This window comes from Scyliorhinus torazame, chromosome 1, assembly GCF_047496885.1.
Source record: "Scyliorhinus torazame isolate Kashiwa2021f chromosome 1, sScyTor2.1, whole genome shotgun sequence".
Classification (NCBI taxonomy): domain Eukaryota; kingdom Metazoa; phylum Chordata; class Chondrichthyes; order Carcharhiniformes; family Scyliorhinidae; genus Scyliorhinus; species Scyliorhinus torazame.
The window spans coordinates 104,882,729-105,025,941 of NC_092707.1; the positions used below are offsets into that span (position 1 = coordinate 104,882,729).

General features: G+C 50.7%; 1 protein-coding gene across 4 annotated transcripts; it reads left to right on the plus strand.

Annotated features, from left to right (window-relative positions):
• The first annotated feature begins 27,170 nt into the window (after nucleotides 1-27,170).
• On the plus strand, nucleotides 27,171-117,166 carry LOC140410756 (serine/threonine-protein phosphatase 4 catalytic subunit). Of its 4 annotated transcripts, XM_072499315.1 has the most exons (10): nucleotides 27,198-27,241; nucleotides 40,910-40,952; nucleotides 42,187-42,335; nucleotides 77,647-77,698; nucleotides 90,692-90,742; nucleotides 91,080-91,181; nucleotides 98,885-99,058; nucleotides 100,113-100,239; nucleotides 108,099-108,288; nucleotides 113,022-117,166. In XM_072499315.1, the coding sequence occupies exons 2-10, from the start codon at nucleotides 40,935-40,937 to the stop codon at nucleotides 113,149-113,151; spliced, it is 993 nt and encodes a 330-aa protein (XP_072355416.1). In that variant the 5' UTR covers nucleotides 27,198-27,241; nucleotides 40,910-40,934; the 3' UTR covers nucleotides 113,152-117,166. The 4 variants fall into 4 exon arrangements, with proteins under 4 accessions (XP_072355427.1, XP_072355416.1, XP_072355446.1 ...); XM_072499326.1 differs by lacking the exon at nucleotides 40,910-40,952 and having other exon boundaries at nucleotides 27,171-27,241; XM_072499345.1 differs by lacking the exons at nucleotides 27,198-27,241; nucleotides 40,910-40,952; nucleotides 42,187-42,335 and adding an exon at nucleotides 69,474-69,542.
• Nucleotides 117,167-143,213: the final 26,047 nt, after the last annotated feature.

Consider the following 143,213-nt stretch of genomic DNA (forward strand, 5'->3'; position numbering starts at 1 on the left):
TCACCCTTGTCTTGTGATATTATGTACGTGTCATCCATCGTCGTGGAGCTGCATACAGATACAGCCACGCCTGGTAACATGGTATCAGTATCAACTGTTGTTGTGGAGCTGCATACCGATACAGCCAGTGGCTCATCTTCATCTTGTACTATTATACACGTGTCATCTGTCATCATGGAACTGCAGACCGATTCCGACATCTACTGCTCTAACTCATCTCTCTGTGAAGTGGCCTCGAGTTTTGGGGATTCCACGACCGGAACCATTTCATGGGCCTGCGATGATTCCCCGGATGCCTCTGGAGCCAGTTTCTCCAGAATGGATACTATATCTTCCATTACTGATTTGTTCATGGCTGAGTTGTTTTCCTCCCAGGTGTCTGCTGCTGCACTCTCACTTTTCATCTCTGCGTGCACCATCTCAGGGCTTTCGCATTTCTCGGTATCTGGTGCAGGCTGGGTGTCTCTTGTGATCACCTCGTCATTCCCACCAAACCACCGACGTAGCGCTGCACAGGATCCCTCACTGTGAGTTTGCCATCTTTCCAGTGAAACAACCTTACCAGCGTTTCATAGCCGTCGTCCTCCTCCTCCTCTGAACCTTTACTTTCTTCGCCGTATTCATGGTCTTCGTAAATATCATCATGGTAATCATCATCGGAGTCAGTATCATCTGCAAAGACTTCTGTAAAATACGACATTGCACACACAATTATGTGTTCGCGCAGGAGGCGACCGACTTCAAAATCAGCTGTGAGTCTTGCTGCACAACTTTTATTTAACATTCCATGCTGTGGAGCTTCAGGAGTACTGAAGAAATTAAAGAATGAGTTATTTGGTGCAGCTTTCGTAACTGTTTTGCGAGTGCTCCGACCGTTATGCTTGGGCTTTGTTTTAATGGTGTTCAATATGACATTTTTTCCTTTCTTCCAGTCGATCTGGCACCCTGTGCATCCTGTGATTTCTAGTTCATCACAGAATGAGAATGTACGCTCATCAGACCGCCTTTCCTGCTGGTATGCTTTCGTAATTACTTCATTTGGTTCAAACTTAAACTCCAGAGTCAAGCTCATTGGTTGTTCAAGCTCTGAACATTTAATGTTCACATATTGTAGATGCTTTAATAGGGGCTCATCATGCTCCTGTATCATGCCACTTAGCAAATTCACATTCTTGAAGACCGTTAACCTGAAGTCTGGAATTCCCTTTGGCTCTCCCAGCGCCTCATTGGATTTGTTGTCTTTTTCCTGGACTTTCGCTTGCTTCTCATCGAATAACTGCCCAGCATATCCCGTTGAGAGTCTCAGTAAACATTTGGCCACTCGCTGTCTGGATCATACAGCCGCTCATGACTATGCAGAAGGACTTCTTCACTTTTTCTGGTCGGACTGCTCTGGTCCTTCGCTTAAATGAGATCAATGAAGAACTGTTCTTCTGGGGGCATCTCATCAACTGCGTTAACTGCTCTGATTTGGTCCACTGTAGGACGTGAAAAACATTGTTTCGCAAAGTGATTGGTACAGCCAAACTTGGAACATACTTTTCCATATGCTGGACATTGCCGTGGACCATGTCAATTGCCACATTTCTGGCATAAAATGGCGGCGGCGGTCAGCTGCTTAAAATGGCCGCCCGCACTGAGACCTCATTTTTTATGAAACTACATCACAGTGCTGATCGTGCTAGTGTCTTCCTCCATATTGGCGCCAAAATGTTTCAAACTGAGTGTGCTCATCTGTTGTGCAGCCAATTCACTCGCATGGCAAATCTTAATCGCATTATCCAATTTCAGGTCTTCTTTCCGTAACAAAGTCTCACGGAGCATATCATTTGATATGTCAAATGCTATTTGGTTGTGGTTCCTCAATGATTTAAGAGTGCTGAAATTGCAGGACCAGGCTTTCAGCCTCAAGTCGGAGACAAAACCGTCGAAAGATTGGCCTGGTTTCTGGGTACGGGTACAAAAAATGTATCTTTCAAATGTTTCTTTTTTCTCGGAGAATAATGATTATCGAAGTACTTTATTACCTCATTGTATCTCTTGCTTTCCTCTTCGCTATCAAAAGCAAACGTATTGATGATTTTGATTGCTTGTGGACCTGCCACCGTGAGCAGCAACGCAATGTGCCTCTCGTCAGGTTGTGCCTGCAGGCCAAGGGCTGAAACATAGAGCTTAAGCTGCTGTTTGAAAATGCGCCAGTTTTCGTCTACGTTACCTGAGACTTGAAGCTGATGGGGTGCCTTTAAACCTTCCATCCCGAACTTCACCGTTGTTTGTTGCGTTGAGTCACCAAAGGCTATAGTTCACCAGGTCGGGGGAAGCATTTTCTCTGTTTTATTTTTGTCCTTCAGCCAGTTTTGCCTCGTCTTTTCTGCTGATACCTTTAAATGTTCAACACTCCTGGTACCATGATGCATTCTGTGATCTTGTCGTTGCAATGGTGCACACAGAACAGCTGGTGTCTTAACTAGAATGATGATTTATTGATTAACACGTGGAAAGATAACAAACAGATAACTATACAGGTTAGGTCACTACTTAAGTTTCGTGACGGTACGGTAGCATTGTGGATAGCACAATTGCTTCACAGCGCCAGGGTCCCAGGTTTGATTCCGGCTTGGGTCTCTGTCTGTGCGGAGTCTGCACATCCTCCCCGTGTGTGCGTGGGTTTCCTCCGGGTGCTCTGGTTTCCTCCCACAGTCCAAAGGTGTGCAGGTTAGGTGGATTGGCCATGGTAAATTGCCCTTAGTGCCCAAAATTGCCCTTAGTGTTGGGTGGGGTTTACTGGGTTATCGGGATAGGGTGGAGGTGTTGACCTTGGGTAGGGCGCTCTTTCCAAGAGCCGGTGCAGACTCAATGGGTCGAATGGCCTCCTTCTGCACTGTAAATTCTATCTATCTAACTCTCCTGGAATTACCCAATGGGCGACTGTTCTGGTGTACGCCTTACTACCAACTGGCGAGTGTCCCATATCATGTGACCTATGTCTGATGCCGCCAGCTGGTTGGACATCACATTGCCAACTATATGCAATACTATTCACAGGCATATCACCACACCCCTTAGTGTCCAAAAGGTTACTGGGTTACTGGGTTAGGGGGGGGGGTGTCATGGGAGTGGTCCTTCACGAAAGGTTTTTGCCTTATCACGTAGCTTCACTGCTGTAATTTTGCGGGTGGAGCTGAGCTGTGGCTGTAAGGTTTGTTTTAGTTTCACTTTCAGTTTTACTGCTGTGGACTACAGACAGAGGAAAGAAGTATTGGCCTGTCTCTCTCTATTTTCATTTTATATATCTGTTCCAGTAAAAATCACCATGGTGGTGGCTTTGGATATATAATTGCTTTCCAGAAGGAGTTGAATCTGCTGGTTAAAAATTGGATCAGAATTTCAGTAACAAGACCAGTCTTATTCAAGTGAGAATGCAGAGTGCTGGACCACGCCCTTAAAAAGTTTTTTTTTGGTTCATGGGATTTTATTTTTGAATTGGAACAGTTAAGGGGGAATTTATTAAGTGTTATACACAGGTTACTGTAGCTATGTTTGTCTTTATGTTTGTCATTGATAAAAATTCTTGCTGTGCGTTTATAGAAATGTTAACTAAATTCTTAGATTAAAGCTTGTTTTGATTAAAGTGTCTGGGAAGACTGATGAATCACACCTGAAGGGAAGGCTCTTGTGCTCATCCCAGCCAAATTCAACATAAAGGTGGACTTCATAATATACTTTGGAGTTCCTAAGCTCTGGCCCATAACAGGTGGAAGCGTGGGCTTAAGTAGGGTGCTCTTTCCAAGGGCCGGTGCAAACTCAATGGACCGAATGGCCTTCTTCTGCACTGTAACTTCGATGATTCTATGATTCTACCATGCGATGTATAGAATAGTTATTGTAAATAAGCTAAGTTTCTTTGAACTACTTGGTGTGGACTCCTTCTTGGCCTTATAAAACTGGCGACGAGTGTCAAACTGGATAGCTTTCAACATTGCTACACCATCAGATAAGCTACCTCCTGGTCCCTGTTGGATAAAGATTGGAATTTTCACTTCATTATGCCTCTGTTTGGACAGATAGATGTCTTTGACGCCAGCTTGGAAGACTGAAATCAGTATGTGGAGTGAATGCGCTATTTTTTCAGGGGAAACAATATCACGGAGAATGATCTTGCTGACTGCCTGTGGTACATATACATTTGGAGTGATACAAAGTCTTACCTACCCAGTGGCGCCCATACGCAAACCTTCAACCAATTAGTAATCTTAGTGAGGCAGCACTTTAATCCAACTCCGTTATCGTACGTTATTGTACAGCGATATCATTTTAATACTGCGGAGAAGATCCCGGGTGAGTCCATCACCGGGTATTTGCCACGATTACGGAAGATTGCCGAGTTCTGCGAATATGGCACTGCCCTGTAAGAAATGCTGCGTGACTGTTTAGTTTGCGGCATTAACAATGCAGCCACCAGAAGAAACTATTGGACCAAACCTTCCCTGAATCTGCAGCAGGACATACAAATTTCACTGACCCGAGAAAGCGCAGAGTGAAGGCTGCAGGAAATACAGGGCAAGGAAGTAAATGCCTTGGGGCATGCCCTCTCCCGGCACTCGACATCACCCGGCCCGCTACCCCACCTTGGACCGAGCGCCGGTTATGTGGGGACTGTAAGCTGAGAGTGAATACGGTTTCAAGGTTGGATCATTACACCATGCCCTGCATTGAAGAGCTTTAAGCGAATGTGGTGGGTGGACACTCGTCCACTAAATTCAATATGAGCCACGTGTATTTACAGCTCGAGTTGGACGTGGCCTCCCGGAAATATGCTATAATCGATACACACAGAGGACTTTACGAAGACACCCAGCTTCCTTTCAGGGTGTCCTTTAGCTGTGCTATATTTCAACGAGTAATGGAGAACATCCTGAGAGGCTTTCCGTGCGTGACGGTCTTCTTAGATGATGTGCTAGTCACGGGAGCGACCGAACAAGAGCATCTGGAGAACCTCGAGGCAGTGTTAAACCATTTCTCTGAGTCTGGCGTCAATTAGGGTGGGCGAAATGTGTCTTCAATGCTAGGGCGGTGGTCTACCTCGGTTACTGGATGGACCCCGAAGGCTTACACCCTGTCACAGCAAAGGTGCGCGTCATTTAGCAGGCTCCCACCCTATCGGAAGCCACAGAGCTTTGTTCATTTTAAAAACATTTTGTTCTCAATTGGGGGCAATTTAGCGAGGCCAATCCACCCACCCTACACCATTCCCCGCAGACATCGGAGGATTCTTTGGACTTTGGGGGGCTGGGAGGGATATAATAACCCACAAGAAGCTTATGGTGTGGGAACAATTAACTTCCCCGTGAACCTTACAGAATACGAGCTCCTCCGTTAAGGGGGTGAGAGGACCTCTAAACAATGTATCGTTGTCGGGTATTTAAAGCCGGCCAGTTATGCACCAGCAAGGCAGACACAGTTGGGATCTACCGTGGGATGTATGTCATAGTTATTGTAAATCAACCAAGTTTCTTTAAACCACATGGTGTGGACTCCTTTGTGGCCTTATAAAAGTGTTCAAAAAGGGAGGGAGAGAAAAAAACAGGTAACTAAAGGTTAGTTAGCTTAACATCTGTCCTTGGGAAAATGTTAGATGTAATAGCAGAACATTTAGAAATGCATAATGTAATCAAGCAGAGTCATCATGGCTTCATGAAGGGGAAATCATGCCTGACAAATTTATTAGAATTCTTTGAGATGGTAACGAGCAGGACAGATTCAGGGGAACCAGTAGATGCAGTATACTTGGGGGATTTCCAAAAAAGGTTTAATAAGGTACTGCACAAAAAGGTGTTGGCGGTAGTATACTCGCATGGGTAGAGGATTGGCTAACTAATAGAAGACAGAGGGTGGGATTTACCACCTGTTCACGCCGGCGGAAAATTCCGGTCCCATGACGGCGCACGGGTTTCCCGGTGACGAGGGGGTGCTTTCACCGGGAAATCCCATTGACAATGGCAGGGTCGATAGATCCGACAGGCGGGCCGCTTCCACTGCCAAAAAACAGGTGTTAAATCCCACCCAGAGAGTTGGGATAAGAGGGGTATTTTCAGGATGGCAACCCCTAACTAGTGGAGTGCCACAGGGAGCAGTGCTGGTGCCACAATTGTTTACAATATATATTAATGACTTGGGTGAGGGAAGAAATTATTTGCAGATGACACAAAAATAGGTGGGAAGACAAGTGGTGAGGATGACACAAAGGCTGGAATTTTCCAGCTGTCCCCGCCGGCGAAATCTTCGGGTCCCGCCAATGGCAAACTCCCGCCGTGAGATTCACGGTGGCGGGGAGGTGCAACAACAAGAAACCTCATTGACAACAGAGGAACTAGAAGATCCCGCCAATGGTGCGCTGCCTCCATCACCGCGAAGCACGCCATAAGGCATATGGTCCCGCCCAAAGAATCTACAGAGGGATATCAACAGGTTAAGTGAATGGGCAAAATCTTGGCAGATGGAATATAATGGAGGACAATGTGAAGTTATGCATTTGGGAGGAAGGATAAAGGAGCTGAATATTATTTGAATGGAGAAAGACGGCAGAAGACTGCAGCACAGAGAGATTTTGAGGTCCTCAGGCATGAATCACAAAAAGTAAGCATGCATGTTCAGCAGGTAATCGGGACGGCAAAAAGAATGTGGCTTTTATTTAAAAGAGAATTGAGTATAAAAATAGAGAAGTCTTGCTAAAACTATGTAAGGCAATAGTTGGACCACACCTGGAATACTGTGAATAGTTTATGTCCCCTTCTCTCAGGAAAGATATACTAGCATTGGAGGCTGTCCAGAGAAGGTTCACTGATCCCGGGTAAGGAGGTGAGGTTGAGTAAGTTGGGCCTGTATTCAATGGAGTTTAGAAGAATGAGAGGCAACCTTATTGAGACATTAGTGGGTTTGACAGTGTAGATGCTGAGAGGTTGTTTCCTCTTGTAGGAGTGTTTTGGACCAGAAGGCAAAATTTCAGAGTAAGGGGTCACCCATTTGAGAAAGAGATGCGGAGGAATATCTTCTCTCAGAGGGCAGTAAATCTGTTGAATTCTTTACTGCAGAGAGCTGTAGAAGTTGGGGCGTTAAGTATGTTCAAGGCTGAGATAGACAGAGTTTTAATCAGTAAAGGAATCAAGGGTTATGGGATAAGGCGCGAAATGGAGTTGTGGAATATCGTATCAGATCAGTCATGATCTCAATGAAAGGCAGAGAAACTTGATGGGCTGAATGGCCTACTTCTGCTCCTACATCTTAAGGTCTTATGGTCATATGCATGTGTGTGAGTGTGTGTTGGGTTAAGTAGTAGTCTTGTGGAAGATACTGGATCACATCCATGTACAAGGAGATTCTAGAGTGGAAGAATTGATCACTGAATTATTTTTAATCTGAAATAAATTGCTAGCAAAAAAGACTTGCATTTATAGGACCTCAAGACATCCCAAAGCATTTCACAGCCAATGAATAATTTTTGAAATGTGGTTGGCCGGTTTATCTCACTTGGCTGGATGGCTGGTTCTTGATGCAGGTCAAAACCAGCAGGGCAGGTTCAATTCCCGTACCAGCCGAGGTTATTCATGAAAGACCCGCCTTCTCAACCTTGCCCCTTGCCTGAGGTGTGGTGATCCTCAGGTTAAACCACCACTAGTCAGCTCTTCCCCCTCAAAGGGGAAAGCAGCCTGTGGTCATCTGGGACTATGGTGACTTTACCTTACCTGCAGGGAAATTCAGCATCCAAATTGTGCACAGTAGGATCCCATACCAGCAATGAGGAAAATCTATTTTAAACCCCCCCCACCCCCCCCGCTCTACATTGAACAGCATCATGGGATCTTCTACATTTACCTGAGAGAGCAGTTGGTTTAACATTTCATCCAAAAAATGGCACCAAATGTGTGTGCAGCACTTCTTCAGCACTGCATTGGAGACTGTTGTTTATGGATATGACTTGAGGAGTCACTGTGCCCTTCCCTGAAAATCCAATCACTCCTCCTCAATCCAGAGAGCCCTCCACTTCCAAGCCGTCTCCAGTTCACTGATAAACTCAACATCTGACCTGTACCCTTTCTTGTCAGTTTCAACTGCTGCTCCAAACTCAGTGCTGCTGTTTGTTTCTGGAAGTTTTATCTCCGGGATGTTAGTTTTGGTCAGGATTGAAGAAAATGTGAAAGGTAGGAGCTGCTGCTAGGACACATTGCAGAAAGACATCACTGAAAGGTATGTGTCCTTCAGCAAAGTACAACACTTAGTGTGTCCCACATTCATAATCTACCACGTTTTAAAATCAGGGCATTAAAATGGTTCCATTTCCATTGCACAACCAGCTCCTACTCAACAGGTATCTGTGGCGCTGTTTGCTTCATTTGGCATTCCTTTCCTGATAACACCGGACAGAGCCAGGAGATAGCTGTGCAGCCCAGTGGGGGCAGGAGCAGTCTCTTTAAAACATGGCCAGTCTTTTAACTCCACACAGTTCCGGTAGTAATAGCCCCTTTAACTGTTCTGTGAGGTAGCAGTCCCTTAAAAACGTGGCTGGTTCTGCAGGGAGTGGTCCCTTTAACTGCACTTTGACCTGGACAGTGCTGTCCCTAAACTGCAGTCTGGTTCAGACAATGTGGCCCCTTTAACTCCGAGTTGATCCAGAGGGAGCAATTCCTTTAACTATAGGTTTGCCTGGGAGGGAATGGTTACTTTATCGCCACACTAGTGGGGAGAGTGCAGCCTCTTTAATTACAGGCTGATTTAGGAGAGGGCGGTTTCTTTAGCTTCAGGCTGGTCCAAAACCCCTTTAACTCTAGTACAACAGTGAGTTCATTGTAACAGTAGTTCTGAAGATCTTGGGCGGGATTCTCCGACCCCCCGCCGGGTCAGGGAATCACTGGGGGGCAGCGTGAATCCCGCCCCCGCCGGCCACCGAATTCTCTGGCACCGAAAATTCGGCGGGAATCACGCCGCGCCGGTCGGCGGGCCCCCCCCCAGCGATTCTCTGGCCCGCGAGGGGCCGAAGTCCCGCTGCTGTCATGCCAGTCCCGCCGGCGTGAATCAAACCACCTACCTTCCCGGCGGGACTACGCAGCGCGGGCGGGCTCCGGGGTCCTGGGGGGGGGGGGGGGCGCGGGGCGATCTGGCCCCGGGGGGTGCCCCCACGGTGGCCTGGCCCGCGATCGGGGCCCACCGTCCGCGGGTAGGCCTGTGTCATGGGGGCACTCTTTTCCCACCGCCTCGGCCACAGCCTCCACGATGGCTGACGCGTAAGGGACACTCCCCCTGCGCATGCACGGGGATGACGTCAGCAGCCGCTGACGCTCCCGCGCAGGCGCGGACTTCCGCCGCCCGGCGAAGTCATTTCGGCCCCGACTGCCGTGGCGCCAAAGGCCTTTCCCGCCGGTCGGCGGCGCGCCAACCACTCCGGCGCGGGCCTAGCCCCTCAAGGTGAGGTCTTGGTCCCTAAAGTTGCGGAGAAATCCACACCTCTGGGCCGGCCCGACGCCGGAGTTGTTCCTGCCACTCCATCCCGTCGTGACCCCCTGCCCCACCGGGTAGGGGAGAATCCCGGCCCTTATTGTAGAATCAGAAACTGCTGGATATACTCAGCAGGTCTGGCAGCAGCTGTGGATAGAGAAACGTTTCGACTCTGTCTGTCATTTCCAGAGTTAAAGAGAGGGAGAAATGTGAGATTATATACTGTATGAGGGAGTGGAGCAGCTGGAGCAGAGTAGAAGGTCACAGGAATTGATTATAAAGGAAGGGAGGTTATACTTCTGTTATACAGGGCATTGGTGAGACCACATCTGGAGTATTATGTACAGTATTGGCCTTCTTATTTAAGGAAAGATGTAAGTGTATTGGAAGCAGTTCAGGGAAGGCTTACCAGACTAATACCAGGAATGGGTGGATTGTCTTATGAGGACAGGTTGGAGAGGTTAGGTTTGTATTCACTCTGGTTTTGAACAGTAAGAGGCAACTTGATTGAAATCTTTAAGAACCTGAGGGGTAGTGACAGTGTAGTGATCTCTGTCTGTGTTAATACATGTTTAGTTAATGTGAAGTAAGTACAGACAAATGATTACTAGATGGCAACACTAACAGGACCTATAAAAAGGAGTTTCCTGCTCTTTCTTAGTGTGTGTGAGTTAGTGTGGGTAGAAAGCAGCTAGAGTGAAGACGTGATCAGATCAGAGTGCAGTGTATTATAATTATAATTGTCATTTTAATATAAACTTACTAACTTCTTTTATTAGTTTACTATAGAAGTGCAAGAACTCACTAGTTTATTATATATTACTCAATAAACATTTTGTCATCATCTGGAAGACTTCGACTATTTCTCATCAGAATTCAAGACACCTCGGCAAGCCAAAAGAGTAATATTTATATTACAATTTAGTAATATAACAACAGGAGCTTGCAGGCTCGAGCACCGAGCAGGGTCGCTCTGTCAGGCCCGACGAATTCAAACCGCAGTGTTGCCTTGATCGCCCTGTTGGATACCCCTAGTTGACAGGAGCCACTGGCAGCTATGGCATTGTAGTCAAGGAGCTGGCAGGCCGGTGGAAGAATGCTTTGTCTGGCGCGGATGGTGTCGAGGTCGGATTTTGAGATGAGGTTCGCTGATGCGCCGGTGTCCAGTTCAAATCGGATGCGGGCCTTGTTAACTGTGAGGACAGCACACCACTCGTCGGGATCCACACTGAGGATCGAGAGGCGTTTCGCCGTTGTAGTGGAAGGCAGCGCATGTGTGGTCATGATGCCCATCCGGTATGTGGACTTGAGGCACTCAGCATCAGGGTCTGTTGGGCTGTTGGGATCGGAATCTGGCATGCCTTGTTGTATTGAGCGGACACTTCTGCGCCGCAGCTGGGATCGCTGGCTGCTGAGCGGTGGAGCAGATTTGCAAAGGGCTGCATAGTGGCCAAGCTTGCCACACTGTAGACACCGGCGTCCTTTTGCCGGACATTGCCGTTTTAAATGGGCGGAACCACAATTCGGACACGTCATGACGCCGACGTCAGCGCGTTCCGTGCGCCATCGCGCATGCGCAGTGCAGTTGGTCGACGTACGCACCTGCGCAGTCGGGTTGTCGGGCTCATCGTCCACTCGGTCATGGCTTGCATGCGCAGGGACCCGGGAAAAGCGCGCAAAACGGCCACTCTCCTCGATGCTCAGGCCCTGCATTTGTGCAATGGCCTGCACCCGTTCCGCCGTGTGGGAGGCCAGCTTTGCAGTTTCTGCCGCCCTGATGTGGGAGTAACGATTCTCAGCATGCTCATGGACAACGCACGTCTCGATAGCGACAGAGAGGGTCAACTGTTTGACTTTCAGGAGCTGCTGCCGAAGGGAGTCGAAGTGGACCCTGAAAACGATCTGGTCCCGGATCATGGAATCAGCCGTCGAGTCATAGTTACATGACTGCGCTAGGATGCGGAGATGGGTCACGAAGGACTGAAAAGGTTCATCCTTACCCTGAAGCCTCTGCTGGAAAATGTACCGTTCAAAGCTCTCATTCACCTCAATGTCGCAGTGGCTGTCAAACTTCAGCAGGACTGTTTTGAATTTTGTTTTGTCTTCGCCGTCAGCGAACGTAAGGGAGTTGTAGATGTGGATGGAGTGGTCCCCCGCGGTGGAGAGAAATATCGCGATCTTCCTGGCATCCGATGCTGCTTCGAGGTCGGAGGCCTCGATGTACCAGAGGAACTTTTGCTTGAAGATTTTCCAATTGGCGCCGAGGTTGCCGGAGCTGCGGAGGAGGCTGGATGTTTTCCATTTCACCGGATGGCTGCTTGCTGGTCAATGCTGATTCACTCGAGGTAGGTCCGTCAAGATCAGTATCACTCTGGTACCATGACGGGTTGGGCAGGTAGGTTTGATGTGGACTGCACTCGATGCAGGGAAGCTAGAAACAGACGTCTAACACTGGAGAAGACCCAACACTGTTTTATTCAATGATAGAACTGATATACATATTCAGCTGTGGGTCGACACTATACTGAACTGACTGGAGACCTTGTACTAGCCTGACCAGACTTACTAGCTACCGCTTGGTGTTTGCACTTGCTAGCTCGTGGACTCTGACTGTCTCAGTGGCTGGGTCCCGAGAGAGCGGGAAACCTAGTGCCCTCTGGCTTTATAGTGGTGGTGTCCTATCTGGTGATTGGCTGCACTGTGTTGTGTGCTCACTGGTCATTCTGTGTGTCAATCACTGCCTGTCTGCATCTCATCATATACATGAGTGGAAATTATGACATCTCCCCCCATTTTTTTTAATGTAAATAAATACTAAGGTGTGCGTGCGTATATATATATATATGCCTGACTATATACAAAATATGTCTAAATGAACGTATATATATAGGAAGGTGTCGATAGTGCAGATACATGGCAAACGAAACAATATTTACAGAGGTTAAATCGATGAAGTCACAAAATGTACAAAAGTTCGGTCTACAGATTCAGTCTTTGTGGTGGGCGACGAATTCTTGTCTATCGCCGCAAAGGCGGGTCAGGAGCCACCTGCACGTGGATAGGCAGGATCGCTGATGTCGTGTTGGGTGTTCCGCTATACAAACGAACCAATACGGTTGTAGATGGTACAACTCTGTTTTATTACTCTTGATAACAACATCTGTTAACTCATGGCTGTGGTTTGTACTTTACCCGTTAACCTGTGGACCCAGCCCTAACACTATCTTAGAGGGGCACTCAGCACATGGTGTATGTCTGAGTGGCACGCTGTGAGCTCTGTGCTCTGAGCTATCTCTTCTGGAATGAGCGGGAACTGTGGTGTTCCCTGTTTTATAGTGCGTGTGCTCTCACTGGTGATTGGCTGTGATGTTGCGTGTGTGTTGATTGGTCCGTTGATCTGTCCATCAGTGTGTGTGTGTGATTGCACTATGATATGTTTATATGAATATCATGACATCCCCCTTTTTACAAGAATATGTGCCTATATGGTAATAAATATTGGTGTGTACTGAGTGCAGCTGAATATGTGTGTGCAATATCTACAACATGTACATGAAGCTAAACTATATACATAGGAAGGTGTCAGGTGCAACAGAGCAACGAGGTTGTACCACAAACAAAACAAGTGTAATCATCAAACATCAAAATCGAACTCCTGTAACGACAAAAAGAGAAACATATTAACATAATTGCATAACAATTCAGTGAGTCCAATGTGCAAACAGGCTCATAAGTCCAGCCTAGTGGGTGGGCGACGAATTCGGGTTGACCGTTAGGGTGGCACACCATTCATCACCCGGATTAACGCTGTGCACTGGCATTGGCTGGTGGGTCCTACTTGGGGACATCCGATTTCTGTCAATTACCGCAACGCGGAAGGCTTCCCGGTCGTCGGTATCACTGGTCTGTACGTCGTTAGGGTATGACTCGGTGTATGGAGGCTGAAAGGTAGGGCAGTTGAGGACTGTGTCGGCAATGTCCTGGCTGATGCCCGGCCAATAGACCGCCTCCCGAGCTCTGCGTCGGCATTTCTCGACCTCAAGGTGACCCTCATGGAGTTGACCCAGCACCATAGCCCGTATGCTCTGAGGAATTACGATCCTGTCGAGTTTCAGAAGGATTCCCTCCACCACCGTCAGGTCGTCTTTTACGTTATAGAACTGGGGACACTGTTCCTTCTGCCAGCCATTGGTTAGGTGCTGCACCACGCGCTGCAGCAGAGGATTCTTGGCCGTCTCCTCACGAATTTGGACCACCCGTTCGTCAGAGGCCGGAAGGTTGGTGGCACACAACTGCACTTGCGCTTCTATGTGGCAGATAAAGTCACTTTGTTCACACGGTGTGGTAATGGACCTGGATAGGGCATCTGCAACGATCAGCTCTTTGCCTGGCGTGTAGACAAGTTCGAAGTTGTAGCGGCGTAGCTTAAGAAGAATTCGCTGTAACCGAGGTGTCATGTCATTTAAATCCTTCGGGATTATATGGACTAGAGGCCTGTGATCCGTTTCTACCGTGAATTTTGGCAGACCGTAAATGTAGTCGTGAATCTTGACTATCCCTGTCAGGAGGCCCAGACGCTCCTTCTCAATCTGAGCGTACTGTTGCTCAGTGGGCGTCATGGCCCTGGAGGCATACGCAACTGGAGCCCAGGACGAGGAGTCATCTCGCTGAAGGAGCACCGCCCCAATGCCGTCCTGGCTTGCATCAGTTGCATCAGTTGATATTTTGGTTTCCTTGGTTGGGTCGAAGAACGCTAGAACCGGGGCTGTGGTGAGCTTTGCTTTCAGCTCACGCCATTCCTCTTCATGCGTGGGCAGCCACTGGAATTCCGTCGACTTCTTGACGAGATGGCGGAGGGCCGTGGTGTGAGATGCCATATTGGGAATGAATTTCCTGAGGAAGTTGACCATCCCGAGGAAGCGGAGGACCGCCTTTTTGTCCTCCGGGGTCTTCATGGCGTTGGTCGCCGAGACCTTGTCGGCATCTGGCCGCACCCACTGCTGCGAGATGTGGTCACCCAGGAACTTAATGATTGACCAAATGAGCACTTGGCCCCGTTGAGCTGGAGACCATATTCATGAATTCTCTGGAATACCTTCTTGAGGCGAGTGCTGTGTTCCTGGGGCGTTGTGGATCAGATAATTACGTCGTCAACGTATACTTGCACCCCCTCGATGCCCTCCATCATCTGCTCCATGATGCGGGGAAATACCTCGGAGGCAGATATGATCCCAAAAGGCATCCGGTTGTAGCAGTAGCGACCGAACGGGGTGTTGAACGTGCACAGCTTGCGACTGGATGCGTCCAGCTGTATTTGCCAAAAACCCTTGGAGGCGTCCAGCTTAGTAAAGAATTTGGCATGAGCCATCTCACTGGTCAACTCTTCACGCTTCAGGATTGGGTAATGCTCCCGCATGATGTTGCGGTTTAGATCCTTCGGGTCAATGCAAATGCGAAGCTCCCCTGATGGCTTCATTACGCAGACCATGGAGCTGACTCAGTCTGTTGGCTCTGTGACCTTCAATTTGATGCCCTGGCCTTGGAGGTCCTGTAATTGCTTCTTCAGACGATCCTTGAGGGGTACCGGCACCCGGCGTGGTGCATGAATTACAGGGGTGGCGTTCGGCTTGAGCAGGATTTTATATCGGTATGGGAGCGTGCCCATTCCATCGAATACACTGTGGTACTGCGTGATAATGTCATCTACGACGGCTTGCAAGTTTCCATCAGGCGAGGCCGTCGCCGGTGATGATGACATGGTGTGGACTCGCTGAACCAGGTTCTGGAGCTTGCAGGCTCGACCACCTAGCAGGGACGCTCTGTCAGGCCCGACGATTTCAAACCGCAATATTGCCTTGATCGCCCTGTTGGATACCCCTAGTTGACAGGAGCCACTGGCAGCTATGGCATTGCCATTGTAGTCAAGTAGCTGGCAGGCCGGTGGAAGAATGCTTGGTCTGGCGCGGATGGTGTCGAAGGCGGATTTTGAGATGAGGTTCGCTGATGCGCCAGTGTCCAGTTTAATTTGGATGCGAGCCTTGTTAACTGTGAGGACAGCACACCACTCATTGTCGGGATCCACTCTGAGGATCGAGAGGCGTTTCGTCGTTGTGGTGGAAGGCAGCGCATGTGTAGTTATGATGCCCGCCCGGTATGGGGACTTGAGGCACTCAGCATCAGGGTCTGTTGGGCTGTCGGGATCGGAATCTGGCATGCCTTGTTGTATTGAGTGCACACTTCTGCGCCGCAGCTGGGATCGCTGGCTGCTGAGCAGTGGAGCAGATTTGCAAAGGGCTGCGTCGTGGCCAAGCTTGCCACACTGTAGACACCGGCGTCCTTTTGCAGGACATTGCCGCTTTAAATGGGCGGGGCCACAATTCGGACACGTCATGACTCCGACGTCAGCGCGTTCCGTGCGCCATCGCGCATGTGCAGTGCGGTCGGTCGACGTACGCACCTGCGCAGTCGGGTTGTCGGGCTCGTCGTCCACTCGGTCGTGGCGCACATGCGCAGGGACCCGGGAAAAGCGCGTGAAAGGGCCACTCTCCTCGATACTCAGGCCCTGCATTTGTGCAATGGCCTGCACCCGTTCCGCCTCGTGGGAGGCCAGCTTTGCAGTTTGTGCCGCCCTGATGTGGGAGTGACGATTCTTAGCATGCTCATGGACAACGCACGTCCCGATAGCGACAGAGAGGGTCAACTGTTTGACTTTCAGGAGCTGCTGCCGAAGAGAGTCGGAGTTGACCCCGAAAACGATCTGATCCCGGATCATGGAAGCAGCCGTCGAGTCATAGTTACATGGCTGCGCTAGGATGCGGAGATGGGTCACGAAGGACTGAAAAGGTTCATCCTTACCCTGAAGCCTCTGCTGGAAAATGTACCGTTCAAAGCTCTCAATCACCTCAATGTCGCAGTGGCTGTCAAACCTCAGCAGGACTGTTTTGAATTTTGTTTTGTCAGAGCCGTCAGCGAACGTAAGGGAGTTGTAGATGTGGATGGCGTGGTCCCCCACGGTGGAGAGAAATAGCGCGATCTTCCTGGCATCCAATGCTGCTTCGAGGTCGGAGGCCTCGATGTACAAGAGGAACTTTTGCTTGAAGATTTTCCAATTGGCGCCGAGATTGCCGGAGATCCGGAGGAGGCTGGATGTTTTCCATTTCACCGGCTGGCTGGATGTTTTCCATTTCACCGGGCAGCACGGTAGCATTGTGGCTAGCATAATTGCTTCACAGCTCCAGGGTCCCAGGTTCGATTCCAGCTTGGGTCACTGTCTGTGAGGAGTCTGCACATCCTCCCCGTGTGTGCGTGGGTTTCCTCCGGGTGCTCCGGTTTCCTCCCACAGTCCAAAGATGTGCAGGTTAGGTGGATTGGCCGTGCTGAATTGCCCTTAGTGTCTAAAATTGCCCTTGGTGTTGGGTGGGGTTACTGGGTTGTGGGGATAGGGTGGAGGTGTTAACCTTGGGTAGGGTGCTCTTTCCAAGAGCCGGTGCAGACTTAATGGGCCGAATGGCCTCCTTCTGCACTGTAAATTCTATCGGTGGCTGCTTGCTGGTCAATGCTGATTCACTCGATGTAGGTCCGTCAAGATCAGTATCACTCCGGTACCATGATGTGTTAGGCAGGTAGGTTCGATGTGGACTGCACTCGATGCAGGGAAGCTAGAAACAGACGTCTAACACCGGAGAAGATCCAACGCTGTTTTATTCAACGATAGAACTGATATACATATTCAGCTGTGGGTCGACACTATACTGAACTGACTGGAGACCTTTTAGTAGCCTGACCAGACTTACTCGCTACCGCATGGTGTTTGCACTGGCTAGCTCGTGGACTCGGATTGTCTCAGTGGCTGGGTCCCGAGAGAGCGGGAAACCGAGTGCCCTCTGGCTTTATAGTGGTAGTGTCCTGTCTGGTGATTGGCTGCACTGTGTTGTGTGCTTACTGGTCATCCTGTGTGTCAATCACTGCCTGTCTGCATCTCATTATATATATGAGTGGATATTATGACAGGTTCAGCCATACATCTTTGTTTTTTTTTCTTCTCACTCACTCCTTGGTTTGGTCGGGAAAAGTTGTATCTTTCAACCCTTCACATTTGCACAGCAACCATCCTCTGCTACCATTTGTTATACGTTTAGCTGCTGTTGTACAAAGAGTCAAAGGTTCTGCTCCTTTTCCACAAACACCTTTAATTTACTTCAACAGACTGCACAAATCTCTAACATCACATCACCTGAAAAAAAGGCCACCTGAAGCCCCTTTACATGTCAGTGTCAATTATTGGATACTTAACATAAATGAGACAACTAATTGGAATGTCTCTTAACCCATTACTTAACACCTTTAAGTCCAGGGTGGTCCAGGGGGAGCTGTCCCTTTAAGTCCAAGCAAGTTTGGGAGTGAGCGATCTCTTTAACTCCAGTCTGGTCTGGGATGGAGCCGTCCCTTCAATTCCAGGGGGGAGGCGGGGGTGCAGTCCCTTTAATTTCAGACTGGTCTCGGGGGGGGGGGGGGAGTTGTGCCTTTAACAGTGTGCTGTTTCCTGGGGGTGAGGAGTGGTCCATAAGACCATAAGACATAGGAGCAGAATTAGGCCACTCGGCCCATCGAGTCTGCTCCGCCATTCAATCACGGCTGATATTTTTCTCATCCCCATTCTCCTGCCTTCTCCCCATAACCCTTGATCCCCTTATTAATCAAGAACCTACCTATCGCTGTCTGAAAGACACTCAGTGATTTTGCCTCCACAGCCTTCTGCGGCAAAGAGTTCCACAGATTCACTACCTTCTAGCTGAAGAAATTCCTCCCCATCTCTGTTTTAAAGAATCATCCCTTTAGTCTGAGATAGTGTCCTCTGGTTCTAGTTTTCCCACAAGTGGAAACATCCTCTCCATGTCCACTCTATCCAGGCCTCGCAGTATCCTGTAAGTTTCTTTTTTTTAAATTTAGAGTACCCAATTATTCATTTTTCCATTTAAGGGGCAATTTAGCATGGACAATCCATCTAACTTGCACATCTTGGGTTGTGGGGGTGAAACCAATGCAGACATGGGGAGAATGTGCAAACTCCACACGGACAGTGACCCAGGGCCAGGATTCGAACCCGTGTCCTCAGCGGCATAGGCAGGAGTGCTAACCACTGTGCCATGTGCCGCCCTGTCCTGTAAGTTTCAATAAGATCCCCCCTCATCCTTCTAAACTCCAATGAGTACAGGCCCAGAGTCCTCAACAGTTCCTCATACAACAAGCTCTTCATTCCAGGGATCATTCTTGTGAACCTCCTCTGGACTGTTTCCAAAGCCAGCACATCCTTCCTTAGATACGGGGCCCGAAACTGCTCACAATACTCCAAATGGGGTCTGACCAGAGCCTTATATAGCCTCAGAAATACATCCCTAGTATTCTAGCCCTCTCAACACGAATGTTAATATTGCATTTGCCTTCCTAACTGCCGACTGAACCTGCACGTTAACCTTAAGAGAATCGTGAACAAGGACTCCCAAGTCCCTTTGTGCTTCTGATTTCATTTGCATTTCACCATTTAGAAAGTAATCTATGCCTCCATTCCTCCTTCCAAAGTGCATAACCTTACACTTTTCCACATTGTATTCCATCTGCCACTTCTTTGCCCTCTCCTAGCCTGTCCAAGACCTTCTGCAGCCCCCTTGCTTCCTCAATACTACCTGTCCCTCTACAGATCTTTGTATCATCTGCAAACTTAGCAACAGTGCCTTCAGATCCTTCTTCCAGATCATTAATGCATATTGTGAAAAGTTGTGGTCCCAGCACAGACCCCTGAGGCACACCACTAGTCACCGGCTGCCATCCTGAAAAAGACCCCTTTATCCCCACGCTCTGCCTTTTTCCAGTCAGCCAATCCTCTATCCATGCCAGGATCTTACCCTTAACACCATGGGCAGCAGTCAGCTCTGTAGCTCAATGATTAGAGCACTGGTCTTGTGAATAGGCGGTCGCGGGTTCAATTCTCGCTGGAGCCTAGGTTTAAATTTGGGGCAGCACGGTGGAGCAGTGGTTAGCATTGCTGCCTCACGGTGCCGAGGTCCCAGGTTCGATCCTGGCTCTGGGTCACTGTCCGTGTGGAGTTTGCACATTCTCCCCGTGTTTGCGTGGGTTTTGCCCTCACAACCCAAAGATGTGCAGGGTAGGTGGATTGGCCATGTTAAATTGCCCTTTAATTGGAAAAATGAATTGGGTACACTAAATTTATAAACAAACAAAAAAGAAAAACACCATGGGCTCTTAACTTATTTCACATTCTCCTATAATTTTGCGTCTTCTGCCTCCCTCCCTTCTTAAACACCGGTGTGTTACATTAGCCATTTTCCAGTTTTCTGGGACCCTTCCTGCCTCCAGTGATTCCTGAAAGATCACCACCAATGCCTCCACAATCTCCTCAGCTATCTCTTTTACAACCCTGGGGTGTAGTCCATCCGGTCCAGATGTCTTATCCACCTTCAGACCTTTCAGTTTCCCCCGAACCTTCTCCTTAGTGATGGCCACTGCACTCACCTCTGTCCTCTGATTCTCCTGGAGCTCTGGCATCCCACTGGTGTCTTCCACCGTGAAGACTGATGCAAAGTAACTATTCAGTTCCTCTGCCCTTTCCTTGTTTCCTATTATTACTTCTCCAGCCTCATTTTCCAATGGTCCAGTGTCTATTTTTGCCTCTCTCTTGCCTTTTATATATTGAAAAAAACTCTTCCTATCTTTTTTATACTACTAGCTAGCTTGCACTCATATTTCATCTTCTCTCCCCTTATTGCTTTTTTAGTTGTCCTCTGCTCGCTTTTAAAGGCTTCCCAATCCTCTGGCTTCCCACTAATTCTCACCACTTTGTATGCATTTTCTTTTGCTTTTATGCTGTCCTTGACTTCCCTCGTCAGCCATGAATGCCTTGTCCTCCCCTTAGCATGTTTCCTCCTTCTTGGGATAAATTTCTGTTGTGCCTCCCAAATAACTTTCCAAAACTCCTGCCATTGCTGTTCCACTGTCTTCCCTGCTAGACTCCTTTTCTAATCAACTCTGGCCAGCTCCTCCCTCATGTCATTGTAGTTACCCTTATTTAATGGTAATACCGTTACATCTGATTCCAGCTTCTCCCTCTCAAACTGCAGGGTAAATTCTGTCATATTGTGGTCTGTGCTCCCTAAGGGTTCCTTCACCTTAAGTTCCCTAATCAAGTCTGCCTCATTACACATCACCAAATCCAGGATTGCCTGTTCCCTAGTAGGCTCTGTCGCAAGCTGCTCCCAAAAGACATCTCTTAGACATTCCACAAATTCCTTTTCTTGGGATCCACTCCCAACCTGATTTTTCCAGTCCACCTGCATATTGAAGTCCACCATGATTATTGTGATATTGCCTTTTTTACACGCCTTTTCTATCTCTTGATTTATTTTCTGCCCCACATCCTGACTACTGCTAGGGGGCCTGTACATACCTCCCATCAGGGTCTTTTTACCTTTGTGTTTCCTCAACTCTACCCACTCTACTCTATGCCTTCTGATCCTATATCACTCCTTGCTATCGATTTAACTTCATTTCTTACTAACAATGCAACCCCGCCCCCTTTGTCTACCTGCTGGTTCTTTCGATAGGACATATATCCTTGGATATTTAGGTCCCAACCCTGATCCCCTTGCAGTCACGTCTCTGTGATGCCCACAACATCATATTGGCCAATTTCAATGTGCGCAACAAGCTCATTTACCTTGTTCCGTATACTGTGCGCATTTAGGTACAACACCCTCAGTCCTACAATGACCACCTCCCTTTTCACACTTGTCACCTTTTTGGCTCTGCCTGAGGGTGGTGTTGTTCTCTTATTTTTGTTCTCTATTTCCCCTTCGGTTATTACACCTTCTAACTAATGCTCTGGTTCCCATCCCCCTGCCATACTAGTTTAAATCCTCCCGAGTGACTCTTGCAAACCTCCCAACCAGGATATTGGTGCCCCTCTAATTTAGATGCAACCCGTCCATTTTGTACAGGTCCCACCTGCCCTGGAAGAGATCCCAATGGTCCAGAAATCTGAAAACCTCCCTCCTACACCACCAGTTTAGCCACGTATTTAGCTGCACTATCCTCCTATTTCTAGCCTCACTGGCACGTGGCAGAGGGAGTAATCCTGAGATTACAACCCTTGAGGTCCTGCTTTTTATCTTACTGCCTGTGGTGGTATGTATTGGGGGTAATACGGTACACCATGAATGCCGAGGAGCTATTGGAGGACAGATGCTGGGTCCCGATTGGATCTGCCGCCTACTGGGCTCCACCCAGACAGGCGGGGTATAAGAACCCGGTTTACTCCCCGCAGCTGCATTCTGTGACTGAGCTGCTGGGGAACAAGTCTGAACAAGTCTGCTCAATAAAGCCTCGATTGAAGTTCTTTATGTCTCGCCTCGTGTGTGATCGATGGTGCTACAATTTATTGAGCAGACTTAAAAAGGAATATGGAGCTCCGGATCGCCCCGGAGTGCCTGCAAATCGGCCCCCAAGCAGCTAACGCAACATCGGCGTTTAAGCACTGGCTGGCGTGCTTTGAGGGATACCTCCGAACGGCCCCCGGCAGACCAACAGAAGACCAGAAGATGCAGGTCCTGCATTCCAGGGTGAGTCCCGAAATCTACTCACTCATCGAGGACGCGGAAGAATTCCCAGCGGCGATCAACTTGCTGAAGGAGGTCTACATTAGGCCCGTCAACCAGGTCTACGCACGCTACCAGCTCGCGACGAGACGACAAATCCCCGGGGAATCGCTAGACGAATTCTTCAACGCTCTAACGATCCTGGGAAGAAACTGCAACTGCCCAGCGGTTACGGCGAACGAACATACGGACCTCCTGATCAGAGACGCTTACGTAGCAGGTTTGGCATCGTCGCAAGTTCGCCAGAGACTTTTAGAGAAAGACTCTCTCGGACTCACAGAGGTACGGGCCCTTGCAGCCTCCCTCAACGTGGCCTCCCAAAACGCCCGCGCCTATGCCCCCGACCGCGCTGCAGCCCCTTGGGCTCCGTGGACCCACGCCGTGACTGACCCCCCGACACCCCCCACCCCTCCTCAAGCGTGCGCAGCCAGAATCCCAGACCACCCGGGGGGGCCCTGCTATTTTTGTGGGCACTCGGACACGGTAAGACGATGTTCCCTTGTAATTCGGCCAAGCCCCACCAGCGCTGCCCGGCCCACTCGGCCACCTGCAAAAGCTGCGGTAAAAAGGGGCACTACGCAGTGGTGTGCCAGTCCCGTGGGGTCGCCGCTATCTCCGGGGAAGAAACGGGACCACGGACTCAAACCCCCCAGCGACCCATGGGCGGCCAATGGGCGGCGCCATTTTGGGCCCCGGACACCACGAGGGGGGGGACGGGCGGCGCCATCTTACTACCCACGGGCCGCGTGCGATCCATGGGAGCGGCCATTTTGTCCACCCCCGGCCGCGTGCGACCCATGGGAGCGGCCATTTTGTCCACCCCCGACCGCGTGCGATCCATGGACGCCGCCATCTTGGCTGACAGGCAAGGACCCCAGCGTGGACGGCGCCACACTGCCTGAAGACAACGATCTGACGCACCAACCATGTTTGGCATCGGTGACCCTCGACCAGACGCGGCCCCGGACGCTCCAGACGACAACGACAAAGGTGCTGGTGAACAGGCACGAGATGCTGTGTTTGATCGACTCGGGGAGCACGGAGAGTTTTATTCACCCGGACACGGTAAGACGATGTTCCCTTGTAATTCGGCCAAGCACCCAAAAATTCTTCCTGGCGGCGGGGTCCCACTCCGTTGCAATCAAAGGGTTCTGCATCACAAACCTAACGGTGCAGGGGAGAGAGTTCAAAAATTACCGGCTGTATGTCCTTCCCCACCTCTGCGCTCCCACCCTCCTGGGGTTGGACTTCCAATGCAACCTCCAGAGCTTAACATTCAAATTTGGCGGCCCTATACCCCCACTGACTATCTGCGGCCTCGCGACCCTCAAGGTCGAACCGCCCTCCTTGTTTGCAAACCTCACCCCGGATTGCAAACCCGTCGCCACTAGGAGCAGACGGTACAGCGCCCAGGACTGGACGTTTATCAGGTCCGAAGTCCAGCGGCTGCTGAAGGAAGGCATAATCCAGGCCAGCAATAGTCCCTGGAGAGCCCAGGTGGTAGTAGTGAAGACATGGGAGAAGCAAAGGATGGTCGTAGACTACAGTCAGACCATCAACAGGTACACGCAGCTAGATGCGTACCCTCTTCCCCGCATATCCGACATGGTCAATCGGATTGCACAGTACAAGGTCTTCTCCACCGTGGACCTTAAGTCCGCCTACCACCAGCTCCCCATTCGCCCCGGTGACCGCAAGTACACTGCCTTCGAAGCAGACGGGCGGCTATACCACTTCTTAAGGGTTCCATTCGGCGTCACGAACGGAGTCTCGGTCTTCCAACGGGAGATGGACCGAATGGTTGACCAGCACAGTTTACGGGCCACGTTCCCGTACCTCGACAACGCCACCGTCTGCGGCCACGACCAGCAGGACCACGACGCCAACCTCCGCAAATTCCTCCAGACCGCCAATGCCCTCAACCTCACCTACAATGAGGAAAAATGCGTGTTTAGCACCGACCGTCTAGCCATCCTTGGCTACGTAGTGCGTAATGGAGTGATAAGCCCCGACCCCGAACGCATGCGCCCCCTCATGGAGTTGTCTCTCCCCCACTGTGCCAAAGCCCTGAAACGCTGCCTGGGCTTCTTTTCTTATTACGCCCAGTGGGTTCCTCAATACGCAGACGAGGCCCGCCCACTAATCCAGTCCACTACTTTTCCCCTGTCGACAGAGGCCCGCCAGGCCTTCAGCCGCATCAAAGCGGATATCGCAAAGGCCACGATGCGCGCCATCGACGAGTCCCTCCCCTTCCAAGTCGAGAGCGACGTGTCCGACGTAGCTCTGGCGGCCACGCTCAACCAAGCGGGCAGACCCGTGGCTTTTTTTCTCCCGGACACTCCACGCTTCAGAAATCCGCCACTCCTCAGTAGAAAAGGAGGCCCAAGCCATAGTGAAAGCTGTGCGACATTGGAGGCATTACCTTGCCGGTAGGAGATTCACTCTCCTCACTGACCAACGGTCGGTAGCCTTCATGTTCGATAATGCACAGCGGGGCAAGATAAAAAACGACAAGATCCTGCAGTGGAGGATCGAACTCTCCACCTACAATTATGAGATCTTGTATCGTCCCGGAAAGCTGAACGAGCCGTCCGATGCCCTATCACGCGGCACTTGTGCCAACGCACAAGTGGACAGTCTCCAAGCCCTCCACGAGGACCTCTGCCACCCGGGGGTCACTCGTTTCTGCCACTTCATAAAGGCCCGCAACCTCCCGTACTCCGTCGAGGAGGTCAGGACAGTCACCAGGAACAGCCAAATCTGCGCAGAATGCAAACCGCATTTCTTCAGGCCAGATAGAGCGCACCTGATAAAGGCTTCCCGTCCCTTTGAACGCCTCAGTTTGGACTTCAAAGGCCCCCTCCCCTCCACCGATCGCAACACGTACTTTCTTAACGTCGTTGACGAATACTCCCATTTCCCCTTCGCCATCCCCTGCCCCGACATGACCGCGGCCACGGTCATTAAAGCCCTATGCACCATCTTTACCCTGTTCGGTTTCCCCGCCTACATCCATAGCGATAGGGGGTCCTCCTTTATGAGTGACGAGCTGCGTCAATTCCTGCTTAGTAAGGGCATAGCCTCGAGCAGGACGACCAGCTACAACCCGCGGGGGAACGGGCAGGTAGAGAGGGAAAATGGAACAGTCTGGAAGACCGTCCTACTGGCCCTACGGTCTAGGAGTCTCCCAACTTCCCGCTGGCAAGAAGTACTCCCGGATGCCCTTCATTCTATCCGGTCCCTGCTGTGTACCACCACTAACCAAACGCCTCACGAGCGCCTCCTTGTCTTCCCCAGGAAGTCCGCTTCTGGAACGTCACTTCCGACCTGGTTGGCAGCCCCGGGACCCATTCTGCTCCGGAAACATGTGCGGGCGCACAAATCAGACCCATTGGTGGAGAAGGTACGTGGCGTACCCAGACGGCCGACAGGACACGGTCTCTCTGCGGGACCTGGCGCCCGCCGGAGCTCCCCACAACCCCCCAACACCAATCACCTCCCCCTCACTCCCGCCGGTGCACCCCACAGCCACCCCCTTCCCGGGGGGATCGGTTCTCCTCCCAGGCCCGTCCAGGAGTAAGGAAACAGAAGGGGACAGCGCGATGCTCCCAGAGTCGACCGGACCCGAGCCAGCACCACCACCACCACCCGGGCTGAGACGATCAGAAAGGGCGACCAGAGCACCATCTCGACTCATCGAATCGACTTACGATGTATATAATTCAGTGGCCCAGTAAAGCGGCATTGTTGTAAATAGTTAACGCTGCTAATTGGGTAAAATGTGAATAATTCAGTGGCCCAGTAAAAGCGGCATGGTTGTATATAGTTCAATGGTTAAGGCACCGACCCTGTAAACCCCTACCACCATAACACCCACCACCCCGCCGGGTTCTTTTTTAACAAGGGGAGAATGTGGTGGTATGTATTAGGGGTAATACGGTACACCATGAATGCCGAGGAGCTATTGGAGGACAGATGCTGGGTCCCGATTGGATCTGCTGCCTACTGGGCTCCACCCAGGTAGGCGGGGTATAAGAACCCGGTTTACTCCCCGCAGCTGCATTCTGTGACTGAGCTGCTGGGGAACAAGTCTGAACAAGTCTGCTCAATAAAGCCTCGATTGAAGTTCTCTCCGTCTCGCCTCGTGTGTGATCGATGGTGCTACACTGCCTAACTCCCTGAACTCCTTCTGCAGGACCTCATCACTTTTCCTGCCTATGTCGTTAGTACCTATGTATACTACGACCTATGGCTGTTCACCCACCCCCATCAGGATGTCCTGTGTTCGTTCAGAGATATCCTTAACCCTGGCAGCAGGGAGGCAACACACCATCCTGGAGTCCCTTTCACGTCCACAGAAGTACCTATCTGTGCCCCTTACTATCGAATCCCCGATAACTATCGCTCTCCTGCACTTTGCCCTCCCCTGCTGAGCAACAGAGTCAGTTGTGGTGCCACTGTTTTGGCTATCGTTGTTTTCCCCTGATAGGCTATCCACCCCAACACTATCCAAAACGGTATACCTGTTCGAGAAGGGGACAGCCACAGGGGATTCCTGCACTGACTCCTGCCCTTTCTAGCGGTCACCCATCTGTCTGCCTGCACCTTGGGTGTGACCATGTCTCTATAACTCCTATCTATGATGCTTTCCGCCACCTGCATGCTCCTAAGTGCATCCAACTGCTGCTCCAATCGAACCATGCGGTCTGTGTGGTCCCTTTAACACCATGTTGTTCCCTGGGGCGGGTGGGTGGGTGCAGTCCCTTTAACACCATGCTGCTCCGGGGGGAGCGCTCCTTTTAACTCTATGCTGTTCTGGGGGATGGTGAGCGATCCCTTTAACACTATGTTGTTCCGGGGGGGGGGGGGGTTGTGGCGGTGAGTGGTCCCTTTAACGCCCTGCTGTTCGGGGGAGGCGGGGGGACCCTTTAACAGTCTGTCTCTGTTGATTTCCGGTTCCATGGTAACACTGGACTACAACTCCCGGCATCCTCTCGTCCACCGCGCATGCGCTGCTCTCTTTTCTTTTAGGCCGCGGCGGTGCTGCCGGTTCCGAATTCGGCTGGAGCTGTGGCCGGGATCAGGTAACCAGCTTCCCCCCCTTGGACCCTCTTACTCGCGGTGCCTGCGGTCAGTGACGGAGTGTCTGCCTCCCGGGACCCCGGCCCTCCTGGGGTCTGGCACCGCAGCTCGGCTCCAACACCCGGGGGATGATGGGGGGGTGGGAGCTGCTGAACAGCCAGGGGTTTGATAGATAAAATCCCCGGGGAAACCTCGGGTGCTGTAGGCGGGGGGGAGGGAGAGAGAGGGGGTGTTGGGGAAGGTGCTGATGCCAGGGGCAAGTGCCTGGAATTCTGAGAGGATGTGGGTGAGGGTCAGTGACCCGGGGGTGGGTGGCTCGGTGGGGGTGAGTGGGTTATCTGTGCGGGTGAGAGTGAGGGGGGTGAGTGGGGGGGGCGGTGGCTCGGGAGGCGGGGGGGGGCGGTGGGAGGTTGATGGGGGTGAGGGAGGTGCTCAGTGGGAGAGGGGGGTTGATGGTGTGGTGGGGTTAAGGGTGGATCGGTGGTGCGGTGGGGGTGAGGACCGGTGGCGGGGTGGGGGTGGGGGTGAGGACCGGTGGCAGGGTGGGGGTGCGGGGGGACCGGTGACGGGGTAGGGGTGAGGGGGGGGGGGACCGGTGGGGGTGAGGGGGGACCGGTGGCGGGGTAGGGGTGAGGGGGGGGGGGACCGGTGGCACGGTGGGGGTGAGGGGGGGGGGGGACCGGTGGCACGGTGGGGGTGAGGGGGGGACCGGTGGCGTGGTGGGGGTGCGGGGGGACCGGTGACGGGGTAGGGGTGAGGACCGGTGGGGGTGAGGGGGGACCGGTGGCGGGGTAGGGGTAGGGGGGGGGGGGACCGGTGGCGTGGTGGGGTTAAGCGTCGATCGGTGGTGCGGTGGGGGTGAGGGGTCTGGTGACGCGGTGAGGGGGGATCGGTGGGGTTAAGGGTGGACTGGTGGCGCGGTGGGGGTGAGGGGGGACCGGTGGGGGTGAGGGGGGACCAGTGGCGTGGTGGTGGTAAGGGGGGGACCGGTGGGGGTGAGGGGGGACCGGTGGCGTGGTGGTGGTAAGGGGGGGACCGGTGGCATGGTGGGGGTGAGGGGGGACCGGTTGCGTGGTGGTGGTAAGGGGGGACCGGTGGCGCGGTGGTGGTGAAGGGGGACTGGTGGCGCGGTGGGGGTGAGGGGGGGACCGGTGGTGTGGTGGGGGTGAGGGGGGACCGGTGGTGTGGTGGTGGTAAGGGAGGACTGGTGGCGTGGTGGTGGTGAAGGGGGACTGGTGGCACGGTGGGGGTGAGGGGGGTGAGGGGGAACCGGTGGCGTGGTGGGGGTGAGGGGGGATCGTTGGTGTGTTGGTGAAAAGGCTAGTAGGCTGGGACAAGTTGGATGGTGAGGAATAGGTCAGTTCGGGGAGGTGTGGGAGATTGTTGAGGGTCAATATCTAATGGTGAAGTGAGTGCTGGGGATCGATAGCTGTTGGAGGGATGTGTGGGGAGTAAAATTTCAATGACAGTTGTTAATTTCTGAGGGATACGTGTCTCACACAACAGTCCAGTAAGTTAGTTGGCTCTCTGCTTTAAGGGCCTTTTTGAGACATTAAAAACCACCCTGGTATCCAAGATGTCATGAGTGTTTCTCGCCTGTTCATCTCTGAATTTGGATGGCTGACCATCTCTCACTGATTTGAAATGTGTATTTCCCTCCAGCAGTTAGTTAAATATTCAAGGAGTATCTTCTTCTGTTATTTAAAAAAATAAATTTATTGTACCCAATTATTTTTTCCCCCCCCCAATTATGGGACAATTTAGCATGGCCAATCCACCAAACCTGCACATCTTTTGGTTGTGGGGGAGAAACCCACGCAGACATGGGGAGAATGTGCAAACGCCACACGGACAGTGACCCAGGGCCGGGATCGAACCCGGGTCCTCAGTGCTGCAGTCCCAGTGCTAACCACTGAGCCACATGCCGCCCCTTCTTCCTCCGTTATTAATTGATAATCCTCTTGGGCTGCAGTGGTTCAAGAAGATGGTTCAATTTTGGCCTTGGGTGACTCTTTGTGTAAAGTTCACAAGTTCTCCCCGTGTCTGCGTGGGTTTCCTCCGGGTGCTCCGGTTTCCTCCCGGTGCTCCGGTTTCCTCCCACAGTCCTAAAATGTGCGGATTAGATGGGGTTACGGGGATAGGATGGGAGAGTGGGTCTAGGTAAGATGCTCTTTTGGAGGGTTGGTGCAGAGTCGATGGGCAGAATGACCTCCTTCTGCACTGTAGGGATTGTATGGATCTGCTTGAATGTCCCTTGTGTGATGTGCTGTCAAATTGTATTGCTGCTCCTGTGAAGTGCTTTGGGGTGTTAAATTATATTAAAGCCTCTGTCAATACAAGTTGTTGTAAAACTGATTGTCTAACAAATGTTGGGATGTTAAATTATATTAAAGGCTCTGTCAGTACAAGTTGTTGTAAAACTGATAGGCTGATTGTTTCAATGTTTGTCAGACAATGTAAAGTCCTGAGTCTAGCTCTGGATTGGTAGTCCAAAAATATGCAGATTAGGTGGCGTTGTGAGGATAGGGTGGGGGCGTGGGCCTGGGCAGGATGCTCTTTTCAGAGTGTTGGTGCAGACTTGATGGGCCAAGTGGCCTCCTTCTGCACTGTAGGGATTCTATGGTTTTATGGATCTTTCAATTTGTCCGTGGCTATTTTGGTACTGTAATGGAGTGCATCTGTTCAGTTCCTTCCTGTATGCCATACTTTACATTGAAATCTCCATTAAAGATCTGTGTGCTTCCCTCATGTATTTTAGCAAGCTCATGTGGTAGGACTGTGGCTGTTATTTGGGATTTGTCAGCCACTTTCACCAGTAAACATTAAACTTCTGAGTTGGAGTCACAGACCCAGCTGCGGCAGAGATTAACCGGGATAGGGGGAAAACAGTTTTTAGATGAGGAAAGGGTTTGGGTGTGGTTGTTGGATCTCTGTGGCATTAACTCAACAAGAAGCAGCGACTAGCTGGGATCGCTGAGTGGATGTTGTGCCTGGGCTGATTAGAGATTGGAGCACAGCGGTATAGAGGGGGAAGGAGAGCACTTCTCCAGTACACTGAATTTGGGGACAAAGATGATTACACTTAAGGAAGTGTGTTCTGGTCAATTTTTGGCATTGAATTGGAGGCCGCAGCCATATTGCTGTTTTTAACTGCACAAAGTGGGAAACTGATATAACTGTGAGATTCAGCAGGAGTGAAATCCTGAGTGACTCGAGCTGTCAAACTGGCTGATTCCTGCCTCCCAACTCGGGTGTGAGGGTGATTTGGCTGCGACATCTGTCACCCCATTGATCGCTAGGGTTGATTCGGCTGATCTGGCTGGCTAGGCAGGTGTCCTCCTTCCTTTACAGCTCCATGTGCGTCCTTCTTAAAGCTCAACGCTCAGTCACAGAGGATGACACCCTAGAAGAGGACCGCTCTGACGGTCTAGGGTATATGATGTAGCTGCACTCTCCTGCGAGGCTAAACCTCCAAGACCATTTGTAGGATGGCATCGGGAAGTCAAGCTCCAAGACTTCAGAAGATGTCTTGGAGGCTGTGTGCACCGTGTTGCACTGTGGTGTTCCCACTTCCAGAGAAAAGCCCTGCACAACAAGTCAGGAATGTACCCTGCAGCCCATAACGCGTTGAACAAAGTTCTCCCATGTTTCAACATTTGCACAAAGATTAATGTTGTTAATTGCTTATGATGTGGAGATGCTAGCGTTGGACTGGAGTGAGCACAGTAAGAAGTCTTACAACACCAGGTTGAGGTCCAACAGGTTTGTTTCAAACACTAGCTTTCGGAGCACTGCTCCTTCCTCAGGTGAAAATGAATTGGGTGCTCTCACCCGAGGAAGGAGCAGTGCTCCGAAAGCTAGTGTTTGAAACAAACCTGTTAGATTTTAACCCGTTAATTGTATAAACTAAGTTAAGTACACATGGGTAGGGCAGCATGGTGGAGAAGTGGTTAGCACTGCTGCTTCACGGCGCTGAGGTCCCAGGGTCACTGTCCGTGTGGAGGCTGTGGCGTCTCACTGTGTTTGCATGGGTTTCGCCCCCGCAACTTAAAGTTGTGCAGGGTTGGCGGATTGACCATGTTAAATTGTCCCTTAATTGGAAAATACAAATTGGGTACTCTAAATTCAAAAAAGTATACATGATTAGAGGGCAATGATTGGATGATTACATGGGCTAGGGCAGTTAATCCATTATATATTAATTAATTTTTTTATATACTCAAGACCATAAAGTGACATTTGTGGTTCAGTGGGAGCAACCCTGCCTTTGGGTTAGAAGCTCTGGGTTTCATAGATTCCCTACAGTGGAGGAGGAGGCTATTTGTCCAACCGAGTCTGCACCAACCCTCTGAAGAGCGTCCTACCCAGGCCCACCCCTCACCGTATCCCCATAACCCACCTAACCGTTTGGACACTAAGGGACAATTTAGAACGGCCAGTCCACCTAGCCTGCACATCTTTGGACTGTAGAAGGAAACCGGAGCATCCGTAGGAAACCCACGTAGACAAGGGGAGAAAGTGCAAATTCTCGACAGTCAGTAACCTAAGGCTGGAATTGAACCCAGGTCCCTGGCTTTGTGAGGCAGCAGTGCTACCCACTGTACCACCGTGTTCACTTTGGCGCTATTTGGCCAAGGAAGCTGTGTTCATAATGTGGCCAAACGGGTTGAGTATCAACTTGTCAATCCTTCGAATATGCTTCAACAAGGGGGGCCTTGTGGTGCAGCTCGTAGGGTCCCTTCTTCTGAACCAGAGGTTCAGAGTTCCAATCCCACTCCAGGATGGGTGTGGAAGATGCGTTTGTAACATGACCTACAGGTTGAGTATCAACTTGTAAATCTTTCAAACATGCATTAATGGAAGGTGGTAAGAGCAGGAGAGACTCCTGTTCAGCCATGTGACAGCAAGAAAATTGGAGCCACAGTTCCAGGCTGCATTATACATGTAAAAAGGGTATGTTGTCATACAAGCTGACTCCTTGGGAGAAGGGGATGATTGGCGTAGTTGACTGGATGGCCGGCGTATAGCACAATTGGAGACAGCAGCATGGGTGTGATCGTGACTCTGCTGGGATGGTTTCAGAACCTGCCTCCTTGCCCTGTCCGTGGTGGGAGCCTTGGTAATGTGAGTTTGATCTGTCCTTGGGCAGCGAATGCGAGATGCTGACACAAGTGCAAACAGTAGCTTGTCGGTAAAGGGAAGAAACCAAGTCATCAATAATAAAATGCAGCTGATCTGTAAATCAACCTGTAAATCCTTCCTATATGCCTATGGCAGGCAGTAAGACCGGGTCAGTCATGGTTGACATTTAAAAAAATTATTTTGGGATGTAGCTAGGCCAACATTTATTGCACATCCATAATTACCCTTGAAGGTGGTGGTGAGTTGCCTTCTTGATCCACTGCATTCCATGTATTGTAGATACACTCTCAGTGTCGTTAGGGAGGATGTTCCAATATTTTGACCCAGCGATAGTGAAGGAATGGTGATATATTTCCAAGTCAAGATGGTGAATGACCTGGCGGGGAACTTCCAGGTAGTGGTGTTACCATGGGTGGGATTCTCCATCCGTGTCCGCCCAAGGTCAATGGACTTCTCCATTGTCCGCGACTCGCCCGTGGCGGGCGGGGACGGAAGAATCCAGCCCCATATATCTGCTGCCCTTGTCCTTCTAGATTATGGTGGTTGTGGGTTTGAAAGATAATGTCTAAGGAACCTTGGTAACTTCCTGCAGTGCATCTTGTAGATGGCACATCTGGCTGCTACTGTGTGCCAGTGGTGGAGATGGTGAATGCTTGTGGTGGGGTGTGAATCAAACGGGTTGCTTTGTCCTAGATGGTGTCCACCTTCTTGAATATTAGAGCTACATTTCCTACTTCACAGTCTGAGTATATGGAGTTGACCATTTAGGGCAGAGATGAGAAATGTCTTCACCTAGGAATGGTTGGCCTGTGGAATTTGTTACCACAGGAAGTAGTTGTATGTTTTCAAGAAGCAATTAGATATAGCACTTAGGGTGAAGGGGATCAAAGGAAAGTGGGTTCAGGATACTGAGTTGGATGATCAGCCATGATCGCAACGAATGGTGGAGCAGGCTGCTAAAGTTCAAATGGCCTCTTTTTGCTCCTATTTTCTATGTTTCACCAACTGGCTGTGAGGGGTTTAACAAATGCAACATCAACAATGATTTGATATTGTCACATGTATTAGTATACAGTGAAAAGTATTGTTTCTTGCATGCTGTACAAACAATGCATACCGTACATAGGGAAGGAAGGAGAGACTGCAGAATATAATGTTACAGTTATAGCAAGGTGTAGAGAAAAGATCAACTTAATACGAGGTAGGTCTATTCAAAAGTCTGATGGCAGTAGGGAAGAAGCTGTTCTTGAGTTGGTTGGTATGTGACCTCAAACTTTGGTATCTTTTTCCTGACGGAAGAAGGTGGCAGAGAGTATGTCCGGGGTGCGTGGGGTTCTTAATTATACTGGCTGCCTTTCTGAGGCAGCGGGAATTGTAAACTGAGTCAATAGATGGCTGGTTTGCGTGATGGATTGGGCTACATTCACGACCTTTTCCTGCGGTCTTAGGCAGAGCAGGATCCATACCAAGCTGTGATACAACCAGAAAGAATGCTTTTTTTTTTAGTTGTGACAGGCTGAGAAGAGAGAGAGAGAGAGATTGATTCTTGCCAATTGGCATCACTCAAAATCAGATGTCGCCACACAGCAAACTGGCTTCTAATTGAAAATGAAATGAAAATCGCTTATTGTCACAAGTAGGCTTCAAATGAAGTTACTGTGAAAAGCCCCTAGTCGCCACATTCCAGCGCCTGTTCGGGGAGGCTGGTACGGGAATTTGGCCCAAACATCTTGGGGCAGAGCGAGAAGTGGTGGGATGGGGGAAGCAGAGAGCAGGCCCCAACAAAATGGCCACCAACTTGATGATTCGCTAATTGGAGTGTTGTTGATCCTGTCCAAATTGACAGCATATGGGTCAGAACGGGGGGGGGGGGGTTAGTGAATTCTACAATTGTGACACCCTCCGACATTAGAACTGGTGGGAATGGTCCCTGACAACAGCCGACGCAACGTCACAATAGTCAGGTGGAAAGGGTCCCAAAAGTATGACAATGGAATGCCGTTGGAGTTGAAGGGAAAGTGGTCTGGGAATTTATGGGAGATGTCAGACTTGTCAATGCATTAATTGGAGTGTCATGGTCCCTGTATTTCTCAATGGCTGTGATGTTAACAGGAGGTGTGGGGGGGCGAAAAGAGGAATGGCCTGGGAACGTCAAAATGGCCGACAGACTAACAAAGCCCAACTCGGGATGCCATGTTGCACCTCGTGGGGAAAAAAAGGCGCACCGATGACCTCCGCACGAGTCAACACCATACAGTGGCCGGGCTACATTGTAAACTCTCTCTCAATCCTCCTGCTCCTTTTATTTTCCTCAGTTTGGTTTCTTACTGTTATTTCCTCCCTCGCCCTGTCCCCAATCTAACTCCGTTTTCCCCCCCCCCCACCCCACCCTCTCAACACGTGGCGACCTCAGGAGATCTCGGCGACCCCCACCAATCCTATCCATCCATCCCTCAAATTCGGAAGCTCTCCTCCTTCCCATCGATGTGTCTCAGGCGCAGGTAGATATCAGCCCCGATGCCCTGGAGCAATTGGACCACCAGAGAGCCGCCCAGGTACTCGAAGTAAGCACGTGAGGTGGACAGTCCGAATCCAAACCCATGCATAGGGTTGGACTGCCCACTGTTGACCATGTCCACCATGTTCCCCAGGATGGTGTTGTTCGGCAGTTCCTGAGTGCTGCTCTCTACCGTGGTGAAGTGGTAATCCATGACTTTATCCAAGTATTTGTGTGGGATTCCTCCTCCCCAGTCGGAAATCCGGATGATGAAGTCAACGTCATTATTGGCAATTGTCACCACGATGTCTGGCACGTTGTATGGTGTGACCAGGTGACTCTCCATTGTGGCCCTCATTGCGTTCGAAAGAATGCTTTCTATGGTTCATCTGTAGAAGGTGGTGAGATTCGTAGGTGACATGCCAAATTTCCTTAAGTCTTCTGAGAAAGTAGAGTCGTTGGTGGGCTTTCTTTTTAAAAAATATATATTTTATTAAAGATTTTTGATCAAAAAGAATTTTCCATTTTTACAACATTGTAACAAAATGTACATAGACCGTTAATTAAACACTATATTAAACTAACAACAAGTGCAGAAAAAGAACAAGAAAAAAGAAATAATAATACTGAAAAAATAAATATAAACAACTAACATAGAGAGAAAGAAAACCCCCAAACACCGAATACCCCCCCCCCCCCCCCCCCCCCCCCCCCCCTGGGTTGCTGCTGCTGTCTTTCCTGTTTTCCCTTATCGCTCTGCAAGATAGTCAAGGAACGGTTGCCACCTCCTGGTGAACCCTTGAGCCGAACCTCTTAGTGCGTATTTTATTCGCTCCAATTTTATAAACCCTGCCATGTCGTTTATCCAGGCCTCCACGCCCGGGGGTTTGGCTTCTTTCCACATAAGTGGAATCCTTCGCCGGGCTACTAGGGATGCAAAGGCCAAAACATCGGCCTCTCTCGCCTCTTGCACTCCCGGCTCTTCTGCAACCCCAAATATAGCTAACCCCCAGCTCGGTTCGACCCGGACCCCCACCACTTTTGAGATCACTCTTGCCACACCTACCCAGAACCCATGCAATACCGGACATGACCAAAACATGTGGGTGTGGTTTGCCGGGCTTCCCGCGCATCTCCCGCACCTATCCTCCATTCCAAAAAATCTACTCAGCCTTGCTCCCGTCATATGCGCCCTGTGTAGAACCTCGAATTGGATCAGGCTAAGCCTGGCACACGAGGACGAGGAATTTACCCTACTTAAGGCATCTGCCCACAGCCCCTCCTCAATCTCTTCCCCCAGCTCCTCCTCCCATTTACCCTTCAGCTCCTCTACCATCGTCTCCCCTTCGTCTCTCATTTCCCTGTATATATCGGACACTTTACCTTCACCAACCCATGCCCCGGAAAAAACTCTGTCCTGGATCCCTTACGCCGGGAGCTGCGGAAATTCCCTCACCTGTTGCCTCGCAAATGCCCTCACTTGCATATATCTGAAGGCATTCCCAGGTGGCAACCCGTATTTTTCTACCAATGCTCCCAAACTCGCGAACGTCCCGTCCAAGAACAAGTCCTTCAACTTCCCAATTCCTGCTCGCTGCCAAGATTGGAATCCCCCATCTATCCTCCCCAGGACGAACCTGTGATTGTTCCTTATCGGGGACCACACTGAGGCACCCGTCACTCCCCTATGTCGTCTCCACTGCCCCCAAATCTTCAAAGTCGGCACCACTACTGGGTTTGTGGTGTATTTTTTCGGGGGGAACGGTAACGGCACCGTTGCCAGTGCTTTTAAACTTGTTCCCTTACAGGACGCCATCTCCAGCCTTTTTCTTGCCGCCCCTTCTTCTTCCCTCATCCACTTACACATCATAGACATGTTGGCGACCCAATAATAGTCACTCAGACTCGGCAGTGCCAATCCTCCTCTGTCCCTACTGCGCTGCAGGAACCCCCTCTTTACCCTCGGGGTCTTTCCAGCCCACACAAAGCTCATAATACTCCTGTCCACTTTCTTGAAAAAGGCCTTTGTAATCAGTATGGGGAGGCACTGAAACACGAAAAGAAACCTCGGGAGAACCACCATTTTAACCGCCTGTACTCTGCCCGCCAATGACGGGCACCATGTCCCACCTCCTAAAGTCCTCCTCCATCTGCGCTACCAGTCGCGTCAAGTTAAGTTTATGCAAGATTCCCCAGTTCCTGGCCACCTGGATCCCTAGATATCGAAAATCCCTTGCTACTCTCCTCAGCGGCAGATCGTCTGTCCCCCTGCCCTGTTCCCCGGGGTGCATCACAAAAAGTTCACTCTTTCCCATATTCAATTTATATCCCGAGAACTCTCCAAACTCCCTGAGTGTCTGCATTATCTCTGGCATCCCCTCCACTGGGTCGGCCACATATAGCAGCAAATCATCCGCATATAATGACACCCGATGTTCTTCTCCTCCTCTGAGCACCCCCCTCCACTTCTTCGAGCCCCTCAGCGCTATGGCCAATGGCTCGATTGCCAACGGGGACAGGGGGCACCCCTGTCTTGTGCCCCTATGTAATCGGAAATAGTTGGATCGTTGCCTGTTTGTAACCACGCTTGCCACCGGGGCCCCGTACAGGAGCTGAACCCATCTGATTAACCCCTCTCCAAATCCCAATCTCTTCAGTACCTCCCACAGGTAGTCCCACTCCACTCTATCAAATGCCTTCTCTGCATCCATCGCCACCACTATCTCCGCCTCCCCCTCCGGTGGGGGCATCATCATCACCCCCAGCAACCTTCGTATATTGGCATTCAATTGCCTCCCTTTAACAAACCCTGGTCGTCATGTACCACCCCTGGGACACAGTCCTCTATCCTTGTCGCCATCACTTTGGCCAGTAACTTGGCATCTACATTTAGGAGGGAGATAGGCCTGTATGACCCGCACTGCAGCGGGTCTTTGTCTCGTTTCAGGATCAACGATATCGTCGCCTCCGACATTGTCGGGGGTAGTTTCCCCCTTTCCTTAGCCTCATTGAAGGTTCTCGTCATGAGTGGGGCCAGTAGGTCCACATATTTCCACCGGGAACCCATCTGGTCCCGGGGCCTTTCCTGCCTGCATGTTCCCAATTCCTTTAATCACCTCCTCCACCTCAATCTGCGCTCCCAAATCTGCCACCTCCTGCTCCTCCACCCTCGGGAACTCCAGCTGGTCCAGGAAGTGTATCATTCCCTCTTTCCCCTCCAGCGGTTGGGACTTATACAGCCTCATAAAATGACTTAAACACCCCGTTCACCCTCCCTGCTCTCTGCTCCATTCTTCCCTCCCCGTCCCTAACTCCTCCGATCTCTCTCGCCGCCCCCCTCTTCCTAAGTTGGCTCGCCTTTTCCCCATACTCGTATTGTATTCCCTGTGCCTTCCTCCACTGCGTCTCCGCCTTACCCGTGGTCAGCAGGTCAAACTCCGTCTGTAGTCTCCGTCTTTCCTTGTATAGCCCTTCATCCGGGGCCTCCGAATATTGCCTATCCACCCTCAGAATCTCCCCAATCAGTCTGTCCCTTTCTTTACCCTCTTGTTTCCCCCTGTGGGCTCTTATGGAAATCAGCTCCCCCCTAACCACTGCCTTCAGCGCCTCCCATACTACTCCCACCTGGACCGCTCCATCATCATTGACCTCGAGGTATCTGTCAATACATCACCTCACCCTTCCACATACCCCCTCATCCGCCAACAGTCCCATGTCTAATCTCCAAAGTGGGCGCTGCTCCTTCTCCTCTCCTAGATCCAGATCCACCCAGTGTGGGGCGTGATCTGAAACGGCTATAGCCGAATATTCCATTCCTACCACTTTCGGGATCAGCGCTCTTCCTAGGACAAAAAAGTCTATCCGGGAGTATACTTTATGGACGTGGGAGAAGAAGGAAGACTCTTTACTCCTCGGTCTAGCAAATCTCCAGGGATCTACTCCTCCCATCTGCTCCATAAACCCCTTAAGCACCTTGGCCGCTGCCGGCCTCCTCCCGGTCCTAGATCTGGACCGATCCAGCCCTGGGTCCAGCACCGTGTTGAAGCCCCCCCCCCCCCCCCCCCCAATTACCAAATTTCCCATCTCTAGGTCCGGGATGCGCCCCAACATAACCTTCATAAAACCCGCGTCATCCCAGTTCGGGGCATATACGTTCACCAGCACCACCGCACCGCCTCACCTTGCAATCTGCCATTCACCATCACGTACCTGCCCCCACTGTCCACCACTATGGTCTTAGCCTCAAACGATACCCGTTTCCCCACCAGTATTGCCACCCCTCTATTTTTCGTATCTAAGCCTGAGTGGAATACCTGTCCCACCCATCCTTTCCTTAATCTGACCTGATCCGCCAATTTCAGGTGCGTCTCCTGAAGCATAGCCACATCCGCCTTCAGTCTCTTTAGGTGCGCAAATACCCTTGCCCTCTTAATCGGCCCATTCAGCCCTCTCACGTTCCACGTGATCAACCAGGTTGGGGGGCCCTTTTACCCCCCCCCCCCCCCCCCCCCCCCCCCCCCCCATCGTCGACTAGCCATCCCCTTTTTTAAACCAGCTCCTCACCCGGGCCCCACGCACCCGTTTGTCCCCCAGACGGTGCCCTCCCGTCCCGACCATCCCATCCCGTATCAGCTCCCCCTTACCCTCAGCAGCAGCCACCCAGTTAATCCCTTCTAGTTTGATTGCTCCCCTCATATTGCTTCCGGGAGTCAGCAAACTGTGGCTGACCTCGGCTTCCCCCGTTTACCCTTGGCCTCTCTGCGTGTGAGGCCTCCTTCCTTCCTGCGCCCACTTTTCCCGCCTCAATTTCCATAGCGCGGGAAAAAACCCTGCGCTTCCCTCTCGGCCCCGCCCCTAGTGGCGCAACTCCCTCTCCCCTACCCTGTCCCCTTCCCCACCGGCGCCCACATTTCTTCGTGTGTCCCCCCCTCGGGGTGGGTGGGGTGGGGCCATCTTGCTTCTCCCTTCTCTTCTCTGCCGCTGCTCCAGAGGATCCTCCGCAATCTGGCCACTACTATCGCTTCTTTCCATCCACACCCGGGGGGACTCCTTGCTTTGTCGTCTCACACTGGGTTTGGCCTCAAAAATTTCCGTTGGGGCTCCTGATAAGAGCCCAAAAGTCCGTTGAAACGGGAGGTGCCGAAACGTGCGGCTTAGCTGGTCATCGCCACAACCGGAAGTCGTTGGTGGGCTTTCTTAACTATAGTGTCAGCATGGGGGGACCAGGACAGGTTGTTGGTGATCTGGACACCTAAAAACCTGAAGCTCTCGACCCTTTCTACTTTGTTCCCATTGAAGTAGACAGGGGCATGTTCCCATTGAAGTAGACAGGGGCATGTTCTCCACTACGCTTCCTGAAGTCAATGACAATCTCCTTCGTTTTGTTGACATTGAGGGAGAGATTATTGTCGTTGCACCAGTTCACCAGATTCTCTATCTCATTCCTGTATTCTGTCTCGTCATTGTTTGAAATCCGACCCACTACGGTGGTGTCATCAGTAAATTTGAAAATCGAGTTGGAGGGGAATTTGGCCACACAGTCATAGATGTACAAGGAGTATAGTAGGGGGCTGAGGACACAGCCTTGTGGGGCACCGGTGTTGAGGATGATCGTGGAGGAGGTGTTGTTGTTGCCTTTCCTTACTGATTGTGGCCTGTGGGTTAGAAAGTTCAGGATCCAGTTGCAGAGGGAGGAGCCAAGGCCACAGAGTTTGGAGATGAGTTTCGTAGGAATAATGGTGTTGAAAGCTGAGCTGTAGTCGATAAAGAGGAGTCTGACATAGGTGTCTTTGTTATCTAGGTGTTCCAGGGTAGAGTGCAGGGCCATGGAGATGGTGTCTGCTGTGGACCTGTTGCAGCGGTAGGCAAACTGTAGTGGATATGTCAATCGAGCCTGAAATTGCAGCACAGAAGGAGTTCATTGTATTTGGCAAGTGCATTCTGGCCATGGAGAATGCATCAGGAAATAATTGTCCCCCATGCTTCTGTTTAATAAAAGTGTAATGTCTGGACATATTCTTTCTGTTTGCAGAGGACAGTGCTCCGTGTATGAATATATGTACCTTCTAGCAATTGTAAGTGAACTTCTTTGCAAGACCAGCAGATATCTTAATTTAAATCGGGGTCACAATTTAGCACCACCATGACCAATCAGAGTTCATTTGGCAATCAATCAGCACCCTTTTCTCATGCACTCTAAATTGATCCATTTGAAATTTGGTATTCTTACACCTGTCCTGATGAATTCAAGGTGAAGAGCTTTGACAGCCTGTCTATTTTTCAGCAAAATTACCAAATTCTGTGTATATTAAGCACCTCTGCAGCACCTCTATATTAATTCTCTGCAGTTCCCCTATATTTAAAACTCAACCCCATTCGTCCGTTTGAATGGTTTTGTCCATTTATAATTTTAAGTTTGAAATTAGAAATTATACTGTTTGCTGTCTTTCAGTTGTTTCTTAGTTTCCATTGTAAATCTGAGTGAATGTATTAACACGCTTTTTATTTCCTCGAACTGCATTTTCCACCTATCTACCCACTCTCATAACCTACCTCATTTGGTCACAGCTTGACATCTAATCTGGTGTCATGAGCAGGTTTTGCTGAATGTCCAGATCATTTGTGGCTTTAAGAATATTGGATTCCATATCCCTGGGGTACTCCACTGGTTACATCTCGCCAGTGTGAGAACCATTCATTGAACCAATTCTGTCCCCTTGCTCTCACTCTGCCGTTGATACTATTGAGCTTCAATCTTTGACTACATCTGTAACATGAACACTTTATGAAATGTTTGGAAAATCTCAATGTATCGGACTCACTTTGTCGACACCCTGTTATTTCCTTAAAGATATCGGTTTATCAGACATTACCTGTTCTTCACAAGTCCCTGCTGATTGTTCCAAACCGTTTCAAGTTCTCGCTAATGTTAGCCCCCGCAGTTCCAAGTAGTTTAATGGGTTTCCTACTATTCAGGAGGGTAACTGTCCCTTTGTACAAAGGCATAACATTTGTCCTTCGCCAGTTGTTTGGTGCAGACCTAGGTTCTCAATGAATTTTTGATTTGCTATAAGTTGCAAGCGGTCACTGTTCCTGAAAACACCACGCGCACAGATCGATAGCTGCGACTTAATATATTCTGCATGCACAGTTCGGCATTTTGTTTCCACTTGTTTTGTCTTCAATTGGGGTTTGACATTGCAGGTTTGAATAATTCCACCTGGATTATTGAGATTGTATTACAATAAATTTTTTAGGGCCAGGAATTTCTTTTCACTTTTGACTGAACTGTTTTGTGTTCCGTTTCAGCCTGTTGAGGACACTCTCTCCTTTTCCCCCCCCTCATTCCCATTTGTCATCATGGCTGACACAAGTGACCTGGACCATCAGATAGAACAGCTAATGCGCTGTGAGCTCATCAAAGAAAGTGAGGTGAAAGTGCTGTGTGCCAAAGCCAGGTAATGGGACTAACGAGAATATGACCTGTTAAAGGATAAGGTGGGAGGGGTGAGCTACTTGTTTACAATTTAAATTTGGTCTTTATGCAATGGATAATGTTGCATGCAGAATGTATGTTTGCAGCAGGAGCTTGAAACATTTCCAAGTAAAATGAATACTTTTTATGTTTGTGAATATTCCAATCCAGGAAATCATCTTTGCAATGGACAGCATTTCATGTTTAATGGATGTAAGGTTCGGAGTGTTTAGGCTATTTTTTTTTTACTCTGCGGTTTATGGTCACTTTGATCTCCGAGACCTGCCCCAACACTGCCTGTGGGTGTTCTCAACAGAGGAGCATTCACCAGATTAACTGAGCATAGGAGCAGGTGGGTAGATCATGCAAGTCCGTGAGCCTGCTCTGCCATTCAATTTGATCGTGGCTGATCTGCACCTTAATTCTGTTTACCTACCTTGGTCTGGAAAATTCTTTGTCAATTAAAAATTTCAGTTGTATCAGCAGCTTTCTTATTTGGGGAGGGGCAGATATTTCCAGATTTCCACTCCCTTTCACGTGTTCGCTCCCTCTGACCTGGTTGCGAGTGGCAGCCTCGAACATCAAACACACAACCCCCCAGTCTGTGCTGAGGTAGCTGATCTGGGTTTTCAGATGTCTGCCACAATTGACCTTCGTCAGCAGGGTTCCTGTTCCCGACTGCCAGTCAGTGACCTAAGTTGGAAAATGTATGAAAACCCAGCAAAGGTGAGACTGAGTTTACCAACCCCGGTTTCCACAGTTGAATAGTCTATCATCATTTTCTCTCCCCCCAAACTGCCCTGGCCTCATCAGCGGTGTTCCTTTCATGTCCGGAATTCAGTCAGCGGCTGAACAGTCCGCCGTGTTTTTGCACTCCCTGCTTGCACGATTGTATAATCCGTGCACAGGCCTCTAGAATTGGGAGATCTTCAAGGCCTGTTTCTATAGCGACAGTTTACGTATTCTGTGACGAAGCTCCTGAAGATAATGTCTCGATGTAATTAAATATCAAAAAAAAACTTGTTTCAGAAAGTGAGTCTTTAAAAAAAAAAAAATTGACTGTCCTCATTGCTGCTTGGCTATTTATAGTGTTCAGCCAAGCAGATGAGACAGCTCATGTTGGGAGACAGCTGATCAAACTGGTGGCAGCGCGGTAGCACAGTGGTTAGCACTGTGGCTTCACAGCATCAGGGTCCCAGGTTCGATTCCCGGCTTGGGTCACTGTCTGTGTGGAGTCTGCACGTTCTCCCTGTGTCTGCGTGGGTTTCTCCTGGGTGCTCCGGTTTCCTCCCACAAGTCCTAAAAGACGTGCTGTTAAGTAATTTGGACATTCTGAATTTTCCCTCTGTGTACCCAAACAGGCGCTGAAATGTGGTGACTAGGGGCTTTTCACAGTAACCTCATTGCAGTGTTAGTGTAAGCCTACTTGTGACAATAAATATTATTATAAAATTATTATTTAACAAAGTTGATACTTCAACTGTGAATCTCCTGTTTTAGCTTAAGTTCCACATGTTAAACTGCAGCATTGATTGGTAGTAGGTCCTCTGCTACCTTTCTAGATCAAATGATCCCAATTAACAGGTAAATTCAGACAAACTTGCATTGAGAAAGACCCTTCTCTGACCTCTTGACACCCCAACGCAGTTTTGTTTTAAACAAATATTTTTATGAGAATTTTTCAATTTGAATAATTTAACAATTAGACATATAAAAAACTTAAAGTGAGACGTTTCCTTTGTACAATTTACATATACCCCTTTCATCGGCCCTCCCCCTTTCCTTGCTCCCCCTTCTTCCCCCTCCTCCCCTTTTGATAGTTGGGCTCCATCTTAGCCCCTTCCTTCGCCATAGGTGTTGTATTTTTATATTCTTTCTTTCATTTTGCGGTTGTTGCTGGTCCACCTATGGCTTCGCTGGAGGGAGCTCTCTGCTCCCCCACCCCCACGCTCTCTTCCTATGTCCCTTCCTGATACTTCCCTGGGTTCCTTCCTTGCCCCACCCCTTTGTTCCTATCTGTTCTGTGTGATCTTGTCTGTCCTCATCGGTCCCCCTCCCCCTTTCTTCCCGATCACGATTGGCTTCGAACATGTCTTGGAACAGGCTGATGAATGGCCCCCACGCTTTGTGGAAGCCCTCGTCTGACCTTATGGTGTATTTGATCTTCTTCTCCAGGTGGAGAAATTCTGACAGGTCTGCCAGCCAGTCTGCAGCTGTGGGTGGTACTGCCAATCGCCAGCCAAGCAGGATTCTCTGGCGTGCGAAGGAAGCAAAAGCAAGGGCATTGGCCCTCTTCCCCATATGTAGTTCTGTCTGGTCCGAAACCCCGAAGACTGCCACTCTCCGGCACAGCACCACCCTAACCCCCACAACCTTGGACATCGCCTCGAAGAAGGCTGTCCAGAACCCAACAAGTTTGGGACACCGTTCGGAATTATCCTTCACTTCCTGCTCATTCAGGTTCTGGTTAGCTGCGCTCTGTGCACCATTTTAAACTGCATGAGGCTTAGCCTAGTGCAGGGGTATGTGGAGTTGGCCCTAATCAGTGCTTCGCTCCAGAGTCACCAACCCACTTCCGTCCCCAGGTCGTCCTCCCATTTTCGTCTGGCTTCGTCCAGCGGTAGTCTTGCCTTATCCAGTAACTGTCCATAGATGGTCCCACAGTTTCCCCCCCCTCTCTCCTTACTGCCTGTATTTGTTAGTTCCTCTAGTCGTTTGTCTCTCTGGGCCCATGGGTACCTTGCTGCCTACTTGCGGAAAAAGTGTTTAATTTGGAGGTGCCCGAGTTCCTGTCCTGTCGGTGGTTCCAGGTCTTCCATCAGTTCACCCAAGGTCGGGAGTTTGTCCCCTTTGTGAAAGCCCCTGACTGCTGGCATCCCCTCGTCCTGCCTCCATTTTTTGAAGGTGGTGTTGAGCGAGGCTGTAGGAATTTGTGGTTGCCGCAGATGTAGGTCCTTTTTTTACTTCCTCCGCAAGTGTGGTCAGGTTCCACTTGTGAATCTGTGTCCAGTCATGGGCTATCTGGATCCCCAGGTAGCGGAATTTATTATTCTATTGTGCTAGTTTGAATGGTAGGCACCACAGCTTTGTCCCTCCCCTGTTCGGGTTCACTGGGAATGCCTTGTTCTTGCCCAGGTTGGGTTTGTAGCCCGAGTAGGCTCCAACCTCTTCCAGGAGCTGCATGATTTTTCAGGCTATTCTGTGGGTCCGAGACGTACAGGAGCAGGTCATCCACATTAAGTGAGACTCTGCTCTCTGCCTCCTCTTTGAATGCCCTTCCAGCTTCGAGCATCTCGCAGAGCAATCGGGTGGGGTTCAGTTGCCTGGGCGAACAGGAGCGGGGACAGTGGGCATCCCTGCCTTGTGCCTCTATGCAGCTGGAAATATTCAGAGTTGGTGGTATTGGTCTGAATGCTCACCTTGGGGGCATTGTACAGGAGTTTCACCCATTAGGTGAACCTGGCTCCTAGCCCAAAACTCTGCAAGTTCCTCAAAGAGGTACTTCCACTGGCCTCTGTCGAAGGCTTTTTCTGCGTTTAGGGAGACGATTGCCTGTGTTCTCTCCCTGGATGGGGGTCATTGTTACTTTCAGCAGTCGCCTAATGTTCGCAGTGAGCTGTCCAGCCTTAATGAAGCCCGTCTGGTCCTCTGAAACCATCTCTGGTACGCAGTTCTCCAGTCTCTTGGCCAGGACTTTCACGAGTATCTTTGCATCTACGCTGAGCAGCAAAATGGGTCTGTATGATTCGCATTCCGTCGGATCTTTGTCTTTTTTGGGTATCAGCGATATCGTGGCCTGTGTTAGCATAGGAGGCAGGATGCCCATATCGAGTCTGCGAATCTGTCCCGTAGGTGTGGGGCTAGGGCTGGTGCAAATTTTTTATAGTAGTCCGCTGGGATCCCGCCTGGTCCTGGTGCCTTTCCCACCTGCAAGGAGCTGATGCTCTCCATGATGGTGGGCAGCACGGTAGCAATGTGGATAGCACAATTGCTTCACAGCTCCAGGGTCCCAGGTTCGATCCCGGCTTGGGTCACTGTCTGTGCGGAGTCTGCACATCCTCCCCATGTGTGCCTGGGTTTCCTCCGGGTGCTCCGGTTTCCTCCCACAGTCCAAAGATGTGCAGGTTAGGTGGATTGGCCATGCTAAATTGCCCTTAGTGTCCAAAATTGCCCTTAGTGTTGGGTAGGGTTACTGGGTTATGGGGATGGGGTGGAGATGTTGACCTTGGGTAAGGTGCTCTTTCCAAGAGCCGGTGCAGACTCGATGGGCCGAATGGCCTCCTTCTGCACTGTAAATTCTATGATAATCTATGATCTATGATGATGATCTCTTCCAGTCCTATTGGTGCTTCTGGTTCCCCCCGCCTGTCGTCCCCTACGACTGGCATGTCCAGTCTGTCGAGGAACTTTTTGTCGACTTCCAGAATGGAGCCAATCAGTTGTTGCCTGGCCTCCCGCTTTTTCCTGTCTCCATGCGCCTTGTAGGCTACACCTCTCCCCTAATCACAGCCTTCAGTGCCTCCCAGAATGTGGAAAGTGAGACTTCCCCGTTCTGGTTATTAGTGATGTACTCCCCTATGGCCTGGTATGTTTTCTACCAGAAGACCTTGTCGGCCAAGAGGTCCGTATCCAGCCTCCATGTGGGGCTTTGGGCACAGCCTGTCTCCGACCTCACATCCATGTAGTGTGGAATGTGGTCGGAGATTATTATCGTGGAGTATTCAGCCCTTATTATTCCTGGAAGCACTGATTTTCTCACTGCAAAGAAGTCTAGCCTTGATTATGCTTTGTGCACCGGGGAAAAAGAACGAGAATTCCTTCTCACCGGGGTGTAGGAACCGCCATGGGGTCAATGCCCCATCCTGCTCCATGAATGCTCCCAGTTCCCAAGCCATGCCCGTCTTTTTCCCCTTTCTGGGGTTTGTCGGCCCGTCAGCGGGCCCTGTACACAGTTGAAGTCGCCCTCCCATGATCAGCTAGTGTGTCTATGTCAGGGATTTCCACCATGGTCCACTTTATGAAGTCTGTGTTGTCCCAGTTGGGCATGTACACATTTACCAGAACTACCAGTGCCCTGTCCAGGACATCGTTGACCATGACATACTGTCCCCCTTGGTCCGTAACCGTCTTTGTCACACTGGGCTAAATCGCTGGCTTTGAAAGCAGACCAAGGCAGGCCAGCAGCACGGTTCAATTCCCATACCAGCCTCCCTGAACAGGTGCCGGAATGTGGTGACTAGGGGTTTTTCACAGTAACTTCATTTGAAGCCTACTTGTGACAAGAAGCGATTTTCATTTTCATTTCATTTCTCTTACTATTCAAATGGCTACTCCCCTAGCCCTCGTCCTGTAACATGAATGATACGTCTGTCCCACCCAGCCCTTTCTTAACCGCAGTCGGTCCTTCTCCCTCAGGTGTGTCTCCTGCAGGAAGACTATGTTGGCTTTTAGACTTCTTAAGTCGGCGCAGACTCTGGATCTTTTCACTGGGCCGTCAAGTCCCCTGACATTCCAGGTGATAATCCTGGTGGGGGTTTTGTCCCCCCATTCCTGCGGGATCAATCATACATACCTGGTGGATGCGCCCCTGCAATCCGGAGTTTCTCTTTGTTAGGGGGACCTCCAAGATGGCCGTAGTCAACGTTCTCACCATGAAGCTGGGCCCTTGCACACTGGGGTTGCCCTTTGTCCAGGGGGCACCCAACATGGCCGCCACCTGTATGTACACCATGTGGGTGCGCCGCTGCACTCTGGGGTCCCCCTTTGTCCAGGGACCCACGGCCCCCCTTGCTGTCATATCTTCCCGTGCTAGCTATCCCTGCTAGTGTGGTGGCTACCCTCCCGGGGCTGGTCTAACCCCTAGCTAATGCCTGCAGACTGTCCGCTTTCCCTGCCTGTACCCTTACCTGCATTTCCCAGTCCTCACTCTCTCCTGTGACCTGGTCTTTTTTGATCAGAGCGTGACCGCATAGTCCTGCGCAAACATGATAACTATCCAATGAGTCTCCATTTCTTTCGCAATCCTCCTCTGATCAACCTTCCTCATTGCCTCGCCTGTCCCTAGTCCAGGCCGTTGGTCTGCATGAATTTGTTTGCCTCAACCAGGGTATTGAAATAGTGCTCTTTGTTCTGGCACGTGACCCAGAGCCTGGCTGGGAACAGCATATCGAATCGCACCCTGTTCTTGTACAGGGCTGACTTCACTTGGTTAAACTCAGCCCTGCATTTTGCCAGATCTGCCCCAATGTCCTGGTAAATTTGGATTTTTGTCCTTCCCAGGTGCTTGCTCTAGTCTGTCTTGCCCACCACGGGATCCTCTCTCGAACCTGATATCGGTGCAGCTTTCCGATGATCACCCTCGGCTGCTGCCCCACCTTGGATTCCGGCCTGAGCGACCTGTGTGCCCTGTCAGGTTCTGGGGGGTTGGGGAAGCTGTCTCTCCCGACTAGGTTGCCCAGCATTTGGGCGACGTAGCGTTGGGTCTTTGCCCTCGATGCCTTCTGGCAGGCCCACAATCTGAACATTCTGTCATCGGAACCTGTTTTCTTGGTTCTTGACTTTGCTCTTTAAGCTCCCTTGGGCCGCCACCAACCTTTGATCTTCTGCTTCCAGGGTGTCAATCCTGTCACTCTGGTCCATTGAGGCCTTCTCCAGGTGTAGGATCGTCCTATCTTGAGCCTCCACTTTTTTCCTCAACTAGTTGATTGTCTTTTGTATGGTGATATCGTCTCTGACACCGCCACATTGACCCCCACCTGCATTTTGATCCTGATCGCTTCTTTCATGGTGGTCAATTCCTTCATGAGGAAGGTCTTCCATCTGACTCCGGGTGGTGGGGGGGAAGGCTGATGCATAAGTCGATGGTCTCCCTCTCTCCTGGGTGGCCGGCTCCCCATGCCTCTTTGGTCCGCCGGCTTGTCCGCCTGCTGCTCGTGGCCCTTTCCGCCACTTCTGTCGTCCCTTCGAGCCCTCGAGCTCCCGTTCGCTGGCATTTTTGTGTGGTTGCTTTCTTTTCACCGTTGAGGTTAATTTGCCTTCAGATTTTCTGGCAAAATTCACCTAAAAGTGCCTATTTGGTTCTGATCTGGAGTAGAGCCATCTGATATGCATCTGCCCAGCACATCACCATCACTGGAAGCCCCCCAACGCACTTTCTAGCCAATACTGTTGTAATCATAGATTCATAGAAACCTTACAGTTCAGAAGGAGGCCATTCGGCCCATTGAGTCTGTACCGACCCTCTGAAAGAGCACTTTACCCATGTCCATACCCCGTACTATCCCCCTAACCTAACCGGCACATCACTGGACACTGAGGGGCAATTTACCATGGCCAACCCACCTGACCTGCACACCGTTGGACTGTGGGAGGAAACCGGAGCACCCGGAGGAAACCCACGCAGACACTGGGAGAACATGCAGTCACCCGAGGCTGGAAACTAACCCGGGTGCCTGGCACCGTGAGGCAGCAGTTCACTGTGCCTCCATGCCGCTCTTGATATATAATATTATAATAATATATACTTATATATATAGAAAATGTAACAGCCAAAATTGTGCACCGGAAGCTGCCATAATGTCATTGGCATTTCGAGCAAACTAGAAAACCCTACCCTGATTTTCTTTTTAAAAAAATATATTTTATTGAAAATTTTTCTAAACAACATTTTTCCCTCTGACAAAACAAACGGAACGATAACAAAATAGAAATTTGTAACAATACACAAGTAACAAAACCCCGTTATCTAATGACCTATACTAAACTAAACCCCCCTTCCCCCTGGGTTGCTGCTGCTGGTCATCTGTCTTCCCTCTAACGTTCCCTTAGGTAGTCGAGAAATGGCTGCCACCGCCTGGTGAACCCTTGAGCCGATCCTCTCAGGGCAAACTTTATCTGCTCCAGTTTAATGAACCCCGCCATATCGTTTACCCAGGCCTGCAGTCCGGGGGGTTTCGCCTCTTTCCACATAAGTAGGATCCTGCGCCGGGCAACTAGGGACGCAAAGGCCACAACATTGGCCTCTTTCTCCTCCTGCACTCCCGGCTCATCCGCAACTCCAAATAGAGCTAACCCCCAGCTTGGTTTGACCCGGGCATTCACCACCTGCGAGATCACTCCTGTCACTCCCTTCCAATACCCTTCCAGTGCCGGGCACGCCCAAAACATATGTGCGTGGTTTGCCGGGCTCCCGCCACACCTCCCACATCTGTTCTCCACTCCAAAGAACCTGCTCAATCTTGCCCCCGTTATGTGTGCTCTATGTAGCACCTTAAATTGAATCAGGCTAAGCCTGGCGCATGAGGAGGAGGAATTTACACTGCTTAGGGCATCAGCCCACATACCCTCTTCTATCTCCTCCCCTAATTCTTCTTCCCACTTTCCCTTTAGTTCTCCCACCGACTCCTCCCCCTCTTCCCTCATCTCTCTGTAAATCTCTGACACCTTGCCCTCTCCGACCCACACCCCTGAAAGCACCCTGTCCTGTATCCCCTGTGTTGGGAGCAACGGAAGTTCCCTCACCTGTTGTCTAGTAAACGCCCTCACCTGCATATATCTCAAGAAATTTCCCCGGGGTAACTTATACTTTTCCTCCAATGCTCCCAAGCTCGCAAAAGTCCCATCTATAAATAAATCTCCCACCTTCCTAATTCCCAACTGGTACCAGCTCTGAAATCCTCCATCCATTCTTCCTGGGGCGAACCTATGGTTGTTCCTGATAGGGGACCCCACCAGGGCTCCCCGCACCCCTCTCTGTCGCCTCCACTGTCCCCATATGTTCAGTGTTGCCGCCACCACCGGGTTTGTGGTATACTTTTTAGGTGAGAGCGGTAGCTCTAAACTCTAAACAGCGCCTCTAAACTCGTCCCTTTACAGGACTTTCTCTCCAGTCTTTTCCACGCCGCTCCCTCACCCTCCATCATCCATCTACGTATCATTGCCACATTGGCGGCCCAATAATCTCCCAAGTTCGGTAGTGCCAGTCCTCTATCCCTACTACTCTGAAGGAACCCCCTCCTTACTCTCGGAACTTTCCCTGCCCACACAAAGCTCGTGATGCTCCTATCTATTTTATTGAAAAAGGTCCTGGTGATTAATATAGGGAGACATTGAAATACAAATAAGAACCTCGGGATGACCATCATCTTAATTGCTTGCACCCTGCCCGCCATCGATAAAGGCTGCATGTCCCACCTCTTGAAGTCCTCCTCCATTTGTTCTACCAGCCGTGTCAAATTAAGTCTGTGCAAGGTTCCCCAGCTCCTAGCGATCTGAATCCCAAGGTATCGGAAGTTTCTTTCCACTTTCCATAGTGGTAAGCCTTCTATCTCTCTACTCTGGTCCCCTGGATGTATCACATATAATTCACTCTTCCCCATGTTTAACCTATACCCCGAGAATTCCCCGAACCTCCTCAAAATTCGCATAACCTCTATCATCCCCCGCTGGGTCCGACACGTATAACAATAGGTCATCCGCGTATAACGAGACTCGATGTTCTTCTCCCCCTCTAATCACCCCTCTCCATTTCCTGGAGTCCCTCAACGCCATGGCCAGAGGTTCAATTGCCAACGCAAACAACAATGGAGACAGCGGGCATCCCTGTCTTGTTCCCCTATATAATCGGAAATACTCCGATCTATGTCGACCTGTAACTACGCTTGCCGTTGGTGCCCCATAAAGAAGTCTAACCCAGCGAATAAACCCGTTCCCAAACCCAAACCTCCTTAACACTTCCCATAAATACTCCCACTCCACCCTATCAAATGCCTTCTCTGCGTCCATTGCCGCCACTATCTCTGCCTCCCCCTCCACTGGCGGCATCATTATCACCCCTAATAGTCGTCGCACGTTAACATTCAGTTGTCTCCCTTTTACGAACCCTGTCTGGTCTTCGTGCACCACCCCCAGGACACAGTCCTCTATCCTCGATGCCAGTACCTTTGCCAGCAACTTGGCGTCCACGTTCAATAGTGAAATAGGTCTATAGGACCCGCACTGCAACGGATCTTTGTCTCTCTTGAAAATTAGCGATATCGTCGCCTCCGACATCGTCGGGGGTAGAGTCCCCCCTTCCCTGGCCTCATTGAACGTCCTAGCCATCAACGGGGCCAACCAGTCCACATATTTTCTGTAGTATTCCACCGGGAACCCGTCTGGCCCCGGAGTATTCCCTGCTTGCATGCTTCCCAGTCCCTTAATAACCTCGTCCACCTCAATCGGTGCCCCCAGGCCTGCCACCTCCCGCTCCTCCACTTTCGGGAACCTCAATTGGTCCAGGAACTGCCGCATCCCTTCCTCTCCCTCTGGGGGTTGAGACCTATACAGTTCCTCATAAAAGGTCTTAAACACCTCATTTATCTTTCCTGGCCTTCGCACAGTGTCTCCCCTTTCATCCCTAATTCCTCCTATCTCCCTCGCTGCTGCCCTCTTTCGCAGTTGGTGCGCCAACAGGCGACTAGCCTTTTCCCCATATTCGTACCTCCTCCCCTGTGCCTTCCTCCACAGTACCTCCGCCTTTCTGGTGGTCAGAAGGTCAAACTCGGTCTGGAGTCGCCTCCTCTCCCTGTACAGCTCCTCCTCCGGGGTCTCTGCAAATTCCCTGTCCACCCTTAAAATTTCCCCCAGTAATCTATCCCTTTCCTTGGCCTCTGTTTTCCTTTTGTGGGCCCAATAGAGATCAGCTCTCCTCTGACCACCGCTTTTAGTGCTTCCCAGACCACTCCCACAGGGACCTCGCCGTTGTCATTGACCTCCAGGTATCTCTCAATACACCCCCTCACTCTTGCACACACTCCCTCATCCGCCATCAGTCCCACATCTAATCGCCAGAGTGTTCTCTGCTCCCTGTCCTCTCCTACTTCCAGGTCCACCCAATGTGGGGCATGATCTGAAACCGCTATGGCTGAGTATTCAGCTTCTTCCACCCTAGAGATCAACGACCTTCCTAAAACAAAAAAATCTATCCGGGAGTACACTTTATGGACCTGGGAGAAGAAGGAATACTCCCTAGCCCTAGGTCTAAGAAATCGCCATGGATCCACTCCCCCCATTTGGTCCATAAACCCCTTAAGTACCTTGGCCGCTGCCGGCCTTCTTCCGGTCCTTGAGCTGGATCTATCTAGCCCCGGGTCCAGCACTGTATTGAAGTCCCCTCCTAAAATCAAATTTCCTGCCTCCAGGTCCGGTATACGCCCCAGCATCCGTCTCGTGAATCCCGCATCGTCCCAATTTGGGGCATACACATTAACCAACACGACCTCCATTCCCTCCAGCCTACCGCTCACCATTACATATCTACCTCCGCTATCTGCTACGATGTTCTTTGCTTCAAATGCTACCCGTTTCCCCACCAAAATGGCCACCCCTCAGTTCTTTGCATCCAGTCCTGAGTGGAACACCTGTCCCACCCATCCTTTCTTTAGCCTAACTTGGTCTGCCACCTTTAGGTGCGTCTCTTGGAGCATAGCCACGTCTGCCCTTAGTCCTTTCAAATGCGCGAGCGCTCGGGCCCTTTTTATCGGTACATTCAGGCCTCTCACGTTCCATGTGATCAGCCTCACTAGGGGGCTACCTGCCTCCCTCCCGTGTCGACTAGCCATTACCTTCTCTAGGCCAGTCCCATATCACGCCTCCGCGCTCCCGCTCGCTCCCCCAGCGTCGCACACCGTCCCCGACCACCCACTCTTTAGCCATTCCCTTTCCCTTTTGGAATTCCGCAGCAGCAACCCAGTTGTCCCCCCCACCCGTCCCCCCCCGCCGCCCGCTAGATCCCTATTTAGCTTGATTGCTCCCCCCATATCACTTCCGTAAGTCAGCTGACTTCAACTGATCCCGGCTACTCCCGCTCACTCCTCGACCCCCCCGGTGTGAGGGAACTCCCTTGCGCCTATTTTCTCGCCTTATTCTTTCTGGCGCGGGAACATCCCTTTACCTGACCCGCCTCTTATGGCGCAGCTCCCTTTCCCCTCCCCCTCCCCTTCCCCATTCTCCGACTATGTCCCGTCTTTCCCCCCTCACCGGCGCCCACATTTCCCCAGTGTCTCCCCCCTTCCCTGTTTACTTCTCGATTAACTTTCACCATAACATTATCAAAAACAATAACAATAATATTTCCTGCAGCATCAGTCCCTCAGTTCCGATCCAGTTTCTCTTCTTTAATAAAGGTCCATGCTTCCTCCGCCGTCTCGAAGTAATAGTGTCTCTCCTGATACGTGACCCATAGTCTTGCCGGCTGCAGCATCCCAAACTTCACCTTCGTTTTGTGCAAAACCTCTGGCTCGGTTGAAGCTCGCCCTCCTTCTCGCCACCTCCGCACTCCAGTCCTGGTATATCCGTACCACCGCATTCTCCCATCTGCTACTCCGCACCTTTTTAGCCCATCTCAGGACCACTTTTCTGTCCTTGAGGCGGTAGAATCGCACGATTATCGCCCTCGGTGGTTCTCCCGCTTTTGGTCTTCTCGCCGGGATCCGACCTGCCCACTCCACCTCCATGGGGCCCGCAGGGGCCTCAGCACCCATCAGTGAGCTCAGCATCTTACTTACGTACGCTCCACAGTCCACTCCTTCCACACCCTCAGGGAGACCTAGTATCCTAAGGTTCTTCCTTCGCGCTCCGTTTTCAAGGGCCTCGATCCTTTCAGCACACTTTTTATGAAGTGCCTCGTGCGTCTGAGTCTGAACCGCCAGGCCCAGGACCTCGTCCTCAATACCTGACACCTTCTGCTCCAGCACGTGGAGCTCAGTCTCCTGGGTCTTTAAAGTCTCCTTAAGCCCCTCAATTGCCTGTAGCATCGGGGTCAGTACCACCTCCTTCAGCAGGTCCACGCACCGTCTCACGACCTCGTCCTGCTCAGGCCCCCATGGCGCCTGCGATTTCTCCGCCGCCATTTTGTTTTCCTCTCCCTCTGACCTTATATTTGAAGATTCTTCAGGCTGCAGCCGCCGCCGCCGGTTTTTTTCTTCCGTCGTTCGGGGGGGACTCCCTTCCCACACACGCCACACCGGGTTGCTCGGCCGAAAAAATCCCCGTTGGGGCTCTTAAAAGAGCCCGAAGGTCCGTCGGAGCTGGAGCCGCCGAAACGTGCGGCTAGCTCGGCATCACCGCAACCGGAAGTCACCCTGATTTTCAACTTTAAAAAAAAAAAGCCTAATCTAGAGGTTTGAATTGAAGATTTAATCAGAATGTACCAGTTGAGAAATGCCTTCACTCGGGATTGGACGTTGTTGGGCGTGATCTATTGGCCACGTTGTGCACAAATGGGAGTGACGCAGCCGGTAGATGCCCTGGCAGCCAGTACACCTCGCAAGGATACGTGAGATGTCGCGATCAGGATCCGGCCCACAATGGGCGGGACCAAGCACTGCACACCTAACTAGGTTTAAAACCTGCTTCGACTTGCTCACCTGGGATCTGTCGGCCTCCCCAGGGAATTACCCAGCCGGGCGCAGTTCCGTACTGGTCCCCACAAACTTGGACCTGGTAGAACGGCACGGGGTGGGGGGGCCCATCGGAGGTCAGGTACAGGGCAGGATGGCCACTTGCCCCCCCCCCCCCCCCATTGGCACTGCCAAGGTGCCCAGCTGGAACTGCAAAGCCAGCTGGAGCACTGCCAGGGTGGCACTGCCAAGGGTCCTCTGGAAGATTGGGGGTGTGAAAAGTGTGGTTAGATAGTGATGGGGAACTCTCCGGCAAGAGCCGGGGAGAAACTCCCTGCCAAACCTGCCACAAATGACACTTGGAAACCTTTCCGTTGGCTCCAGCCTGCGGCCTGAAGGCTGAATGCGGCACTCAAAGCTCTTCAATGCAGCTGCCTGGAGCCAGCATTTAAAATGTTGGTCAAACAGCGATGTTTGCAAGGGAGTATCAGAATGGCGCTGCTCCTCCAATCACAGGCTGTTGATTTCCCATTTTTGCTGCTGATTGGAACACTTAGTCGCAAATGTGGGAGACCAACAATGTGATTGGACGGCGGTGAGGGTGGGGCCAGGGAGCCGAGGACCGGCACAATTAGTGATTAAACCCGTGTCTCAGTGTGAGAGAGACATTCCTGTCAGTGCCGTGTGTTAGTGACTGAACCTGTGTCTCAGTGTGAGAGAGACGTTCCTGTCAGTGCCGTGTATTAGTGACTGAACCTGTGTCTCAGTGTGAGAGAGACGTTCCTGTCAGTGCCGTGTGTTAGTGACTGAACCTGTGTCTCAGTGTGAGAGAGACATTCCTGTCAGTGCCGTGTGTTAGTGACTGAACCTGTGTCTCAGTGTGAGAGAGACATTCCTGTCAGTGCCGTGTGTTAGTGACTGAACCAGTGTCTCAGTGTGAGAGAGACGTTCCTGTCAGTGCCGTGTATTAGTGACTGAACCCGTGTCTCAGTGTGAGAGAGACATTCCTGTCAGTGCCGTGTATTAGTGACTGAACCTGTGTCTCAGTGTGAGAGAGACATTCCTGTCAGTGCCGTGTGTTAGTGACTGAACCAGTGTCTCAGTGTGAGAGAGACGTTCCTGTCAGTGCCGTGTATTAGTGACTGAACCCGTGTCTCAGTGTGAGAGAGACATTCCTGTCAGTGCCGTGTATTAGTGACTGAACCTGTGTCTCAGTGTGAGAGAGACATTCCTGTCAGTGCCGTGTGTTAGTGACTGAACCCGTGTCTCAGTGTGAGAGAGACAGTCCTGTCAGTGCCGTGTGTTAGTGACTGAACCTGTGTCTCAGTGTGAGAGAGACATTCCTGTCAGTGCCGTGTGTTAGTGACTGAACCCGTGTCTCAGTGTGAGAGAGACGTTCCTGTCAGTGCCGTGTGTTAGTGACTGAACCTGTGTCTCAGTGTGAGAGAGACATTCCTGTCAGTGCCGTGTATTAGTGACTGAACCTGTGTCTCAGTGTGAGAGAGACATTCCTGTCAGTGCCGTGTATTAGTGACTGAACCTGTGTCTCAGTGTGAGAGAGACAGTCCTGTCAGTGCCGTGTGTTAGTGACTGAACCCGTGTCTCAGTGTGAGAGAGACATTCCTGTCAGTGCCGTGTGTTAGTGACTGAACCTGTGTCTCAGTGTGAGAGAGACAGTCCTGTCAGTGCCGTGTATTAGTGACTGAACCTGTGTCTCAGTGTGAGAGAGACAGTCCTGTCAGTGCCGTGTGTTAGTGACTGAACCTGTGTCTCCGTGTGAGGGAGGCATTCCTGTCAGTGCCGTGTATTAGTGACTGAACCTGTGTCTCAGTGTGAGAGGCATCCCTGTCAGTGCAGTGTATTAGTGACTGAACCTGTGTCTCAGTGTGGGGGAGGCATTCCTGTCAGTGCCGTGTATTAGTGACTGAACCTGTGTCTCAGTGTGAGAGAGACGTTCCTGTCAGTGCCGTGTGTTAGTGACTGAACCTGTGTCTCAGTGTGAGAGAGACATTCCTGTCAGTGCCGTGTATTAGTGACTGAACCTGTGTCTCAGTGTGAGAGAGACAGTCCTGTCAGTGCCGTGTATTAGTGACTGAACCTGTGTCTCAGTGTGAGAGAGACAGTCCTGTCAGTGCCGTGTGTTAGTGACTGAACCTGTGTCTCCGTGTGAGGGAGGCATTCCTGTCAGTGCAGTGTATTAGTGACTGAACCTGTGTCTCAGTGTGTGAGAGGCATCCCTGTCAGTGCCGTGTATTAGTGACTGAACCTGTGTCTCAGTGTGAGAGAGACGTTCCTGTCAGTGCCGTGTATTAGTGATTAAACCTGTGTCTCAGTGTGTGAGAGGCATCCCTGTCAGTGCCGTGTATTAGTGACTGAACCGGAGTCTCAGTGTGAGAGAGACATTCCTGTCAGTGCCGTGTATTAGTGACTGAACCTGTGTCTCAGTGTGAGAGAGACATTCCTGTCAGTGCAGTGTATTAGTGACTGAACCTGTGTCTCAGTGTGAGAGAGACGTTCCTGTCAGTGCTGTGTATTAGTGACTAAACCTGTGTCTCAGTGTGAGAGAGACGTTCCTGTCAGTGCCGTGTATTAGTGACTAAACCTGTGTCTCCGTGTGAGGGAGGCATTCCTGTCAGTGCAGTGTATTAGTGACTGAACCTGTGTCTCAGTGTGTGAGAGGCATTCCTGTCAGTGCAGTGTATTAGTGACTGAACCCGTGTCTCAGTGTGAGAGAGTCGTTCCTGTCAGTGCCGTGTGTTAGTGACTGAACCCGTGTCTCAGTGTGAGAGAGACAGTCCTGTCAGTGCCGTGTATTAGTGACTGAACCCGTGTCTCAGTGTGAGAGAGACATTCCTGTCAGTGCCGTGTATTAGTGACTGAACCTGTGTCTCAGTGTGAGAGAGACATTCCTGTCAGTGCCGTGTATTAGTGACTGAACCTGTGTCTCAGTGTGAGAGAGACGTTCCTGTCAGTGCCGTGTGTTAGTGACTGAACCTGTGTCTCAGTGTGAGAGAGACAGTCCTGTCAGTGCCGTGTGTTAGTGACTGAACCCGTGTCTCAGTGTGAGAGAGACGTTCCTGTCAGTGCCGTGTATTAGTGACTGAACCTGTGTCTCAGTGTGAGGGAGGCACTCCTGTCAGTGCAGTGTATAAGTGACTGAACCTGTGTCTCAGTGTGAGAGACATTCCTGTCAGTGCCGTGTATTAGTGACTGAACCTGTATCTCAGTGTGAGAGAGACGTTCCTGTCAGTGCCGTGTGTTAGTGACTGAACCTGTGTCTCAGTGTGAGAGAGACGTTCCTGTCAGTGCCGTGTGTTAGTGACTGAACCGGTGTCTCAGTGTGAGGGAGGCATTCCTGTCAGTGCCGTGTATTAGTGACTGAACCTGTGTCTCAGTGTGAGGGAGACAGTCCTGTCAGTGACGTGTATTAGTGACTGAACCTGTGTCTCAGTGTGAGAGAGACGTTCCTGTCAGTGCCGTGTGTTAGTGACTGAACCTGTGTCTCAGTGTGAGAGAGACAGTCCTGTCAGTGCCGTGTGTTAGTGACTGAACCTGTGTCTCAGTGTGAGAGAGACGTTCCTGTCAGTGCCGTGTGTTAGTGACTGAACCTGTGTCTCAGTGTGAGAGAGACAGTCCTGTCAGTGCCGTGTGTTAGTGACTGAACCTGTGTCTCAGTGTGAGAGAGACATTCCTGTCAGTGCCGTGTGTTAGTGACTGAACCCGTGTCTCAGTGTGAGAGAGAAGTTCCTGTCAGTGCCGTGTATTAGTGACTGAACCTGTGTCTCAGTGTGAGGGAGGCATTCCTGTCAGTGCAGTGTATAAGTGACTGAACCTGTGTCTCAGTGTGAGAGACATTCCTGTCAGTGCCGTGTATTAGTGACTGAACCTGTGTCTCAGTGTGAGAGAGACGTTCCTGTCAGTGCCGTGTATTAGTGACTGAACCTGTGTCTCCGTGTGAGAGAGACATTCCTGTCAGTGCCGTGTATTAGTGACTGAACCTGTGTCTCAGTGTGAGAGAGACGTTCCTGTCAGTGCCGTGTATTAGTGACTGAACCTGTGTCTCAGTGTGAGAGAGACGTTCCTGTCAGTGCCGTGTGTTAGTGACTGAACCTGTGTCTCAGTGTGAGAGAGACAGTCCTGTCAGTGCCGTGTGTTAGTGACTGAACCCGTGTCTCAGTGTGAGAGAGACGTTCCTGTCAGTGCCGTGTATTAGTGACTGAACCTGTGTCTCAGTGTGAGAGAGACAGTCCTGTCAGTGCCGTGTATTAGTGACTGAACCTGTGTCTCAGTGTGAGGGAGGCATTCCTGTCAGTGCAGTGTATAAGTGACTGAACCTGTGTCTCAGTGTGAGAGACATTCCTGTCAGTGCCGTGTATTAGTGACTGAACCTGTGTCTCAGTGTGAGAGAGACGTTCCTGTCAGTGCCGTGTATTAGTGACTGAACCTGTGTCTCAGTGTGAGAGAGACAGTCCTGTCAGTGCCGTGTGTTAGTGACTGAACCTGTGTCTCAGTGTGAGGGAGGCATTCCTGTCAGTGCCGTGTGTTAGTGACTGAACCTGTGTCTCAGTGTGAGAGAGACGTTCCTGTCAGTGCCGTGTGTTAGTGACTGAACCGGTGTCTCAGTGTGAGGGAGGCATTCCTGTCAGTGCCGTGTATTAGTGACTGAACCTGTGTCTCAGTGTGAGGGAGACAGTCCTGTCAGTGCCGTGTATTAGTGACTGAACCTGTGTCTCAGTGTGAGAGAGACGTTCCTGTCAGTGCCGTGTGTTAGTGACTGAACCTGTGTCTCAGTGTGAGAGAGACAGTCCTGTCAGTGCCGTGTGTTAGTGACTGAACCTGTGTCTCAGTGTGAGAGAGACGTTCCTGTCAGTGCCGTGTGTTAGTGACTGAACCTGTGTCTCAGTGTGAGAGAGACGTTCCTGTCAGTGCCGTGTATTAGTGACTGAACCTGTGTCTCAGTGTGAGGGAGGCATTCCTGTCAGTGCAGTGTATAAGTGACTGAACCTGTGTCTCAGAGTGAGAGACATTCCTGTCAGTGCCGTGTATTAGTGACTGAACCTGTGTCTCAGTGTGAGAGAGACGTTCCTGTCAGTGCCGTGTATTAGTGACTGAACCTGTGTCTCAGTGTGAGAGAGACGTTCCTGTCAGTGCCGTGTATTAGTGACTGAACCTGTGTCTCAGTGTGAGAGAGACGTTCCTGTCAGTGCCGTGTATTAGTGACTGAACCTGTGTCTCAGTGTGAGAGAGACATTCCTGTCAGTGCAGTGTATTAGTGACTGAACCCGTGTCTCAGTGTGAGAGAGACGTTCCTGCCAGTGCCGTGTATTAGTGACTAAACCTGTGTCTCAGTGTGAGGGAGACATTCCTGTCAGTGCCGTGTATTAGTGACTGAACCCGTGTCTCAGTGTGAGAGAGACGTTCCTGCCAGTGCCGTGTATTAGTGAGTAAACCTGTGTCTCAGTGTGAGGGAGACATTCCTGTCAGTGCAGTGTATTAGTGACTGAACCGGAGTCTCAGTGTGAGAGAGACGTTCCTGTCAGTGCAGTGTATTAGTGACTGAACCGGAGTCTCCGTGTGAGGGAGGCATTCCTGTCAGTGCAGTGTATTAGTGACTGAACCTGTGTCTCAGTGTGAGGGAGACATTCCTGTCAGTGCCGTGTATTAGCGACTAAACCTGTGTCTGTGTGAGAGGGACATTCCTGTCAGTGCCGTGTATTCGTGACTGAACCCGTGTCTCAGTGTGAGAGAGACGTTCCTGTCAGTGCCGTGTATTAGTGACTGAACCGGAGTCTCAGTGTGAGGGAGGCATCCCTGTCAGTGCAGTGTATTAGTGACTGAACCGGAGTCTCAGTGTGGGGGAGGCATTCCTGTCAGTGCCGTGTATTAGTGACTGAACCTGTGTCTCAGTGTGAGAGACATTCCTGTCAGTGCCGTGTATTAGTGACTGAACCTGTGTCTCAGTGTGAGAGAGACAGTCCTGTCAGTGCCGTGTATTAGTGACTGAACCCGTGTCTCAGTGTGAGAGAGACGTTCCTGTCAGTGCCATGTGTTAGTGACTGAACCTGTGTCTCAGTGTGAGGGAGGCATTCCTGTCAGTGCCGTGTATTAGTGACTGAACCTGTGTCTCAGTGTGAGGGAGGCATTCCTGTCAGTGCAGTGTATAAGTGACTGAACCTGTGTCTCAGTGTGAGAGACGTTCCTGTCAGTGCCGTGTATTAGTGACTGAACCTGTGTCTCAGTGTGAGAGAGACATTCCTGTCAGTGCCGTGTATTAGTGACTGAACCGGAGTCTCCGTGTGAGGGCGGCATCCCTGTCAGTGCCGTGTATTAGTGACTGAACCTGTGTCTCAGTGTGAGAGAGACGTTCCTGTCAGTGCCGTGTATTAGTGACTGAACCTGTGTCTCAGTGTGAGAGACATTCCTGTCAGTGCCGTGTATTAGTGACTGAACCTGTGTCTCAGTGTGAGAGAGACGTTCCTGTCAGTGCCGTGTATTAGTGACTGAACCTGTGTCTCAGTGTGAGAGACATTCCTGTCAGTGCCGTGTATTAGTGACTGAACCTGTGTCTCAGTGTGAGAGAGACGTTCCTGTCAGTGCCGTGTATTAGTGACTGAACCTGTGTCTCAGTGTGAGTGAGACAGTCCTGTCAGTGCAGTGTATTAGTGACTGAACCTGTGTCTCAGTGTGAGAGAGACGTTCCTGTCAGTGCCGTGTATTAGTGACTGAACCGGAGTCTCAGTGTGAGGGAGGCATCCCTGTCAGTGCAGTGTATTAGTGACTGAACCGGAGTCTCAGTGTGAGGGAGGCATTCCTGTCAGTGCCGTGTATTAGTGACTGAACCTGTGTCTCAGTGTGAGAGAGACATTCCTGTCAGTGCCGTGTATTAGTGACTGAACCTGTGTCTCAGTGTGAGGGAGGCATCCCTGTCAGTGCCGTGTGTTAGTGACTGAACCTGTGTCTCAGTGTGAGAGAGACAGTCCTGTCAGTGCAGTGTATTAGTGACTGAACCTGTGTCTCAGTGTGAGGGAGGCATCCCTGTCAGTGCCGTGTATTAGTGACTGAACCTGTGTCTCAGTGTGAGAGAGACGTTCCTGTCAGTGCCGTGTATTAGTGACTGAACCGGAGTCTCAGTGTGAGGGAGGCATTCCTGTCAGTGCAGTGTATTAGTGACTGAACCTGTGTCTCAGTGTGAGAGAGACATTCCTGTCAGTGCCGTGTATTAGTGACTGAACCTGTGTCTCAGTGTGAGAGACATTCCTGTCAGTGCCGTGTATTAGTGACTGAACCTGTGTCTCAGTGTGAGAGAGACGTTCCTGTCAGTGCAGTGTATTAGTGACTGAACCGGAGTCTCAGTGTGAGAGAGACAGTCCTGTCAGTGCCGTGTATTAGTGACTGAACCTGTGTCTCAGTGTGAGAGAGACGGTCCTGTCAGTGCCGTGTGTTAGTGACTGAACCCGTGTCTCAGTGTGAGAGAGACGTTCCTGTCAGTGCCGTGTATTAGTGACTGAACCGGAGTCTCAGTGTGAGGGAGGCATCCCTGTCAGTGCAGTGTATTAGTGACTGAACCGGAGTCTCAGTGTGAGGGAGGCATTCCTGTCAGTGCAGTGTATTAGTGACTGAACCTGTGTCTCAGTGTGAGAGAGACGTTCCTGTCAGTGCAGTGTATTAGTGACTGAACCGGAGTCTCAGTGTGAGAGAGACAGTCCTGTCAGTGCCGTGTATTAGTGACTGAACCTGTGTCTCAGTGTGAGAGAGACGGTCCTGTCAGTGCCGTGTGTTAGTGACTGAACCCGTGTCTCAGTGTGAGAGAGACGTTCCTGTCAGTGCCGTGTATTAGTGACTGAACCTGTGTCTCAGTGTGAGAGAGACGTTCCTGTCAGTGCCGTGTATTAGTGACTGAACCTGTGTCTCAGTGTGAGGGAGACATTCCTGTCAGTGCCGTGTATTAGCGACTAAACCTGTGTCTCAGTGTGAGAGGGACATTCCTGTCAGTGCCGTGTATTCGTGACTGAACCCGTGTCTCAGTGTGAGAGAGACGTTCCTGTCAGTGCCGTGTATTAGTGACTGAACCGGAGTCTCAGTGTGAGGGAGGCATCCCTGTCAGTGCAGTGTATTAGTGACTGAACCGGAGTCTCAGTGTGGGGAGGCATTCCTGTCAGTGCCGTGTATTAGTGACTGAACCTGTGTCTCAGTGTGAGAGACATTCCTGTCAGTGCCGTGTATTAGTGACTGAACCTGTGTCTCAGTGTGAGAGAGACAGTCCTGTCAGTGCCGTGTATTAGTGACTGAACCCGTGTCTCAGTGTGAGAGAGACGTTCCTGTCAGTGCCATGTGTTAGTGACTGAACCTGTGTCTCAGTGTGAGGGAGGCATTCCTGTCAGTGCCGTGTATTAGTGACTGAACCTGTGTCTCAGTGTGAGGGAGGCATTCCTGTCAGTGCAGTGTATAAGTGACTGAACCTGTGTCTCAGTGTGAGAGACGTTCCTGTCAGTGCCGTGTATTAGTGACTGAACCTGTGTCTCAGTGTGAGAGAGACATTCCTGTCAGTGCCGTGTATTAGTGACTGAACCGGAGTCTCCGTGTGAGGGCGGCATCCCTGTCAGTGCCGTGTATTAGTGACTGAACCTGTGTCTCAGTGTGAGAGAGACGTTCCTGTCAGTGCCGTGTATTAGTGACTGAACCTGTGTCTCAGTGTGAGAGACATTCCTGTCAGTGCCGTGTATTAGTGACTGAACCTGTGTCTCAGTGTGAGAGAGACGTTCCTGTCAGTGCCGTGTATTAGTGACTGAACCTGTGTCTCAGTGTGAGAGACATTCCTGTCAGTGCCGTGTATTAGTGACTGAACCTGTGTCTCAGTGTGAGAGAGACGTTCCTGTCAGTGCCGTGTATTAGTGACTGAACCTGTGTCTCAGTGTGAGTGAGACAGTCCTGTCAGTGCAGTGTATTAGTGACTGAACCTGTGTCTCAGTGTGAGAGAGACGTTCCTGTCAGTGCCGTGTATTAGTGACTGAACCGGAGTCTCAGTGTGAGAGAGACGTTCCTGTCAGTGCCGTGTATTAGTGACTGAACCTGTGTCTCAGTGTGAGAGAGACGTTCCTGTCAGTGCCGTGTATTAGTGACTGAACCTGTGTCTCAGTGTGAGGGAGGCATTCCTGTCAGTGCAGTGTATTAGTGACTGAACCGGAGTCTCAGTGTGAGGGAGGCATTCCTGTCAGTGCCGTGTATTAGTGACTGAACCTGTGTCTCAGTGTGAGAGAGACATTCCTGTCAGTGCCGTGTATTAGTGACTGAACCTGTGTCTCAGTGTGAGGGAGGCATCCCTGTCAGTGCCGTGTGTTAGTGACTGAACCTGTGTCTCAGTGTGAGAGAGACAGTCCTGTCAGTGCAGTGTATTAGTGACTGAACCTGTGTCTCAGTGTGAGGGAGGCATCCCTGTCAGTGCAGTGTATTAGTGACTGAACCGGAGTCTCAGTGTGAGGGAGGCATTCCTGTCAGTGCCGTGTATTAGTGACTGAACCTGTGTCTCAGTGTGAGAGAGACATTCCTGTCAGTGCCGTGTATTAGTGACTGAACCTGTGTCTCAGTGTGAGGGAGGCATCCCTGTCAGTGCCGTGTGTTAGTGACTGAACCTGTGTCTCAGTGTGAGAGAGACAGTCCTGTCAGTGCAGTGTATTAGTGACTGAACCCGTGTCTCAGTGTGAGAGAGACGTTCCTGTCAGTGCAGTGTATTAGTGACTGAACCTGTGTCTCAGTGTGAGAGAGACATTCCTGTCAGTGCCGTGTGTTAGTGACAGACCTGTGTCTCAGTGTGAGAGAGACATTCCTGTCAGTGCCGTGTATTAGTGACTGAACCTGTGTCTCAGTGTGAGGGAGGCATCCCTGTCAGTGCCGTGTGTTAGTGACTGAACCTGTGTCTCAGTGTGAGGGAGGCATCCCTGTCAGTGCCGTGTATTAGTGACTGAACCTGTGTCTCAGTGTGAGGGAGGCATCCCTGTCAGTGCCGTGTGTTAGTGACTGAACCTGTGTCTCAGTGTGAGGGAGGCATCCCTGTCAGTGCCGTGTATTAGTGACTGAACCTGTGTCTCAGTGTGAGAGAGACGTTCCTGTCAGTGCCGTGTATTAGTGACTGAACCGGAGTCTCAGTGTGAGGGAGGCATTCCTGTCAGTGCAGTGTATTAGTGACTGAACCTGTGTCTCAGTGTGAGAGAGACGTTCCTGTCAGTGCCGTGTATTAGTGACTGAACCTGTGTCTCCGTGTGAGAGAGACAGTCCTGTCAGTGACGTGTATTAGTGACTGAACCTGTGTCTCAGTGTGAGAGAGACGTTCCTGTCAGTGCCGTGTATTAGTGACTGAACCGGAGTCTCAGTGTGAGAGAGACAGTCCTGTCAGTGCCGTGTATTAGTGACTGAACCTGTGTCTCAGTGTGAGAGAGACGGTCCTGTTAGTGCCGTGTGTTAGTGACTGAACCCGTGTCTCAGTGTGAGAGAGACGTTCCTGTCAGTGCCGTGTATTAGTGACTGAACCGGAGTCTCAGTGTGAGGGAGGCATCCCTGTCAGTGCAGTGTATTAGTGACTGAACCGGAGTCTCAGTGTGAGGGAGGCATTCCTGTCAGTGCAGTGTATTAGTGACTGAACCTGTGTCTCAGTGTGAGAGAGACGTTCCTGTCAGTGCAGTGTATTAGTGACTGAACCGGAGTCTCAGTGTGAGAGAGACAGTCCTGTCAGTGCCGTGTATTAGTGACTGAACCTGTGTCTCAGTGTGAGAGAGACGTTCCTGTCAGTGCCGTGTATTAGTGACTGAACCTGTGTCTCAGTGTGAGGGAGACATTCCTGTCAGTGCCGTGTATTAGTGACTGAACCTGTGTCTCAGTGTGAGGGAGACATTCCTGTCAGTGCAGTGTATTAGTGACTGAACCGGAGTCTCAGTGTGGGGGAGGCATTCCTGTCAGTGCCGTGTATTAGTGACTGAACCTGTGTCTCAGTGTGAGAGACATTCCTGTCAGTGCCGTGTATTAGTGACTGAACCTGTGTCTCAGTGTGAGAGAGACGTTCCTGTCAGTGCAGTGTATTAGTGACTGAACCTGTGTCTCAGTGTGAGGGAGGCATTCCTGTCAGTGCCATGTATTAGTGACTGAACCTGTGTCTCAGTGTGAGAGACATTCCTGTCAGTGCCGTGTATTAGTGACTGAACCTGTGTCTCAGTGTGAGGGAGACATTCCTGTCAGTGCCGTGTATTAGTGACTGAACCTGTGTCTCAGTGTGAGAGACATTCCTGTCAGTGCCGTGTATTAGTGACTGAACCTGTGTCTCAGTGTGAGGGAGGCATTCCTGTCAGTGCCGTGTGTTAGTGACTGAACCCGTGTCTCAGTGTGAGAGAGACGTTCCTGTCAGTGCCGTGTATTAGTGACTGAACCTGTGTCTCAGTGTGAGAGACATTCCTGTCAGTGCCATGTATTAGTGACTGAACCTGTCTCAGTGTGAGAGAGACATTCCTGTCAGTGCCGTGTATTAGTGACTGAACCTGTGTCTCAGTGTGAGGGAGGCATTCCTGTCAGTGCCGTGTATTAGTGACTGAACCTGTGTCTCAGTGTGAGGGAGGCATTCCTGTCAGTGCCGTGTATTAGTGACTGAACCGGAGTCTCCGTGTGAGGGAGGCATTCCTGTCAGTGCAGTGTATAAGTGACTGAACCTGTGTCTCAGTGTGAGGGAGGCATTCCTGTCAGTGCAGTGTATAAGTGACTGAACCTGTGTCTCAGTGTGAGGGAGGCATTCCTGTCAGTGCAGTGTATAAGTGACTGAACCTGTGTCTCAGTGTGAGGGAGGCATTCCTGTCAGTGCAGTGTATAAGTGACTGAACCTGTGTCTCAGTGTGAGAGAGACGTTCCTGTCAGTGCCGTGTATTAGTGACTGAACCGGAGTCTCCATGTGAGGGAGGCATTCCTGTCAGTGCAGTGTATAAGTGACTGAACCTGTGTTTCAGTGTGAGGGAGGCATTCCTGTCAGTGCCGTGTATTAGTGACTGAACCTGTGTCTCAGTGTGAGGGAGGCATTCCTGTCAGTGCAGTGTATAAGTGACTGAACCTGTGTCTCAGTGTGAGAGAGACGTTCCTGTCAGTGCCGTGTGTTAGTGACTGAACCCGTGTCTCAGTGTGAGAGACATTCCTGTCAGTGCCGTGTGTTAGTGACTGAACCTGTGTCTCAGTGTGAGAGACATTCCTGTCAGTGCCGTGTATTAGTGACTGAACCGGAGTCTCCGTGTGAGGGAGGCATTCCTGTCAGTGCAGTGTATTAGTGACTGAACCTGTGTCTCAGTGTGAGAGACATTCCTGTCAGTGCAGTGTATAAGTGACTGAACCTGTGTCTCAGTGTGGGGGAGGCATTCCTGTCAGTGCCGTGTATTAGTGACTGAACCGGAGTCTCAGTGTGAGAGAGACATTCCTGTCAGTGCAGTGTATTAGTGACTGAACCGGAGTCTCCGTGTGAGGGAGGCATTCCTGTCAGTGCAGTGTATTAGTGACTGAACCTGTGTCTCAGTGTGAGGGAGGCATCCCTGTCAGTGCAGTGTATAAGTGACTGAACCTGTGTCTCAGTGTGGGGGAGGCATTCCTGTCAGTGCCGTGTATTAGTGACTGAACCGGAGTCTCAGTGTGAGGGAGGCATTCCTGTCAGTGCCGTGTATTAGTGACTGAACCTGTGTCTCCGTGTGAGAGAGACATTCCTGTCAGTGCCGTGTATCAGTGACTAAACCTGTGTCTCAGTGTGAGGGAGACATTCCTGTCAGTGCAGTGTATTAGTGACTGAACCCAAGTCTCAGTGTGAGGGAGGCATTCCTGTCAGTGCAGTGTATTAGTGACTGAACCTGTGTCTGTGTGAGAGACATTCCTGTCAGTGCCGTGTATTAGTGACTGAACCTGTGTCTGTGTGAGAGACATTCCTGTCAGTGCCGTGTATTAGTGACTGAACCTGTGTCTGTGTGTGAGAGACATTCCTGTCAGTGCAGTGTATTAGTGACTGAACCTGTGTCTGTGTGAGAGACATTCCTGTCAGTGCAGTGTATTAGTGACTGAACCTGTGTCTCAGTGTGAGGGAGGCATTCCTGTCAGTGCAGTGTATTAGTGACTGAACCTGTGTCTCAGTGTGAGGGAGGCATTCCTGTCAGTGCAGTGTATTAGTGACTGAACCTGTGTCTCAGTGTGAGGGAGGCATTCCTGTCAGTGCAGTGTATTAGTGACTGAACCTGTGTCTGTGTGAGGGAGGCATTATGTCAGTGCAGCGTATTAGCGACTGAATCTGTGTCTCAGTGTGAGGAAAGACATTCCTTGGTGCAGTGTATTAGTGACTGAACATATCTCTGTGCGAAGAGAGATATTCCTGTCAGTGCAGTGTATTAGTGACTGAACCTGTGTCTCGGTGTGAGGAGAGACATTCCTGTCAGCACGGTGTATTAGTGACCGAGTTCTTTTCCCTCTTTAATGTTTTCTTCCCCCTCTCCCTGAACTCTTTTTATTTAAGCATGAAAATCCGTGTGACCTGTGCTGAAGATTTACTTGTTTCTGTGTCTATTAGCACCCTGTTTCCCTGGGTTTCTGTGGCTGTGACTCATCTTTCATTTGCACTCCACAGTTTAAATATTTCCCACTTTCTCTGTTAGATTTGACAAAAAGTAATTGGACTCGAAACGTCAGCTCTTTTCTCTCCCTGCAGATGCTGCCAGACCTGCTGAGATTATCCAGCATTTTCTTTTTGGTTGAAGATTTACTTTGTTCACCCCACTCTCCAGTGAGGTTGCTTCTGAAAAATGGTCCTTCGGGTAAGAAGCCTAAAGTGTGCTCAATGACTGTGGAACTGGAGCTCTTCACCAGACCCTGATAGGAAATGGTGATAGTATATCAGGGCGATAGTCCCTCACCTCATTTTGATCTTCTGCACCATCCCTGCTTTTAGTTGGAAGTACTGAATTCCAGTTCCACAGCCTGATACATTTCCTTCCTCACTCCCACAACAAATGGGCAGTAGTGTCAAACATGAGTGCACTTTGGTGTTTGCTGGAGGCCGAGCTGACACTGCAACATGAGATGCTGTCATTTATTCCCCTATTTGAGATGGCAATTCTTGCTCTGTGCCCAAGACCCACATTCTCTGCAATGCTGTAGCATCCCGTGCCAGCTGCTTCCACCTCTTTCCCCCTCACATCTGCATTTCATCGACAATTCAGTTTGTGTGATATCTCTGCCCATTGATCTTGTCTGTTTATTCAGCTGGTTTTGGAGACGCTGGAGTCCAGCCTCTTAAAGCCTCTGTATTCAAAAGTTGAAAGCAACATTATCCACATCTTTGTTTTCAGGACCTCACTATCTCTACAATGTCTCTAGTTCAACAGCTTATATCTCTGTTCTCCATCTCTGGCCTCTTGGTCCCTGATTTTAAGTACTTCATCACTGGTGGCCGTGCCTCAGTTACCTGTGGCCAAAGCTCTGGATTAATCTCTCTCACAGCTCAATTCTCTCCTTTCAGATGCTCAAAATCTGTTTCTGACCAAACGTTTGGTCATTTACCCTCGTATTTCCATATATGATTCAGGGTGAGGTTTTGTTTAAGGATGCTTCTTCGGATGATGTAATGCATTCAGCACTATATCAAAACAAGTTATTGCTTCTAACGAACCCCTACTCCAGACAAGAACCCACTATTAGCCCCCATTTGAAATTGTGACATATCTCTAGGTTGTTTAACTGCGTCTGCATATGCTGCCAACCACAGCTGGGCTCACCAGTACTTTGAACACCAGGTGATGCAGTATTTTAATTTAAGGTTGAGGGAATTCCACTTTGTCCAGGATGGGCCTTCTCCCCATAACCAAGCAGTCCCACATTGTCAACGCTGGTACTTCAAAGGGCCACTGGTTTAGCTCACAGCCACTTTACACTGAGCTATTTCACTAAGCTCCATTATAGTCACGTGCAAGAGTTTGGTATTGGAATCCAAATATGACTAGCTGCATTTGAGCAGTTTATCAAAGAAACACCCAAGTGCTATTGTGTTTGTACAATATTTTCTGAGAGGCTTTTTTGAGAGGTAAAGTTACTATGGACTACTGAAATAAGGTGAAAAGCAGCCATGATGCAACTAAATGGTGGAACAGGCTTGAAAGAGCTGAAAAGAATGCTGGTATTTCTAGAAGGTCCATTAGTAAAGAAAAGTCCCCATAGTCCCAGATGACCTTAGGCTGCTTTCCCCTTTGAGGGTAGAGCTGACTGGTGGTGAGTTAACCTGAGAATCACCACACCTCAGGTGAGGGGCAAGGTTGAGAAGGCAGAGCCTTATGGGCAACCTCAGCTGGTATGGGAATTGAACCCTCGCTGTTGGCCTCACTCTCCACCATGGACCAGCCGTCTAGCCAACTGAGCTAAACCGGCACCCAGTTTAGGTTGATTACAGCCCAGCACACACACACACATCTTGTGTCAAAGATATAGAAATGCGTCCACTATTTATTGCTGTGATGGGAGGTGCCCGCAGCTATCCATAAACATTCAGAAAACTTTGTTCTGGCCAGTTCCACCACCCATGGGACTTCCTGAGCCACTTTAGCAGGTGAAGATCAGAACCAATTCTTCAGACCCCATGTGAACCGTCAACATTGCCTGAGATTGTCCACTAATAAGAGCATGTTACTGTGGTGTTATTCCTTTCAACCATGGAGGGACCTCCTGTTTATAAAATGCTGAATGCATTTGGGTTTATTGCAGCACTTGGAATGGATGGGGCTGCGAGTTTAGGTGCCTGCAATATGTGATGGCAGGCACGGTGCCACCTCCTGCTTCGGAGAACTGAGAGGTTCACTTGCAACAGCCATCTGTGTCGAGGAGGTGAACCTCTGACTGAAGCACATTTCATTGCCCATTGCTTCAGTATTAAACCTGGAAATAAGATCAACATGCATTTGTATTAGCCTAGTCTGTATTGCTGCAGACTACTGTTTTCAATAAAGAATGCTTTCATCTATAAAGTACTATAAATCCGAAAGAATTGAACAGCCGATCAATTTTGGGGAGGCAGTGGCACACTTGTAATGTCACTCAACTAGCAATCCAGAGGCCCACAAGAATGCTCTGGGGCCATGGGTTCAAATCCCACCATGGCAGCTGGTGTAATTTAAATTCAGTTGATTAAATCTGGAATTTAATGCTGCTCTTAGTAATGGGGATCATGAAACTATCATTGATTGTCATAAAAACCAATCTGATTCACTAATGTCCTTTAGGGAAGGAAATCTGCCATCCTGGCCTGGCCTACATGTGTCTCTAGATCCACAGCAATGTGGTTGTCTCTTAACTTCTCCCTGAAATACATAGAATCCCGACAGTGCAGAAGGAGGTTATTCGGGCCATCGAGTCTGCACCAACTCACCAAAAGAGCGCTCTATCTAGGCCCACTCCGCTGCCCTGTAACACCGTGCATTGATCATGGTTAACTAAACTGCACATCTTTGGACTGGGAGGAAACTGGAGCACTCTGAGGAAGCCCATGCAGACACTGGGAGAACATACAAACTCCACACAGACAGTCATTCAAGACTGGGTCCAGTGCTAACTAACTACTGTGCTGCCTAGCAAGCCACTCAATTCAATGGTAATTAGGGATGGATGTTTGTTCCAATCCTTTTTTTTTAAATTTAGAGTACCCAATTCATTTTTTCCATTTAAGGGGTAATTTAACTTGGCCAATCCACCTACCATGCACATCTTTGGGCTGTGGGGTGAAACCCAGGCAAACATGGAGAGATTTTGTTACGATCCTAGTTGGTGTTACAACTGGACGGGAAGATCCCAGAACAGAACCCTGTCTTTTACAGTTTTTTAATACAGCGTGGAAGAACAGAGTCACGCGAACGGTAATTAGTTTTAATAACAAGAAATTAACATTAAACATGGAAAATTTGTATTATGATACAATACTCCTTTATTTCCCCCTTAACATGGATTACAAAATACACCTTGAGCTACAATGGTCTCATTAAAGCACACAAGATGGCTGTGGTAAGACACGCTGCTCACTGAACCCAAGTGAATGTTTGTGGATTTCTCCTCAAACTCACCCCAGATGGTTCTTGTACCGTGAGTCACCTTGTCTCACTGAACTCTGGCTTCCACACGAGTGATTTCAAATTCCGCTTTCAAAAGTCACACTTCCAAATTTTCTTTTAAATTATACTTTCTCTCCGCTGCCTCCATCAAAGTTATGCTTTCAAGTTTTAAACTCTCCCTTCAGGTTTCCTTCGTTTTAAAGACTTTTACACCAACTCCGAGGTCCAGCCGCTGATTTTCGCAATTATTTCAAATAATACCTCCCAAACTGTAGTCATTTCTCACAACCCGTAGCACTACTGCAGATATCTTTCTGGCCTCTCATGATCCATTGCCTTTTCAACTCTCTGTGACTTTACTGAACAGTAATCTGTTCCTCTGTTCTGTTAACTCCAGACTTCTTGAAAACCTCTTTTTCTTTCTCTAGTTTCCTTCGCTAGCTGGGCTTTCGATTTCCTGCATCAGTTTTCTTTCTTTCTTTTTTAATAAACGTTTTATTGAGGTATTTCTTTGGCATTTTAACAGCAACAAAATCAACAACATGACGAATGGTTGCCACCTCTGGACGAACCCCAGCAGAGACCCTCTCATGGTGAACTTAATTTTCTCCAGGCAGAGGAAGCCTGCCATGTCTAAAAGCCAGGTCTCCGATTTCGGGGCCAACAATATACGCCTCCGGGCTACCCGGGAGGCATCGGCCAGAACGTCCGCCTCTCTCTCCTCCTGGATTCCCGGGTCCTGCGATACCCCAAAAATCGCCACCTCCGGACTAATTGCCACCCTCGTATTTAATAACGTGGACATGGTGTCGGCAAACCCCTGCCAAAACCCCCTCAGTTTTGGACATACCCAGAACATATGGACATGGTTCGCTGGCCCCCCCCCCCCCCCCCCGCACACTTCGCACACCTGTCCTCCACCCAAAGAACCTGCTCATCCGGGCCACTGTCATGTTAGCCCGGTGAACAACCTTAAATTGGATCAGGCTGAGCCTGGCACATGTTGCAGTAGAATTGACCCTTCCTAACGCGTCCGCCCAGAGGCCCTCCTCAATCTCTTTCAGCCCCTCCTACTTTCGCTTCAACTCCTTGGTTTGTGTCTCCTCCGAACCCATAAGCTCTTTATACATGTCCGAGACGCTCCCCTCCCCTCTCCATCCTCTAGAGACCACCCTATCCTGAATCCCCCTTAGTGGCAGGAATGGGAAGGTTTGTACCTGCTTCCGCAAAAGTCCCGTACCTGTAAATATCGGAGTTCATTTCCCCCGCCAATGCAAACTTCTCCTCCAGCGCCCTCATATTCGGGAAGCTTCCTTCCAAGAACAAGTCCCCCATCCTCTCAATCCCGGCTCGCCGCCAAATTCGGAACCCCCTGTCCATCCTCCCTGGGGCAAACCAATGGTTGTCGCAGATTGGGGACCACACCGATGCCCCCTCTGCTCCCACATGTCTCCTCCACTGCCCCCAGACTCTCAAGGACGCCACCACCACTGGACTGGTAGAGTACCGCACCAGCAGGAATGGCAGGGGCGCTGTCACCAGTGCCCCTAAACTTGTGCCCTTACACGAAGCTGCCACCATGCGCACCCATGCCACCTCACCCCTCACCAGCCACCTCCTAACCATGGCTATGTTAGCCGCCCAGTAATAATTACTGAAATCCGGCAGCGCCAGCCCACCATCTCCCCGATTCCACTCGAGCATTGCCCTCTTCACCCTCTTCACACACACACACACCCCCCCACACACATCCCACGATAATCTTATTGATCCCTTAAAAAAGGACCGCAGGATGACGATGGGGTGGTACAGGAAAACGAAAAAGAACCGCGGGAGGACTGTCATTTTTACCGACTGCACCCTACCCGCCAGAGACAACGGGAGCGCATCCCATCTCCGGAAATCCTCCTTCATCTGGTCCACGAACCGGGCCAGTTTCAATTTGTGTAGCCTGTCCCAACCCCTCGCCACCTGAATACCCAGGTACCTGAAACTGTCCCCTACCACTCTAAACGGCAGTTCCCCCAGTCGCCTCTCCTGATCTCTCGTCTGAACCACAAACCACTCGCTCGTCCCCATATTAAGCTTGTATCCCGAAAACCGGCCGAATTCCCCTAAAATTCCATTAATTTCCCCCATCCCCTCCATTGGGTCTGAGACATACAACAGTAAGTCATCCGCATGCAGCGAGACTCTGTGCTCCCCCCTCCCCCCAGACCAACCTCTTCCAGCCCCTTGAGGCCCTCACAGCAATTGCCAGCGGCTCTATCGCCAGCGCAAACAGCAGTGGGGAGAGGGGACATCCCTGTCTTGTCCCCCCGGTGCCGTCTAAAATATTCCGAATTCGTCCTGTTTGCCCGTACACTAGCTACCAGAGCCCGGTACAGCAACCTAACCCAGTCAACAAAGCCCCTTCCAAATCCGAACCGCTCCAGCACCTCCCATAAGTAATCCCACTCGACCCGGTCGAAGGCTTTTTCCGCGTCCTTCGCAACCACCACTTCAACTTCCCTACCTTCCGGGGGCATCATGATCACGTTTAGCAACCTTCTTACATTGGCCCCCAGCTGCCTACCCTTAACAAACCCTGTCTGGTCCTCCCCTATAACGTCCGGTAAACAGTCCTCAATCCTAGAGGCCAGAAGTTTGGCATCGATGTTCAACAAGGATATCGGCCTATAAGAACCACACAGCTCCGGGTCCTTGTCCCTTTTCAAAATGAGCGAGATCATGGCCTGTGACATCGTCTGGGGTAAAAACCCTCTTTCCTTGGCCTCGTTAAAGACCTTCAACAGTACTGGCCCCAATATTCCGGAGAACTTTTTATGGAACTCGACTGGGTACCTGTTCGGTCCCGGGGCCTTCCCCGACTGCATGGCCTTCAAACCCTCCACTATCTTCTCCAGCCCGATCGGGGCCCCCAGCCCTTCTACCAGCTCCCCATCCACCTTCGGGAAAGTCAACCCATCCAAAAAGTGCCTCATCCCCTCCGGCCCCACAGGGGGTTCTGACCTGTACAAACTGCTATAAAAATCCCGAAAGGTCTTGCCCACCCCCGCCGAGTCCCCAACTAAGTTCTCATCCCCGTCAACAACTTTCCCTATTTCCCTAGCTGCCTCCCTCTTTCTGAGCTGCTGTGCAAGCATCCTACTGGCCTTCTCCCCGTGCTCGTAAATCGCCCTCTTCGCCTTTCTGAGCTGCTTCACTGCCCTTCCTGTAGTTAACAAACCAAATTCCGCCTGCAGCCTCCGACGTTCCCTTAACAGCCTTGCCTCTGGAGTCTCCGCAAACCTCCTATCCACTCATAGAATCTCGTTTACCAGTTGGTCTGTTTCTGCCCTATCCATCCTGTCCCTGTGAGCCCGGATTCGAGATCAGCTCTCCTCTCACCACTGCCTTTGGCGCTTCCCAGACCACCGCTGCTGAGACCTCCCCCGTATCGTTTACCTGCAGGTAGTTCAGCATGCAATTCCTCAACCTCTCGCACACCGCTTCGTCCACCAACAACCCCACATCAACCTCCATTGCGGGCGCTGCTTGCTATCCATACTGACCTGCAGGTCAACCCAGTGCGGAGCATGGTCCGAGATCGTAATCGCCGAATAACCCGTGTCCACCAGCCCCGCCAGCAGGGCCCTGCCCACAACAAAGAAATCTATCCGGGAATACACCTTGCGAACGTGGGAGAAAAAAGAAAATTCCTTGGCCCTCGGCTGTCTAAATCTCCATGGATCCACCCCACCATCTGCTCCATGAACCCTTTCAGCTCCTTTGCCATTGCTCGCACCTTGCCCATTCTCGAGCATGACCGGTCCAGGCTCCATGAACCCTTTCAGCTCCTTTGCCATTGCTGGCACCTTGCCCGTTCTCGAGCATGACCGGTCCAGGTCTGGATCAATAACTGCATCAGTTTTCTTAACTATTACTCCATGGTATGGCTTTTCTTTTTAGCAAGGCTGAAAGAGGGGTTCTTCTGTGGTCTTCTAAAACCAACTGCTTCTATAAGAGCTGAGAGAGCTGCCTTCTCTCATGATCTATCTCCAAATTAGCTGCAGTAAAACCTTAAAAATTTTTTTTATAGAGTACCCAATTATTTTTTTTTCCAATTAAGGGGGCAATTTAGCATGACCGTCCACCTACCCTGCACATCTTTGGGTTGTGGGGGTGAGCCCCATGCAGACACTGGGAGATTGGGCAAACTCTATACAGGTAGCAACCGAGGGCCGCGATTGAACCCGGGTCCTCAGCGCTGTGAGGCAGCAGTGCTAACCACTGTGCCACCGTGCTGCCCATTGCTGCAGTAAAATATAAAAACTTCTCTACCTTACAAGGCCTCAGTTCCTAAGCAACCACTGCTGGTATATTTACTCTTCACACTGTAGCTATCTCTAAGCGCAGTAGAATCACAGTTGAAATTGGCGAACCCCCACACATAACCATCTTTGTCCAGCATGTATCTGACTATAGGTTTTACCCTTCCAGACACACGAGCATTAAATTAAACTCCTTTTAAAATATATATTATTTCAATATTTACCAATACAACTATAAATCCCTTAAAGCTATCTTTATTTTCCCAACACAATAAATGCCTACATCCCATCGAAAAAATATTTTCAATGATTTTCTCAGAATACACTGGAATTGGATGGGGCAGGAGGTCATACAAGTAGCAAGTGAGGATCAATCTTATGTTTTCAGAAACATGTTGTATTACCGCTTCAGCATCATAAAGTCAAGGTTAGAGTTGCCCTTTAACACCAGAGGTTAACAGTACGATGGTGTTACCACAAGTGCCAAATCTCAAATCTTTCTTATTCTTAAACAGGGAGATTCTTGCTGAGGAGAGCAACGTCCAACAAGTAGATTCCCCAGTCACCGTGAGTGAATTTATTTAAATTTGTGCATTAGTTTGGAACACCATCAGTGTCTGTCTGCATTCATTGTGGAGATATTTAAGGTGTCTTCCAGAGTTCTTTTTCTGAAAATGTTCATAATTTTGTTTTCTTTTCTGTTTGGAATTATTTGAAACACTGTAGCCTTGTCCCAATGCAGTTAATGCCATTGGGCAATGGGGAGCCTTGCAGACCTAGTATCGGGGCACGGCCTTAGGGATAATCCTGAATTTTAATGAGGACTCCCGTGCTTCAAGGAGCTGAGGTGAAATGATTTTGTGCAACTTGGGCAGTCCCTCAAACATGAGTGCGCTGCACTACAGCAAAATCATTTCTGAGATGGAAATGTCAGCGTTTGAGGGCAGGGGGTGGTGTGACTGTGATTTTGAGGAGCAGGATTTATTCTTTGGCCGTGTATTGGCTGACGTCGATACACGTTAATATTGATTTGAGTTATCAGATCAAATAGTTTCCCACCTAAACAAACACACTTCATCCTTGCTTTTCCAAAAAGAACTGCTAGGTGGTCACAACTTGAGAGCCACCAGGCCTTAATGTTTTTTACCATAATGCCAATGCTAGTAGCATCATTGCAAAACAGCAATTAAACTCCCTGGTTTCAGCTCATCTCCTGCACCACTTGGTTGACAAAAGTCAAGTATTTAGAAATTTCTCCAATTTGTACCTTGTTGAACATTAATTCAAGGTGACTAAATATTTTGGGGAAAAAAATCCCATTAAGATTTTAATTCTGCTGTTGGACTACGGATGTGTCTCTTTTACAGGTATGTACAATTCTGTCAGCAAGATGTAGCATTTTAATATTTGTATTTAAAAAAAATATATATATTTTTATTCTCCTTTTTCACATTTCCTCCCACATATACACCCATCAACAATAAACAATAATCAGCAAGATATGTCAATCCCCATAATAACAACGATCCCATCCGCCCACCAACCCCCAAACCTCAACCCGCATGTTTACATAAACAAATGACAAAGGAATCCGGGATTACCCGTAGTCACCCTTAATCTACCCCCCCCAACCCCCCCAACTAATGTTCGATATTATCCAGTTCTTGAAAGTGCATAATAAATAGTGCCCATGACTTGTAGAACCCCTCCGAGCTTCCCCTCAGTTCGAACTTAACCTTCTCAAGGGTCAAGTATTCCAACAGGTCCCCCCGCCACGCCAGGGCACTGGGTGGAGAGGCTGCTCTCCATCCCAGCAGGATCCGCCTTCGGGCGATCAACGAGGCGAAGGCTATGATATCTGCCTCCGCTCCCGTTTCCAACCCTGGCTGGTCCGACACCCTGAGGTGGGCTCTATATACCACCTTCAGCTGTATCAGCCCCAACCTCGCACATGAGGTGGAGGCATTCACTCTCCGGAGCACCTCACACCAGACCCCCTCCTCTATAACCTCTCCCAGCTCTTCCTCCCACTTTGCTTTGATCCCTTCCAGTGGTGCCTTATCCTCTTCCAGAATAGCTCCGTACACCGCTGACACTGCCCCCTTCTCCAGTCCCCTTGTCGTCAACACCTCCTCCAGCAATGTGGAGGCCGGTTCCTCTGGGAAGCTCTGTATCTCTCTCCTGGCAAAATCCCGAACCTGCATGTACCTAAACCCTTCTCCCTGCTCTAGCCCATACTTCGCTTCCAGCTCCCTCAATCCTGCAAACCGACCCCGAAGAAACAAATCTTTTAGCGTCTTAATCCCCTTCTCTTCCCATTTCCGAAAACTTCCATCCCATCTCCCTGGCTCAAATCTGTGGTTCCCCCGAATCGGCATTTCCCTTGACCCTAAACCCAACCCGAAGTGTTGGCGAAACTGCCTCCAGATTTTCAATGAAGCTATTATTACCGGACTCCCTGAATATTTCCCCGGAGCTATCGGGAGCAGCGCTGTTGCAAGTGCCTTCAGCCCCGACCCCCTGCACAAACTCTCCTCCATTCTGACCCACTGAGAATCCACCCCTCTGACCCAGCTCCGCACTTTCTCCACATTCGCTGCCCAGTAGTAGCACAACAAGTTCGGGAGACCCAAACCCCCTGCCTGCCTTCCCCTCTGTAGCAGCACCTTTCTCACTCTGGCCACCTTCCCTCCCCATATGAATGAGGTAATCCTTCCCTCAATCTCCCTGAAAAAAGTCTTTGGCAGGAAAATCGGTAGGCATTGAAAAATAAACGGGAATCGCGGCAACACATTCATTTTAACCACCTGTACCCGACCTGCCAGTGACAGAGGAAGGCCGTCCCACCTTGCCAGATCGGCTTTTACTCTCCCCACCAAACTAGCGATGTTGTACCTGCGAAGCCTCCCCCACTCCCGGGCAACCTGCACCCCCAGATACCTAAAATGAGTCCCTGCTCTACGGAATGGCAGCCCCCCCACCCCTGCCCCCACCCCTGGCCGAGACACCACAAAGTACTCACTCTTGTCCAGGTTCAACTTGTACCCCGAGAAAGACCCAAATACCCGCAGTAGCTCCAATATTCCTCCTATCGACGCACTCGGCTCCGACACATACAGCAGCAAGTTGTCGGCATATAAGGACACCCTATGCTCTATCCCCCCCCGCACTATTCCTTTCCATGCTCCCGAACTTCTCAATGCGATGGCCAACGGCTCAATCGCAAGTGCAAACAGCAGGGGGGGGGACATAGGACATCCCTGTCTAGTCCCACGGTGGAGAGAGAAATATCTCGAACTGATATTATTTGTGCGGACACCCGCCTTCGGTTCCTTATATAATAGCTTTACCCAGTTCACAAACCTTGGTCCAATCCCAAACCGCTCCAGCACTGCCATCAGGTACCCCCATTCTACCCGATCAAAAGCCTTCTCTGCGTCCAATGCCACAACTACCTCTGTTTCCTTTCTTTCCGCCGGTGCCATAACAACATTCAAAACCCTCCTAATGTTCGAAAACAGCTGCCTCCCTTTCACGAACCCCGTCTGATCCTCCCCGATCACCTTCGGGAGGCACTCCTCCAGCCTACCCGCCAGTACCTTCGCCAACACTTTTACATCCACATTCAGAAGTGATATGGGATCCGTCGGATCCTTATCTTTTTTTAGTAACAGGGAAATCGATGCCTGCCCCAAGGTTTGCGGCAACACCCCCTTCCCTAGCGCCTCCTCAAACATCCCCACCATCAGGGGTGCCAACCTATCCTTAAATTTATAATATTCCACCGGAAACCCATCCGGCCCTGTCACCTTCCCCGACTGCATCCTCCCAATCGCATCCTTTATCTCCTGCTCCACTATTGCTCCTTTTTGTAAAAAATGTATATTTTATTAAAATTTTTCGATCAAACAAAATTTTCCCATTTTACAACTTTGTAATAATATATACATTGATCGTTTTTTAAATAAATAATATGCTAACTAATGGCAACTGCCAACAACAAAATAAGAAACAACAGAAATAGTAACTAAAATAGTAACTTCGTAACATCTAATATAAATAACTAATATATAAACACACACACAAAACCCCTGAGGACCCAAATGAGCCCCCCCCCCCCCCCCCCCCCCCCCCCCACCCTCCCCCCTGGGTTGCTGCTGCTACCTTTCCCATTTTCCCTTATCGCTCTGCGAGATAGTCGAGGAACGGTTGCCACCGCCTGGTGAACCCTTGAGCCGAACCTCTTAGTGCGTACTTTATCCGCTCCAATTTTATGAACCCTGCCATGTCATTGATCCAGGCCTCCACACCCGGGGGCTGAGCTTCTTTCCACATAAGTAGAATCCTTTGCCGGGCTACTAGGGACGCAAAGGCCAAAACATCGGCCTTTCTCGCCTCCTGCACTCCCGGCTCATCTGCAACCCCAAATATAGCCAACCCCCAGCCTGGTTCGACCCGGACCCCCACCACCTTTGAAATCACTTTTGCCACACCGACCAGGAACCCATGCAATATCGGACATGACCAAAACATGTGGGTGTGGTTCGCCGGGCTTCCCGCGCACCTCCCGCACCTATCCTCCACTCCAAAAAATCTACTCAGCCTTGCTCCAGTCATATGCGCCCTGTGTAGAATCTTGAATTGTATCAGGCTGAGCCTGGCACACGAGGACGAAGAGTTTACCCTACTTAGGGCATCTGCCCACAGCCCCTCCTCAATCTCTTCCACCAGCTCCTCCTCCCATTTTCCCTTCAGCTCCTCTACCATCGTCTCCCCCTCGTCTCTCATTTCCCTATGTATATCTGACACCCTACCATCACCCACCCATGCCCCCGAAATCACTCTGTCCTGGATCTCTTGCGCTGGGAGCTGTGGAAATTCCCTCACCTGTTGCCTCGCAAATGCCCTCACTTGCATATAGCGAAATGCATTCCCAGGTGGCAACCCATATCTTTCTGTCAGTGCTCCTGACTCGCGAACGCCCCGTCTAAGAACAAGTCCTTCAATTTCGCAATTCCTGCTCGCTGCCAAGATTTAAATCCCCCATCTATCCGTCCCGGGACGAACCTATGGTTGTTCCTTATTGGGGACCACACTGAGGCACCCGTCACTCCCTTATGTCGTCTCCACTGCCCCCAAATTTTCAGAGTTGCCACCACCACTGGGTTTGTGGTGTATTTTTTCGGGGAGAACGGTAACGGCGCCGTCGCCAGTGCTTTTAGACTAGTTCCCCTACAGGACGTCATCTGCAGTCTTTTCCACGCCGCTCCTTCCCCTTCCCTCATCCACTTACATATCATTGACATTTTGGCGGCCCAATAATAATCACTTAGACACGGCAGTGCCAGTCCCCGTCTGTCCCTACTGCACTGCAGGAACCCCCTCTTTACTCTTGGGGTCTTTCCAGCCCACACAAAGCTCATAATACTCTTGTCCACCTTCTTAAAAAAGGCCTTTGTAATCAGTACAGGGAGGCACTGGAACACAAAAAGAAACCTCGGAAGGACCGAGGTTTAATAACCGCCTGCACCCTGCCCGCCAATGACAGGGGCGCCATGTCCCACCTCCTAAAGTCCTCTTCCATCTGCTCTACCAGTCGTGCCAAGTTAAGCTTATGCAAGATTCCCCAGTTCCTGGCCACCTGGATCCCTAAATACCGGAAATCCCTTGTTACCCTCCTCAACAGTAAATCGTCTATTCCCCTGCCCTGTTCCCTGGGGTGCATCACAAACAGTTCACTCTTCCCCATATTCAATTTATATCCTGAAAATTCTCAACTCCGAGTGTCTGCATTATCTCGGACATCCCCTCCACTGGGTCCGCGACATACAACAACAAATCATCCGCGTATAATGACACCCGATGCTCTTCTCCTCCTCTACGTACCCCCCTCCACTTCCTCGAGCCCCTCAGCGTATGGCCAGTGGCTCAATTGCCAACGCAAACAGTAACGGGGACAGGGGACATCCCTGTCTTGTACCCCTATATAGTCGGAAGTGGTCAGATCGTTGCCTATTTGTAATCACACTTGCCACCGGGGCCCTGTACAGGAGCTGAACCCATCTAATGAACCCCTCTCCAAATCCAAATCTCCTCAGTACTTCCCACAGGTAGTCCCACTCCACTCTTATCAAATGCTTTCTCTGCATCCATCGCCACCACTATCTCCGCCTCCCCCTCCGGTGGGGGCATCATCATCACCCCCAGCAGCCTCCGTATATTAGCATTCAATTGCCTCCCTTTAACAAACCCCGTTTGATCATCATGCACTACCCCACGGACACAGTCCTCTACCCTCGTCGCCATCACCTTGGCCAAAAGCTTGGCATCTACGTTCAAGAGGGAGATAGGCCTGTATGACCCGCACTGCAGCGGGTCTTTGTCTCTTTTCAGGATCAGCGATATCGTCGCCTCCGACATCGTCGGGGGTAGTGTCCCCCTTTCCCTAGCCTCATTAAAGGTTCTCGTCAGAAGTGGGGCCAGCAGGTCCACGTATTTCCTATAGAACTCCACCGGGAACCCATCCGGTCCCGGGGCCTTCCCTGCCTGCATGTTCCCAATTCCTTTTACCACCCCCTCCACCTCAATCTGCGCTCCCAGTCCTGTCATCTCCTGTTCCTCAACCTTTGGGAACTCCAGCTGGTCTAGGAAACGCATCATTCCCTCTTTCCCTTCCGGGGGTTGAGCCTTATATAGCATCTCGTAAAATACCTTAAACACCCCGTTCACCCTCTCCGCTGCCCGTTCCATCTTTCCCTCCTCGTCTCTAACCCCTCCGATCTCTCTCGCCGTCCCCCTCTTCCTAAGTTGTTGGGCTCGCCTTCTCTCCATATTCATACTGCACTCCCTGTGCCTTCCTCCATTGTGCCTCCGCCTTACCCGTGGTCAACAAGTCAAAGTCCGTGTGCAATCTCCGTCTTTCCCTATATAGCCCTTCATCTGGAGCCTCCGCATATTGCCTATCCACCCTCAAAATCTCCCTCAACAATCTCTCCCTTTCTTTACCCTCTTGTTTCCCCTTATGGGCCCTTGTGGAAATCAGCTCCCCTCTAACCACCGCCTTCAGCGCCTCCCAGACCACTCCCACCTGGACCCCTCCGTCATCATTAATCTCTAGGTACCTTTCAATACATCCCCTCACCCTTACACATACCCCCTTGTCCGCCAACAGTCCCATATCTAATCTCCAGAGTGGGCGCTGTTCCTTTTCCTCTCCTACTTCCAGATCTACCCAATGTGGGGCATGATCTGAAATGGCTATAGCCGAATACTCCGTTCCTGCCACCTTCAGGATCAGCACCCTTCCCAGGACAAAGAAGTCTATCCGGGAGTACACTTTGTGAACATGGGAGAAGAAGGAAAACTCTTTACTCCTTGGCCTAGTAAATCTCCAGGGATCCACTCCTCCCATCTGCTCCATAAAGCCCTTAAGCACCTTGGCCGCTGCCGGCCGCCTCCCGGTCCTAGATCTGGACCGGTCCAGCCCTGGGTCCAGCACCGTGTTGAAGTTCCCCCCACCCCCCCATTACCAACTTTCCCATCTCCAGGTCTGGGATGCGCCCCAACATACGCTTCATAAAGTTCACGTCATCCCAGTTCGGGGCATATACATTCACCAGCACCACCGCCTCACCTTGCAATCTGCCACTCACCGTCACGTATCTACCCCCACTGTCCGCCACTATGGTCTTTGCCTCAAACAATACCCGTTTCCCCACCAGTTTTGCCACCCCTCTATTTTTTGCATCCAAGCCCGAGTGGAATACCTGTCCCACCCATCCTTTTCTTAATCTGACCTGATCCGCCAATTTCAAGTGCGTCTCCTGAAGCATGACCACGTCTGCCTTTAGCTTCTTTAGGTGCGCAAGTACCCTTGCCCTCTTAATCGGCCCGTTCAACCCTCTCACGTTCCACGTGATCAACCGGGTTGGGAGGCTCTTTACCGCCCCCCCCCCTCGTCGACTAGCCATCCCCTTTTTTAGACCAGCTCCTCACCCGGTTCCCACGCACCCGCTTATCCCCCCGACGGCGCCCTCCCGTCCCGACCATCCCATCCCGTAACAGCTCCCCCTTCCCCTTAGCAGCAGCAACCCAGTTAACCCCCCCCCCCCCCGCTAGATCCCTCTCTAGCTTAGTTGCTCCCCCCATATTGCTCCCATATTGCTTCCAGAAGTCAGCAAACTCTGGCTGACCTTGGCTTCCCCTGTTTATCCTTAGCCTCCCATTATGTGAGGCCCCCTCCTTCCTGCGCGCCCATTTCCTGCCACAATTTCCATAGCGTGGGAACAAAGCCCGCGCTTCCCTCTCGGCCCCGCCCCTGATGGCGCAGCTCCCTCTCTCTTTCCCCCTCCCCTTCCCCACTGGCGCCCACATTTCTTTGTGTCCCTCCCCTTTCGAGGGGAAAGAAAATTTTCCCCCATCTGATTCACAGTCCCTTACCACCACCTCACTACTTCATTTCAAACACACTTTCTCCAATCTAGTCCAATTTCTCCTCTTCAATAAATGTCCACGCCTCTTCTGCCGCCTCGAAGTAGTGGTGTTTACCCTGGTATGTAACCCACAGTCTTGCCGGCTGCAACATTCCGAACTTCACTTTCCTCTTGTGGAGCACCGCCTTGGCCCGATTGAAACTCGCCCTCCTTCTCGCCACCTCCGCACTCCAATCCTGATACACGCGGATCACTGCGTTCTCCCACCTGCTGCTCCGTGTCTTTTTCGCCCATCTCAGGACTATCTCCCTGTCCTTGTAGCGGTGGAACCTCACCACTATTGCTTGAGGTATTTCTCCTGCCTTTGGTCTTCTCACGAGGACTCGATACGCTCCCTCCACTTCCAGGGGGCCCGTCGGGGCCTCAGCTCCCATTAAGGTATGGAGCATCGTGCTCACATACGCCCCAACGTCGGCTCCCATTGCCCCTTCGGGAAGACCCAAGATTCTTAAGTTCTTCCTGCTCGAGCTATTTTCCAGGGCTTCCAGTCTCTCCATACACCTCTTGCGTAGCGCCTCGTGCGTCTCCGTCTTCACCACCAAGCCCTGTATCTTGTCCTCATTTTCGGCAGCTTTTGCCTTCACTCCACGGAGCTCCATCTCTTGGGTCTTCTGAGCCTCCTTTAATCCCTCAATCGCCTGCAGCATCGGCGCCAGCACCTCCTTCTTGAGCTCCTCCACACATCGCCGGAGGATCTCCTGCTGTTCCAGGCCCCATACCAACTGGCCTCCCTCCACCGCCATCTTGCTTCTCACTTCCCTTCTTTGCCGCTGCTCCAGAGGATCCTCCGCAATCTGGCCACTATTATCTCTTCTATCCATTCACATCCGGGGTGACTCCCTTCTATGTCGCCTCACAGTGGGTTTAGCCTTCAAAAATTGCCGTTGGGGCTCCCGATAAGAGCCCAAAAGTCCGTTAAAACGGGAGGTGCCGAAACGTGCGACTTAGCTGGTCATCGCCGCACCCGGAAGTCCTCCCACTATTGCTCCTTCTAATGTAGCCCTGTCCCCCTCCCCTAGCCTCGGGTACTCCAACCCATCGAGAAATTCCTGCATCTCACGGTCTCCTCCGAGTGGCTCTGACTTGTATAACCTCTCATAAAACTCCTCAAAAACCTTGTTAACCAGCACTGGGGCCACCACCAACTTCCCTGCCCTATCCTTCACCTGAAGAATTTCCCTTGCCGCTGCCTCCCTCCGGAGCTGACCTGCTAACATACGCCTTATCTCCATGTTCATAAACTGCACCCCTTGCTCGTCTCAAATGGCGCACCGCCTTCCTGTTGACAGTCGGTCGAAGCTCGCCTGTAGTTCCTTCCTCTTTTCCAGCTTTGCCGGGTTCCCATCCTCTGCATACCTCCTATCTACCTCCAATATCTCATCTATTACCCTCTGCCGCTCCAACCTCTCCTCATCCACCCTAGCCTTAAACAAAATTACCTCACCTCTCACCACCGCCTTTAGAGCCTCCCAGACGACTGCCTTCGACACCTCACCCGTACAATTGAAACCTACATATTCCTTAATTACCGTTTCAATTTTCTCACAGAATACTTGGTTCCCCAAAAGCCCCACATCCAGTTTCTACGGTCTCTGCGCTGTCCCCTTCTCTAGCACCATATCCACCCAATGCGGAGCGTGATCTGACACTGCAATTGCAGAGTATTCCGACCCCTTGACTCCAGCCAGCAAAACCTTCCCCACCACAAAAAAGTCGATCCGCGAATATACCTTATGGACCGCTGAGAAAAACGAATACTCCCATTCCCTTGGGGCAGGAACGTCCAAGGGTCCACCCCTCCCATTTCCACCATTAGCCCAGCCAGCGCCTTCGCGCCCCCCCCCCCCCCCCCCCCCCCCCCCCCCCCCCCCCCCCCGATGGGACCAGCGAGCGCGGCCATGATCTGTCCAACCTTGGCTCCTGCACCAGGTTTCAGTCCCCCTCCAAAATCAGCTCATGCGTGTCTAAGTCGGGAATTGCCCCAACCACCTTCCTCGCGAATCCCACATCGTCTCAATTGGGACCGCATACACTGAACAGCGCCCCTAATCTCCCCTCCAATGCCCCTGTCACAATCACATATCTACCCCCCTGATCTGCCACCACCTTCTCCATCTGGAAGCATACCCTTTTGCTGACCAGCACCGCTACCCCCTCGAGCCCTTCCATCAAATCCGGAGTGAAACACTTGGCTAACCCAGCCCTTTTTAAGTCTCACCTGGTCCTTCGCCCTCAAGTGAGTCTCCTGCAGCATTGCTACATCGGCTTTCAAACTTTTAAGATGTGCAAGCACCCTTGACCTCTTGACCGGACCTCCTAACCCTCTCACATTCCACGTGATTATCCTTACTGGGGGTCTCTCACCCCCCCCCCCCCCACCTTTCTTATCCACCATCACCATACCACCGGGCCCTGCCCCATAAGCCTGACCCGCCCCTGTCCATTGTTAACATCGAACCCCTTTCCCACCCCCCCCCTCCCAAGAACCCCCCCTACAAAAACATCCCCCAACATCCCTCCCTCCCACCCCCTCTTGCTCGCCTCGTAGGCCCATTGAAGCCTGATACCCAGGCTCCAATGTCCGCAGTCCTCCTCTCACCCCGCCCCCGTTCACTAACTGACTCTAGTTAGCTAGCGCGGGTGGCTCCCCCCGCCAATACCTCTCGCCCCCTTCTGCCCAGTCCCAGAGAAAGAAACACCAAAACAAACCCAACAATCCAACCCCTACAATTTACTAACATGACATTTAACCGTCGCAACACAGAACGCCATTGACTTGAACTCTGCAACAATGCAAAGAGAAGTAAATTTCAAATTTCAATACAAATCAGTAAAAAGAAAGTTGTTACATTTGTACATTTATACATTTTCCAGCCGCTCAAACACAGTCCACAGTCTTTCTTCCAGTTCCGCCCTTCATGTCTGTCCCAAGCCTTCTGCCCTCACGAACGACTCAGCCGCCTCCGCTGTCTGAAAATAAAAGTCTTTGGCTTTATATGTTACTCTCAACTTCGCCGGGTACACCACACCAAATCGCACCCCCTTCTTGTACAAAGCCGCCTTCACTCGCCCAAACGCCGCTCGTCTTTTTGCCAACTCCACCGTCCAGTCCTGGTAGATCCGAACCGCAGTATCATCCCACAGCACCTCACGCTTCTGCTTCTCCCAGCTTAATACTTTCTCCTTCATGCAAAACTTATGGAAGCAGTTAATTACTGCCCTTGGCGGCTCGTTCACTTTGGGCTTCGGCCTTAATGACCGATGAGCTCGGTCTAGCTCGTACAGGGTGGGGTTCTCACCCTCCCCCATCAGCTCCGCCAACTTCTTAGCGAAGTATTGCGTTGGCCTTGGGCCCTCTGTCCCTTCGGGCAAGCCCACAATTCTCAAATTGTGCCGCCTTGAGCGGTTTTCCAAGTCTTCCAGCTTTGCTCGGAGCCCTCTGTTAACCTCCACCACCCTCCGCAGCTCGTCTCCCATCAAGGTGACCTGGTCGCTGTGTCGTGTCACGGCCTCCTCCACCTCCTTCATCTTCTCGCCCTGCTCTCTCACCTCGGCCAATGCCTTTGCCACCTCCACCCTGATCGGGCTGATTGCCTCCTCCAACAATGACCTCACCACGACCACCATCTCTTTCCTCAGGATCTCCATGTGCCTCACCAAACGTTTTTCCAGCTCCACCACCATCACCTCGGTCATCTTCTCCACCGTAAGTAGTGCGGTCCCGCCTTGCAGTTCGGCTTCCGCCATCCTGTCAACACTTTTGCTTTTGCTCGTCTTCTCCTTCGGCGGCGAACCCGCGTTTCCTCCTTTCTTTGACGCTGCTTTTCGCATCTTTTAGCGGCTTATTGTTTTTTATCTTCTTTCCTTTCTCCTCTCTCCCCCTTCACCCTCCTGCCCTTCATCAATCTGACATTCTTCTTTTTTGAGAAAAAAAAACTTTTACCAAACTTCCATGAATCTTCTTTCTTTCTCCTCTACATTCACCTGGGACCAGGCTTCAAACCTTCTTCTTCCTAGGTGGGAGCCATCCGACGTGGAGAAGTCTCCCTACATGGCGCTCGGGCCTGCCGCCTCGACCTCTTCGTAGCTCCGCCCCCGCTGCTCCGACCTGCTGGGCCCGGCACCTCAGCCCCCGCCGCCCGACACCCGCGCGGGGTTCTTCGCCGGCTTTTAAACCGGCCCCGCTGGCTGCTCGTGGTGGCCCCAAAGGCCGACAATAGTCGGGGGGTGCGTGGGGTCTCGGGGATGTCCGGCGGGAGCTCTTTTTTTTTGTGGCCACCCTGCTCGCCCACCCCACCGGAAGCCTTAATATTTGTATTTTTGAGGAATGGCAGTGTACAACCAAGCCATATGAGTGTCCCAAGTTTGATTCCTGGGCTCTGCTGTGTTAGCTCAACTTGTGCTCCAATTAGGACATTGCATGCCTGCGGTATCTTCTATTGTCCTCTGCTCGGCTAGTGCAAGTGTGCAAATGCTGGGTCAGGTCAGGATTGAGCTGTGATGCTCTGCAGAATCCCAGTAATGTTATGTTGGTTTGTGGACAGCCACTGTAGCATGCTGGGAGTACATAAAATAGAACTCCCAAGAAGAGCTCAGTCCCGTATGGACTGCAGGGATCAAGGAGGAGGCAAAGCTACTGATGGACAATAAATGCTGCCCTTGTGAACCATGCCCACATCCCAGGAACATTTTTATTTTCAGAGAAGTGTCATGCATTTTCCAGTCACTTGTAATGTTGCTACCTGGTGGGATGTGAAACACACATGACCAGTTTCAGCAAGGACTTTAATTCCTCCCTGATTCCTGTCACCAGATTGGGGTTTCCCCTAAAATTTAAGAGGTGGTGCTGAATTTGAAAATCCTACCAATTTTTTCCCAGGGAAACTGAACTTTTTAAAGGAGCACTTCAAAAAATATACTCCATTTTGTTAAGCAGCCCTTTCAAATGTCTTTATTTTTGAGCAATTGAAAATGTTTCAGTTCTTCAGGGCAGAAGCTGCAGGACATTTACCCTGAAGCAATTGCTTTGCAAATGTTTATTTTCTCACTTGTTTCTTTCTCCTTGCAGGTGTGTGGGGACATCCACGGACAATTCTACGATCTCAAAGAACTCTTTAAAGTAAGCTACATTCAATAAAATTTACAGCAAGTGTTGTGATTTGCACCTGTATGTCGCTGCATTAAGAATATGAGGAAAGTTATTGAAGCTTTGTTGGTACCCTTGAGTGTCTGCGTCAAGTTGCCATGTTTGCCCCAGCTGAATGTCAGAATACTGTGCATCCGTGTTCTCCTCTAGGCCTTGGTCGATGGCTGAGCGAGGCTGGATAAACTGATGGCTGACTCTTGTGTGAATGTTTGCAAATGGATGCTGCAGGGGTAGCGGATTGGGAGTGTTTATTTATGTGCGTTTTGCTATCAGTAAACTGTAACTTAATGTTTACCCTCTGTGCCCACAGGTTGGAGGAGACATTCCCGAAACCAACTACTTGTTCATGGGGGATTTTGTTGACCGAGGCTTCTACAGTGTTGAGACGTTCTTGTTGCTATTGGCACTGAAGGTAAGGTGAATTGGAATTGAATATTTACTGCGTTGAAGGTGTTGGCTCTGGCAGCAGTAAATCCCATGACTGCAGGCTGTCCTTGGCACCACATCACTAAGTAGCCAGTCTTTGAATTGAGTTGGTGACGGTTGAGGAGCATTATGCCTGAGACTGTACCCACCCACGAGTCTTTTCAAACAATCATGCCTGAATACTGATATGGAGTGCCTAGAGTCCAAAGAGGTGCAGGTTAGGTGGATTGGCCCAGGGTGGGGCATTGGACCTTGGTGGGGTGCTCTTTCAGAGAGTTGGGGCAGACTTGATGGGACGAATGGCCTTCTGCACTGTAGGGATTGTATGATTGAGTCAGAGCCTGGGTACTCTGTCAATCCAGTGCCCCCTCTGCATCTGAGCTGCTTCTGACGATTTAAAGCAGATTCCAGTGTGGGGTTTTTATTCTTATTTGTGATCACATTAGGAACACGGACTCTTTGACCAGTGAGCTTGTAATTTTTTAAGAAGGCCTTTCATTTGCAACAGTCACTTTTAGAACTGTGCTATAACATTTGCGTCAGATCTTGGTTACATATCTTGCTCCATATCACATAACTGCATTCTGTACCACTGACTGTTTTCCAAAGACCACCGTACCAATAATAGCCATATCTTGGCAGGATTGTGATTTTAAAATGCATAAAATAATTCATTTGATATTATGCAGCAAACGCCACTTGAAACTACATTTGACTTTGTCAGGGGACCCCAAATCGTATTGAAATTATGCTATGTGCACTCCTTGTCCTGAACTGGTCCCTGTCAAGGCTGCAGCCAGCAGCCAGTATCCCGGTACCACTCACCCGTCCAACATCAGAGGAAAGTAGTTTCCAGGGCCAACTTCAAAGGGCAGTTACAAGCTATATGTTTTGAGATTTGCAAAGCAGTAGTTATTTGGCATTCTTCCTTTGCAGTGAACGTTAAATCTGACAACTCCCTTGCTGGCTCATGGCTTAGCCAGGGAATAGTTGAAGGTTCCAGCTTCGATCCCAGACGAATCACCCCACTTGGATCGTGATCGAGACATCGCAATTGGCCCCAGTTCCCATTGTGAAATGAGAGTCAATTATTCAAGGTTTCTGTTCCTAGTTGCTCACAGAGTAACCCTTAAATGCTTGTAGTGAGTGTTAGATATGGCTGCGGTAGAATGGATCTTGCAATCAGATAGCTTGCTGATGTACTTTGCCCTTTCGCATGAGACCAAACAATGCAACCCAATTGGAACCAGCAAAATTATGGATATCCCACAAAGATTAATTTTCTCGAAAAGAAAGAATTCGAAATGGTACACAAGGTAGCTCCATCTAATGGCGCAGTGAGTTAGTGCAGCTATCTGACATACACTCGATGATTTTAATATTACATAGAATTGCATCAGCATGCCCAACAGATCTACACCAGCATTTATGCCCCTCCCACCCCCTCTTAATCTTGCCCTATCAGCCTGTTCCTTTTCCCCCCCATTCCTTTCCCCTATTGTACTTGCCTAGCTTCCCTGTAACAGCATTAAATGTGTAATTATTGAAATTGACAGCCATCATTCGTTCCCTAGCAAGGGGGTGGGAGTGGCGTAGTGATATTGTCGCTGGACAAGTAATCCAGTGACCCAGAGTCATGCTCTGGGGACCCGGGTTTGAATCCCGCCATGGCAGATGGTGAAATTTAAATTCAATAAAAATCTGGAATTAAAAAGTCTAAAGGTGACCATGAAACCACTGTCGATTGTCGTAAAAACCCATCTGGTTCACTAATGTCCTTTAGGGAAGGAAATCTACCATCCTTACCTGGTCTGGCCTACATGTGACTCCAGATCCACAGCAATGTGGTTGACTCTGAAATGCCCTCAGTGATGGGCAATAGATGCTAACCCACATTCCATAAACAATTAAAAAAATATATATTAACACCATTTAATTTAAAAAAAAAAAAAGTATATTTAGAGTACCCAATTCTCTCTCTCTTTAAATTAAGGAGCAATTTAGCGTGGCCAATCCACCTACCTTGCACATCTTTTTGGGTTGTGTGGGTGAGACCCGTGCAGACACTGGGAGAATGTGCAAACTCCACATGGACAGTGACCCGGGGCCAGGATCGAACACGCTCCTCAGCGCCGTGAGGCAGCAGTGCTAACCACTGTGCCGCCTTTACACCATATTATCATATGGAAAGTTCAAGTAAAATTATCCATTCTCTAACGCAGTCCATTTCCTTATGTTTGAATCTGTCACTTTACACATGAAGGTTTTCCACCCCACAGTGTCACACATCCACAACAAAAATGAATAACTGACCAAAATGAGACTTAACCTGGTTTAGTCAATGACTATTTAATTGAGTTACCACCAGTGGTTTTGTTTGGTAAAAATTTGAGTATTGACTAGCTGTGCTGTGAGCTGGAGGATGCTGTTGTGTACCCCAGCACACTGGGGTTACAGAGTGGGTGGGGTTATTAGTAATTGCTGCTATAAAGTGTGCATGGGGCTATGCCTGTTTATGATGGATCGGGCTGGTGAAACACCCTCCACAGTTGAACAGCCAGTTAAAATCCATTAGGTCACAAAGAATTACCATTAGACATGATGCTGGAGGGCAGCCAGGAAATGTGAAAACCAAAACTTGCAAGGAGTTTTGCAGGGAAGGAGAAGAGAGTGTAACAGAGATAATGGGTGGGATTCTCCGTAGCCTGACGCCGAAATCGCGGCAGGCACCAGTATGACGCCGGGTCACGATGCTTCGCCCCCTCCAAATTGGCATCATCAAGACATGCGCCGTGGAAGTCGCAACCCCGTTGGAATGTCATTAACGGGCCCATCCCCGATGCTCCGCCTCCGATGGACCGTGTTCCTGACGGCATGCGGCCAACGCCCAGCACGGCCACACTCGCCCGAGGTCTGGCTGGGGGGGGGTTCTGCAAGGGCTGGGGGGAGCGATGGGGGTGGCCAGAAGGTGGGCTATGGGCAGGTGGCAGTCCAACAGAGCCAGCGCCATCTTTTCCGGCGTGATCGGTGCGTATGTAGCAGTGTAGGCATACATAGAATCATAGAATTTACAGTCAATCGCGTCTGCACCAGCCCTTGGAAAGAGCATCTCCACCCTATCTCCGTAACCCAGAAACCCCACCTCACCTTTTTGGACACGGCAATTTAGCATGGCCAATCCACCTGAGCTGCACATCTTTGGACTGTGGGAGGAAACCGGAGCACCCAGAGTAAACCCATACAGACACTGGGAGAACGTGCAAACTCCACACAGGCAGTGACCCAAGCCGGGAATCGAACCTGGGACCCTGGAGCTGTGAAGCAACACTACTAGCCACTATGCTACCGTGCCGCCCACACGAACGGCTGCAGCCTATCAGCCCTCCAACCGTTTGCCGCGCGTTTTGCGGGTGTTTCAAACGGCACTGGTGCTAGCCCCTCACCAATAGCTGAATCCGTGCGGATTTTGCGCCAATTTTCCCGTCGTGAAACACCACGAACCCTCTGTTGCCATTGGCACTTAGCCTCAGGAATGGAGAATCCAGCCCAATGTTTATTGTTCCACTGCATTCATAGATGTTTACAGCATAGGAGGAGGCCATTCGGGTCAGCATGTCCACAGCGGTCAACAAAGATCTGACTACACCAATACCATTTTCCTATGCTTGAGCCATAGCTCTGGAGGTTACAACAGCACAAATGAATATTTAAATACTCCTTCAATGTTACGAGAGTTTCCGTCTTAACCACCAGGCAATAAGTTCCAGTCTCCGCTACCCTCTGGGTGAATTGTTTCTCCTCAACTCCCCTCTTAGCCTCTACCTCTTTTATTTTAAATTTATGCTCCCTCATAATCTTATGCACCTCTATCAGGTCCCCTCTCAACCTTCGCTGCTCCAGGGAAAACAGCTGCAGCCTATTTAATCCTTACTCTAGCTCAGACCCTCGAGCCCAGGCAGCATCCTGATAAATCTCCTCTGCATCCTCTCCAGTGCAGTCACATCCTTCCTATGATGTGACGACCAGAACTGCCGTAGTACTCCATTTGTGGCCTAACTGGTGTTTTATGCAGTTCCAGCATAACCTCCCTGCTCCTGTATTCTATGCCTCAAATATTCCATGTGCCTCTTAAAATTTTTTTTTTTTAGAGTACCTGTGGTAGTCTGTGTATACGGTACCTGGTAATGCTGGAACACCATTGGTAGATATTGTATGTTTCCTATTTGTCAAGCTGTATGGTAGCTCCGCCCGTGCCGCCCCAGAAGCCTTCTTTCTGTACCTGAGCTGCTGGGGGAAACATCTAGCTTATTAAAGCCTTCAGTTGGACTACAACCTCGTTTTAGTGGTCATTGATCGTGCATCAGTACCTAATTATTTTTTTTCGCAATTAAGGGGCAATTCAGCGTGGCCAATCCACCTAACCTAATCTTTGGGTTGTGGGGGCAAATCCCATGTAAACACTGGGAGAATGTGCAAACTCCACGCGGACAGTGACCCAGGGCTGGGATTTGAACCCATGTCCTCAGCGTTGTGGTCCCAGTGCTAACCACTGCCCATGTGCCTCCTTAACCACCTTATCTACCTGCTCTTCCACCTTCCGGCATCTGTGGAAATGCACTTCAAGGTCCCTCTGATCTGCAGTATTATCCAGAGACCTACCATTCGTAGTGTAATCCTTGGCCTTGTTAGCCCTCCAAGTACTTTACCTCACACTTTTCTAGGTTGAATTCCATATGCCACTGGTCTGGCCACCTGGCCAGCCCATTGATATCCTCCTGCAGCCCTTGGCTCTCCTCCGCACTATTTACCGCCCTACCAATTTTCGTGTCATTCGTGAAATTCTTGATCAATAATAATAATAATCTTTATTGTCACAAGAAGGCTTACATTAATACTGCAATGAAGTTACTGTGAAAAGCCCCTAGTCGCCACATTCCGGTGCCTGTTCGGGTACACGGAGGGAGAATTCAGAATGTCCGAATTACCTAACAGCACGTCCACTATGCTACCGTGCTGCCCATTCCCCCTACATTTAAATCCAAATCATTAAGAGTTTGTTGGGTAGGAACATGATTAATTATTTTGAAACATAGCTGCTTTTAAAAAAAAGAATTTGCAGCTGCTGCAGCTTCTCTGTGCCTGTTAGTCCAAAGCTGCTCTGAGTTTGTGTCAGTACGTCTGCCAGCATCTGGAGAGAGAAGGCAACTAACTTGATGTTAGCTCCCTTCTCTCTCCACAGATGCTGTCAGACCTACTGAGATGGTCCATTATTTTCTGTTTTTGTTTCCGATTCCAACATCTGCAGTAATTTGCTTTTATCTGAGAGTTCATGTACTGCACAAACTCATTCCAGTGGTGTGAAATGATTTGTATGTCCCAGTGTATGTAGTAATCACTGAGTGATTCAGATTGAGAGACCTGGCAAATTGTTACTGATCAATTTGGGTCACCGAGAGTTTCCAAAGTCCTGGACCGAACATCACAGTTGCTTTATTGCAGATTATTATTAACATTTTATCTTTTGGGTGTGAGTGCTGCTGGCAAGGCTTCATTTACTGTCCATCCCTAGTTGCCCTGAGGTGGTTGTGGGGAAGCTGCTGTGTGACCTGCAGTCCATGTGGTGAAGTTACTCAATGCTGAAGGGTAGGGCGTTCCAGGATACTCACCTTGTGATGGTGAAGGTTTTGCGATATATGTCCGAGTCAGGATGGCTGTAACTAAGAGGGGAAATTGGAGGCGATGGCATTGCCAATGCATTTGCTGCCCTTCTCAGTTACAGAGATGGTGGGGGAGGGAGATACTGTCTGTTGGTGTATATGAAATGAGCATTGGCAAATAGGTGCTGCTGAAGGCCCCAATTGATGATTTCAATCACCTTCGAGATTGGCTGCGTTAAATTTATTGCCCCTCTTTATAGATGGCACATGCTTGGGCCATCCTCCTCATTGTTGGGTAGATGCCAAAGACATTGCTGTACTATAATAGTATGATGAGAGCGCAGCCAGCTCTGGCATCTCTAATTGATGATTGATTAATGCCAGCTCTAATTGATGATAATCCAGAATTGCGATAACTGACTGTGGTCCTTCCATGATTCTACTGTTGATGTTCCCTGTAAAATTTCACCGATGCCTTGTTTTGAGCTGTTAAACCGAACCTTTGTCCCACTGAACACAATAATTCAGATGGGTCTTGGCCTTCATGAAGCCTGAGATGGTGCATTCTATCAATTATAATAATAATAATTGCTTATTGTCACAAGTAGACTTCAATGAAGTTACTGTGAAAAGCCCCTAGTCGCCACATTGCGGTGCCTGTTCGGGGAGGCTGGTACGGGAATTGAACCCACGCTGCTGGCCTTGTTCTGCATTACAAGCCAGCTGTTTAACTCACTGTGCTAAACCAGCCCCTGTAATTGAATATTACAAGGAGGCACAAGTTCAGTGAGGGGGGATAGGTTCAGTGGAGATGTGCGGGGAGATTTTTTACACCGAGGGTGGTAGCGGCCTGGAATGCACTGCCAAGTGAGGTGGTTGAGGCAGATACGTTAGCGACCTTTAAGACTTATCTGGATAGGCACATGAACAGACGGTGGTTGGTCTAGATAGGACACGTGATCGGCGCAGGCTTGGAGGGCCGAAGGGCCTGTTCCTGTGCTGTTTTGTTTTTTGTTATAGTGGCTCTTCTCTAAAGCAGGTAAACTGACAAGGGCAAGATCCAATAAGATGCTTGCTTGTGCCGATTTCCTTGCCACCTGATGAAGAAGTAACCTGGTTGGAGGACTTGGCCAGCTCAGTTGGTGGTGGTTCTGCTGAGTCAACTATGGCAATAGATATTGTGGTGCCCAGAGTATATGAACATTCTTCGTTTCCCTCAGATTCCTTCAAGTGACATTCAATATGGATGAGTGTTTATTCAGTTGGTGGGGTTGTTAGAAGGTGTTAATCACCAGGAAGTTTCCTTGCCTGTGTTTGGCATGAAGTTGTGCAACCTAGTTGGGCCTAGAGTTAATTTTGACGTCCATAGTCACTAGTCTAATCACTGCCCCCCCCCCCCCCCCCCCTTCCTGACTCTATACTGTGCCCTTACCTCAGGTGGTTATGTCCTACCAGTGGGTCAGGGCATACCCAGGAACAGTGATTTAGTAATCTAGGATGTTGGCTGATGCATGTATTTCTGAGGACCTGGGGGGCCATTGAGCATGGGTCAATTTTGCCGCATTGGGTGGCAGCCTTTGTTTTGGTGAGCGGGGCCTCACTGGGCTGATTGGACTGCAGCCAAAGTGGGCCGAAATACCTCTTTCTGCTCTGTAAAACTTTACGACTCTATGACCTAGGTCTTGGGATACAGTTTTCGGTCATTGCTAAAGTTCTGCTGATTTTTAAAAAAAACTTTGTATTGATTTGCTAAATGGGTGGCTTGCTCAGCCACTTCCGAGTGTGGGGTAAGTTGTGTTGGCTCGACTGGGTCGGCTAGGGCAGGCGACCCCAATTCCAAAATCCGTTTTAATGACGCAGCATTTTTCACAATCGTTTTCTGATTTCAACCCACAGTTGACCAGATTTATTACACTGTATCTCAAGATTCCATTTTAAACTCACGACCTTTAGGCTGTTGATCCAGGAAAGTAAGCCGTAGTTTTATTGTAAAAACTAGTCCTTGGCTAACCTGGATCTCTCTATGTGACAGGTCCGCTATCCAGACAGAATCACGTTGATCAGAGGGAATCACGAAAGCAGGCAGATTACTCAGGTTTATGGTTTTTATGATGAGTGCTTGCGCAAATATGGATCAATAACGGTGTGGAGGTACTGTACAGAGATCTTTGACTACCTCAGCCTCTCTGCTGTTGTGGATGGGAAGGTAAGCAATGAACGATATTAAACTATGTTTGATTAGTGCATGTTTGTGTCTTAGTTAGTATTTCCATAATGTCTTTAACGTCTGAAGAGACTAAGCACTTGTACTCGGGTTTAATCTGTGGCAGAAAAGGATGTGAGCTGCCACCTGTTCTGAGTTGTGAACTTGATTGAGGTGGGCTTGGATGATATAGGTGTAAACTGCCTATTGGAACTGCGGGCACGTACCTAAAAGGTGTAAATACCAATATACTGAACAACAAGGAAGTTTGCAGCAAATTTGCTGCCCTGCTCCTCCAAAGAGTGGACACGTGGAACACATGTTTATGGAGAAATGAAGTATTGCTGATTTCACCGGCATGGTCATCCAGTGCCATGTGTTCTTATCTACGCTTTTGTCACCTCTAGATTCAAATTCTGCAGTGTTGTCTTGGCCAGTTTCTCTCCCTCTAGCTTCTCTTTGCCATAATCTTCAGCTTACTTGAAATTAATCACCAACTTCGCTCCATAGACACTCCTGGAGTGTATTGAATTTAAAGTTACTATCCTACCTCTGTACAGAAGTACAGTGCCTCCCCACGACATGGTCCTGCCTCTGCTCAATGGTGAGCCTCTTGTCCTATCCTGTACCTTTCAGATCCTCTCTCATGGCCCTTTATAGATATGCCCTTCGCCTGACTCGGCCTTCCTCTCTGAAACACAGTCTGTAACTTCCATCCATCTTTTATTGCCACTCCCTTGTTTTTATTCTCCAGTGTGCTCCCTACAAAGGCAAGGGCTGCTGTATTTCTGTAATGGAATAAGATTGAAGCTGCCAGTAAACACCCCCTCCCCCGGTCATCGTTAGTGAGCAAGCCTGTTTTCAATCTTGCTGTCCACTGAGATGAAGGAGGACCACTTATGCGGCCCACTCACGAGCCTAGGTTACCCAGCACTGGTCTCTTCTGTCCACACGCGTGTGTTCCACCTGGCTTGGTGAAATACATTAAACAGTCAATTAAAATTTCTTTGCTTTTATTAAAAAGATATATTATTTTTTCATGTCCTCCCTCCTGTAGATCTTCTGTGTTCATGGCGGCCTCTCTCCATCAATCCAGACCTTGGACCAGATCAGAACAATAGACAGGAAACAGGAGGTCCCCCATGATGGCCCAATGTGTGATCTCCTATGGTCTGACCCAGAAGGTAAGTCCTGGAATTAACAAAAATCATTTTAGATAAAAGTTGAAACTAGTTTTACCCTCTGGCCTCCTGGAATCATAGAATTAACAATGCAGAAGGAGGCCATTCGGGCCATCGAGTCTGCGCTGGCCCTTGGAAAGAGCACCCTACCTAGGCTCTCACCTGCACCCTATCCCAGTAACCCCACCTAACCGTTTTGGACATTTAAAGGCAATTGATCATGGTCAGTTCACCTAACCTACACATCTTTGGACTGGGAGGAAACCGGAGCACCCGGAGGAAACCCACGCAGACACGGGGAGAATGTGCAGACGCCGCACAGACAGTGACCCAAGCCGGGAATCGAACCTTGGAGGCAGGAGCTTTGAAGGAACAGTGTTAACCACAATGCTACCGTGCTGCCCATATTGAAATGCTGGTTATTGATCAGTTACAGACCCCTTAAATGGCAGGTGAGCTGTTCACCTTCGAAGTCGGAGTCGCGTGCTAGTTTTTATTGTTCGAATCTATCTAATCTATCTGAATAACTTCAGCAATATCCTGGTATCATGTTATATTTCTTGCCTTTTCCTCCAAGACAGCCAGATATGTAGTGTTGACAAAGAATATAAACATAAGAAGTTTGAATCAAAGCAAATTTATTTTACACTATTAACTTTGATTAGGTTTGCACACTTTACTGAGTCACAGATACTAAACTAATAATACTGAATCTGCAGTAATCAATATTCTATCTAACTAATAAACTACACTATGACTTGATCTTGTGCTGTATCTCTACAATCAATTCTCACTCTGTTCTCCTAAGCTTCTCATGTTCTCTTCAGTTTCTCCCAGAATTCCTACCAATGCTGTCTTATACAAAATTAGTAATGCCATCTAGTGTTTGATTTACACACAGTTTCAGATGTTAACCCTTTACAACACTGGCACTATACATAGAACAGGCATCACAGCCCTTTCTGATTCAATGTGCTCCCAAGGATCGATCTTTCTCTAGCGGGAACAGGAGTGTGACCTGATTTTAACCAATGGAATCCCTATCACCCTGAAAGCACCCTTGCTTCCCAGTTTTACCCAATTCACAAAGCGGGTTTAGACAACTTTGCAGAAATCTGCAGCCTTCTATCTCTCTGATTTAGTCTTATACCCCTCTGAAGTGTCAGGCATAATAGTTGCATGCAATAAGTTAGTGAAGGACAAGGAAAATCTTTTTGCCCCATCTTGGTTTGTCTGCCAAGCGAGATCTGAGTTACCCCCCACTGTAGCTGTTTCTTAAATAATTCCAGGGTTTACTTTTGCCTCTGCTGTTGCTGGGACTTTATTCCACACACTGACCATACTGAGTGAAAACAATTTCCCGTTGTCTACCTGCAATCTATTATCAGCCAGTGCTTGCCTTGGAACACTCGCAATTCAGATAAAACCCCAGATTTAGCTTTTCCTTTGTCTTATTAATCTTCAGTCACTCAGTGGGACTGCCTCCCTGCGCCCCCACCCTCCCATCAGCCCGGTCGCCTCCCCGGCCCCCACCCTTTCACATTTCTCCAGTTGTCTTGCAGAACTATGGGAAATATACAGCTTTGTTGGAGGCCATTCGGCCATCTTTTGAATGCTATTTGCCCGAGCAATCCAAAACTAATCCTCTCCCCTCTCGCACCGACCCACCTAAGCCCTCACTTCCACCCTATCCCCGTAACCCATAACCCTTCCTAACCTTTTTTTTTTGGTCACTATGGGCAATTTATCATGGCCAATCCACCTACCCTGAATGTCTTTGGACTGTGGGAGGAAACCGGAGCACCCGGAGGAAACCCACGCAGACACGGAGAGAACATGCAGACTCCGCACAGACAGTGACCCAGCAGGGAATCGAACCTGGGACCCTGGCGCTGTGAAGCCACAGTGCTATCCACTTGTGCTACCGTTGCTGCCCATTAAAAGATGCAATGGTCTCTGCTTCAACCATTCCTTGGAGCCGAGTATTTCACATTTCAACAACCCACTGCTTAAAGAGAATTTTGTTCACCCCTCTCATTGTTAATGCCAATGTTAAATTGATGATCCATTGTTGCTGAATCCCAACAAGAGGAAATAGTCTTTTCCTTGAGTATCGCTGAAATTCTTTCTTCCAAATGTAAAGGGAACAACAATTTATACTTGAAGAGAAGAGTGCTGAATGGTTGGCAAGTGAACTCTGGTAGAGGTGTGGCCATAGCGAATGTACCAATTAACTAATGTTTGACAATTAACTGCCAAGCTTTGCTTAAATTCAAACCATGCAGACAGACTCTGGTCATGGCTTTGCCCTGGGGAATGAACCAAACAATGGCTATCGCCTATTTTCAGCTGAAACTGGTGCAATGTGTGTACATGTTTTTTCTGTCTTCGCAGAACAGGCTGTGTGTGTGAATAGCTTCCAGCACACTTAATAACGTAAGAACTAGGAGTAGGCCATTCAGCCCCTCGAGCCTGTCAGCCATTCAATATGATTGTGGCTGATCTCACCTTAGCCACAACTCCACTCTCCTGCCCGTTCTCCATAACCCTTCAACCCATTACTAATTTAAAAATCTGTCCATCTCCTCCAATTTACTCAATGTCTCTGCATCCACCGCACTTTGAGATGGTGAATTCCATAGATTCATGACCTTTTGAGAGAAGTAATTTCTCCTCATCGCTGTTTTAAACCTGTTGCCTCTCAGTGCCGGGGACCCAGGTTCAATTCCAACCTCTGGCCCCTGTCTGTGTGGAGTTTGCACTTACTTCCTGTGTCTGCGTAGGTTTCCTCTGGATGCTCCGGTTTCCTCTGGGTGCTCCGGTCTCCTCCCACAGTCCATGGATTGGCCATGCTAAATTACCCTAGGTGTCCAACGGTTAGGCTATGGGGATAGGACGAGGAATTGCGCCTATGTGGGCTGCTCTTTCTGAGGGTCCGTGCAGACACGGTGGGCTGAATGGCCTCCTCTGCACTGTAGGAATTCTGTGAAACCCCTCATCTCTGGAATCAATCGGGCAGCACTGTGGCAGTGGTGGTGCAGTGCTGCTGCCTCAGCACCGAGGTCCCAGGTTCGATCCCGGCTCTGGGTCACTGTCCGTGTGGAGTTTGTACATTCTCCCCGTGTTTGCGTGGGTTTCGCCCCCACAACACAAAGATGCGCAGGGTAGGTGGATTGGCCACGCTGAATTGCCCCTTAATTGGAAAAAAATGAATTGGATACTCTAAAATTAAAAAAAATAAAATCTCTGGAATCAATCTAGTGAACCTCCTCTGAACTGCCTCTAATGCAATTACATCCCTCCTCAAATAAGGGGACCAAAACTGGATGCAGTACCCCAGGTGCGGTCTCACCAATGCCGTAGGAACACTTCCCTACTTTTATATTTTAATTCCTTTAGCTATCAAGGCCAAAATTCCATTTGTCTGCATTATTACCTGCACATTTTCTGAGGTCCATGCACAAGGGCACCCAGAACCCATTGCATCGAAGCACTCTGAAGTTTCTCTCCACTTGGATAATAAATTGCCTTTCCATTTTTCTGACCAAAATGGATAACCCCACTTATCCTCGTTAAACTCCACTTGTCACTTATCCACGTTAAACTCCGCACTGCAAGCCTGACTGATAAATTGGTTGTCTTTTGGCAAGTGGAAGATGGAAAGCTTCAACGTGCCTTCTTGGCACACACAAGATTATTTAGCAAATGTTGGCCACTCATAGAATGTCATCTAATGTTGGACACAACATTTCTTCATGGCAATGCTGCTACCAATCAAAGTCCACTTGCCAACCAATCAGAACTCTCTTCTCATGAAATATAAATCATTGTGCCCTTTACATTTGGTATTCTTGCGACGATGAAAATCTTTGTCGCGTCTTCAGTGACGCTCTCGTTCCGTACTACCAATATTATTTGTATATATTTCCTTTTTGGTTCATCAAAATCCTTCATGCTATTTTTAAAGGAGAATTCCCCATCTAGCCTTCTGTGTTCAATGGAAGTAATCTCAACATCTCCAATATCTCCTCTTGTTACTATACTTTCTCACTTCTGGCAATATCCTGCTCTCTCTGCACTGTAGATTTGCCATGAATTGAATATCCTAACCAAAATGAGGGATTCACTGCTATTCTAACTAGTTTCATCTTTACTGTTTACTTGTGTATTCTTAGTTAAAATCACATTCTCTTAACCACTATCTACCCAGGATTTAGATGTTTCAGGTGGGATAAAGGGGTATGTAAAGAGGTGGGGGAGTTGCATTACTGGTTAAGGAGAATATCAGAGCTGTACTGAGGGCGGACACCTCAGAGGGCTCATACAGCGAGGCAATATGGATAGAGCTCAGGAATAGGAAGGGTGCAGTCACAATATTGGGGGTTTACTACAGGCCAGAGTAGGGGGCAGAGTTTGTAAAGAGCATCCAGGAGGGCTTCTGAAACAATATGTAGGTAGTCCAACTGGGAAGAGGCTGTACAGGACCTGGTATTGGGGAATGCACCTTGGTCAGGTGGTCGATGTTTCAGTAGGGGTACAGTTCGGAAACAGTGACCACAATTCAGGTACTGATGGATAAAGATAAGTGCAGTCCTCAGGTGAAGGTGCTGAATTGGGGGAAAGCTAATTATATAACAATATTAGGCAGAAACTGAAGAATCTAGATTGGGGGTGGATGTTTGAGGGTAAATCATGTGAAAGGCTTTCAAATGTCAGTTGATAGGAATTCAGGACTGGCAAGGAAGAAGGATAAGTATGGCAAGTTTCTGGAACCTTGGATAACAAGGGGTATGGTGAGCCTAGTCCAAAAGAAAGGACGCATTTGTAAGGTCTAGAAGGCTGGGAACAGACAAAGCCAGTGGGAATATAAGGAAAGTAGGAAGGAACTTAAGCAAGGAGTCAGGAGGGCTAAAAGTGGTCACAAAAAGTCACTGGCAAACAGGTTTAAGGAAAATCCCAAGGCTGCTTGTATGTATATAAAGAACAAGAGGGTGGCCAGGGGTTGGCCCACTTGAGGACAGGGGAGGGCATGGGGAGGGAATCTGCGTGGAGCCAGAGGAAATGGGCAAGGAACAGGGCCTGATGGGTTTACCCCAGAATACTGAGGGTGGCAAGGGAGGAAATTGCTGGGGCCTTGACAGAAATCTTTGTATCCTCACTGGCTACAGGTGAGGTCCCAGAGGACTGAAGAATAGCTAATGTTGTTCCTTTGTTTCAGAAAGGTAGCAAGGATAATCCAGGAAACTACAGGCTGGTGAGCCTTACGTCAGTGGTAGGGATTGTTTTGGTAAGGGTGCTTTTCTGAATGAAGGGCTGCGACTAGTGGTGTTCTGCAGGGATCAGTGCTGGGATCTTTGCTGTTAATAATAATCTTTATTATTGTCACAAATAGGCTTACATTAACACTGTAATGAAGTTACTGTGTAAATCCCCTAGTCCCCACACTCCGACGCCTGTTTGAGTACACCGAGAGAATTCAGAGTGTCCAATTTAGTTAACAAGCATGTCTTTCGGACTTGTGGTAGGAAACCCACGCAGGCACTGGGAGAGCGTGCAGACTCCGCACAGACAGTGACCCAAGCGGGAATCGAACCCGCGCACTGTGAAGCAACTGTGCTACCTTGCCGCCTTGTAGTATATATAAATGGTTTGGAGGAAAACGTAACTGACCTGATTAGTAAGTTTGTGGACGACACAAAGTTTGGAGGCATTACGGTTAGCGATGAGGACTCCGAGAATACAGCAGGATCTCGATTGGTTGGAGACTCGGGCGGAGAGATGGCAGATGGAGTTTAATCCGGACAAATGTGAGGTAATGCATTTTGGAAGGTCTAATACAGGTGGGAAATATACAGTAAATGGCAGAACCCTTAAAGAGTATTGACGGCAGAGGGATCTGGGTGTACAGGTCCACAGGTCACTGAAAGTGGCAGCGTAGATGGAGAAGGTAGTCAAGAAGGCATTCGGCATGCTTGCCTTCATCAGTCGGAGAATTGAATATAACAATTGGCAAATTATGTTGCAGCTGTATAGAACCTTTGTTTACCAGGATGTTGCCTGGTATGGAGGGCATTAGTTATGAGGAGAGGTTGAATAAACTCGGCTTGTTCTCACAGGAATGATGGAGGTTAAGGGGCAACCTGATAGAAGTCTACAAAATTATGAGGAGCATGAACAGAGTGGATAGTCAGAAGCTTTTTCCCAGGGTGGAAGAGTCAATTACTAGGGGACATAGGTTTAAGGTGCGAGGGACAAAGCTTAAAGGAGACATGCGAGGGTAGTGGGTGCCTGGAACTCGTTGCCGGAGGAGGTGGTAGAAATAGGTACAATAGTGACGGTTAAGGGGTGTCTTGACAAAGACATGAATAGGATGGGAATAGAGGGATATTGTCCCTGGATGTGCGGAAGGTTTTAGGTTAGATGGGCAGCATGGTCAGCGCAGGCTTGGAGGGCCTCTTCCTGTGCTATATGGCTCTTTGTTCTTTTTTCTACCTATACTTGCACTTTCATTGCATTGTGTGCTTAAACCCCAAGGTCTCTAGTATCTTCCCATCAAGGGGTGTGTACTGTTTTCCACTGATCTCCCACTTGAGGGCCTTTTATACTTGTTTGCCTTGAATTTAATCTGTCTTATTTAATTACAACCTGAATGATAAATTGCACCAGGTGAAAACAAGGGATGTATTGTTGAGGCTACTGCCGATTAATGGAACCTTGCAGGACTTGTTTCCAGCTTCTCATCTTGCATGTTATTCTATGGTTACAAACAGTTACTAGTAATTTCAGAGGTCACTTTCTTGCACCCCCTGGGGTAGGGGACTGTGTCTCCGGTGGGTGTGAGATGAATGTCAAATCTCTGAATCCTATACTATAACAGGTGAGCATGCCATGAATCAGCAGCATAGTGACTCACTGTGCAGGTTATCTGTGGTTGATTCTGTGCCCCTTTCCTCAGCTTCTGCAGGGTGGCACAGTAGTTAGCACTGCTGCCTCAGTGCCAAGGACCTGGGTTAATTTCCAGCTTGGGTGATGGTGTGGAGTTTACATGTTCTCTCTGTGCCTGCGTGGGTTTCCTCCGGGTGCTCCAGTTTCGTCCCAAAGTCCAAAGATGTGCAGGTTAGGTGGATTGGCCATGCTAAATTGCTCCGATTGCCCCTTAGTGTCCAAAGAGTAGGTGGGATTATGGGGTTACAGGGTTAGGGCAAGGGAGTGGGCCTAGGTAGGGGTGCCCTTTCAGTGGGTTGGTACAGATTTGATGGACCGAATGGCTTCCTGCACTGTAGGGATTCTATGATTCTGTATTGCCAGTACCCGATGAACTCTTGAAAGATCATTTAGGTCAATTGCAACTCCCGTTTCTAATCTTTGCGCTGCAAGCTTTACCTGTCTTACAATAAAGTCGGGCGGGCTGGTAGAGAGAATGCAAACCGCAGTACTGCTCCATTATCTGCTTGGTATTGCATAAAATTTACAACACAGGAACCTTATCTCTAAAGCTTCCTCCCATCCCCATTTGTCTCACCCTACCAAGATAGCCTTCCCTTTCTTTCGTCTTCATGTACTTGTCGAGCTTCCCCTTGAGTGCGTCCATAACTCCCTTTGAGAGCAAATTCCACATTCTCACCACTCTCTGGCTCCTGAGTTTCCCACTGGATTTATTAGTAACTGTCATATATTGATGACCCTAAGCTACTCCATGATGTGTGCACCTACATGAGGCTGGACAGGACTTTCAGTCTTTGTATGGTGCTGGCAGTGATCATCCCCACTGTTGAAATGGTATTGGTCCTTGAATAGCAGTGTACCTAGCCTTGCTTGATATGGAATCCTGATGCTGACAGTCGATTTTGGATTCTTTACAGATACTACTGGTTGGGGCATCAGCCCCCGTGGAGCTGGCTACCTCTTTGGCAGTGATGTTGTTGCCCACTTCAATGCTGCCAATAGCATAGACCTGATTTGCCGTGCCCACCAGCTGGTGATGGAGGGATACAAGTGGCACTTCAATGAAACCGTTCTAACTGTGTGGTCAGCACCCAACTACTGTTACAGGTAAGAACATACTAAACATAAAGCTCACGGGATGAAAGGTCTTTGGTTACTTCCTGTCCCTCAACAGGTGCTGGGTATCTACTAGAAGGACATTGAACAGCTTACAGTAATGTGGTTCCTACACTGGTATTTGGCAGTGTGCATTGTCTAGACGGAGTGCACAATTGGAGGCAGCAACTTCAAAGAGCAAATAACTTTTTTGAACCACAGCAATCCAGCTGGTAGACCTAGAGTGCTGACTGATTTTTCTGAAAAGGGTTTGATATAACTAGCTAGGCCATTTCAGAAAGCAGATAAATTCAACGACATTGCTGTTGTTCTGGGGGGTGGGTGGGTTACTTGTTGGCTGGACCAGGTAAGAACAGCTGATTTCCATCCCTAAACCAGATAGATTTTTATAACCATCAGGTTTCATGGTCACCCATACTGAGACAAGCTTTTCATTGCAGGTTAAGTAACTAAATGAATTTAAATTCCCCCAGCTGCCATGGTGAGATTTGAACTCTTACCTCTGGTTACTCGTCCAGTAATGTTATCAGTACATGACCTTCTCTTATGGTCTGAGCAAAGATCGGAATGGGTTTGGATATAATGTCTCAGAACCTCCTTAGGATATAGAATCTCTACAGTCCAGAAGGAGGCCATTCGGCCAATCGAGTCTGCACCGACTCTTCGAATGCGCACTCTACCCATGCCCACACCCCCCTATCCCCGTAACCTAACCTGCACGTCCCTAGACACTAAGGGGCAATTTATTGTGGCCATCCACTTAACGCGCATGTCTTTGGACTACCTTTAAAGATCATGATTGTGAAGTGTATTTTAAATGGATGCGACAACTAGCTTGTGTAAAGCAGGACCTCAGAAATGACAATGGAGAGAAATGTTTAAGACAACTTCCAGTTAAATGGTGTCTCTGGTTGCTATTTTATGTAAGAACAGAAGTAGACCATTTAGCGACTCAAATGTATTCTACGATTCAATGAGATTATGGCTGATCTAATTTTACATACTTTGACCCATATCCTGTAATACCTTCGGTTAACAAAAATCTATCACCCCAATTTAAAACTAACAGCTGACTTATCATCAATTGTTATTTTAGGGAGAGAGTTCTAAACTAGCAGCTCTGTGTTTGAGTGGGGTGTCCTTAACTTCTCTTGGAGGGTTTGGCTCCAAGTGTGACTCCTCAACCAGCATGAAATGTTTCTATCTATCCATCCTATTTCTTCCCTTAATCTTTTCAAGACTTCATCAAATTGCCCCTTCCCTTCTCAGTGCTAGGGAAAGAACACCAGTTTCTATAATCTCTCCTCTTAATCCAAGCCATGAAGTGCAGGGATCATTCTAGTAAATCTGTGTTGCACTGTTTCCAAGGCCAAAGAGGGGTGAATCTTTGGAGATGCTCAATCATGGATTATATGATGATTGATAGACTTTTGTAAATTAAGGAATTTGAGATAGAGCAGGAAGGTGGAATTAAAAGATCAGCAGAATTGCATTGACTGGGGGCAGCACGGTGGCCTAGTGGTTAGCACAACTGCCTCACGGCGCTGAGGTCCCAGGTTCGATCCTGGCTCTGGGTCACTGTCCGTGTGGAGTTTGCACATTCTCCCCGTGTTTGCGTGGGTTTCGCCCCCACATCCCAAAGATGTGCAGGGTAGGTGGATTGGCCACGCTAAATTGCCCCTTAATTGGAAAAAATGAATTGGATACTCTAAATTTTAAATTAAAAAAAAAAAAAGAATTGTATTGACTGGCGGAACAGGCTCGAAGGGCCGAATGGTCTACTCTTCCTATTTGAGTTCTGTACCTTCTTACCTTAGCATTTCATTAACCGTTTTGATGATTTTTCATATCTGCTCTTGACATTTTTATGATCCATATACTTTTACCCCTCCCACCTATCTTTTACACCCCCTCTGATGCTTTTAGACCATCCTTGTTTCTAGCCTTACATTATTTTCAAATGCGACACTCTTCCTGTACCGAGTGATGCACTAAGGCCGACGTTTGTCTCTTTCCATAGCTGGTAATGCCTGGAACAGGTCGCTAGTCTTCCACCAGAGACTTATAGCTTCAGAGGAACCACTCCACCTCAGGCATGGTTGATCAGGAATGTGTCTCGTTCTTAACGCAAGGCATTGGCATGCTGGAAGGATTTTGGAGGTAGACAGTCAACCTGTTTGGCCGTGTGACAAATGCACCTTCCTTGGCCATCAAGTCCTGGAGTGGGGCTCTAACCTGGAGCTTCTGGCTCAGAGGCAGGAACGCTACCCACAGTGCCACAAGACCTCCTTTACGTTATTTAGGAATTATTAACCTATGTTTTTTTAGGATCTCAGTGAATTACCTCTTATTTCCCTGCATTAAAATCAATTTTTCACAGTTTTGCCCATTCACTTAATTTTATGCTTCCATCCCCATTGCATATGATCCTGCCAATCTTTACAACATTGGCAAATTTCAATATGTGACTTTCTATCCCATCTGCTAAGACATTAAGGAACACAATGATTAGTTGAGGTGAAACTCAATTCATGTGAAACACCACTCGTCACATCCTGCCAGTCAGTGTAGCTGCCCATTATGTATACTCTGTCTCCTGCCACTCGACTTCTAGCCAGGTTAATAATTTGCTTTCAAATCCACAAGCTTCAACTTCAGATAAAGGTGTCTGTGAGGAACTTTATCTAATTCCTTCTGGATGTCCAATAACACCCATTCACATTCCCCTGTCCACTACATCAGTCACCTCATCAAAAAATTCAGTCCGATTTGTCAGATATCACCTCCTCTTTATGAATACACACTGGCTCTCACTGATCAGCTACAAATGTTCACGGTGATCACACACTCGATCCTTAATTGTCGACTCGAGTAATTTTCTGATAACAGATGTTAGACTAACTGGTGTCTAATTCCCTGGCATTCCTCCCTCCTCTTTCTTAAATGCAGAGTGACATGCACAATTTTCCAATCTAAAATGACCAGTTCTAAATGGAGCGAAGCTTGGAAGATTTTTTATTAGGACATTGGCAATGTACTTCCTTTAAACCTGGGATGGAAAGATCTGGGGCGAAATTCTCCCGAAACGGCGCGATGTCCGCCGACTGGCGCCCAAAACGGCGCCAGACGGGCATCGCGCCGCCCCAAAGGTGCGGAATGCTCTGCATCTTTCGGGGCCGAGCCCCAACATTGAGGGGCTAGGCCGACGCCGGAGGAATTTCCGCCCCGCCAGCTGGCGGAAACGGCCTTTGTTGCCCCGCCAGCTGGCGCGGAAATGACATCCCCGGGCGGCGCATGCGTGGGAGCGTCAGCGGCCGCTGACAGTTTCCCACACATGCGCAGTGGAGGGAGTCTCTTCCGCCTCCGCCATGGTGGAGACCGTGGGGGAGGCGGAAGGGAAAGAGTGCCCCCACGGCACAGGCCCGCCCGTGGATCGGTGGGCCCCGATTGTGGGCCAGGCCACTGTGGGGGCACCCCCCGGGGCCAGATCGCCCCGCGCCCCCCCCCCCAAGGACCCCGGAGCCCGCCCACGCTGCCTTGTCCCGCCGTTCAAAAGGTGGTTTAATCCACGCCGGCGGGACAGGCAATTTATCGGCAGGACTTCGGCCCATCCGGGCCGGAGAATCGAGCGGGGGGGCCCGCCAACCGGCGCGGCCCGATTCCCGCCCCCGCCGAATATCCGGTACCGGAGACTTCGGCAACCGGCGGGGGCGGGATTCACGGCAGCCCCCGGTGATTCTCCAACCTGGCGGGGGGTCGGAGAATGACGCCCCTGGTCTTGGGGATTTGTCACTTTTTAAAGTTTATTATATTTCATTATATTTTGCTAATCTCAATTTTGGTGAGCCACTATCATTGATTCAGTAACAGGTTCCTTGGGATCTCTGGCATGATAACCTCTTGCTGTCATTGCCGATGCAAAGTAATTCAGCATTTCCGTTGACGATAGCATTTCATAAAATCATAGAATATACAGTGCAGAAGGAGGCCATTCGGCCCATCGAGTCTGCACCGGCCCTTGGAAAGAGCACCCTACCCAAGCCCACGCCTCCACCCTATCCCCGCAACCCAGTAACCCCACACAACTCTTTTGGACACTAAGGGCAATTTAGTATGCCCATCCACCTTACCTGCACATCTTTGGACTGTGGGAGGAAACCGGAGCACCTGGAGGAAACCCACGCAGACACTGGGAGAACGCGCTGACTCCACACACAGTGACCCAAGCCGGGAATCTAACTTGGGACCCTGGAGCAGTGAAACAACTGTGCTAACCACTGTGCTACCGTGCTGACCGTATTTGTCAGTTCTCAAGAAGCCACTTTGCTCCTAAGCACCCTCTCTTCCTCAAATAATTATAACAATTATGGTTTCTTTTCATTTCCCTTTCAAGTTACTTTCCACAGTTTATAGTTCCCTTTCATTCATCTGTTATTATTGTTGTTGTAGTGAACCTTTCTTTTAGTTTTATGTTGTCTCTTGCCCCTTTAGCCACCTATCTGACAGGGTCAGGCTCTTGTCTCTGAAGGGAATAATCTAGTTCTGTGTCACCGTAAATTTTAAATCTGGGAGGAAAGATGTGTGGAGTTTTTATTTGAAATCTCTTGTTCTAAAATCAAAATATCTAGCCAACTCTGGAGTTGATATTAAACATTCTCTAGTGTTTTACTTACCCAGGCCTGTCAGTTCCATATCTGATTTGTCTGTGCCCTGTGTTCATCCAGGTGTGGAAATGTTGCTGCGATACTTGAATTGGACGAGCATTTGGAGAAGGAATTTACAATTTTTGAAGCGGCTCCTCAGGAATCCCGAGGGGTATCGACCAAAAAAACAGTTGCTGACTACTTCCTCTGAAGGCGCATCACCCTCTGCCTGAAATCTATATACACACTGAGCCTGCCGAAGATTTCTTTTTGGAGCGAGGGAGGGCAATAAAATAGTGTACAGTATTTGCAAACGACCATACATTCCTGAAGGCAAAAAGACTAGGCAACCTGATCGAGGAGGAGCACATCATGCCCAGTGCCATACCCAGTGTGGACATTAGAGTGAGCTCTCACAATCTGGGGTTATCTTTCTTGAAATTGGGAAAAAGAAAATCTCCGAACTATGTTTTTTTAAAAATGTGCGTGCCTCTTCAAGCTGACAGCTGTGCTGGAGAAATGATTTGCCCGGTGGTGACTGGTGGTCACACTTTGGCTAAAACCGAATTGGCACTTTTCTGTTTAAAATAATTTTTTAAAAGATTTTTTAAAATTCCTTTATTTGCTGTGATCCTTGGATTTTATCTTCCCCGGATTTTATCTTCCCCAGACGCACTTCTCAAGTACACTTGTAACTGAGTTTTACAGTGACAACTACCTTGTTAAACAATCACAGCAGTAAAACCTTGTCCAGGAGCAGTACCCTTCTGAACTAGCCTAAACTGGCAGAGATGCCTCCTATAGTCTTAATGTGCTGTACCTTGTTTTATGATTCTGTCTGATTGCTGTACAAAATGAGAGCGATTTGGGTTTTGTAACCAAGCTATTTTGGGACGGTCAGACAGGCAGGTCACCTGGTGGCTGTGAATCTGTCGCTGCCGTTTGACCATTTATCACTTTTCAATCCCTCCCGGATCAAGAGAAACGTCTCCCTTGGCAGCCCAGAACTCCCAGCGGGGCCTATGGCAATGCAAACCCATTGCGGAAGGTCTGCATTTAAACCACAATTGGCACTCGGCTCAGTAAATCTGGCCGTTTGCCGCAGTCTGTTTAAGCGTGTCAGATGGGGCGAGACTCAAACGTGGAGAGACTTAGTTACTTCATTGGAGACCCAGGATGCGGGTTATGGAGGTACAAGTTTCACCAGCATGAAACCGGACCCAGCTGTGCTTCTGCAGTCAAAGAGCCTGCTGCTGTCGATAAGTGAGAGATGAGGGCACTCTAGAAAGACCTTGGAGATGGTCCGTACCCATGAAACCACACTCCGTTGAGCAGTCAGCTGTGCAGACGGGAGGGGAGAGAACTGCATAAGAGGAAGTTAGTCTCCTTGATTCTCCTGTCCAGAGGGGAAACGACTGGTGTCAGGATACCCGGGTAAGAGCTGGGCAACAACCAAAAGGTTCCTATGCCAAACTGGGGCAGTGCATTTTTGGCATTTCACCAGGTAAAGCGGTGCATCTTACCGGCACTTCCGCACCCCCTCCATTCCTAATTTTGTTCAGTAAATCCCATCTCCAAATCCGGAAATTAGTGCTGGAAATGTGTCTGGAAGCTGCCCAAGAGAAAAAGCAAATTCCCAAAAATAACCATTTGGGTCCAATGCCAATCCCATTTCAAATGTGTTTGCAAGTGCAGGTACTGCTCCTACCAGGTTCTCTGCTGACTGTGTCAGTGGGGATCCTCCTCCTAGCACCCATTGGGACACCATCAACAACTACTGTTCATTACTGAAATGTGAATACAGACAAGGTTTGACATTGTTCTGGAAAGTGCCCAAGCTTCCAGTTCTCATGGTGATTCGTCCTTCTGTGACATCCAGTCAGCAAGTAACTTCCCACATGAGAAATTAAAAAGACAGGAGGCTGTGTTGTGATTAGTGAGACTGACCAAGGTATCACCTTGTGGAGCTGTTTCACCTCGGGCTCAAACCAGCATCATACACGAACTGCAGCTTCAATATGACTTCTCCACCCACTCACCCCTCCCTCCCTCTCTCTCCTCGCATCTCTCTCCTCCCACCCACCTCTCTCTTTCCACCCACCCACCTCTCTCTTTCCACCCACCCACCTCTCTCTTTCCACCCACCTCTCTCTTTCCACCCACCTCTCTCTTTCCACCCACCTCTCTCTTTCCACCCACCTCTCTCTTTCCACCCACCTCTCTCTCTCCACCCACCTCTCTCTCTCCACCCACCTCTCTCTCTCCACCCACCTCTCTCTCTCCACCCACCTCTCTCTCTCCACCCACCTCTCTCTCTCCACCCACCTCTCTCTCTCCACCCACCTCTCTCTCTCCACCCACCTCTCTCTCTCCACCCACCTCTCTCTCTCCACCCACCTCTCTCTCTCCACCCACCTCTCTCTCTCCACCCACCTCTCTCTCTCCACCCACCTCTCTCTCTCCACCCACCTCTCTCTCTCCACCCACCTCTCTCTCTCCACCCACCTCTCTCTCTCCACCCACCTCTCTCTCTCTCCACCCACCTCTCTCCACCCACCTCTCTCTCTCCACCCATCTCTCTCTCTCTCTCCACCCATCTCTCTCTCTCTCTCCACCCACCTCTCTCTCTCTCTCTCTCCACCCACCTCTCTCTCTCTCTCTCTCTCCACCCACCTCTCTCTCTCTCTCTCTCCACCCACCTCTCTCTCTCTCTCTCCACCCACCTCTCTCTCTCTCCACCCACCTCTCTCTCTCTCTCTCTCTCCACCCATCTCTCTCTCTCTCTCCACCCACCTCTCTCTCTCTCTCTCTCCACCCACCTCTCTCTCTCTCTCTCTCTCCACCCACCTCTCTCTCTCTCTCTCTCCACCCACCTCTCTCTCTCTCCACCCACCTCTCTCTCTCTCTCTCCACCCACCTCTCTCTCTCTCCACCCACCTCTCTCTCTCTCTCTCTCTCCACCCACCTCTCTCTCTCTCTCTCTCTCCACCCACCTCTCTCTCTCTCTCTCTTCACCCACCTCTCTCTCTCTCTCTCTCCACCCACCTCTCTCTCTCTCTCTCTCTCCACCCACCTCTCTCTCTCTCTCTCTCTCCACCCACCTCTCTCTCTCTCTCTCTCCACCCACCTCTCTCTCTCTCTCTCTCTCCATCCACCTGTCTCCATCTCTTTGTCTCCCCGCTCCCCAAGTCCCTTGACCCAATTGCTGAGATTCAAGGGGGCAATTCAGCTTGGAATGAGCTGCGGAAAGTGATGTGGCTGTTGAACAGTCAGTGTAACTCCTGGCCTGTGTCTGACTTAATTTACAGTCACTGGAACAAGAGTCTCTGCCAGAAAGGTAGTCTGGGGACTGCAGTTGGCTCCAGTGACCTTGTATAGGGAAAGGGAGGGTGGGGACAGTTGGCTGAGGTTCCTGCTTCTGATCACCATTCACTGAGAGTGGGTGATGGATGAGAACACTGGCTAGGGCGACCTGCCCAGCTGAATAACCGAACAAAGTGCCTCGCCAAGGCACAGGTGAATGATGGGATGCTTTGGTGAGGTTGGGGACTGATATGGGCTGGGGTGTTCTTTGTATCAGGCGCAATAATGAAAACCAATCAAGGTAAGACTGAGCAGAAAAACCATCCCATTAAACACACCCTATCAGATTGCCTGTCCAGTTACTTGTCTTGCATTCCCCCAAGTTCTTGCTGCACAGCGAGCGGGAAGACCAAACGTGCTTGTGCGAGCTGTGTCTGTGCTGACATTCGAATGTCTCAGTTTATGGCTCGGTGAAGGTTTGACCCCCCACCCCACCCCCACCCCCACCCTGCCGGGTTAAAAGCTGTCAGGCTGCAGATAACCTTTCACAGACTCCCTAATGTGAAGCTGAATAAATGATATTCCTGATGGAGTCACAAGCTAAAAATTTTCCAGGTGTTGCCAAATTTTTAGTTTTTTAATCCATTAAAAGCGTTTTGCATAAATTAGCAGTTTTTCCAATGGGGGAAAATGCTGTTATTTTTGTAATAACTTGTATTCTGTTTCGAAATGTTTCTGTAGAGTGATACTTGACTATTAAACATGCTGGATGTCTGTACTATATAGAACCAGAGCCCTGGACAAATACAGGATTAGTATTTGGTCAGACCTGTTGAGCCACTAGAAGTTGCTGGATAAGGATTTGTTAAATCCACCTGTGATTTAGCAGAATTGTTTTAAATAAAGGTTTAATATTATGACAATCTGTTCCAAAGTTGTGTAAAATCACTGCTGTAAAACCAATGTTACGCTGGCCCCAATCTTGAAATCTCAACTGAACAGGGTCAACGTGGATTTATTTATATATAGCATTTAATTTGTACGAATGTCCAGTCTTTCACAAACGCAGGATGACACAAAATGCTTCCAATGAATGATCTTTGGAGTGTTGTCACTATTGGGAAAACATGGCATCTAATTTGCATGCAGCATTTCTATAAATAATCAGTTGATCTGTCTTGGTGATGTTGGTTAATGGGTAACTATTGACCAGGATGCTGCAGGGAATTCCTCTGCTCCTTGACCAGCAATACGGGATCTTTTACATCCTTGTGCAAGGAGGACCTGGGTTTAATGTCTCCTCTGGGAAGCTGCATCTCTGACTGCTGCACTGGCGGTGTTAACCGATTGTATACCTGAATTCTCAATTTCCTGACCGATGAGGCTACCTCCCCCTCCTTGATCTAAGTTGATAAAGTCTATCAAATCACCTTTTGAGATTAATTAAAAGATGGGGACTTGGCTGAATGTGGCAGCATAGTTAAAGCCCCCCCCTCCCCCCGTTAGCTTTTGTGTGTGGGGGTTTTGTTTTTGAGGGAAGATTACTGTCCCAGGAGGCTGGGCAATATCTGTATCCTCGATCTTTAGTGTCTGTTGGAATGTAGTCAGGGAAAGGATACACCTTCCACAACACAGCATTCCTTTGGGACTTCCTTCCAGGATCTCCAAGCTTGAGGGATAATTCTTGTACCACAGTAATTGTATGAATGGAAGACTCCCACCCAGATTACATTCTGCAGCCTTGTCACCCTCCGTGCTTTCTCTAGGTGGTGTTCAACCCAGCTGAGGGGGGTGGCAGTTAAAGTCCACACTCCTCCCAACTTTCAGCAGGCTCCTTCCTGCCACACCAAGGTGAGTCTTCCAGTGTCCTTTGAACGTTACTTCACTCAGTCATCGGAATATCACCAAACTGACTGGCATTGAATTGTGAAAATCGGTCTTAAAGATTCATTGGTGACTGCTGAAGTTGATGTCGAGATTCTTTGGATGTTTAACCACTTGAAGTGGGTGTCCACCAGTCTCAAGAACATTTCCCTAGGAAGGGAGTGGCAATGTCTGTGCAATCTTGTCCAAGGGCGGCCTGGCCATTCCCAGGGATGAAGTTGAGCCGCAGGCAACAGGATCTGCTGTGACTGGTAGTAGTCACTACTGGTGGACCAGACTCTTGATGTCCTTGGCGACTCCCAGCCACCGCTCCCGTTGTGGTTTGACCAGGATGCACGCGATGAAGTTCGTGCAATTGTGGCTCTCTTTCTGGGGGTGGTACCACCACTCGGGCTCCCCAGAGCAACACCTCGTCTTCGCGACTGAATGAGTCCTTAGTTGATGGGGTGAGAGTTGTTCCGATTTATCATAATGCCAGTCAGATAAAACCATCCACGTAATTCTAGACAGGATGCTTCTAGTGAGTCCAATTCTTTATATGATTCGAGGATAGGGGCAAGGTGCCCAAGAAATGTAAAGCCAGGGTGATCCCCGGGGGGTGGACCACACTCTGTGGAAGCGGGAGTTGACTGAGCATCAGCATTGGAAATCTGAGTCCCCGGCCCATGTTGAAAAACAGAACTGTAGGCAGCCAGAGCATAGCCCACCTTTGCACATGAGCCGAAGCAATGAGTGGAATGGGCTTAGCATGGTGGAGTAATCCAAATCATGTTGGCCTGTCTCTGAGAAGATTACAGTATGATTTCACCATTTCCCATTCGGGGCATTCCATTTCACTTTTAATGAAAGGAGATATTTTAAAATATGACTATCTTATCAAGTCTCACATTTGTCACAGGGCAGCTATCCTGGCATTAGCCTGGGCTGCAACTTTCTTCCCAATGCCACTTTGAAACTCTCTGAAGGGTCTTCTGGTACCACTTGGATACAGGCTGCTGCTCCTCTGTCCCTCCCCCTCCATCAGGACCTCCAGTGTGACGTGTGGAAACCTTGATGCACCCTCTCATGTGCAGCCATTGCTGATCACAAAGGATACCCACCACATCTGCCATGGCACACTCTCCGTTAAGAGGTTAAGAGATCCTTAAAGTATCACTAGATGGTCACTGTGGGCAGCACGCTAGCACAGTGGTTAGCACTGTTTCTTCACAGCGCCAGGGTCCCAGGTTTCATTCCTGCTTGGGTCATGGTCTGTGTGGAGTCTGCACGTTCTCCCCATGTCCGCATATGGGTTTCCTCCGGGTGCTCCAGTTTCCTCCCACAAGTCTCGAAAGACATGATGTTAGGTGAATTGGACATTCTGAATTCTCCCTCTGTGTACCCGAACAGGTGCCGGAGTGTGGCAACTAGGGGCTTTTCACAGTAACTGCATTTCAGTGTTAATTTAAGATGACTTGTGACAATAAAGATTATTGTTGGACCCCTGCGGATGTGTTGAGCCAGCTAACTGTGAGGGGGGTTGTCTGCCTGCAGCAATCATGCATAACAATGGGTGCTATCAGTTCACCAGCCAGCCAGCACCTCGATGAACAGGAGCCTGACGATCACAGCTTGTGACAACACCCCCCCCCCCCCCCCCCCCGCCCTCCCTCCCTCATAGTCACAGGCATGCATAAATATAAACCCCACTCTCTCTCTGCTGAGGGACCTCAGTGTGGAGGATGCAGTTTAATTTTAAAAGGGTGTGTGATCTTAGAATAACTGATTACAGTCTATCACGCACTGATTAGCCTGCTTGTGCTAGACTCCGAGTCCCTACAGTGCAGAAGGAGGCTATTTGACCTATGAAGTCTGCACCGAACCTCTGAAAGAGCATCCTACCCAGGCCCACTCCCCCACCCGAATCCTGTAACTCCATAACCTAACCACATCTTTTGGACAATTTAGCATAGCCAATCCACCTAACCTGCACGTCTTTGGACTGTGGGAGGAAACCCATACAGACACGGGAGAAAGTGCAAACTCCACACAGGCAGTCACTCAAGCTGCCCCCCTGATATAAAAAAATAATTTTTAAATTAATCTTTAAAAACTAATTCAAGGTTTGTGGGTGTGGTTGACTGGGCCAAGATTTTTTGCCCATTCTCAATTGTCCTCGAACTGAGTGACTTGCTGGGCCATCCCCTCGGAGGGCAGTTAAGAGTCAACCACATTGCTGTGGGTCTGGAGTTACATGTAGGCCAATCCAGGTAAGGACAGCAGATTCCCTTCCCTAAAGAACATTTGATAAAGAGTGATCCAGACTCAGCATTAGCTCCCTTCGCTCTCCACAGATGTAAGACCTGCTGCGACTGTCCAGTATTTCCTGTTTTTGTATTAGTGAACCAGATGGGGTTTTTAAGGCAATCGACAGTGGTCACCATTAGACTTTTGATTCCAACTTTTATTGAATTTAAAATTCACCATCTGCCAAGATGGGATTCAAATCCAGGACCCCAGAGCATTACCCTGGGTCTCTGGAATACTTGTCCAGTGACAATATTAATATGCTACTGATCCTGAGAGAGAATGGGGAGCTTTGCGGTATGACAGAATGAATGATGCTGCTGCGCAGTTTTAACCAGCTCCACAAGATGGTGCTATAGGCTGTAAAATCTATCTCATCCCAGATAAACTCCAGTTGAACCTCATTCAGTGTCCATGGGTGAGAGGGGAAAGGCCTCTTGACCAGTGAACCACTCAACTAGCTGTTACTTTCACAAGCCAGTGACTGCTTGTAGTTATACTGTCACTGGACTTTGTCCCCATTACAACCAATAAGGGCAGCACGGTAGCCTTGTGGATAGCACAATTGCTTCACAGCTCCAGGGTCCCAGGTTCGATTCCGGCTTGGGTCACTGTCTGTGCGGAGTCTGCACATCCTCTCCGTGTGTGCGTGGGTTTCCTCCGGGTGCTCCGGTTTCCTCCCACAGTCGAAAGATGTGCAGGTTAGGTGGATTGGCCATGATAAATTGACCTTAGTGTTCAAAATTGCCCTTAGTGTTGGGTGGGGTTACTGGGTTATGGGAATAGGGTGGAGGTGTTGACCTTGGGTAGGGTGCTCTTTCCAGGAGCCGATGCGGACTCGATGGGCCGAATGGCTTCCTTCTGCATTGTAAATTCTATGAAATCTATGAAATAACTATTTTTGCACTGGCACCTTTGTATCAAATCATAAAAGTTTAAGGCATAAAAAGAGGCCATTCAGCCCATCAAGCCTGTTTTGTACTGGCTCAGAAATATCTTTTCAGCTGACTCCCACTTTCCAGCTCTTGCTCTAAAGCCTGCAAGTTCTAAACTTTTCTTTTTTAAAATAAATTTAGCGTACCCAATTCATTTTTTCCAATTAAGGGGCAATTTAGCGTGTTCAATCCACCTACCCTGCACTTCTTTGGGTTGTGGGGGCGAAACCCGTGCAAACACGGGGAGAATGTGCAAACTCCACACGGACAGTGACCCAGAGCCGGGATCGAACCTGGGACCTCGGGGCCGTGAGGCAGCAGGGCTAACCACTGCGCCACCGTGCTGCCCTGAAACTACAATTCTAATCCTTCTGCTATTATTTTGAATGAATGCCTCTTACTTACTGGCCACTCTGCAAAAGGAAATAGTCGCTCCAATCTACTTTATCAAGGTCCCTCATATTTTTATCGACCTTAATTAGATTTCTCCTCCGTCTTCCCTGTGCTAAACAACCCAGCCTGTCCCATTTCAGCCTGTCCAATTCCAGCCTGTCTGATCCCAGCCTGTCCCATTTCAGCCTGTCCCATTTCAGCCTGTCCCATCCCAGCCTGTAAAATCCCGACCTTTATTTAAAGTTTAGAGTACCCAATTCATTTTTTCCAATTAAGGGGCAATTTAGCATGGCCAATCTAGCCTGCACATCTGTGGGTTGTGGGGGCGAAACCCACGCAAACACGGGGAGAATCTGCAAACTCCACACGGACAGTGACCCAGAGCCGGGATCGGACCTGGGACCACGGTGCCTTGTGGCAGCAGTGCTACCACTGCACCACCATGCTGCCCTGTAGAATCTCAACCTGACCGATCCCAGCCTGAACGTGGGTTCACAGAGAATGACTCTGGGTATCTGGATTACCAGTCAAGTGACAATACCAATATGCCACTGCCTCCTCCAGCATTGCTATTCATGCTTCTAAACCTACTCTCAGTTTCCCATTCCCCTGCCAAGCCACGTTAAACCCTCCCCAAAGCACTGGCTAATCTGCCTACAAGGATACTGGTACTGGGCCTGTTGAGATGTTACTTTCTTCAGCCTTCACAGCACTGGTCTCAAAGTTTCAGGAATCTAAAGCCTGGATTCAGCTGCACTATCTTCCTATTTCTGTATAACCTGTGACTATCCATAGTTTACCTGTGACAGTGAGGCAATTTTAAATACAACCTGTGACTATAGTTACTTACACCTCATGGTGTAACAAACCTGAGTACTATCTTTACCCTCACAGTGTCTGTGTGATTGAGTGATAGGATATTGGGAGAAGAAAAGAGAGAGAACAGCAAAGTGTGAGAAGGAGGGAGGTACTGAGTTTCTATAAGATGAGTGTGAGAATAGAGAGTGAGGAGAGGAGGGAGAGAGCCTGAGACTGACTGAGTTGAGGGGGGAAGGAGGGCAAAATTACATGAGATGAGGTTAAGAAAGAACGTTGGATTAAGTGAAATGAGTGTGGGAGAGAAAGAGAAATTCAGACAGATTGAATGAGATGAGAGCAAACATGTAACTACCGGTCAGTTAGCTTAACACCTGTCAGGGAAACTGTTAGAAGCCATTAGTAAAGCTGTTCTAGCAGGGCTCTTAGTTAAATTTGAGGGAAACAGGCAGAGTCAACATGGTTTTGTAAAGGGAAATCAGGGGCACAGTTTTCCCACCGCATTGCGTCCAGCACCAATCCCGTCATACCAGGTGCATAGCGGGAGAGGCTAAAAATACATTTTGCGCCTGGCACAGAGTCGCAATGCACCCGACGTGCGGTGCCCAATGTGATCTCGATCTCGCTCCCACTGGCCGTGATTCAGGCTCATTTAAATATGCAAGGCCTGTTGAGGCCGCAGTCCCCCGGCTCCCGGTAGTCACCAGCCGCACCAACCAGGCCTCATGCCGGTGTGGATTATTACTGGTCTCCAAGGGCAGCACGGTGGCGCAGTGGTTAGCACTGCTGCCTCACGGCGCTGAGGACCCAGGTTCGATCCCGGCTCTGGGTCACTGTCCGTGTGGAGTTTGCACATTCTTCCCGTGTTTGCGTGGGTTTCGCCCCCACAACCCAAAAATGTGCAGGGTAGGTGGATTGGCCTCGCTAAATTGCCCCTTAACTGGAAAAAATTAATTGGGTACTCTAAATTTATGTTAAAAAAAGTACTGGTCTCCAAAAATTGAGACCAGACATGATGGCCATGCCAGGGGGCGCTCAGTGTCCTGTCGGGGACAGGACCTGGCAGTGACCTGGCAGTGACACTAGCACCCAGGCAGTGCCAACCTGCCAACTTGGCACCCTGCCAAGGGGCAGGATCTAAGGGGGGCCATGCCCATGAAAGGGAGGTGAAGGGGTTATGAAGGATGGGGGTGAAGGGTAGTGTGGTGAAGGGTGGGGGTTGAAGGGGAGGGCCTAAAAGGGGAGGGGGGCGGGGTCTGAAAAAGGGAGGCCTGAAAGATAGGGGAACACTCACCATAGCATAGGTTGCTCACTTTGGGAGGGGGGAGGGGCGGGTGATGCCCTGATGCCCATGAGGATGATGGGTGTGGAGCCAGGTCACCCTCATGCCTATGTGGTTTTGGTGGCATTATGTGGACTTATAGGGATGGGGGATGGGGGGAACGTTGCCCCTCCAAGGTCAAGTGTTGGTGTGTTGCCCATGTCTGCGGGTGTCACGATGGCCGTGGGTGGGGGATGTGGGGAACCCTCAGCCTCGCTTTGAGATCTGGGCACCCTTTAAAAATGGCTCCCTGATCTCTGAGGAACCAGTCTTTAGTTCCCTGCCAAACCCACCCAAAATGACACTTAGTCATTTTTTGGGAGAATTGCACCCCATGTATTGGAGTTCTTTAGAGGAGTCACATGTGCTGTGGATAGAGGGAAACTGGTGGATGATCTGTACTGAGATTTCCAGAAGGCATTTGCTAAGGTGCCACATCAAAGGCTGTTGAGGAAAATAAAAGTTCACGGTGTAGGGAAAACAATTTGACATGGATGGAAGATTGACTAGCTAACAGGAAACAGAGGGTAGGCATAAACTGGCCATTTTCTGGTCAGCAAGATGTCATGATTGTGCCACGGGGATCAGTGATGGGACCCCAGCCTTTTACAATTCATATAAATGACTCCGAGGAAGAGACCAAAGGCATGGTTGCTAAATTTGCTGATGACACACAGATAGGCAGGAAAGTAAATTATGAAGAGGACGTGAGGAGTCTACAAAAGGATACAGGTAGGTTAGGTGAGTGGGCAGAAAATCTGGAAAATGGAGTATGATATGGAAAAATGTGAAATTGTCCATTTGGCAGGAAGAATAAAAAAAAGAAGTGTATTATCCAAATGGTGAGAGATTGCAGAGCTCGGAGCTGCAGAGGGATCTGGATGTCCTAGTGTATGAATCACAAAATACAAGTACAGAAAGTATACAGGAAATATAATAGAACTTTGTCATTTATTGTGAGGGGAATTGATTACAAAAGTAGGGAGATTGTGCTTCAGTTGTGCAGGGTGTTGGTGAGACCACATCTGGAGTATTGTGTACAGTATTGGTCTCCTTATTGAAGAAAATATGTAAGTGCCTGAAGAGATCTACCATGTGGAATTAGTGAAGTCTTGCGACACTAAAACTCAGTAGAAATTGAAGTTAAACTTCTCGGATGCAAACAAGAATCTTTATTGCCTCTATTTGATTACAATTGAGAGAAACTTAAATCTATTCTCAATAAAGTCCGGCTAGCAAAAGGAGTTATAGAGAAGTAACTTATAAACAATTTAACTTTCAAAATAATACAGAAATGGTTTCTTGATTACGGCAAAACAGCTTACATTTACTTCAAGAGTTAGAGTGGAAAAGTGAAAATATGAAAATAAGGATAGCGACTAGTTAGATCAAAGTATAGAATGATCCTGGATAAAGATGGCCGTATGGACTATCATGTTTAAGGAGAATCCTATCAGACTTTAGGCATCTATCTACACCTCCATGTCGTCCTAATTGGTTTGGGTTAGAATCAAATACATTTGATTCGATGATTAACTGTCAATCCTTAATGTGCAACATAAGTTCTGAATGTTTCATGTTTGAATATTTGTGTGTGATATGGAATGCGATTCTGTGCTTTTATCAAGACTGGTTTCTACTGGTTCCCTGCCGACTTTGCTTTTAGCCACATTCTGGACAATGGTGCCTTCATGTTGCTATGGTGCTTGCTTCGGCCTTGATCTGATTACTGGTACAGCTCATTTCTTAATGTCAAACTATCTTTGAAAATATGTTTATTAGAACAATAGCTTTTTCATCTTGCTTAGTGAAAATGTTGTTTTTATCTCCAATTAGTTTATGCATGTGTCAGGCTTTTTGTGCCTCTGTTGAAGTTATGTGTTTTATCATGACCTGAGGTTCAGAGTGCTGAAATCCTCATTTTAAAATGGGTATTAAAACTGGGTCTTAATATTTACATTAAACAGCCTTTTTACCTATCAGATCTATCAGGATATAGTTGATTCTATCAGTGCCTCTGGCCCTGGCGCCCGGCCCTGCTACCAGGGCTCCGGCGCTGCCCTTGCCAGCGGTATGCTCCATGGCCCCTGTCTGATTTCCCCCTGTAGGGACTGATGTGGGCGTTGCACTTGGATGGGCCGCGTGATGCCCCGCCTGTGGGTGGCAGTCGGTTGGGACGGATGGGGTACGGGGCTGGTGGGGTGGAGGCTGGGGGCTGGGGTGCGGGGTTGATGGCACCCATACAGCCGGTGTCACTCTGTAGAAACAGGGGCCAAGGTAGGTGGTCAGTTGGGTGCGCAGAAATATGACAGTGTCCGGACTGGCAGCCCATGATCACACCTCTGCACGTCCTACTTCCTCTCCCTCTCCAGCCATAGTGCCTGTTTCTCAATGTTTAAAAGCACAATTTCCCCCAGTGGAGGCGGTTAACGGGCAGCACGGTAGCACAAGTGGATAGCCGCCAGGGTCCCAGGTTCGATTCCCCGCTGCGTGATTGTCTGTGTGTGCGTGGGTTTCCTCTGGGTGCTCTGGTTTCCTCCCACAGTCCAAAGACGGGCAGGTTAGGTGGATTGGCCATGATAAATTGCCCTTAGGGACCAAAAAGGTTTGGAAGGGTTACGGGGATAGGGTGGAAGTGAGGGCTTAAGTGGGTCAGTGCAGACTCGATGGGCCGAATGGCCTCCTTCTGCAGTGTATGTTCATGTTCTATAACCGCGGAGAATACCAGATCAGGCCCGCTAATGATATACAAACAGCGTTCACTGTACGCTCAGAGCAGAACGCAATGAGGCCGCTGTCAAGACACCAGAGAATTGCGATTTGGCGTGAATCCGACGTCCGCCACCATTTTGGCGTCAAAACCGATTCTCCGCCCAATCACGGGCGAAATTCTCCCCCAACGGCGGGATGTCCGCCGACTGGCGCCAAAGCCGGCGCCAATCAGACGGGCATCGCGCCGGCCCAAAGGTGCGGAATGCTCCGCATCTTTGGGGGCCGAGCCCCAACATTGAGGGGCTAGGCCAACGCCGGAGGGATTTCCGCCCCGCCAGCTGGCGGAAATGGCGTTTGTTTCCCCGCCAGCTGACGCGGAAATGCGGCGCATGCGCGGGAGCGTCAGCGGCCGCTGTCAGTTTCCCGCGCATGCGCAGTGGGGAGAGTCTCTTCCGCCTCCGCCATGGTGGAGGCCGTAGCGGATGCGGAAGGGAAAGAGTGCCCCCACGGCACAAGCCCGCCCGCGGATCGGTGGGCCCCGATCGCGGGCCAGGCCACCGTGGGGGCACCCCCCGGGGTCAGATCGCCCCGCGCTCCCCCCCAGGACCCCAGAGCCCGCCCACGCCGCCTGGTCCCGCCGGTAAATACCAGGTTTGATTTACGTCGGCGGGACAGGCAACTCCTGGGCGGGACTTCGGCCCATCCGGGCCGGAGAATCCAGCGGGGGGTCCTGCCAACCGGCGCGGCCGGATTCCCGCCCCCGTCCAATCTCCGGGAGCGGAGACTTCGGCGGGGGCGGTGGCGGGATTCACGGCGGCCAACGGCCATTCTCCGACCCGGCGGGGGGTCGGAGAATGACGCCCCACGTTTCCCGATTTTGGTGTCAGTCGACGGAAAATCCCACTATGGGATCTTCTGGGGTATTGATGGTGTGGAGAGGATGCTTCCTCTTTGGGAGAATCTAGAACTAAGGGTCACTGTTTAAAAATAAGAGGTTGCTTGTTTAAGATAGAGCTGAGGAGATTTGTTTTCCCATCAGGGGGTGTTGAGTCTCTGGAACTCTCTTCCTCAAAAGGCACTGGAAGCAGAATCTTTGAATATTTTTAAGGCAGAGAGAGATAGATTCTTGATAAACAAGGTTATCGGGGGTCAGCAGAAATGTGGCATTGAGGTGACAATCAGATCAGCCATGATCTTATTGAATGGTGGAACAGGCTCGAGGGACCGAGTGGCCTATTCCTGCTCCTAATTCATATGTACGTATGAGTGAGATTGAGAGATGAGAGGGAGAGATTCTCTTGTGCTGTTTACATTCAATGGGTTAAAGCATTAAGCAAAAGCTCGCTCCCCCAGTGTGGTAATCAATGACAGTAAGATGAGATGAGGTTGAGTTCATGTACGATTTCCCCACTTGCTCTGTAAGAGACATTTCACTGTGAGAGTATTCAATCTTAAACACAGTTAATGAGTAACACCAAACTCAAACTCAGTCTTGGAGGGCTGCCAGTTTATTTTTCATGCCCCATCAAATCCTATTTTTTGTCCCTGGCCAGCGTGAGAGGGAATATTCTCATGATGACATTTTCCTTCAGTCTCTGAGCCGTGTGTTCCAACTCTGTGTGTTTGAACGGAACTCCTAACTGCAGAGAAACATGCCTGTGCTGGCTTTCTAAACAAGTTATTCAATTAATCCCACTGCCCTGCTCTTTCCCCATAGCCCTGCAAAGATTTTCTTTTCAAGTACTTATTTACTTTTTCTTCTCAAAGGTATTATTAAATCAGCTCCCATCAGCCTTTCAGGCAGGGCTTTCCAGACCACAACTCCGTGTGTCCTCTGGGCCACCAACACTCCTGCCACTGGAATCAATTTTTCCTTATCTGCTCCGTCGAGTAGCCTTCATGGTTTCAAACACCCTTGATTAATTTCCCTTTAACCGCCTCTGCTGCAAGAACAATGCCAGCTTCTACATGATGTTGGAATCCCTGATCCCTGCTACCATTCTAGGAATTTTACCCTCCACTCGCTCTCAGGCGTCGGAAACATAGAATCATAGAATCCCTACAGTGCCATTTGGCTCACCGAGTCTTCATCGGCCCTCTGACAGAGGGCCCCACCCAATCCCCGTAACCCTATCTAACCTGTACATCTTTGGATGCTAAAGTTAATTTATCGTGGCCAAACCACCTAACCGGCACATCTTTGGACTGTGTGAAGAAACCGGAGCACCCGGAGGAAACCCACACAGTCACGGGGAGAATGTGCAAACTCCACGCAGTCACCCAAGGCCGGAATTGAACCCAGGACCCTGGAGCTGTGAGACAGCAGTGCTAACCACTGTTCTACTGTGCGCCCCTTGAATAGGAACACAAGAAATACAAGTAGACCCTTCGACTCATCGAGCCTAATCTGCCATTCATGAAGATCATGGCTGAGCTGATTGTAGTTTCAACTCCATTTTTCTGTCTGCCCCCCCCTCTCCCCACCCATAGCCACCGACCCCCTTGTCAATCAAAAAATAATCAATCTAACAGCCTCGAATATATTCACCGACCCACCGCCTCCACTGCTCTCTGGGGAAGAGGATTCTAAACACTAACCACTCTGAGAGAAGAAATTCCTCCTCATCATTGTCTTAAATGAGAGACCCCTTATTTTAAACAGTGTCCCCTAGTTCTAGATTCTCCCAAGAAAGGAAACCTCCTCTCAGCATCCACCCTGTCAAGCCCTCATCTGAATCTGATATGTTCGATTAGGATCACCCCTCATTCCTCTAAACCCAATGGGTATAGGCACAAGCTGATCAACTATTCCTTGTTCACCTTCACCCCAGGAATCAGCCCAGTGAACCTTCTCTGAACAGGCTTTCAATGCAAGAATATCCTCCTTCATTCAATGAGCAGACCAAAGCTGTTCACTCCTAAGTGTGTTCTCACTAATGTCCTGTCCAGTTGCAGCAAGCATGCCCTACCTTAATACACCACCCCCCTTGCAAGCAAGGACAACAGTATGTTTACCGTCTTAGCTTTTTACTCTACCGGTATGCTGACTGTTTATGTTTCATATATAAGGACACCCAGATTCCTCTGTATAACAGTGTTCTGTGTCGTCTCCCCATTTAATATTCAGCTCTTCTATTCTTCCTGTCAAAGCGGACGGTCGCACATTATATGCCATCTACCATTTTTCTGCCCACTCCCATAACCTATCAATATCCCTTTGCAGAAGCTTTGTATCCTGTGCACAACTCGCTTTCCAACATATTTTCATATCATCAGGAAATTTGGCTACAGCCTTGACATCCTTGCTCAAGTGTGGTGCCAGAATCGAACATCCTGTTTCAGCTGGGGTTGGGTTTGTTAGAAGACATATGTGGCACTCTGGACTTTATAAATAAGAGTTGCAGCTCACAAAGTACGGAGCTTCTGTTAATCCTTTATTAAATCTTGTCCTGCCACTTTCAAAGCTTTGGGTAACTGAACCATTCCCAGAACTCCCAGATCATCATGTCCTGCTTCCATTTCAGACTGTTGTCTATAGAAGGCTCTGAAAAGAGTCAATGCATCCTCGTCATGTGCCAGGCTTAGCCCGATCCAGCTCTAAGTGGTCCACAGGCTCATATGACTGTGGCCCGTATGAGTAGGTTTTTTGGGGAGGTGGAGGACAGGTGTGGGCGGTGTGGGGGAAGTCCTGCAAACCATGTACATATGTCTTGGGCATGTACGAAGCTGAGGGGATTCTGGCAGGGAATTTCAGATGTCATGTCAGAGGTCCTGGAAGGGAGGGTGACACCAAGTCCAGAGGTGGCAATATTTGGAGTGTCGGAAGATCCGGGAGCCCAGGGGGAGAGAGAGGCCAACGTTTTGGCCTTGGCCTCCCTGGTGGCCCGGAGACGGATTTTGCTGGGGTGGAGGGACTCGAAGCCTCCAAAGTCGGGGGTGTGGGTCACTGACAGGGCAGGGTTTCTCAGGCTGGAGAAGATCAAGTTCGCCTTAAGAGGTTCAATACAGGAGTTCGCTTGGAGGTGGCAGCCGTTCATCGACTTCTTTAAGGAAAACTGACCGTCAGCAGAAGGTGGGAGGAGGGGGGGTTGGGGGGAAGGGGAGGCATGGAAGTGGAGAATCAGGGCAGGGAATCTAATATATGGGTAGCTAGGAGTTAGGGCGGGGGGAAGTTGGGCATGGTACTGTGGGGTTCTTGCGTGCGTCGGACTGCTCTTTTATTTTGAATGTTATTATGTTAAAATGTTAAAATTAGGAATGCCTCAATAAAATGTTTTCTAAGAAAAAAGACTTGTCTATCTTCATTCTTACTGTCACATTTCAAGAAACCAGTTGGTCAAATTTATAACTGGAGTCAATCTTTACAGACTTTTATAAGCATTTATTTACAGGGTTATAGATGACAAGCAAGCTCCTTCTAACCCAACAATCACAGTTTCAGTTTGTGTGTTTCTGGGGCACTTGTGAATCTCCAGTTAATGCCCACTGTTAAGGCCAGATGAGAAGGAATGAGCGGGCTTCTCTCTATTCAACTTCTTAGTTGGTCACAACACAGCCTTAAGTTTCTTTTTCATGAGGATGTACCTTTTCCAAATCAGCATGCATTTAACCATTTATACATAGAATCATAGAATCCCTACAGTGCAGAAGGAGGCCATTCAGCCCATTGATGCTGCCCTGACCCACTGAAACAGCACCCTACTTAGGCCCACTTCCCCGTCCAATCCCCGTAACACCAACTAATCATTGGACACTAAGGGGCAATTTATCATGGCTAATCTACCTAACCTGCACATCTTTGGACTCTGGGAGGAAACCGGAGCACCCGGAGGAAACCTGGGTCCCTGGTGCTGTGAGGCAGCAGTGCTAACCACCGTGTCGCCCATACAGTGAACAATAAAGAGCCAATCAAACAATGTTTTCTTAAGTTAAAGAAAGAACAAAACCCAAGAAATAAAACTGAAATTAGACATCATACACGCAGGTATCTGAAATAAGAGAAGTTAGGGTTCAAATAAAGAAAGTTGAAAGAATATATGGTTATGTGTCCTTTTATTGTCCTTGATGAATAGATTTTTAAAACATTGTGGCTGAATTTGATTAGCTGGTTTTATGGATGCGGTCAGATGTAGATGATGTTGCAATTATTATGGGATCTCAGTTCGCTCGTAGAATTCTAGCAATGTTGGCTTCTGAACTGGGCAATACACTTGTTCGGAGAGAGAGAGAGAGAGAGAGAGAGAGAGGGAGCCCAGCTTTCAGCCTGTTTCACCTGCTCAAAGCTTTCTTGTAACCTCTCTGTAGTGTCTGCAGCCTGGCCTGAAATACTTCACCCATTGTGTATTTCCAAGGGGTTTTGCTTGGGTCTGTCTGTAGCAGCCATAGTTTCAATATCCAGCACTTTTCACTTTAGTGTCTCTTCCTGAGACAGTGACAAGTTTTAACAGGTTTCCGGACTATAGGGACTATCTTTCATCTTGGAAGGCGGCTTTTGAAATGGATTTTGAAATAGTTTGTTTGGTCTCATTTCAAATGGCAGAATTGCCAGTCAGTTGAAAGTTAAAATATCATATTTTTGAAAATAAAGTGGCAACACCACCAATCAAACTTAGCCAACCCTCTTTCCATACCTATTTAATTGGTTTTGTTTGAGTTTCTGGTTTAGGATTGGAGTATGTCACTTCCAAATTTAATATGGAATTTAATTCTGTTATGATTATGTTTTGCCCTGTGGACCATGAGATGACTAATTCATTAATTAATTGTGCAATGCTAATCTAAAATAGCTTTATCCTTACTCGTTTCCATAACGTATTATTCCAGGAAACTGTCACAAACATATTTCACAAACTCATCTTGCAGACTGCTTTTTCGAATTGAATTCATCCAAAAGTGTCCCACAATTATCACATTACCTCTCTTGCAAGCTCCAGTTATTTCTTGTTTAATGCTCCGTTCAATAGTATAACGACAATTACAGGGCCGATGAACTACAGCCATCAATGTTTTCTGACCCTCATTATTCCTATCCTCCAGCCATTTATATCCTGATTTTCTGAGCCAAGATCCTTTCTCACTAATGTCCTTATGTCCTTTTTAAAAAATCAGGGATACTGCCCTTCCTTTTCTAAATATTCTGGAACCAGCTGTACTAGAATACTCGTCAAGAAGATTAGCATGTGAAACACCTTTAAAAATGACTGGTTTGAGTTCTTTGGGTCACCAAAGGATGGGAACTTTAATGCACATTTCTCCAGCTTTAATATTTTAATATTTTGTTTGCCCTTAAAGCATTCTCGTCATCAGAATAACTCACCTTTGCGCTTAATTCCAAATGATCAAAAATCACATCTGGTCTAGGTTGAGTGCACAACCATTCAAATGACCAGTCAGGTTTCACAATTGAAGGACATGACCGCCCCATGCTGTAAAGTCATCAGATATTAAACTGAAAAACATTATCAGAAACAATGGTACAATGGTATAGGACAACTGCCATCCTGTAACAGCGAGAGCACGGCGGCACAGTGGTTACCACTGCTGCCTCACAGCACCAGGGACCTGGGTTCGATTCCGACCTTGGGTGACTGCCTGAGAAGAATTTGCATTTTCTCCCCGTGTCTGCGTGGGTTTCCTCCGGGTGCTCCAGTTTCCTCCCACAGTCCAAAGATGTGTAGGTTAGATGGATTAGCCGTGCTAAAATGCCCCATAGTGTCTAAAGATGTGCAGGTTAGTTGGAGTTATGGGGCTAGGATGGGGGGAACCAGTCCTGGGTAGGGTGCCATTTCAGATGGCTGGTGCAGACTTGATGGGCCGAATGGCCTCCTTCTGCACTGTAGGGAGTCTATGGAACTCAATTAAGAAATTGCGAATGCTATTATCATGAACAAAAGGCTACAGACAATGGCCATTCGGAACTGCCAGAAGGAGCATTCGTGCATCCTGGAGTCAACCCTGGGATCAGGTACTGGCGCAGGGACTGTGTTGTTTCTGTTATGGAAACGACACCAGAACTGATTATGTCCATCTCGTCGCATCGTGGAATAAAATAAAGATATCGAAAGGTGTGAACCACTGGACGATTGAGTGGGATGGCAACAGGAGATGTGTTTGTGATATTTTGAGATGAATTATCATAACCGGAGGAGGACACCAGAGCATGGTACTGTGGTCAGAAGGCGGATGGGGATTGGTAATCTCCAGATCCAGGCCTTACACCCAACATTGCGAACAACCAGATGTGTGAGTGATTGTAAATTCCAGCTAAATTGTCGAGGGATTTGTACTGGGGTAATTTTTCAAACTCGCATCCAAAGAGGATGAGGTTTGAACTGTATTGTGTCATTTTCATTCAATCTTGTCTAGGGGTTTTGTGTATATTCCAGACAACTCACAGGACGATTTGTACTGGAAAGTCCAATTGGAAGTCCAATAAACACGTTAATCTGGGGTTAGCTAAACTATGCGATGTGTGCATTGTGTTTTTGTAATTCCTGAGGCAAGAGCTATTGTGAAGAGAAACAGGAAGTGAAACCCTTACACAATTACTCCTTTCTTAGCCATGATGTGGAGATGCCGGCAGTGACATCGAAACAAACCTGTTGGACTTTAACCTGGTGTTGTAAGACTTCGTACTGTCCTCTTCTTAGAAATGACATCATTTTTCTGTGAAAATCTTGTATGATTAACCAAGGTGGAGGTAACACTCTCTAAATAGGAGTGTTAAACTAAGGTTATCGCAGACCTATTCTGCTTAATATTGACACCAATATATAGGGATCTGGATTCTCCGATTTTGAGACTAAGTGCTGACGCCGGCGTGTAAACAGTGGTGATTTACGACAGGAAAAACGGCGCAACAGTGGCACCGAATCAGCAACTCTGAATGGGCTAACACCATCGCCACGTGGAACGCAACCAGTTCCATGCAAAACGGCGCCGGATTCACCGGGTCTGTGATTGGCGCTCATGAGGCTCACACGCCACAGCCGCACTTATAAGATCCGTCCCCCCCACACACACCGTCCCAGTCAACAGGATGGTTGGAAGCAGAGCAACGCTACGGTTCAGGGACGCTGAGCGGGACACACTCATGGATGGCGGGGAGGCGAGGCGGATGACCCTGTACCCCTGCCCGGGAGGAAGGCGACCAGGCGCCGCCGTTCGCCGTGCTGGGCGCAGGTGGCAGAGGCGGTCAGTGCCGTGGGCAACGTCGTCCGGACTGGCATGCAGTGCTGGAAGAAACTCCACGACCTCCTCAGGGCGGCCAGGGTGAGTAGCGCTAACCGCCTCCCCGACCCGCAAACCTGCAACACGCCACCCCTCCCAAGAGGTCAGCCGAACCCCCCCACTGCCCCACATGCCAGCCACCATGGCATGGTGTCCTGGCCACTGAGGCCACCATCTACCCAACCCCTGGGCTGCATGCGTCAGACCGTCTAACGGTTGTGCTCATTGTGTCCCCCCCCCTCTCCCACTCTGCTCACAACCGCCGGGAGAGGGAGAAGACCGGAGGGGGACCACCAGACCTGCGGCCCCTCACCGTGCCTGAGCAGAGGGCACTGGACGTGGTCGGCGGCCTGGAGGAGAGGGAGGTCACCGAGGTGGAGTTCAACGGTGGGCGAGCAAGTGAGGCCCTGCTTAGTTACGGATCACCATGACACATATGTGGGCACTCACCCCCCCCCACGCCCCCCCCCCCACCACCATCCTCAAACCCCTACGCCACCCCCACCCCCCTCGGTCTGCTGTCTAATCATACATGTCGTCTGGAGATTTACAGGACCTGCCGGAGCCCCCGGCCCCCAGCCAGTGCCAGAGCCGGTGCCCCCCAGTCGGTTGAGCACTGACGGGGAGAGCAGCCCGAACAACAGCCCCCCCCCCCCCCGCCCGAGACTCAGGACACCCCGGAGTTCAGGTCGGAGGAGGACGCGGACATTCCGTCACTGCTGTCTCCAACACCCTCCACCATCCAGAGATTGTCACCTCGGTTGGGCGCTAGTGAAGAGGCTCCTGGGACACTATCTGGTGCTCGCCACACAGTTGGTCCGGTACAGCAGGTGGAGGTAGGAGCAGCCGAGGGGCCGGACGGCAGAAGGCAGCCCGGCCCCAGCAACCAGCTGCCACCCAGATGGGTCCCGGGCTCCTGGAACATCCAGTCCCAGCCACAGTGGAGATGCAGTCAGAGACCCAGGGACTACAGGAGGGCATCCAGCACCTGCTGGTACAGGTGGAGGGGTGGGGGTGGGGGGCAGTGCAGGCCCTGTGGGAGGACAGTTGTTGTGGAGGCTGCAGTAGGCAGCCACGATGCAGGCGACCCTCTCGCATCATACTGGAGGGTCCCTATGCACCTATGCGCCGAGGTCTGTGAGATCCCGGACAGATCCCCACACGGTGAATGGCAGGATCCCGTGGAATAAAGGTTCACCTTGACGGTCACCGGGAGCGGTTGTCCTCCCCCATACGCTCATGGTGTCAGGTGTGCCATCTGTGTCGCACTGTCTCTCTGCTCACCCGGAGTCTCCGGCGGCATGTCCGGTCCGCAAGGTCCTCGAATGACAGGCGATGCCGGTACACATAAGACCTCATGCAGAGCCTGCTTGACACCTCCTCCTCCTCAGCCTGTTGGGCGGCCGGCCCTCCAGCCTGTGCGGCTGCCACCTGCCCCACTGCAGCCTGTTCCTCTACAGCCAGGTCCGCTGCTGCCCGCTCTGCTGCTGCCCCCTCTGCTGCTGCCCCCTCTGCTGCTGCCCGCTCTGCTGCTGCCCGCTCTGCTGCTGCCCCCTCTGCTGCTGCCCCCTCTGCTGCTGCCCCCTCTGCTGCTGCCCACTCTGCTGCTGTCCCCTCTGCTGCTGCCCTCTGCTGCTGCCCCCTCTGCTGCTGCCCGCTCTGCTGCTGTCCCCTCTGCTGCTGCCCTCTGCTGCTGCCCGCTCTGCTGCTGCCCCCTCTGCTGCTGCCCCCTCTGCTGCTGCCCGCTCTGCGGCTGCCCCCTCTGCTGCTGCCCCCTCTGCTGCTGCCCGCTCTGGTGCTGCCCCCTCTGCTGCTGCCCACTCTGCTGCTGCCCCCTCTGCTGCTGGCCGCTCTGCTGCTGCCCGCTCCGCTGCTGCCCCCTCTGCTGCTGCCCCCTCTGCTGCTGCCCGCTCTGCTGCTGCCCGCTCCGCTGCTGCCCCCTCTGCTGCTGCCCCCTCTGCTGCTGCCCCCTCTGCTGCTGCCCGCTCTGCTGCCCGCTCTGCTGCTGACCGCTCCGCTGCTGCCCCCTCTGCTGCTGCCCCCTCTGCTGCTGCCCGCTCTGCTGCTGCCCCCTTTGCTGCCCGCTCTGCTGCTGCCCGCTCTGCTGCTGCCCTCTGCTGCTGCCCGCTCTGCTGCTGCCCGCTCTGCAGCTGCCCCCTCTGCTGCTGCCCCCTCTGCTGCTGCCCGCTCTGCTGCTGCCCCCTCTGCTGCTGGCCGCTCTGCTGCTGCCCCCTCTGCTGCTACCCGCTCTGCTGCTGCCCCCTCTGCTGCTGCTCGCTCTGCTGCTGCCCCCTCTGCTGCTGCCCCCTCTGCTGCTGCCCCCTCTGCTGCTGCCCCCTCTGCTGCTGCCCGCTCTGCTGCTGCCCCCTCTGCTGCTGCCCCCTCTGCTGCTGCCCCCTCTGCTGCTGCCCGCTCTGCTGCTGCCCCCTCTGCTGCTGCCCCCTCTGCTGCTGCCCCCTCTGCTGCTGCCCGCTCTGCTGCTGCCCCCTCTGCTGCTGCCCGCTCTGCTGCTGCCCGCTCTGCTGCTGCCCCCTCAGCTGCTGCCCGCTCCGCTGCTGCCCGCTCTGCTGCTGCCCCCTCTGCTGCTGCCCGCTCTGCTGCTGCCCGCTCTGCTGCTGCCCGCTCTGCTGCTGCCCTCTCTGCTGCTGCCCGCTCTGCTGCTGCCCGCTCCGCTGCTGGCCGCTCTGCTGCTGCCCCCTCTGCTGCTGCCCGCTCTGCTGCTGCCCCCTCTGCTGCTGCCCCCTCTGCTGCTGCCCGCTCTGCTGCTGCCCCCTCTGCTGCTGCCCCCTCTGCTGCTGCCCCCTCAGCTGCTGCCCGCTCCGCTGCTGCCCGCTCTGCTGCTGCCCGCTCTGCTGCTGCCCTCTCTGCTGCTGCCCGCTCTGCTGCTGCCCCCTCAGCTGCTGCCCACTCCGCTGCTGCCCGCTCTGCTGCTGCCTTCTCTGCTGCTGCCCCCTCTGCTGCTGCCCCCTCAGCTGCTGCCCGCTCCGCTGCTGCCCGCTCTGCTGCAGCCCGCTCTGCTGCTGCCCTCTCTGCTGCTGCCCGCTCTGCTGCTGCCCCCTCTGCTGCTGCCCCCTCTGCTGCTGCCCGCTCTGCTGCTGCCCCCTCTGCTGCTGCCCCCTCTGCTGCTGCCCCCTCTGCTGCTGCCCGCTCTGCTGCTGCCCCCTCTGCTGCTGCCCGCTCTGCTGCTGCCCGCTCTGCTGCTGCCTGCTCTGCTGCTGCCCCCTCTGCTGCAACCCGCTCTGCTGCTGCCCCCTCTGCTGCTGCCCGCTCTGCTGCTGCCCCCTCTGCTGCCCGCTCTGCTGCTGCCTGCTCTGCTGCTGCCCGCTCTGCGGCTGCCCGCTCTGCTGCTGTCCCCACTGCTGCCCCCTCTGCTGCTGCACGCTCTGTTGCTGCCCCCTCTGCTGCAGCCCGCTCTGCTGCCCCCTCTGCTGCTGCCCGCTCTGCTGCTGCCCCCTCTGCTGCTGCCCCCTCTGCTGCTGCCCGCTCTGCTGCCCGCTCTGCTGCTGCCCGCTCTGCTGCTGCCCCCTCTGCTGCCCGCTCTGCTGCTGCCTGCTCTGCTGCTGCCCGCTCTGCGGCTGCCCCCTCTGCTGCTGCCCGCTCTGCTGCTGCCCCCTCTGCTGCTGCCCCCTCTGCTGCTGCCCGCTCTGCTGCTTCCCCCTCTGCTGCTGCCCGCTCTGCTGCTGCCCATTCTGCTGCTGCCCGCTCTGCTGCTGCCAGCTCTGTTGCTGCCCCCTCTGCTGCTGCCCGCTCTGCTGCTGCCCGCTCTGCTGCTGCCCCCTCTGTTACTGCCCGCTCTGCAGCTGCCCGCTCTGCTGCTGCCCGCTCTGGTGCTGCCCCCTCTGCTGCTGCCCGCTCTGCTGCTGCCCGCTCTGCTGCTGTCCGCTCTGCTGCTGCCCCCTCTGCTGCTGCCCCCTCAGCTGCTGCCCGCTCTGCTGCTGCCCGCTCTGCGGCTGCCCCCCCTGCTGCTGCCCGCTCTGCGGCTGCCCCCTCTGCTGCTGCCCCCTCTGCTGCTGCCCCCTCTGCTGCTGCCCCCTCTGCTGCTGCCCCCTCTGCTGCTGCCCGCTCTGCTGCTGCCCCCTTTGCTGCCCGCTCTGCTGCTGCCCGCTCTGCTGCTGCCCTCTGCTGCTGCCCGCTCTGCTGCTGCCCGCTCTGCAGCTGCCCCCTCTGCTGCTGCCCGCTCTGCTGCTGCCCCCTCTGCTGCTGGCCGCTCTGCTGCTGCCCCCTCTGCTGCTACCCGCTCTGCTGCTGCCCCCTCTGCTGCTGCTCGCTCTGCTGCTGCCCCCTCTGCTGCTGCCCCCTCTGCTGCTGCCCCCTCTGCTGCTGCCCCCTCTGCTGCTGCCCGCTCTGCTGCTGCCCCCTCTGCTGCTGCCCCCTCTGCTGCTGCCCCCTCTGCTGCTGCCCGCTCTGCGGCTGCCCCCTCTGCTGCTGCCCCCTCTGCTGCTGCCCCCTCTGCTGCTGCCCGCTCTGCTGCTGCCCCCTCTGCTGCTGCCCGCTCTGCTGCTGCCCGCTCTGCTGCTGCCCGCCCTGCTGCTGCCCCCTCTGCTGCTGCCCCCTCTGCTGCTGCCCGCTCTGCTGCTGCCCGCTCTGCTGCTGCCCCCTCTGCTGCTGCCCGCTCTGCTGCTGCCCCCTCTGCTGCTGCCCACTCTGCTGCTGCCCCCTCTGCTGCTGCCCACTCTGCTGTTGCCCCCTCTGCTGCTGCCCGCTCTGCTGCTGCCCCCTCTGCTGCTGCCCGCTCTGCTGCTGCCCCCTCTGCTGCTGCCCACTCTGCTGCTGCCCCCTCTGCTGCTGCCCGCTCTGCTGCTGCCCCCTCAGCTGCTGCCCGCTCCGCTGCTGCCCGCTCTGCTGCTGCCCCCTCTGCTGCTGCCCGCTCTGCTGCTGCCCGCTCTGCTGCTGCCCGCTCTGCTGCTGCCCTCTCTGCTGCTGCCCGCTCTGCTGCTGCCCGCTCCGCTGCTGGCCGCTCTGCTGCTGCCCCCTCTGCTGCTGCCCGCTCTGCTGCTGCCCCCTCTGCTGCTGCCCCCTCTGCTGCTGCCCCCTCTGCTGCTGCCCCCTCAGCTGCTGCCCGCTCCGCTGCTGCCCGCTCTGCTGCTGCCCGCTCTGCTGCTGCCCTCTCTGCTGCTGCCCGCTCTGCTGCTGCCCCCCAGCTGCTGCCCGCTCCGCTGCTGCCCACTCTGCTGCTGCCCTCTCTGCTGCTGCCCCCTCTGCTGCTGCCCCCTCAGCTGCTGCCCGCTCCGCTGCTGCCCGCTCTGCTGCAGCCCGCTCTGCTGCTGCCCCCTCTGCTGCTGCCCGCTCTGCTGCTGCCCCCTCTGCTGCTGCCCCCTCTGCTGCTGCCCGCTCTGCTGCTGCCCCCTCTGCTGCTGCCCCCTCTGCTGCTGCCCCCTCTGCTGCTGCCCCCTCTGCTGCTGCCCGCTCTGCTGCTGCCCGCTCTGCTGCTGCCCGCTCTGCTGCTGCCTGCTCTGCTGCTGCCCCCTCTGCTGCAACCCGCTCTGCTGCTGCCCCCTCTGCTGCTGCCCGCTCTGCTGCTGCCCCCTCTGCTGCCCGCTCTGCTGCTGCCTGCTCTGCTGCTGCCCGCTCTGCGGCTGCCCGCTCTGCTGCTGTCCCCACTGCTGCCCCCTCTGCTGCTGCACGCTCTGTTGCTGCCCCCTCTGCTGCAGCCCGCTCTGCTGCCCCCTCTGCTGCTGCCCGCTCTGCTGCTGCCCCCTCTGCTGCTGCCCCCTCTGCTGCTGCCCACTCTGCTGCCCGCTCTGCTGCTGCCCGCTCTGCTGCTGCCCCCTCTGCTGCCCGCTCTGCTGCTGCCTGCTCTGCTGCTGCCCGCTCTGCGGCTGCCCCCTCTGCTGCTGCCCGCTCTGCTGCTGCCCCCTCTGCTGCTGCCCCCTCTGCTGCTGCCCGCTCTGCTGCTGCCCCCTCTGCTGCTGCCCGCTCTGCTGCTGCCCATTCTGCTGCTGCCCGCTCTGCTGCTGCCAGCTCTGTTGCTGCCCCCTCTGCTGCTGCCCGCTCTGCTGCTGCCCGCTCTGCTGCTGCCCCCTCTGTTACTGCCCGCTCTGCTGCTGCCCGCTCTGCTGCTGCCCGCTCTGGTGCTGCCCCCTCTGCTGCTGCCCGCTCTGCTGCTGCCCGCTCTGCTGCTGTCCGCTCTGCTGCTGCCCCCTCTGCTGCTGCCCCCTCAGCTGCTGCCCGCTCTGCTGCTGCCCGCTCTGCGGCTGCCCCCTCTGCTGCTGCCCGCTCTGCGGCTACCCCCTCTGCTGCTGCCCCCTCTGCTGCTGCCCGCTCTGGTGCTGCCCCCTCTGCTGCTGCCCGCTCTGCTGCTGCCCGCTCCGCTGCTGCCCCCTCTGCTGCTGCCCACTCTGCTGCTGCCCGCTCCGCTGCTGCCCCCTCTGCTGCTGCCCCCTCTGCTGCTGCCCGCTCTGCTGCTGCCCGCTCCGCTGCTGCCCCCTCTGCTGCTGCCCCCTCTGCTGCTGCCCCCTCTGCTGCTGCCCGCTCTGCTGCTGCCTGCTCCGCTGCTGCCCCCTCTGCTGCTGCCCCCTCTGCTGCTGCCCGCTCTGCTGCTGCCCCCTTTGCTGCCCGCTCTGGTGCTGCCCGCTCTGCTGCTGCCCTCTGCTGCTGCCCGCTCTGCTGCTGCCCGCTCTGCTGCTGCCCCCTCTGCTGCTGCCCCCTCTGCTGCTGCCCCCTCTGCTGCTGCCCCCTCTGCTGCTGCCCGCTCTGCTGCTGCCCCCTTTGCTGCCCACTCTGCTGCTGCCCGCTCTGCTGCTGCCCTCTGCTGCTGCCCGCTCTGCTGCTGCCCCCTCTGCTGCTGCCCGCTCTGCTGCTGCCCGCACTGCTGCTGCCCCCTCTGCTGCTGCCCGCTCTGCTGCTGCCCCCTCTGCTGCTGCCCCCTCTGCTGCCAGCTCTGCTGCTGCCCGCTCTGCTGCTGCCCCCTCTGCTGCTGCCCCCTCTGCTGCCAGCTCTGTTGCTGCCCGCTCTGCTGCTGCCCCCTCTGCTGCTGCCCGCTCTGCTGCTGCCCCCTCTGCTGCTGCCCCCTCTGCTGCTGCCAGCTCTGTTGCTGCCCGCTCTGCTGCTGCCCCCTCTGCTGCTGCTCGCTCTGCTGCTGCCCCCTCTGCTGCTGCCCCCTCTGCTGCTGCCCGATCTGCTGCTGCCCCCTCTGCTGCTGCCCGCTCTGCTGCTGCCCCCTCTGCTGCTGCCCCCTCTGCTGCTGCCAGCTCTGTTGCTGCCCGCTCTGCTGCTGCCCGCTCTGCTGCTGCCCTCTCTGCTGCTGCCCCCTCTGCTGCTGCCCGCTCTGCTGCTGCCCCCTCTGCTGCTGCCCGCTTTGCTGCTGCCCCCTCTGCGGCTGCCCGCTCTGCGGCTGCCCGCTCTGCTGCCCGCTCTGCTGCTGCCTGCTCTGCTGCCCGCTCTGCTGCCCGCTCTGTTGCCCGCTCTGCTGCCCGCTCTGCTGCTGCCTGCTCTGCTGCCCGCTCTGCTGCCCGCTCTGCTGCTGCCCCCTCTGCTGCTGCCCCCTCTGCTGCTGCCCGCCCTGCTGCTGCCCCCTCTGCTGCCCGCTCTGCTGCTGCCCGCTCTGCTGCTGCCCCCTCTGCTGCTGCCCCCTCTGCTGCTGCCCGCTCTGCTGCTGCCCCCTCTGTTGCTGCCCCCTCTGCTGCTGCCCGCTCTGCTGCTGCCCCCTCTGCTGCTGCCCGCTCTGCTGCTGCCCGCTCTGCTGCTGCCCCCTCTGCTGCCCGCTCTGCTGCTGCCTGCTCTGCTGCTGCCCCCTCTGCTGCTGCCCGCTCTGCTGCTGCCCGCTCTGCTGCTGCCCCCTCTGCTGCTGCCCGCTCTGCTGCTGCCCGCTCTGCTGCTGCCCGCTCTGCTGCTGCCCGCTCTGCTGCTGCCCCCGCTGCTGCTGCCCGCCCTGCTGCTGCCTGCTCTGCTGCTGCGCCCTCTGCTGCTGCCCCCTCTGCTGCTGCCCGCTCTGCTGCTGCCCCCTCAGCTGCTGCCCCCTCTGCTGCTGCCCGCTCTGCGGCTGCCCCCTCTGCTGCTGCCCGTTCTGCTGCTGCCCCCTCTGTTGCTGCCCGCTCTGCTGCCCGCTCTGCTGCTGCCCGCTCTGCTGCCCGCTCTGCTGCTGCCCGCTCTGCTGCTGCCCGCTCTGCTGCTGCCCCCTCTGCTGCTGCCCGCTCTGCTGCTGCCCCCTCTGCTGCTGCCCCCTCTGCTGCTGCCCCCTCTGCTGCTGCCCGCTCTGCAGCTGCCCGCTCTGCTGCTGCCCGCTCTGCTGCTGCCCGCTCTGCTTCTGCCCCCTCTGCTGCTGCCCGCTCTGCTGCTGCCCCCGCTGCTGCTGCCCGCTCTGCTGCTGCCCATTCTGCTGCTGCTCGCTCTGCTGCTGCCCCCTCTGTTGCTGCCCGCTCTGCTGCTGCCCGCTCTGCTGCTGCCCCCTCTGCT

Excerpts from the sequence above, each read along its gene's own strand:
- LOC140410756 (XM_072499315.1), top strand. Across the intron at positions 42,336-77,646 it reads GTGCTGTGTGCCAAAGCCAG|GGAGATTCTTGCTGAGGAGA; the intron begins GTAATGGGACTA and ends ATTCTTAAACAG. Across the intron at positions 77,699-90,691 it reads AAGTAGATTCCCCAGTCACC|GTGTGTGGGGACATCCACGG; the intron begins GTGAGTGAATTT and ends TTCTCCTTGCAG.